The 116,596-nt window shown below is 47.6% G+C and overlaps 1 protein-coding gene across 1 annotated transcript; it reads right to left on the bottom strand.

Annotated features, from left to right (window-relative positions):
- Window positions 1–1,126: 1,126 nt before the first annotated feature.
- On the bottom strand, window positions 1,127–71,537 carry BCORL1 (BCL6 corepressor like 1). The gene is made up of 10 exons (XM_089667762.1): window positions 71,346–71,537; window positions 69,421–69,511; window positions 60,379–63,060; window positions 54,551–54,695; window positions 36,811–36,891; window positions 27,227–27,595; window positions 20,959–21,161; window positions 17,585–17,806; window positions 15,166–15,332; window positions 1,127–1,343 (listed from the first exon to the last, which is right to left on the bottom strand). The coding sequence occupies exons 1-10, from the start codon at window positions 71,525–71,527 to the stop codon at window positions 1,127–1,129; spliced, it is 4,359 nt and encodes a 1,452-aa protein (XP_089523888.1). The 5' UTR covers window positions 71,528–71,537.
- Between the last annotated feature and the right edge of the window lie 45,059 nt (window positions 71,538–116,596).

Below are 116,596 nucleotides of genomic sequence, written 5' to 3'. Positions count from 1 at the left end.
CAACCTGCTAGGGCTGCGTGCCCCGAGCGGGCCTACGGCTGCGTGCCCCGAGCGGGCCTACGGCTGCCCGCCCAGAGCGGGCTACGGCTGCCCGCCCAGAGCGGGCCTACGGCTGCCCGCCCAGAGCGGGCCTACGGCTGCCCGCCCAGAGCGGGCCTACGGCTGTATGCCTAGAGAGGCCTACGACTGCACGCCCAGAGCGACCTACGACTGTATGCCTAGAGAGTCCTACGACTGCACGCCCAGAGAGTCCTACGACTGCACGCCCAGAGCGGCCTACGACTGCACGCCCAGAGCGGCCTACGACTGCACGCCCAGAGCGGCCTACGACTGCACGCCCAGAGCGGCCTACGACTGCACGCCCAGAGCGGCCTACGACTGCACGCCCAGAGCGCCTACGACTGCACGCCCAGAGCGGCCTACGACTGCACGCCCAGAGCGGCCTACGACTGCACGCCCAGAGCGGCCTACGACTGCACGCCCAGAGCGGCCTACGACTGCACGCCCAGAGCGGCCTACGACTGCACGCCCAGAGCGGCCTACGACTGCACGCCCAGAGCGGCCTACGACTGCACGCCCAGAGCGGCCTACGACTGCACGCCCAGAGCGGCCTACGACTGCACGCCCAGAGTGGCCTACGACTGCACGCCCAGAGAGTCCTACGACTGCACGCCCAGAGCGACCTACGACTGCACGCCCAGAGAGTCCTACGACTGCACGCCCAGAGAGTCCTACGACTGCACGCCCAGAGAGTCCTACGACTGCACGCCCAGAGCGACCTACGACTGTATGCCTAGAGAGTCCTACGACTGCACGCCCAGAGAGTCCTACGACTGCACGCCCAGAGAGTCCTACGACTGCACGCCCAGAGCGACCTACGACTGCACGCCCAGAGAGTCCTACGACTGCACGCCCAGAGAGTCCTACGACTGCACGCCCAGAGCGACCTACGACTGCACGCCCAGAGAGTCCTACGACTGCACGCCCAGAGAGTCCTACGACTGCACGCCCAGAGCGGCCTATGACTGTACGCCTAGAGAGTCCTACAACTGCACGCCCAGAGCTGTATATGACTATATACCTAGAGCATAGGCCCCTCCCTCTGCACTATAAGTGGAGTTGCACTTTAAGTCACATGACCAGAAGACAAGTTCGTGTTCCCTGGTCCAAGCTGAGAATGGTGAGCACCCAACGTACCGCCCAGGAAGGTCCTCATGGCCTCACTGCTGGCCAGCTTCATGGGAGTCTGTCCGGAGTAGGTGGCCAGCGTGGGATCGGCACCGTAGGAGAGAAGCAGCCACACCGTCTCTATGTTGTCGTTGACCACGGCGTCATGTATGGGCCTGTTATAAGGAATCGGGTAGAAGAGATACAATCGGTTAGACTATCCTACATCATGACATGCTGGCGTTTGCTGCTATTAGCCGTTGGCTGTGATCTGCCGTCTTCTCTGCGATTCGCCCCCCGGGAGCACCTTTGATGACCCTGGATGAACTCACAGAGAGATAAGCTCTCAGGTACGGAGGTCACACAGTGGTGCCTCCTACAAAGAAATTCGCATGATCAGCAGACGCTGACTGTCCCTGGCCCCGCCCCTTTCATTAATTGGATTTCGTTTTTTTCAATCATGGAGGCTCAGCATCACTCATGAATGTAACCCAGGACTATTTGCATGCTGCCTAGGAACGCCCACTCCTCTACACTGACACCCACCCATCAAGGTAATTCCTCCCAAGGATCAGCCCACTGCTTGTTTTGGGGCTGAGGGCTCCTGAGAGTACTGAGGCGGGTGCTGCGAGGTTTCAGGAAGCCATGTACAACATCCTGCCAGCCCCTCCCATTAGCCAGCATCTGTCTGCATTGCATAGAAAAGCACAGAGACCCAGTGATCATGTCACTGAGTCTACAATAAGGCAATTAAATTATTTGCATGTTGATGAGATAGTAAGCTCCATGACAGACCCTCCTATTCCTTCTGTATTGAACTGTATTGCAGCTGTACTGTCCTCCTTTATGCTGGAAAGCGCTGCGCAAACTGTTGGCGCTATATAAATCCTGTATAATAATAATAATGAGGGGAGGGGGGACCAGAGAAGGCAAAATTCAAGGGAGATGACTTCAGCTGGTGGTAGGATGATAAAGAGTTTGGCCTCAGTAGAAACACGGGTTCAGGTGAACGTCAGTGGGCAGAGCAGAGAGATCAGCGAACCACCATTTGCTGATCGCCACTCCAATGACCGAAGCCGGAAATGACGAGCATTTCCCCAATTCCATTGTCAGACTTCTCACTTCCCAGCAGTGTTGGCCATGGGAAGATGCTGATCCAGTACAATCTGTGCTCCAAAAGCGTCACCGGGGTCCAGAGGTTACATTCGAGGTTTAACCACTTGCCTACCGGGCACTTACACCCCCTTCTTTACCAGGCCAATTTTCAGCTTTCAGCGCTGTTGCACTTTGATTGACAATTGCGCGGTCATGCAACATTGTACCAATATGAAATTTTTATCATTTTTTTCTCACAAATAGAGCTTTCTTTTGGTGGTATTTAATCGCCACTGGGCGCTTTACTTTTTGCGCTATAAACAAAAAAGTGCCAAAAATTTGAAAAAAAAATTTCTTTGTTTCTATTATAAAATTTTGCAAACAGGTAATTTTTCTCCTTCACTGATGTGCGTTGATGAGGCAGCACTGATAGGCAGCACAGATGGACACTGATAGGCGGCACTGATAGGCAGCACTAATGAGGTGTCACGGATAGGCAGCACAGATAGGTGGCACTGATGATGGGTACCGATAAGACAGCACTGACTGGCATCACTGCTGGGCAGACTGGCGGCACTGCTAGGCATTGACTGGCGTAAGTGCTGGGTACTGACTGGCACAACCGCTTGGCACTGACTGGTGGCACTGACTGGCAGCACTGCTGGGCTGCACTGATGGGCACTGGTGGGTGACACTGATGGGCACAGGTAGGTGGCACTGCTGGGTGGCACTGCTGGGCACAGGTGGGTGGAGCTGGTGGGTGGCACTTCTGGGCACAGGTAGGTGGCACTGCTGGGCACAGGTAGGCGGAGCTGGTGGGTGGCACTGCTGGGCACCGATCATCAGTGCCCTGATGATCAGTGCCGATCCCTACTCTGACAACTGCCGGTTCTCAGCAGTACTTTCCTCGCGCTCTGACAGTGCAATGAAAGTGCAGCCGAGAACTGGCAATTGCATTTCCCGGTGATCAGCGGGTCATTGGACACGGCTGATCACGTGGTAAAAGGCCGCTGTGCTTGTCCTTTTACCACATCACGTGATCAGCTGTGTCCGTAGGACACAGCGATCACGGAGATCGCCGGGGGCGCGCAGGAGAGCGCGTTCTGGGAGGACGTCATATGACGCCCTCCCAGAACTGGCCGGCCACAGTGTAGCCGTCATTCGGCTATCTGCGGTTGGCAAGTAGTTAATAGACCCCCTGATGTCTCCTTAAAGAGGACTTGTCATGTCAATTATGCCATCATATAAAAAAAAAAAGAAAAAAAAAAAGATGCTCAACCCCTGCCCTCCACATCCAATCATACCTAAATGCAAGCATCAAGTGAAACTACACACAAAAATGACAATATGGATGCACATTTTAGGTATCGCGGCACACCCCGCAGCGAGAGCGATAATTCCACGGCCATTATTCACTGTTAACTCTGAAATGATGACCTGCAGAGGCATTTATAGCGCCGCCTACGATCAGGATTTGGATACTGAAACGAAGGCTTGACATATTTGGAATCTACACTCACCGGCCACTTTATTACGCACACCTTGCTGGTGCCAAGAAAATCTCCCCCACACCATAACACCCCCACCACCAGCCTGAACCATTGATACAAGGCAGGATGGATCCACCACACCATGACACCCCCACCACCACCAGCCTGAACCATTGATACAAGGCAGGATGGATCCACCACACCATGACACCACCACCACTACCAGCCTGAACCATTGATACAAGGCAGGAAGGATCCACCACACCATGACACCACCACCACCAGCCTGAACCATTCATACAAGTCAGAATGGATCCCCCACACCATGACACCCCCACCACCAGCCTGAACCATTCATACAAGGCAGAATGGATCCCCCACACCATGACACCACCACCACCAGCCTGAACCATTGATACAAGGCAGGATGGATCCACCACACCATGACACCACCACCACTACCAGCCTGAACCATTGATACAAGGCAGAATGGATCCCCCACACCATGACACCACCACCACCAGCCTGAACCATTGATACAAGGCAGAATGGATCCCCCACACCATTACACCACCACCACCAGCCTGAACCATTGATATAAGGCAGGATGGATCCACCACACCATGACACCACCACCAGCCTGAACCATTGATACAAGGCAGGATGGATCCCCCACACCATGACACCACCATCACCAGCCTGAACCATTGATACAAGGCAGGATGGATCCCCCACACCATGACACCACCATCACCAGCCTGAACCATTGATACAAGGCAGGATGGATCCACCACACCATGACACCACCACCACCAGCCTGAACCATTGATACAAGGCAGGATGGATCCACCACACCATTACACCACCACCACCAGCCTGAACCATTGATACAAGGCAGAATGGATCCCCCACACCATGACACCACCACTACCAGCCTGAACCACTGATACAAGGCAGGATGGATCCATGCTTCCATGTTGGTAATGCCAAATTCTGACCCTACCATCTGAATGTCGCAGCAACCAGTCTGCCCATTCTCCTCTGACATCAACAAAGCATTTTCCTCCACACAACTGCCACAAACTGGATATTTTCTCTTTTTCGGACCATTCTCTGTAAACCCTAGAGATGGTTGTGCAATTGTGAAAATCCCAGGAGATCAGCAGTTTTTGAAATACTCAGTCTGGCACCAACAACCATGCCACGATTGACAGCAGAGGCCGGAGAATAGCTACCTGGAGAAGCAAAATCGCACATACATACTTACATACATACATACACACCTCTGCCGCCCTGTACCAGTATATCTGCTACAGGGCGGCAGGAAAGCAGTTGAATATCCTGTATTTGACCTCTTGCCGCCCACATCACTCATATGTGCCTATGGGTGGCAGAGGCTTCTATGTGCTCCCGCCAGAGACCGAGCTGTCAAGACCTTTCTGCGCCCCTACCCTAATGATCGAGAGCCAGCGGGAACGGCTCCCAATCATGTGACCACTGTTACAGCCAATCACAGTCCTGCCACATAATTGGGCATACCCAATAAGGGACACTGGGGATGGCTGAAAGTACACCAAGTACTTCAACAGTCATGACTAGTGAGGAAGTGGGTGAATGTGACCACAAGTCTGAGGAACCGTAGTAGCAAACCAACAAGGGGCCAGTTTCCTGTCCTTCAGACATTAGAGGGGCCAGACTGTGGCCACTGGGAGTAGAAAAGGTCCTGATGTCAGCAGGAATAAATGTCCATCATCTGTATCATTGGGAGGAATGAATTGTGCCCCATTGTTGGTGTCATTAGGAGGAATTGTGCACCTTCACCGGTGTCATTGGGGGGGCATACCCAACAAAGGACACTGGGGATGGATGAAAGGGGTCATGTATTGTCTCTAAATAAATATGTAAGCAGGGGCCGTTGTATTACTCCATACCAGGGGGTAGGCAACCTCGGCACTCCAGCTGTAGTGAAACTACAAACCCCATCATACCTCTGCCTCTAGGAGTAAAGCCTATAGTCGTCAAAGTCTTGCAATGCCTCGTGGGACTTGTAGTTCTACAACTGCTGGAGTACGGAGGTTGCCTAGCCGTGCTCTGTATATGAATCCTGCCTAGTAGTGCTGTATAGTGATTGTACTTCACTGTTCCTCAATCTTCCGGCACTTCAGCTCATGGGTAGAGGTCACCCTGGGGAGACTTCTACCCGTCCGATCGCCAGCTTCATTTGCATACTATAAAATCATTGGCAGCCGCCACGGGGCTTTCACTAGACTGCGCCCCTCCCTTGTGCGTCCGTCCCTCTATGACAACTACAGAGGGCGGAGCCAAGTACCAGGGAGCACCTAAGGCTTCAATCCTAGAGACTCGCGTTCAGGGATATTGAGGAGCGAACTTCCAAAAAGGAAGGCCGGGTTGACGAGTGCAGCTGTTCGGCCGGCGTGCCGCGTCCCCAGAGTCCCTTTTAAATGGAAAATATTTCTATCTGACCGGTATGTGCCTTTAATTTGTCCCTGGAACTCCAGCAATGTGACTTATAAAAATAGCGGCTACACAAAGCGAGCGTGGAAGAATGCAATTAATCATCTGTCACTCAAGTATTAATTATGCATATCCAATTAAGCAGCCACCGCTTCGCACATTTTTCTACAGGCGCTACAATATGTGAGACGCGAATGCCAGCCGTCCGCTTCGTCCTCCCAACTCCCCCGAATCTCCCCGCATCCTCCGGAGTGCAATAACTCAGCTATGTTACATCCTGTATGCACGGTCGCTATGGAAACCACAGGCCTGACTGGGCAGGCGACCATCTTGGAACTTTTCCTGGGAGGCCCCCTGGTCACGGCGGAGAGCGCCGTCGAAAGCTCCAGCGACTACGCGGATGGGTGTGCGATACGGATTGCTGTGGATTTCAAAAAGGGAAGCTTGCGTGTTCATCGCCGTCTTTTATCATCGCTGTCTGACAGATTCCCCCAAGTCATTTCACAAGATTCCAGTCAAGGTTCTCCTGGCTCGGTCCTCAAAAGGTTCACGGCCGGGACCTGGCGCAATCTGCTTCCAAGTATAGCTGATATGATGCAGCACACGGGGTGAAAAATAGGATTTTTGTACTCACCATGAAAGCCCTTTCTTGGGAGTCCATTGAGGGACACGAGGTCTTAACGGTCGACTTATACTGCAACCTACAGGAGGAATGGACACCGGCAAGCAGAAACTTGTAGGCCGACCCAGGGTAATCCAGCTTACTGCCAGCACTTTCTAGTCCATTGAGGGACATAGGAAGTCTCAACTGTCGGGACGTCAAAAAAGAGTCCAACAACACAGTGAACAAGAATTGGGGACTGCATACGGCTGTAAGGCTAATTTAAGTGATCAACACCTAAAACTGGAACCTTGAGGCCGAATCCCCCTACCTATTAAGGGGAAACCAGGAGATCCCCCGCTTATTCGTATCGTCATTCAGCAGATCCCCCCGCTCAGTAACCCCCAGCTCTGCTGATCCCCCGCTCACTAGTAACCCCCAGCTCTGCTGATGCCCCGCTCACTAGTAGCCTCCAGCTCTGCTGATCCCCCGCTCACTACTAGTCGCCAGCTCTGCTGATCCCCCGCTCACTACTAGCCTCCAGCTCTGCTGATCCCCCGCTCACTACTAGTAACCAGCTCTGCTGATCCCCCGCTCACTACTAGTAACCAGCTCTGCTGATCCCCCGCTCACTAGTAGCCGCCAGCTCTGCTGATCCCCCGCTCACTAGTAGCCGCCAGCTCTGCTGATCCCCCGCTCACTAGTAGCCGCCAGCTCTGCTGATCCCCCGCTCACTAGTAGCCGCCAGCTCTGCTGATCCCCCGCTCACTAGTAGCCGCCAGCTCTGCTGATCCCCCGCTCACTAGTAGCCGCCAGCTCTGCTGATCCCCCGCTCACTAGTAGCCGCCAGCTCTGCTGATCCCCCGCTCACTAGTAGCCGCCAGCTCTGCTGATCCCCCGCTCACTAGTAGCCGCCAGCTCTGCTGATCCCCCGCTCACTAGTAGCCTCCAGCTCTGCTGATCTTCCGCTCACTAGTAACCCCCAGCTCTGCTGATCCCCCGCTCACTAGTAACCCCCAGCTCTGCTGATCCCCCGCTCACTAGTAACCCCCAGCTCTGCTGATCCCCCGCTCACTAGTAACCCCCAGCTCTGCTGATCCTCCGCTCACTAGTAACCCCCAGCTCTGCTGATCCTCCGCTCACTAGTAACCCCCAGCTCTGCCGATCCCCCACTCACTAGTAACCCCCAGCTCTGCCGATCCCCCGCTCACTAGTAGCCTCCAGCTCTGCCGATCCCCCGCTCACTAGTAGCCTCCAGCTCTGCCGATTCCCCGCTCAGTAGTAGCCTCCAGCTCTGCCGATTCCCTGCTCAGTAGTAGCCTCCAGCTCTGCCGATTCCCCGCTCAGTAGTAGCCTCCAGCTCTGCCGATTCCCTGCTCAGTAGTAGCCTCCAGCTCTGCCGATTCCCCGCTCAGTAGTAGCCTCCAGCTCTGCTGATTCCCTGCTCAGTAGTAGCCTCCAGCTCTGCCGATTCCCCACTCAGTAGTAACCCCCCAGCAGATCCTTTGGTTTGCTGATCCTCCTCTCTCTCTTTCCTGTCCCCGGTGACCCTCGGCTATATTGCTTCACATGTGACATCTGCTAGTTTCTCCTGCTCCAGTCGGTGAGCTCTGCTGATCCTCTGACGCTCAGTCCTCTCTCTCCGGTCCCAGCTCACATTCCACTATAGTGTTCCCATGTTGCACACCACATGTGCTGTCTGCTAGTTGCTTTGCTCCAGTCCGGACCTCACTCAGCTTCCTGCTGTTCCAACACTGACATCTACACTAGACACTCACAGACTATATACACATGAACCAGAAGTGACTGCTCATGACATCTTTCCGGTATGCGTGTTAGTTTCCCAGTGCATCCTGGGATATCTCATACCTTCAATACCTCTAAAACATAGTGAAGTCGACTCTGAATAAACGCTTCTCAAAAGCTGCAAGTACTGTAAAGCGAGGGGTGTTAGAATTCTATGGAGGCTTTGGAGACGCTTTGAAGCACCAAGAAAGCGACGGGGTATAATTTTTGAAGAGAAGTTAAGCAAAAACAACCCGTAAACAGGACTGTAAGGTAGCCATTTTATTTAGAGACATGTGCTTTGATTGGCCTTTAGAGTCCTTTAAAAAGGCGTGTCCAATGCCACATTTTGAAGCAAGTCTAAATGAGACCTTATAATGGCCATTTCCTGGTAAAGACCACTGTCAATATAGGAAGAAGCTTCAACCCACCTAAACCCCGTAAGTATCAAAGGATTCTTTGCATCCACAGCAAGACCTCCTGTTTCTCCTTGATAGTAGAGGTATGCCAGTACTGTGACAATGCCCCACAGCATGCCTATGAGATCTATCCAAGGAATGATTGATGTAGGAGGAACCGACTGTCCTGGGACTCCAGACTGTGGACCAGGAGATGAAGGTTCTCAGACGACAGGACCTTCCAGAAGGTCGTGAAGAGAAATTTTCACTAACCCCAGAAGATTTGTCCACCAGTTCCACCTGAGCCCCGGGGAATGACAGTCTAATGTGGTTGACTGATCCATAACAGCAGCGGAAAGGTCTGAGAATTGCACAATGTACAGAAGATGATTCCAAAAGGAGGACCCCTCAACACAAGGGTCACCTGCGACATCCCTGACCAAGGGAACAGGTCATGAGAGCGAGGAAGATGTAAATACCCCTATTCCAGCATCATCCTGGGTTGAGTTGCCTTGCAGGATTGAAAAGCACCCAGTGTCGCTTTATGACGATACAAGATCCAGCCTGAATATTGGAGGCTTTTGGACCTTCAGGAAGCGGTTGTCCACTAGATCCAATGCAGACTGTTTTCCCCACAGGTGGTTGTTCTCGAGTGTCCTACAACGTGGATGCCATGAGGACACTGAGGCCAGCACCCTGGAGAAGATTCAAGGTGCAGGGTCAAGACTTCTAAATTACAGCTCCAGGAGGATGGTGATTAGTATATGAATAACCTGACCACAAAGGCAAAAGGGTCCTTCTGGGAAGGGACAGGGATGGCAGAACAAATGGATACATGTCAGACTGCTAGACTTACATGTCCTGAAAGGGGCAGACATCTTTTCTGTGGGAGAACAGAGATCGGGTTGGGATACATCTCCTAGGGCCAAACTGGTACATGAGCTAGAGCCAGGAATCCGTAGATCCAGTAGATCCCAAGGGAACAGAAGTAGGTCCACTAGTTTGTGCAGTGGAACAGGAAGTTGAGCTGAAGAGAGTGCCTGGCCATGGTTTAGTCTGTAGTCCTGAAAGGGCACACTCTGCATCTGAATGCCTGAAGGGAAAGCTACCTGCAAGGTTTAATAAATGTTCACCCACTTAGAACAGCGGGGGGTACACCTTCATGCTAGTGAAGGCTTCTCTGCGTGTTTAGTAGACCACTGACCAAAAGGGTGGTGGGAGGACCAGGCTTGGAAGACTTGTGAGTGCCTTCCCCAGGAGTAGGAAAATTAAAGGGCACTTTGTGCCCTCTCTCTAGACTTCTTCTGTTGAGGTAGGTGGACACTCTGGGCTGCAGTGATATCTGTAAATGATCATGTAAAGGGCCAGATTGAAGAGATGTTGTGCACCTCAAAGACCAACCAGGTCAAATTCTCCTTAGGAGTATCTGCCTTCCATCACTTTAACCAGAGTGCTCTGCGCATCTGTATGAACCGATAATGTAGACAAGCCAAGAAGCCTCCAGCAGGCCTTTAGAGCCGAAACTTAAAGCTCCAGACATCTGCTCTACACATATCAGGAAGAGATCCAATTTTGTGGCCAGAACAGGTGAAGAACAGGGCTCACCAGCAAAAATGGCTTTTGAAAGAGGAATTCCAATGGTTAGTTCAGGCAATCCTTAAATGTGAGGATGCCATCTATTGGACTAGTGGTTTTTCTTCCCCAAACAGGACCAAATCCAGTAAGAGGAGTCCAAGATCCCTCAGGGTGCTTCCAATCCCCATAGAGGAATACTTTAAAGAGCATGCATAATGCAAAGGTCTTTGCAACTGTGGGATTTCAGAAAAACCCAAGACTGAAAACAGTGGACTGATCCTCTAGATTAGGTTTCTTCAAACTTTCTACATAATGGGCCAGTTTCCCGGCCTTCAGGGTAAAAGAAATTCCATTATTGGTGTCAGTGGGAAGAATAGCGACCCGCTGATGGTGTCAGTGGGAGGAATAGCGCCCCACTGATCGTGTCAGTGGGAGGAATAGCGCCCCACTGATCGTGTCAGTGGGAGGAATGGGCCCCATCATTAGTGTCAGTGGGCGAAATAGTGCCCTTTTTTGGTGACAGTGGGAGAAACAGTGCCCTATTTTTTTGTGTCAGTGGGAGGAATAGTGCAATTCATTGGTTTTGCTGAGAACAGTGTATCATCGTTGTTGTCGAGAGGAATGGTGCCACATCATTGGTGTCAGTGGAAGGAATATTGCCCCATTGTTTGTGTCAGTAAGAGGAAAAGTGCTCCAAAAGTAGTATAAAGGCAAGAAAAGGGCCTCATTAAGGGCCAAAACCATCTGTTAGATCTGAGTCAACAGCAGAAGACTTCTATAGCTCAAGCAAAGTCTCTTCAGGTGGAGAATGAGGTGACCCAGAATAGGTCAGAAAGGCTGCAGGCAGATCAGCAATAGACTCTGCAGGAGAAGGCACAGGAGTACACCGAGTACTTCAACAGTCATGACTAGTGAGGAACTGGGTGAATGTGACCACAAGTCTGAGGAACCAACTCGATAGGATAGAGCAGGGACCTCCAAGATTTCTAAACAAGGGGCCAGTTTCCTGTCCTTCAGACATTAGTGGGGCCGGACTGTGGCCACTGGGAGTACAAAAGGTCTTGATGTCAGCAGGAAGCAATGCGCATCGTCTGTATCATTGGGAGGAATTGTGCTCCATTGTTGGTGTCATTAGGAGGAATTGTGCAGCACCGTGATGTGTCATTGGGGGTAGCACAACTGTATAAAAGCAATCAAAGCGCCCCAGGGCCGCAGTTTGGAGACCACTGGTATAGAGGACTCAGCCTCACCCAGCAGAGTTGACATGGCCAAAGTCACTGTAGATGGGTGACAAGAAAGTATCAAAGGTTGGCATTCAACGTGGCACCTGTAAAAGGTATCTAAACCCAAGAGTAGAAGTGTAATATTGCAGCCGTTTACTAGTAATGGAGACCAAAGTAGTGCAGCATAATGACACTTACCAATAAGGCTCACGCCTGAATAGAATACAGCATGACGTAATAATGACGGATCACTTTCCAGCCACTGCAGTTCCATCCAGAGGCATTACAGAGAAAAGAACATCTTGCAGCACTGAGGCATTATTAGGAGACGTTGCTATGAGAGCAATGACGTGAAGAAATCAGGCTGTGGGGACGTTGAAGCCGGAGCACGGCAGACAAGGTGGAAGGGGCAAGATGGTGAGAAGAGAGACCAAAGGATGGGAAAGTCGGGCGCTGGAGACGGGGACACAGGATGGGGGTGCAGAGATGATGCCTGGCATTACAGAACCAGCAGCTCGGCATCTCATGTGACGTCCTATTGGATGTGCTGTGCATTTCGGCAGCATCTCAACATCACAAATAATAATTAAATAAAAAAAGGTTCAATGACATAATGTGACGGGACAAAGATCTCTTCTTCTAATACAAATAAGCTGGTTTAAAAGCTCTGCAGCCTATCACGTGCTCCCCTATTGTTACCCCATCAGACTAAGACTGGGTAAAGCGAAGCTCCGGGCGCAAACACTTTCCTATAAATATTTTCCAAACTAGCTACTGGTTAACCGTGTTCGAAACCTAGATATCCACTTGACGACCAGCGACGTACCACCATTTGTTTGTTTTTTTTTTTCTATTAAGAGAGGACAGTCAGTTCTCTTGTAAAAGCAATCCGAGCGGCTAACTAGCTGCTGGATTGCTACTATAAGCAGTGGGAGGGGATGTGCCCCACCCCCTTTATTATTATACAGTATTTATATAGCGCAAAAGGGTATGCTCAGCGCTGTACAGTAGCAAGGGAGACATAACATGAGACAAGACAGTAACAATACAATACACGAGGGGTTCGAGGGCCCTGCTCTTTCGAGCTTACAATCTAGGAGGGAGGGGAAGGTGGCACAGGAGGAGATGGCTGTGGGGGATGGAGTGGTGGGTGGAGTGGAGGAGGTTAGTTGTTAGGTGAGGTCGGGTGTTAGGTGAGGTTGGGGTAGGCTTCCCTGAAGAGGTGGGTTTTCAGGGTGCGCCTGAAGGTGAGGAGGGTAGGTGACATTCTGATGGATTGGGGTAGGGAGTTCCAGAGGATGGGGGAAGTCCTAGAGAAGTCCTGCAATTGGGCGTGGGAGGAGGAGACCAGGGAGCTAGAGAGCAGGAGGTCCTGTAAGGAGCGGAGGGCACGGGTAGGGTAGTATCTGGGTATCAGGTCAGTTATGTAGTTCGGGGCGGCATTGTGAATGGCCTTGTAGGTCAGGGTTAGAAGCTTGAACTTGATGCGTTGGGCAATCGGGAGCCAATGAAGGGATTGGCAGAGGGGGGAGGCAGATGTGGAGAGCTTGGTGAGGTGGATGAGTCTGGCTGCTGAGTTTAGGAGGGACTTTAACAGGCGGTCCCATCTCTGAGGGAGTGGCAAGACCTCAAAAACGCGTCAGCCAGTTGGACCTTCTTGGGTACTCCACCAGGTAACATGAGTTGGAACTTGCGGTTATATCTGATAAGCTGCGACTTATTTGTTGGTTTGTATGTTACTTACCACGTTGTTATCAAAAGTGAGGCCTTGAGGATAATGCGCTAGGCTGGTGTGCCCTCTTTTTCTTTTCTATTTGTCCCATCCCACCGGGACACCCAACCGTCCAGCCGACATGCTTCTGCCGGCTGATCATAGAGCCGAACAATAAGCGGTACCGCTCTGTTCACCTCTATGATATAGTAACCCGAAAGCGATGAACTTACATCACTTCCGGTTTACCTGGACACAAACAACGCCATTTTTATAAATGAGAAGCATTTGATCACACAGATCTTGGTGTGATTAAATGCTTTTAAGCGCAGAGGAGGGAATTGGGGTCCTATTGACCCAAGATCTCTCCATAAAGAGGACCTGTCACATGCCTATTGCTGTCAACGGGGATGTTTACACTCCTTGTGACAGCAATAAAAGTGATTAAAAAAAATTCAAAGCGGCAGTGTAAAATTAAAAAAAAAATTTAAAGCGCTCCCATTCCCCCGTGCTAGCATGCAAAGGAAAAACGCAAGCATTGGTCCCACAAGAACGCAAGCAGCGATTGTCCGCGATCTGGTGCCCGTTGTGTCCGGAGAAAAACCGATTGCTGTATGGGACCTCTGTGTGAGGTCCCCATCATGTGATCACTGACTGGCCAATCAGTGATCACATGTATAGTAGTAAGCAAGATGTCACTTCCTGACATCATTGCTTACTATGTGTGAAATGAGTGAATGATCACAGAGGTCACATGGTACAGGGCTATTCACAACATCCTTGTACCATGTGACAAGCTGTGACCAATCACAGCTCTCAGTATTTTTCAATGGCTGCAAGAATGCAGACAGAGAGGAGAAATTATTGCTTTTACAGCCTTTATGGGCGTAAAAGCAATCAGTGTAAAAAAAAAAAAAAAAAATCGTCACCCCCCGCAAGTAGTACAGTGTCCCCATGGTGACACTGTACTGCTAGGGTGACAGTGTGTTAAAAAAAACAAAAAAACAAAACAAATATAAAAAAATAAAATAAAATGTAAAAAAATGTTTAGAAAAATTATAAATTTTTGGTTATAAACTAATTTGGGTTTTTTTTTTTTACTAAAAAGATAGCTGAATACATTTTGGCCAAGATTTATGAAGAAAGATTATTTGCTAAATTTTATAAGAAAAAAACTTTTTTTCAAAATGTTTGGACTTTTTCATTTATATAGGAAAAAAATAAAAGACCCAGTGGTGAATAAATACCACCAAAACAAAGCTTTATCTGTCTCAAAAGAATGCTAAAAAATTCATATGGGTACAGTGTTGCATGACCGCGCAATTGTCATTCAAAGTGTGATATTGCTGAAAGCTGAAAATTGGTCTGGACAGGAAGGGGGTGAAAGTGTTCGGACTTGAAGTGGATAAACTAAAAAAATAGACCAGACCTAACCAGCAAATGAGCACAAACAGTTCCTCTTCTCGCTCTCCCAGTCTGAGCTCTGCTGTTCAGCAGACTGAGAGGCTGATACCAGGTCACATTTAGGTGCTTGGATTTAAAAGATTTAATGTCATCAATGCCAACTCTACATTAGTATTGCAACAATCCCCCCCACTATTCATTCAATCCCCATTAAGGCGTACAGAGCGGTGACTTGACTTACCGGGTCCCATCCTGAGCGCTGCAGTTCACGTTGGCCCCGTTATCCAGAAGGACCTGTAAGATGTCGGTCCAGCCGCGTGCGCAGGCTTCGTGGAGAGCGGTGTATCCGGCGTTATCCCGGTGGTTGATGTCTCCTGGATCTCGCTGCAGACAGTACAGCACCACATCCTGAGGAAGGAGGGACAACAAGACGTCAAAGACTGCTGATGGCAGCACATTCCTTCCTTCTACTGTGCAGAGACGGCGGGTGCAAGAGGGGAAAAAAACAAAAACACAAAAAAACAACGTGCAGATTTATCAGACCGTCATCAGCCCACAGCTTGTGTTTTATCCTGTCTGCTCGGAGTCACCCTGAGCGGCCTTGGAGAACGTATGCAAATATTGGCTCTCAAGGTTGGTATATGGACATACATATATATGACTGGCCTGCCTTAAAGTAGACCTTTACCCCCCCCCCCCCAAACAGAAAAACTGATGGAGCATGCAGCAAGGCACAACCATGCGTAAATGTCACACGAGCCACTTCTTAGATCAGGGGTCCCCAGACTTTCAGTACCAGGGCCACGGTGTATATTTACAAATATTCACAAGTTGGAAAAACTGCCCATCAGAGTCCCTCCTTACAAGAGGGTCCCCATCAGGGCCCCGCCCTTACAAGAGGGTCCCCATCAGGGCCCCGCCCTTACAAGAGGGTCCCCATCAGGGCCCCGCCCTTACAAGAGGGTCCCCATCAGGGCCCCGCCCTTACAAGAGGGTCCCCATCAGGGCCCCGCCCTTACAAGAGGGTCCCCATCAGACCCCCCTCTACGTCAGGGTCCTAATCAGACCCCCCCTCCTACATCAGGGTCCCCACCAGAGCCCTCCTTACATCAGGGTCCCCATCAGAGCCCGTCCGCCCTTACACACACCGGCATGGACTGTGCATGCACCCCCCCCCCCCCACACACACACACAAGTACTGTGCACGCACACACACCGGCATGGACTGTACGCACTCACATAGCATGGACTGTGCACCCCCCGAATGGACTGTGCACCCCCAGCATGGACTACACACACACACAGCATGGACTGCGCATGCAAGCACCCACACAAGGCATGGACTGCGCGCACACACACGGCATGGACTGCGCGCATGGACACACACGGCATGGACTGCGCGCGGACACACACGGCATGGACTGCGCACGCGGACACACACGGCATGGACTGCGCGCGCGCACACACACGGCATGGACTGCGCGCGCGCACACACACGGCATGGACTGCGCACGCGGACACACACGGCATGGACTGCGCACGCGGACACACACGGCATGGACTGCGCGCGCGCACACACACGGCATGGACTGCGCGCGCGCACACACACGGCATGGACTGCGCGCGCGCACACACACGGCATGGACTGCGCGCGCGCACACACACGGCATGGACTGCGCGCGCGCACACACACGGCATGGACTGCGCGCGCGCACACACACGGCATGGACTGCGCGCACACACACGGCATGGACTGCGCGCACACACACGGCATGGACTGCGCGCGCGCGCACACACGGCATGGACTGCACACACACGGCATGGACTGCGCGCACACACACGGCATGGACTGCGCGCACACAGGGCATGGACTGCGCGCACACACAGGGCATGGACTGCGCGCACACACAGGGCATGGACTGCGCGCACACACAGGGCATGGACTGCGCGCACACACAGGGCATGGACTGCGCGCACACACAGGGCATGGACTGCGCGCACACACACGGCATGGACTGCGCGCACACACACGGCATGGACTGCGCGCGGACACACACGGCATGGACTGCGCGCGCACACACGGCATGGACTGCGCGCGCGCGCGCACACACGGCATGGACTGCGCGCACACACACGGCATGGACTGCGCGCACTCACAGGGCATGGACTGCGCGCACTCACAGGGCATGGACTGCGCGCACACACAGGGCATGGACTGCGCGCACACACAGGGCATGGACTGCGCGCACACACAGGGCATGGACTGCGCGCACACACAGGGCATGGACTGCGCGCACACACAGGGCATGGACTGCGCGCACACACAGGGCATGGACTGCGCGCACACACACGGCATGGACTGCGCACACACACGGCATGGACTGCGCGCACACACACGGCATGGACTGCGCACACGCACACACACGGAATGGACTGCGCACACGCACACACACGGAATGGACTGCGCACACGCACACACACGGAATGGACTGCGCACACGCACACACACGGAATGGACTGCGCACACGCACACACGGAATGGACTGCGCACACGCACACACACGGAATGGACAGCGCACACACACACACACACGGAATGGACAGCGCACACACACACACACACGGAATGGACTGCGCACACACACAAGTTTTTCTCCCACCTTATACCCGAGTCGGGCCGCCCTCTGTAGCAGAGTTTCTCCTGCGTTTTTATTCACAATCAGTTTCCTGGCTTCTGGCGGTATGGGCTGACCGCTGAGAGTGTCATAGGAGCCCAGAGCACCGCTGCGCCGAGATCTGTGCGGGGTCCCGGGTTCGCTGCCCTTCTGTGGAGACTTCATAGGTGAAAACTTGGGGGACTGCAAGCTCCGACGTCCCTTCCCCTACGATAGGATGAGAAATAGGTCATCAGATGAGGAAAGTTCTGAAAAAGTTCTCATTAGTCTGAGTGCTTAAGGTGATTGTAGCCGCAGTCACGCACTTTCAACAAAAACAACTGTCTGGGATACTTTATTTACACCAACATCCACATTTGGAGGACAAACTGTTGGGATGTACCCCCTTCCTCAAGGACCAAGCACTACACCCAGTACTGCTTGGACCTTGAAGATGGGGGTACACCCAGTACTGCTTGGACCTTGAAGATGGGGGCAACCCAGTACTGCTTGGACCTTGAAGATGGGGGCACACCCAGTACTGCTTGGACCTTGAAGATGGGGGCACACCCAGTACTGCTTGGACCTTGAAGATGGGGGATACACTCAGTACTGCTTGGACCTTGAAGATGGGGGCAAACCCAGTACTGCTTGGACTTTGAAGATGGGGGGTACACCCAGTACTGCTTGGACTTTGAAGATGGGGGGTACACCCAGTACTGCTTGGACCTTGAAGATGGGGGATACACCCAGTACTGCTTGGACCTTGAAGATGGGGGCACACCCAGTACTGCTTAGGTCTTGAAGATGGGGGCACACCCAGTACTGCTGGATCTTGTAGATGGGGGTACACCCAATACTGCTGGATCTTGTAGATGGGGGTACACCCAGTACTGCTTAGGTCTTGTAGATGGGGGTACACCCAGTACTGCTTAGGTCTTGTAGATGGGGGTACACCCAGCACTGCTTGGGCCTTGTAGATGGGGGTACACCCAGCACTGCTTGGGCCTTGTAGATGGGGGTACACCCAGCACTGCTTGGGCCTTGTAGATGGGGGTACACCCAGCACTGCTTGGGCCTTGTAGATGGGGGTACCCTCAGTACTGCCTTGGTATTGTAGAAGGGGGTACACCCAGTACTGCCTTGGTATTGTAGAAGGGGATACACCCAGCACTGCTTGAGCCCTGTAGATGGGGGTACACCGAGCACTGCTGGGCCTTGTAGATGGGGGTTCATCCAGCACTGCTTGGGCCTTGTAGATGGGGGTACACCCAGCACTGCCCAGGGATCTTGAGAAGGGTACTGAGGCAGGGTGCTGTGATGCTTTCAGGAAGCTATGTACAGCACCCTGCTGGCCTTTCCCACCAGCCATGATCTGCTTAAATTGTATAGAGAAGCACGGGAGCCCAGTGACATCATCATTGGATCCCTGTGCTTCCCAAAATATGGTATGCAATGAAATTGGAAAGGTTTTATTTCAAAATGTAAATATCATGTCGATGAGGGGGAAAGGAGGAGCCAGGAAAGGCAAAAAAATACAGATTAAACACCAGATTTAAAAAGTCACTGTAAAAGAAAATGGAGCGCACTTTGTACTTCCTCATGCAGACGGGCTTCTTTACAGTACGAGCTGGGAAATGGAGAATAGACTTCCACAGCAGCAAGTTCTGTAGACTGCTGCAGAAAAGGATGACCGGATTCTAGATACACAGAATAGATCTGGCTTTTCATATCCATAACACTAACATGTTGACCAAGGAACTTTTACTGTTGCAGCAAACTGGGCCATGCTGTATAGAAGTGGTTTTCACCTTCCTCTATACCAGTGGTCGGCAAGCCGCGGCTCGCGAGCCACATGCGGCTCTTTACACACTTTGATGCGGCTCTTCTGTGTGCCGGGCGCCCGCTCCCCTCCCTCCTCTCGGGCCGCCCCAAAAGTCAGGACTCTGCAGCTAGCCCAGCAATGGGCAAACTACGGCCCGCGGGCCGTATACGGCCCGGCGGACCTTTTAATCCGGCCCGCGGAGCGTGGCAAACATTGGCTGTCAGGATGTAGGCGGGGCAGCGTGATGAACTCCTCTCACAGTCCGCCCTGAAGACCGGAACGGCGCAGGAACACGGCAGGAGGAACGCGCGGAGCAAAGGTAAGTGAATTGACACAATATGGGGAATGAATTACTATGGGGGATGAATTACTATAGGGGGGATGAATTACTATAGGGGGGATGAATTAATATGGGGAATGAATTACTATAGGGGGGATGAATTACTATAGGGGGGATGAATTACTATAGGGGGGAACGAATTACTATGGGGAACGAATTACTATGGGGAACGAATTACTATGGGGGATGAATTACTATATGGGGGATGAATTACTATGGGGAATGAATTACTATATGGGGGAGATGAATTACTATGGGGAATGAATTACTATATGGGGGAGATGAATTACTATGGGGGATGAATTACTATGGGGGATGAATTACTATAGGGGGGATGAATTACTATAGGGGGGATGAATTACTATAGGGGGGATGAATTACTATGGGGGATGAATTAATATGGGGGATGAATTACTATAGGGGGGATGAATTACTATAAGGGGAATGAATTACTATAGGGGGGATGAATTACTATAGGGGGGATGAATTACTATTGGGGGGGTGAATTACTCTAGGGGGGATGAATTACTATAGGGGGGATGAATTACTATAGGGGGGGTGAATTACTATATGGGGGATGAATTACTATGGGGGATGAATTACTATGGGGGATGAATTACTACAGGGGGGGATGAATTACTATATGGGGAATGAATTACTACAGGGGGGGATGAATTACTATATGGGGGATGAATTACTATATGGGGGATGAATTACTATATGGGGGATGAATTACTATATGGGGAATGAATTACTATATGGGGGATGTATTACTATATGGGGGATGTATTTTCAGTTTTAAAAATGTGGCTCTCAAAATAAATTTCAATCGTGGTTTTGGCGAGATTTGGCTCAGTTGAAAAAAAAGGTTGCCCACCACTGCTCTATACCAACCCGGGGTTTTTTGGTTTTGAGGATGCAGGTTTTTAATTTATCTTTGTTATATGGCAAAACTCAATGGGGTTGATTTACTAAAACTGGAGTGAAAAATCTGCTGCAGCTCTGCATAGAAACCAATCAGCTTCCAGGATTTATTTTCAAAGTTTAACTAAACAAGCTGAAGTTAGAAGCCGATTGGCTGCCATGCACAGCTGCACCAGATTTTGCAACCTCCAGTTTTAGTAAATCAACTCCCCATAAGTCTGTTCTATAGAAGCCCCAGCTAGCAATGATGCTCTGTCAGACCCATCAGGAGGTCTTCGTTCTGCGTTTTACCTTCTTATCCTCTGTGCCTCCTCCCAGGTGTTTCGTTTTGCACTTGCGTTTCCCGGAGGGTTTTTCTATTGTCTGCGTCAAGGCAAAGTCCTCCGGGCTGCCTTTTGGGAAGCCTTGTCTCCGGTTGTCCCGGGAAGATGGGGAGTTCTTGGTTTTGAAGGACTCACAGGACCTGTCTGGTGAGAACTTCCTTTTATACGGTCCTAAGGCAAAACAAGGACAGGCAATGCTGAAACCCACTTGGAGGATATCATTGCAGTATGAAGACAACAGTACCATTGTTATTATATACTGTGGATTCACTACGTGTCCCAACACAAACCCACTTACATCACCAACATAATTCCGTGTAAACGTTCACTCTACGATATCCTGCACATTGCTCCTAAACCAGGACTTGACAAAATGTGCTATGAATCTAGGAGCCAGCTAAAAACAGGAGCCAGTTTCCCCCAAAAATCACCCCTCCTAGTGTAAATCCTCTTTCCAAATCCCCCATCCTAGCATAAATCCTCTCCCCCCAAATCCGCCCCTCTTAGTACAAATATCGCCCCCCCAATATAAATCCTCTCCCCAAATCACCCATCCTAGCATAGATCCCCCCCAAATCCGCCCCTCCTAGTACAAATCCTCCCTCCTAGTACAAATATCGCCCCCCCAATCCCACCCCCCAGCACAAATCCTCCTCCCAAATCCCCCCTGCTAGCACAAATCCTCTTCCCAAATCCCCCCTACTAGCAAAAATCCGCTTACCAAATCCCCCCTGCTAGCACAAATCCTCTTCCCAAATCCCCCCTACTAGCAAAAATCCGCTTACCAAATCCCCCCTGCTAGCACAAATCCTCTTCACAAATCCCCCCTCCTAGCACAAATCCTCTTCCCAAATCCCCCCTACTAGCAAAAATCCGCTTACCAAATCCCCCCTGCTAGCACAAATCCTCTTCACAAATCCCTCATCCTAGCATAAATCCCCCCCCCCCAAATCCATCCCTCCTAGTACAAATATTGCCCCCCTCAATCCCATCTCCCAGCCCAAATCCTCTCCCAAAATCCCCCATTCTAGCATAGATCTTCGTCCCAAATCCCCCCTACTAGCACAAATCCGCTTACCAAATCCCCCCTGCTAGCACAAATCCTCTTCAAAAATCCCCCCTCTTAGCACAGAATCTTCTCCCCCCAAATCCGCGCCTCCTAGTACAAATATCCCCCCCACCCCAATATAAATCCTCTCCCCAAATCCCCCATCCTAGCATAGATCCTCTCCCCCCCCCCCCCAAATCCGCCCCTCCTAGTACAAATCCTCCCTCCTAGTACAAATATCCCCCCCCCCAAAACAATTACTCTCCCCAAATCCCCCATTCTAGCACAAATCCTCTTCCCAAATCCCCCCTACTAGCACAAATCCTCTTCACAAATCCCTCATCCTAGCATAAATCCTCCCCCCAATCCGCCCCTTCTAGTACAAATCCTCCCTCCTAGTACAAATATTGCCCCCCTCAATCCCATCTCCCAGCACAAATCCTCTCCCCAAATCCTCCATGCTAGCATAGATCTTCCTCCCAAATCCCCCCACCTAGCACAAATCCTCCTCCCAAATCCCCCTGCTAGCATAAATCCTCTTCCCAAATCCCCCCTACTAGCACAAATCCGCTTACCAAATCCCCCCTGCTAGCACAAATCCTCTTCAAAAATCCCCCCTCTTAGCACAGAATCTTCTCCCACCAAATCCGCCCCTCCTAGTACAAATATCGCCACCCCCCCCCCAGCAAAAATCATCTCCCCCAAATCCCTTCTCCTAGCTCAAATTCTCTCTCCAAAATCCCCCCTCCTAGCACAATTCCTCTCCTCCAAATCCCCCCTCCTAGCACAAATCTTCCCCTCAATTCCCCACACCTAACGTAAATCCTCCCTCCCCCAAATACAAATCCTCCCTCTTAGTACAAACCTCCCCCCGAATCCCCCTCCTAGGATAAATCCTCTCCCCCAAATCTAGCAGAAATCCTCCCTCATTGTATAAATCCCTCTCCCCAATCCCCCTACTAGCATAAATCCTCTCCTCCAAATCCCCCCTCCTAGCACAAATCTTCCCTCCAAATCCGCACACCTAACGTAAATCCCCCCCCCCCCCAAATACAAATTCTCCCTCCTAGTACAAATCCCCCCAATCCCTCTCCTAGCATAAATCCTCTCCCCCACTCCTAGCAGAAATACTCCCTCATAGTACAAATCCCCCCCAATCCCCCTCCTAGCATAAATCCTGTCCTCCAAATCCCTCCTCCTAGCACAAATCTTCCCCCCAAATACCCACACCTAAGGTAAATCCCCCCCCCAATACAAATCCTCCTTCCTAGTACAAGCCCCTCCCATCCCCCTCCTAGCACAAATCCTCCCCCCAAATCTCCAATTTAGCTATGTATCGTTTCGAGCCAAGAGCGATCCTGTGTAATCTGCTGCATGGAGGAGTACTCCTCCCGCCTCTCTTATCCCTGTCACTGACAATTCTGTCCCCTGCCCCGTCCCTGAGCGCATGGATTGGCGGAGAAGATCAGGTTGGTGGGCTGGCAGGGGCCAAGGCGCCGTACCGTGGTTTCTGGTCACCATAGCGACCTGGGATTAGTCAAGCCCTGTCGTAAACTTCCCTTATACCAACCACAATGAATGCAAGACCTTTTTTTTTTTTTACTCCAAGCTACTTACTTCAACACTGATCTTCAACCATGAGCTGACTGAGGTATGTACTAAAACGTTTTGTCAGCAAGTGGCTATACTAGGATTGTGGCTGCAGCCATGATCCTAGGATCGCATTTTTCAGCCAGTGATCGGCTATCATTATATAAGTGATCTGGGCGACTTTAAAGCCACCTGATTGCTTTTAAAGCATTGGGAAGGATTCCCCACTTCTCCCCTGGGATCCCCTGTTCAGTCTGAGCAGCTTCACACAGAGAAGATGGAGGAACATACTTTCCCCCCCTCATGACCTCTGAGACAAATGAAGCAACAAAGATTTTGTCACTTCTGGTTTCAGAGCTGTCATTCCCTGGCTGCTACAGCCAGAAAAGTAGTCAAACACAATGGGGTTGATTTACTAAAACTGGGGGGTGAAAAATCTGGTGCAGCTCTGCACAGAAACCAATCAGCTTCCAGTTTTTATTCTGTCAAAGCTGAAGCTAGAAACCGATTGGCTACCATGTTCAGCTGCACCAAATTTTGCACTCTCCAGTTTTAGTAAAACAAACCCAATCTGCGTTTGATCAGCTGCTTTGAAGGCCAAGGGAGACATCAGGGGTCTAATAGATCCCTGATGTCTCCATAAAGAGCACCCGTTACCTGCCCCACGCTATCACAAGGGGGCTCGTTCACTCCCTTGTGATCGCAATAAAGATAAATGAAAAGAATAAAATTAAAAACACAGTAGTAGTTCCAATTTTTTATGTCACACAATATTCATACAATGGTTTAGGAAATGCAAAATGTCAGTAAAAAAAAAAAAAAAAAAAATACACGAATGTTAACGTTAGGGCACACAAGCGCATTTTACCCAGTTTTAGGGTAAAACAAAAGGTGAGATTGTGCCGAGTAAATAGATACACAACATGTCAAAGCTTAAAACTGCGTCCACCCATGAAATGACAACACTTCAGGACCCTATATTTTCCATAGGCGAAGCTTTTAAGGCCGCTAAAGGTCATTAGTTTAGAGGGGACCATGAATAATGGGCCTAGAATTATTGCTCACTCTGGCATGCGCGGCACAATTGTTTTCATGCGTAGGCACCCCTAGTGCGTGCATTTACGTAACATACATGTATGTATGTAAGGGGGTAGATGGAGGATTTTAAGTGCTTGGGTGGAACTTCAATTGTTTGACACTTGAAAAAAAAAAAAAAGTAATTTTTTTTTTTTTTTAAATCACATGGGCGACAGAAAGTCCACTAGGTGATTTTTTGGTATACAGGTTCTCTTTATGAGAAATCAGGGGTCTAAAAGATGGTGTCTCACTTGTTTTCCAAGGAAGCTGATGGAATGCAAATCGCGCTTCGTCAGCTTCTTCCTTGGCCATACTGGCTGGGGAAAGCAACACGATGGGTTGGCCGTTACTGGGATGTGTGGAAACGTTCGGGCTGAAGCTTCTCGGAGTGTGTAAAACCCCCGCTGCCACCGACGTCTTTTTTTTTACGTCAAAAAGGGTTAAACTCCAACTCCAGGGACATAAAAATGAAAGCTGGTCAACTGCTAGACTAGCAACCGGAGCATGCCCTTCATACAAATTTTTAAAAATCTTTTCGCATGATACTGTTCAGTCCAGCTTTCTTCCAACCCTGATGAAGGGAGATTGGGAAAGCAAAACATGTTGGCTGTTACAGGGAAAAAAAAAAACCTCACTGAAATAAATGGACTGTCAACGATGCGTCCGGCAACCTCTTCATTCTATCAAACTTATTGCACAGAATTGTATAGGAAAGGAAGCAGTTCTGATACAAAACAGGCCATAGGAAGGCTTTACCCTTCTCCAGCAGCCCAAATAGTGTCAGCTTGCAGTCATGTCTGCTTGGACAGGGAGGGAATACAAGTAAATAACAGCACTCATAGCCATCCCCGAGACATAAAGGCTACTATTATAGCAACGTAACAGTGGAGATTCATATTTTAGAAATGTTCTTTTACCTATTCCCTTGGAATGAATATATAATTGTTTTTTAATTCTCTATTTAACCCTTTTCGCAGCCAGGTCTGTATGTCGTATGGCCCTGACAGCGGAGAGGGACATGGGGTTTATACACAATCAGCTGGCTGCAGCTACTGGGATTGTGTCTAAAACGGACAGGCAGCTGCCTGCCTGTCAGGTGCAGGAGGGTTGCTTCCACAGCCCCTGGAACCAGTGCACCCCCCTGAACGCTCCCGCCATGCATCTGGGTTTCACTTGCTCATCTGTGGCCCGGGGAAAGTCATGGCGGGGAGAGGGGTGAGCAGACGAACATTCGCTCTCCTCCCCTTCTTTCTGTGACCCGGAAAGCGAAGTGACGTCACTTTCGGTTCACAGCTGTCATTGCAATCTACATCAAGTGGAGCCCAGAGGAGACATTTGACATCTTTTAGACCCTGCACGCCTCATCAAAGAGAACCTGTCACCTAAAAATCATCACCTGTTCCATATGTGATGAAAATAGAAATTAAAGCGGAGTTCCACCTGAACAAAAAAAAAAAAAAAGTCAGCAGCTACAAAAACTGTAGCTGCTGACTTTTAAAATACAGACACTTACCTGTCCCTCGGTCCAGCGGTGTCCTCACCACCGCTGGTTCCACCGGCCGCCTTCTCTCCCTGGCGCGGCATCTTCATTGTGTGCACCCGGCTATGACAGTTTGCGGCTTCACATCCGGGTGCCCACTGCTCATGCATGATAAGCGCTGCGCTTTGTGAATGGCCCCGTAGTCTTCTGGGACCTGTCATGTGTCCCAGAAGAGTACGGGGAGGGAGGGGGGGGGGGGGGGTTTGGACAACTTCCGCTCCCAATCGCAGCAGAAGTGGGAGCGGGTACCTGTCAAATTCGGGTACAAACGCTAAAAGCGGAACTTCCCCTTTTGGGTGGAGCCCCACTTTAGGTAGGAAAAAAAAATTATTTTTTGCAAAAAAAAATTTAGTTACACATAACATCCTCCTTAAAAAAAAAAAAAATGTTGAGGCCTCCCCACCCCCACACATATACAAGTGTTAACAAACGCATACAGCAGGGTGCCTATGTGTGAAAATGTTGATTGCGATACACATTGCATATTGCTGCACATGCCAGAGTGAGAGCAATAATTCTAGGACATGACCTCATCACTAAACTGACAACCTGTGGGGGTTTTTGAAGCGTCGCCTATAGAAAATATAGGGTGGCGTTTAAGTTTGTCGCCATTTCACGGGCGCACACAGATTTAAGGTTTGGCATGTTGGGTATCTATTTACTCGGAGCAACCTCATCTTTTATATTTTACCAAAATATTTGGGTAAAGTATTGTGTTTGTTTGCCCTAAAATTCATTTTGAGTGTGATTTTTTACTGAAATTTTGAGTTTCCTAAAACTTTGCGGTAATATCGTGGGACATAAAAAATTGGAACTCCCGCTATTTTATTCTCTATGGCGTCTGCTTTCAGAAAATATATGTTTTGGGGGTTCTGTTTAGTCTTCGGGCCAAAAATTATTTTTTTTAACGTGCATTTAAAAAAAAAATGCAAAAACTGCTCTGGCATACATCCATATATCAGAACCTACAATGAGACCCACCTGTCCGGGACCGTCTCCTCCGGAAACACTGAGACACCTCCTCTTCCTCCTTCTCCGTCAGATATTCCCCGTTCTGGTATTTTCGGTTTTTCTGCCTCCTCCTCTTCCTCCGCCTTAACGTGCCGTCGTCGCCCCTTTCGTCTTCCGGTTCAGAGATGGTCGCAGATTTCCCAGCGTTGAGACCTCTGCTGGACATCTCCCAGGAATCCTGCAGCAGCGGGGTGATCAGTTCCGGTTCGGGCTCCTCCTTAATGGAGGCGAACCTGCGAGTCCGACACCCTTTATACGGTCGCCTTGTTTTCCGTCTTTTGCACGGGGAACCCGTCTGCTCTTCCTCTTCATCTTCCTCCTCCTCGGTTGGGAAAGGCTCTGTGGATGACGTCACAATATCAGAGAACCCAAAGTTACCTGCTGGCAGGATAAAAGCGATGCAGAAATGTAACTCCGCATTTGCACGAATTTTAAGCAATACTACCATAGTGTTTTTTAAATTATTATTTTCACAAATTTTGCTCATTATAAAAAGGATTAAGAATAAGTTAACAGGACCTTCAGCCAATATATATTTTTTCATGTATTATGCACAGATTGGGGATGGGTTAGAACCTGTCAGGTTTTGTACTACTGTGTTTTCTACTGGGGATATTTACCCACACTTTCTGTTCCAGTGACCAGACAGGAAGTGAAGGAAATCTCCCCAATGAGGACACCAATAGCTATAAGAATCAGAAAGTTTATTTTCTGCACACTTCCCATTGCAGGTCTTGGACAGGAAATGAGGTAGGCATCTATAAGGCTCGTACCTCCTGAGCTGACCAGAGGATTTTTTTTTTACCAGCTGGCCAGCCAATGTCTTGGACTTTGGCACCTCTAAACACCTAATTTTTTTGCATTTTTTTGCAGAACACTTTTGCCACTTTACTCACGCCTAATTAGTAGGTTATAGGTCTTAGGGAAAGGGATGGATGAACTTCACCTCAATAGGTCCCCTGAATGGGGTCCATCTGGTTTTGGTTGGGTGGACCACAAAACACCGCAGTCCCTGTCAGGAGTATTGCGGTCTAGCCCAGGGTGTAGGTCAAAGAACCAGCAAACACAAATGCTCCTGCGCTTGGGGATGGACTCGATGCAGGCTACAACCACATTAAGAATGTCCTGGAACATGCACACCTTGGACTTGGACTTGCCTTGAAAGTCTTAAGGAAGGGTCTTATTGTCAGGGTCTTACGTTCCCATGGAGTGTCCCTTAGGGGGAGCCCCACCTAGTACTTGGATGGATCTTGCCTCTGCAGGTCCCTTGTAGAATGGGGTCCACCTGGTTTTGGCCAGGTGGACCACGAGTACCACAGTCCCTGTCAGGAGTCTTGCTTCCCAGGGTGTAGATCCTCGGATTTGCCCTGAAAGTCTTAGGGAAGGAGGAAGGGGCATGGGGCCTTATCAGTTTCATACCCTCCGGTGGGATCTCCTTTTGGGGGAGTCCCATCTAGTACTTGGGTGGACCTTGCCTTTTCAAGTACCCTGATGAATGGGGCCCACCTGGTTTTGGCCAGCTGGACCCCAAGTACCCCAGTCTCTGTCAAAAGTCTTGCACCCGAAGGAATCAGGGCTAGGGTCCTTTCCCTAGTAGAGTCATTAGTACCCCAATAAAAAATGCCCACACATTTCCTGAACATCATATTTGTCAAATAAAGCCAGTAAGTCGGGGCCCCCCCAGGGTTCCGTTCTCAAGGTAAATCAGTGACAGCAGACAAATAGGTTTATATCGCACCCCTGCAGTCAACCCAATGCAGACCATCGCAAGGAGATCATAATCCTGAGAAAAACATTTAAATAGTCAACACAGATAATACAAAACCACCAAATGTGCCATAAAATAAGGATTATAAACCAATGTGATCATGAAACTATACGATACATGTGAGCCGTGTTATAGTCAGTGCAGTATAACAACGGCACCGCTGTTGCCTAGCAGTGGAAGCTATCAGGTCCCATCTGTGGATGGAACTTACAAAGGCTCGAATGGACAAGGTTGTCTCAGCCTGGTATGCACTGTAAAGGGTCTTACAACGTATTCGCTCCTGAGACTTGCTCATCTTAGAGAATGTCTTAACAGAAGAATAGGTGGAGGCCTTACAAATCTGGGAAACAATTGTCTGATGCCAAGAAGCACTCAGAAATCCAGTAGAGTGCCCAGGAAACTGTGAAACCCAATCCTTGAGAATATAAGCTTGGATGATGGTTTGCCTGAGTCACCAAAAGATGGTGGGACACTAAACTGGTGCATGCCTAAAGGGTCAATCTGGGATTACAAAAAGCCTTCCTTAAAGAAGAACTGGCTGAGTGAGATTCTCATTTCCCTTTGCTCTTCCATTCCTCTTCTGGCTCCAGTTTACCAATGTCCTGGTTGGAGGGAAAAGGCAGAAATGACCTTAAACAGGAACAGGGGTCTCAAATCTTTCTAAGCAAAGGGCCAGTTTACAGTCCTTCAGGCTTTATGGGAGCAAGACTGTGACCAGTGGGAGTAGAAAATGCCCCAACACCAGTGACTCATCATTGGTTTTAATGAGAGGAATGGTGCCTCATCATTGGTGTCAGTCGGTGGAATGGTGCCCCATCATTGGTGTCAGTCGGTGGAATGGTGCCCCATCATTGGTGTCAGTCGGTGGAATGGTGCCCCATCATTGATATCAGTTGGTGCCCCCAAGAGCCAGATGAAGACAAGCAAAGGACCACATCCAGCCCCCAGGCCGCAGTTTGGAGACCACAGGACAAGAAAGTCATCCTAGATCTCAACACCACCTTGTCACTATGGAGAACGAATAGGGATTCTTACAGAAAAGGGACGCTAGTTCAGACACCCACCTCACAGAGGTAGTGGCTACAAGAAACGCCTCCAATTGGTTTAAACTGCAGTTTCTAAAGCTTAGAGAGAACCAGATTTAGATTCCATGGAGTCACAGGAGAATGAACAGGGACAGCTACATTGCAGACCCCTCTACAAAGGTTCTAATCAAAGAGCGAAAGGCAAATGGTCTCTGAAATAGAACAGAAAATAGAATTCTGACCCTGGATAGTACGGAGAGCCAAACAGTGTTCCTTACTGCAGGAAGGATAGTATACACCCCTGGAAAAACTCATGGGGTGGAAGCCAAGAGTCACACCAAGGGAATTATACCCTCGATGTCAAAAGATAGAGGTTAGGAGAAGCAGATGTCTTAGCTCTTAGCATCACTGGAATGACTAATTCAGAAGCTGGACTTCATCTGCAAGGCCACTTAAGTCTGCAAACGTGAAGAGGGATGGAAAATCAGTCCCTGGGACAGGAGAACATGGTGATCTGGTAAAGCCCACGGTACGTCTGCCAACAATCTTACCAGGTTGCATAACTCAAACGCCTGAGTCTATCTGGAGCAACGAGGATAACTGGGATGCCTTCCATCTCGATCCTGCGAAGCAGATGAGGAAGATGTTTCAGGGGATGAAAGGCATAGCTCATGGTGTACTGATTCCATGGAGCCACCAGAGCATCTGCTACTTCAACTAGAATTCCTGTACTTAACGGCAAACCTGGACATCCAAAAGTCACATCTAGGGTACAGGGACCATTCCTTGGATTTAGGAGCGGCTAGCCACGCAGGTTTGCCTGCCAATTGTCCCTGCCTGCAATGTACATGGCTGACGAGGCTAGAGCGTAAAGGATCTGATCTATCTTGAATGCTGCAGCAAAACTTTTGATTCCTCCCAGATGGTGAATGTATGCCACTGCCATGGCACTGTCGAAATTAATCCAGACTAAACAACCCTCCAGTAAGATGGTCCAATGCTGCAGAGAAAGTCAAATCACCCGAAGTTCCAAGATGTTGATCAAGAGATTAGACCAGCAATGGGCAAACTACGGCCCGCGGGCCGTATACGGCCCGGCGGACCTTTTAATCCGGCCCACGGAGCGTGATACTGTCAGGATGGCTGTCAGGATGTGTGTAGGCGGGGCAGCGTGACGATCGTGAGGGGAGCTAGGCTCCTCTCACAGTCCGCCCTGAAGACCGGAACAGCGCGGGAACACGGCAAGAGGAACGCGCGGAGCAAAGGTAAGTAAATTGACACAGGGGGGACTTAATATGGGGGATGAATTAATATGGGGAATGAATTACTATAGGGGGGATGAATTACTATATGGGGGATGAATTACTATGGGGGATGAATTACTATATGGGGGATGAATTACTATATGGGGGATGAATTACTATATGGGGGATTAATTACTATGCTTACTATGGGGGAATATTACTATACTTACTATGGATGACACATACACATCATTCATCTACTCTTGGTCCGGCCCCCGGGTCCAATATATGAACCCATTGCGGCCCTCAAGTCAAAAAGTTTGCCCACCCCTGGATTAGACACTGCTGATTATCATCAAGTATTCTGCACTGACAGGGTGCTCAGGACTCCTGAGGATCCCCCGAAACACAGGAAGGAATGGGGATGTCATGAGAACACAGCAGTTATAGGGGCTAGTACCTTGATAAATAACCAAGGTGTGTGAAAGACCACAAACTGGTAGTAGATACCACCTTCTGCACCAAAGTGTTTGAGATGCAGGCTATCCAAGCACATGCAAAGGTTAATGAACACCTTAAAGAGCAACTTCACCCCCCCCCCCCCCAATTTATTTTTTCCCATTTATCTGATGCAGTGATCTGCACAGTTCAGACATTCTCCACCAAGTAGATCCAATACTGTCCTGCTGAGACCATCTTCTCTGCAACAGTCGCTCAGATTCTGTGCCGCCATGTTCTCCTGTGACGTCAGCAGGAGGATGCCGGGTCTTCTGTGTTCAGGTGCCATCTCCCGATGATGCGCCACTAGGTCCACCCCCCCCCCCCCCCCCGCTATAATTAATGAAATGACTGTAGTGCTCCTGGTGTCTTTTCGAATACATATCCCAGGAGGCACCAAGGGACTGCATGTCATTTGCGTAGGCAATTTGGGAAGATGAAGAGCGGGACAAAAACTTTCAAATATTATACACAAATACCCACAAATACACACACAGCATTCTAATGTCAGCAGAGCCCTCTATATTAATTCACTGAATAAAAAAAAAAAAATCGATAGGAACAAGGAATTTCCTTGGAACAGAGACCTACAAGATGTCCTAGAAGGGACCTTAAACCCCAAACGTATATTGCAGGTCATTAGATGTGGCGGCTGCCTTCGGTTTTTCTTTTGTATCCCACACTGGATGAAGGAGCAATACCTTTTAGGAGCAGCATTGTCCTAGGATGCCTGCCTTTACACCCACATGAACTATAATGGCATCCCACCATTGTACAATTTACACCACGGCATCTGACGCTTTGCATTGTACTTGGTGATGTAAGGCTTGGATGCAGCTGCTCAGCCATGGAAACCCATTCCATGAAGCTCTCTACGCACTGTTGTTGTGCTAATCTGAAGGCCACACCAAGTTTAGAAGTCTTTAGCTATTGACTCTGCAGACAGTTGGTGACTTCTGCGCACTGTGCGCTTCAGCATGCGCGGACCCCGCTCTGTCATGTGACGTGGCCTACCACTTGGTGGCTTAGTTGCTGTTGTTCCCAGTTGCTTCTACTTTGTTCTAATCCCACTAACAGCTGAGCGTGGAATATTTAGTAGCCAGGAAATGTCACGGATGGACTTATTGCACAGGTGGCCACCTATCACGGGACCACGCTTGGAGTCACTGAGCTCCTGAGAGCGACCCATTCTTTCACCAATGTTTGTAGAAGCAGTCTGCATGCCAAGGTGATGATTTTATACACCTGTGGCCATGGAGGTGATTGGACCACCCGAATCCAATGATTTGGACGGAGGTGGTGTACCACTTTTGGCAATAGTGTGTGTGTGTAATAATATATATATATATATCTCAGGTATTGTGTAATGGGGTGAGGGGAGCTGGTGTAGAGGAGGAAAGTTTATTTTAAGGGTGAAGATCCGCTTTAATGCAGAGGAAGTATTATCTGTAAAATTTGGCAACCTGAGTGGCAAGACTTGTGGTTGCAAGGAAATGAAGAACTAGGAATCTTTAGATTTGCACGCATAAAGTGAGATGAAGGACAACTTCAAGCAAGCTCAACAGCTCTGGCGAGCTTCCCTTTGGTTGTAGCTCAAACCACAGAAATACAGAAAGGAGTGCCACACCAAACCCAGATAAAAGTACAAGATAATTTTAATTGTTGCTACAGTCATAGGAAACAGCCAACGTGTTTCGGGGGCAACACCGCTCTCTCTTCATCGGGTCTCAACAAAGGATAAAACTTGGGAGAAACACAGCGACTTTACAGATCTATATTAGAACCAGTACTAAACTCTCCACATGGAGTAACAACCTGAGAGCAGTTGCTGAGTCCCTTTCTGTATTTGTGGGCAGAATGCTGGGAGCAAAGCTTGGGGGTTGTCAACAAGGAGGCCAAGGAAGTGGGGAAACGAAAAAAAACATTTAACAGAAAGAGCAGAAGACTTTGCAGTCTATTCCTTAAGACTCTTTGACTGAGGATGATGGGTTCCTTGCCACAAAGAGCCCCCTTGGTGATGTTGTAAAGAGCTGGTCTGCAGAGATGCTTCCCCTTAAAGGCCATGTACATCAAACACTGTTTACGCAAGGGTTGCGTGGTCCAGCACTTTAAAAATAGAGGCCGATGCATATATACCAAACACCAAAAACATGTAAGAGAGGAGATGGGAGGCTTCCAGCATTTAACGCTACAGACATCGGTTCCATGCTTTCTAGAAGCAAGGGGTCAACCTTGGCAGTGGTTAGACACAGTTAAGGTCGGATGAAGGACAGGACCGGTCAGCGAGATTAAAGCTTCAGAAAGAGCTTCCAGTTGCTCATTGGTTGGGTCCTTAAAAACAGATGCATTCTCTTCCAGAATAGTAAGTGCCCTGATAATATGGGATGGATCCACATGAGGTGATTTCCAATTTCCACAGATGAATAGCTGGAAAATCGGGTTTAAAAAAGGCAGATTTTTACAGCCTTAGGAATTTTAAATGACCCAAGACTGGAAACAGCACTGGTAGAAGCCCAAGGCTGAACATCTGGCTTCGGAAGGGTGTGGAGTACGTTAAGAGTCGTCAAACGATTACCTTTAACTTGGGAGGAATAGCTGTAGACTGCCACTCCTTGGGGTAAGCCCATCAGTCAAAGACTGCAGTGACTCCAAATCAGACCAATTCTATGGGTGATGGCTCAGAAGTCTCTACGGCCATGGGCAAAATCAGATAAAGATTCTGCAGGAGAGGCATAGGAGTGCACTTGGGGCAAGAGTTAGCAGATATGGGCGAGTTGGATGAACAAGTCTTGAAGGACCGTTGTAAAAACCACAGCCGAGAGGGGAGAAGGCACAGTCTCCACAAACAGAGCTAAATAGCACTCAAAGGAAAGAAAAAGACTAAAAGCAGAGAAAGGATTCCAGGCTGCAATTGTTGGCACCATCACTAGGCATGCTGCAAGCAGTCACAGAACTGTTCATAGAACCTGATCTGGGGTCACCCAGTACCGATGGACTGTCACCCTGTGTTATAGATTCTGACATGTGACCATGTGGTCAAAGTGCAATGTAGGGGTTCAGGGCAAGGCCTCAGGTACTCACAAACCCCAAACAGCTGGTAGCAGGTGAGGTCCAATGGCTGGGGGACACCAAGGTATCTGTAGGCAGGCAGCAGAACAGATTAAAGATCGAAGTTCCACATGGTTATTTGCAAATAGGAGCCACAGGGGGAAGAGGTTTCATCAAAGCTGCATGATGCAAAAGAATGTGGTGCGTGAGCAACACTCATCTAAAAGAGGACATCAGCGTCCAGTCCCATAGCATTAACCCCTTCTGTGGCAAAGGTGCCCAGAAGTAATTGAGGTAGCTCCAAGTGCTTGGCCCAATTGGCCTACTCACTGTGTGTCTTCAGAAACAGGGCAAGTGCTGAGGCAATGCCAGCAACACAAGACCCAGAAAGTGTTCCGCAACCAATTTTTACCAGAATTGAGTCTGGAAAGTGCCCTACACAGAACCCAGTGCCCAACAGTCATTTTCAGGCTATCTCCACAACATACAACTCAGTGAGGTCCGCACACAGTACTTTAACCCCTCACCTACAGGGCACTTATACCCCCTTCCTGCCCAGGCCAATTTTCAGCTTTCAGTGCTGTCGCACTTTGAATGACAATTGCGCGGTCATGCAACATTGTACCCATATGAAATTTTTATCATTTTTTTGTGACAGAGCTTTCTTTTGGTGGTATTTAATCACCTCGGGGTTTTTTATTTTTTGCTAAACAAACCAAAAACCACTGGAAATTTTGAAAAAAAGTTTTTTTCTTAGTTTTTGTTATAAAATTTTGTAAAGTGATTTTTCTCCTTCACTGATGTGCGCTAATGAGGCTGTAGTGATGGGCACTGATAGGTTGCACTGATGGACACTGATAGGTGGCACTGAAGGGCACTAATGAGGAGGCACTGATGGGCATTGACAGGCATCACTAAAAGGCAGCACTCATATATGGCACTGATGGGCGGCACTGACTGGCACTGTTAGGCGGCACTGTTAGGCGGCACTGTTAGGCATTGATAGGTGGCACTGACTGGCACTGATAGGTAACACTGAAAGGCAGCTCAGATGGGCACTGATATGTGGCATTGATGTGCACTGGTAGACACTGATATGTGGCATGGCACTGGCAGGTGGCATTGATGAGCACTGACAGGTGGCACTGATGGATACTGACAGCTGGCACTGCTGGGGCTACACTGATCATCAGGGCACACTGATCATCAGTGCCCTGATGATCAGTGTACATGTACCCTCTGAGTAAAGCCGATTACCGGCTCTCCTCTCCTCTGTCAGCGTGACAGCTTGTGGGGAGAGAAATGCCGATAACCGGCATTTCCCTATTTACATATGATTAGCTGTGATTGGACACAGCTGATCACATGACCGAGACAACATCTTCGGCTCTTTCCGTTGATCGGTGATCCGCAGTGTCCGAGAGACACAGAGCACCATCGAGCGCCGCGATGCACGCTACCGGAGCCTCTTATGCGCGGTTAGAATGGGAGGGCGTCATGCGACGTCCTCCCAGAACGACAGAACCGCCTTGCGCCCGTCATTACCTTATATGGCGGGCGGGAGGTGATTATAGCCAGGCTGAGGACAACCGAACCAGGGAGCTGCAACTACAGAGACAAAGCTACAGCAGAAATATAGAAAAAAAGTCTCAACTGAAGGAAAACCAAAGAAGAAAACTGGGTGTTGGCAACAAATAAGAGCTGAAGAAACAACATCCTTTCTCCTAGGACACTAGCAAAAACTGAGGCATGCTGGTAGTGGGAGGGGTAATCATTGGCTGGCCTACAGTTTGCTAGTATCCAATCCTCCTGTAGGTGGCAGTATAACCCAAGTGTTAAAGAATCCCTGTGTCTCTCAATGGATGAGAAAAAAAATATAAAATGCTAAAAACAGTGAATCCATTACCACAATTTCTTCTCCCTATCATTAATTCAGCTAGTACATGAGACTATTTTATGTATTTATTTTACCTGTCTGGCTGCGTGTTCTGCTTTTTAAGACGACTGGGATGAAGTCTCGAAAATTGTTTTTGGGTTTTCTCTCTGGCGTAGCTGCAGGAAAGAAAAAGAAAAAACAATGTTTCCAGGTGGATCAGCTTTGTCAGAGAAGTGGAATTCTATCTTTAAGTGAATAACTGGTTCAGATATGAAATTTAACTGATGCTTCTCTTTACCACTGACTGCCTGTAACTGCTACATCTGCAAAAGAGCTTGTTCTTTTGAAAAAACAGACTTACTGGCCAGATCACCAGGTGAAAATAAAGGAAAGATACCTAAAAAAGGAAACAAATGCCACCACCACATCTAAGAGTAGTACGCTGCAATATAATAAAGGATTTCTTTTTCGGATTATTAATGCTTTAAGATAATCATAGATACATTATATAGGCAAACATTTGTGGGTACCTGAGCATCAAACCCATATCAGCTTGTTGGACACCCATTTCAAAACCATGGCCTTCAACATGGAGTTGGTCCTCCTTAGCACCCTCCACTCTACTGGGAAGGCTTTTGGAGTATGCCTATGGGAATGTATGCCTATCCAGCCAAAAAGGAGTATTTGTGAGGTCAGGTCCTGAGGATGAGAAGACCCGGCACAGATTTCCAATTCATTCTAGGAGGCGTTGGGTAGGGTTGAGCTTAGGACTCTGAAGACCAGTTGAGTTCCTCCACACCAAACTCATGAAATCCTTGTGAGGTCAAGTACTGGTGTTGGATGGGAAGATCTGGCTCACCGTAGGCAAACCAAGAGGTGTTCAGTAGAATTGAGGTCAGGTAACTTGAGTTCCTCCACTCAAACTGGTCAAACAATGTCTTTATGGAACTGGCTTTGAACACAGCGGCATATTCATTCTAGAACAGAAAAAGGTCTTCACCAAACTTAACACAAGGTTGGAAGACCTCAACTGTCTTGATGCACTTGTATTCCGCAGTATTAACAGTACCCTTTCACTAGAACCACCTGGACTCAATTACTTGAAGGGGGTGTCCACGTATTCAAATGTATGAAAACCCTCACCATAAACTAGTCTTAAATGTTCCCTTTTAGTCTTTTAAATATGCAACAGATAGTTTTATCTGTTGTGCATGAAAAGTAGAAGAGTTGATCCCGCTAGGAATTCAAAGCCCATGCACACTACACTTTTATCTCAAGGAGACTAATCAGCCTTCCCGGTTCTTATCATAGGATACAAAACACTTCCATTGTTGTAGAGATGTTCTATAGCTAAGCAAAAGACAACTGGGCAGGGCTGACACCAATCTTTGTGATTTTAGGCCAGAAAATCTTTGTGTTGTGAATGCACAACAGGAAATTGGGCACATTTCTGGCAGATCAGCAGGTATTTTTCTATACTTGCAGGGATAAAACATGGGTAAATTGTATGTATTACAGAGATGTATTGAATAAAAGGGATTTTTGCACCTACCGTAGAATATATTGAAGTTCATTGAGGGACACAGCTATTCAGGTTATACTGCCACCTACATGAAGATTGGACACTGGCAAGCAGAAAAATGATACAACAGCCCCCAGTATGACTCCTCCTCTACCAAGCATTCCTCTGCTTTATGGTAAAGCAGTACAAAGCATAGGAAAAAAAAAAAATGGAACCTCTGCCCCCAATGAACTCCAAGATAGGGATTTCACGCCAAGTAGAAAATTCTAATTTTCTTATTCATTAAGAGACAAAAGAATTCAGATACAGTCGGAAATTCCAAAAGCTGTCAAACTGAGGGGCAAGAAACCCGACAAAAAAACAGCTACAGGCCTCATTGGGAAGACTGGGGACTGCCTGCAGTCCAGGATCTGCCTGAAGAACCAACAACCGAAACAGAAGGCTAAGGAATGGTCTCAAACAAGGAGAAAGAGCAGAAACCTGACCTCTGATAGTGCCAAGAACTAGAATAGTCTAAACCCAGCTACAGGAAGAAAATAATTGGTTCCAAAGAGAAACTCCTCCTAGGGTGGAAGCCACTCCATATGAACTACAGTGCCTTGAAAAAGTATTCATACCCCTTGAAATTTTACACATTTTGTCATGTTAAAACCAAAAACGTCAATGTATTTTATTGGGATTGGATGTGATAGACCAAATCAAAGTGGTACATCATTGTGAAGTGGAAGGAAAATGAGAAATGGGATTCAACAATTGTTTACAAATAAATCTGTGAAAAGTGCGGCGGCATTTGTATTCAGCCCCCCGGAGTCATAACTTTGTAGGACCCCCTTTCCCTGCAATTTCAGCTGCAAGTCTTTTTGGGGACGTCTTTCCCAGCTTTGCACATCTAGAGAGGGACATTTCTGCCCTTTCGTCTTTATAGAATCGCTCAAGCTCTGTCAGATTGGATGGAGAGCATCTGGCAATAGCAATTTTCAAGTCTTGCCACAGATTCTCCATTGGATTTCGGTCTGGACTGTGATTGGCCCATTCTAACACATGGATATGTTTTGATCTAAACCATTCCATTGTAGCTCTGGCTGTGTTTCGGGTCATTGTCCTGCTGGAAGGTGAACCTCCACCCCGGTCCCAAGTATTTTGCAGACTCTGACCAGCTTCCCTGTCCCTGCTGAAGAAAAGCATCCTCACAACATAATGCTGCCACCACCATGTTTCACGGTGGGGATGGTGTGTTCAGGGTGATGTGTTCGTTGTCCGCCACACATAGCGTTTTGCTTTTAGGGCAAAAAGTTAAATTTTGGTCTCATCTGACCAGAGCACCTTCTTCCACATGTTTGCTGTGTCCCCCACATGGCTTCTCACAAACTGCAAACAGGACTTCTTATGACTTTCCTCTAACAATGTCTTTCTTCTCGTCACTCTTCCATAAAGGTCAGATTTGAGGAGTGCACGACTAATAGTTGTCCTGTGGACAGATTCTCCCACCTGAGCTGTGGATCTCTGCATCTCCTCCCAGAGTAACCATGAACCTCTTGGCTGCTTCTCTGATGAATGCTCTCCTTGCCCGGCCTGTCAGTTTAGGTGAACGGCCATGTCTTGGTAGGTTTGCAGCTGTGCCATACTCTTCATTTTCAGATGATGGATTGAGCAGTGCTCCGTGAGATGTTCAAAGCTTGGGATATTTTTTTTTTATAACCTAACCCTGCTTTAAACTTCTCCACAACTTTATCCCTGACCTGTCTGGTGTGTTCCTTGGCCTTCATGATGCTGTTTGTACACTAATGTTCTCTAACAAACCTCTGAGGGCTTAACAGAACACCTGTACTTATATTGAGATTAAATTACAATTACACCCAGGTGGACTCTATTTACTAATTAGGGGATTTTTTAAGGCAATTGGTTCCCCTAGATTTTAGTTCGGGGTATCAGAGTATAGGGGGCTGAATACAAATACATGCCACACGTTTCAGATATTTGAAAACCACTTATCAATTTCCTTCCTTGAGGAACGTGGACTTCATACTTTTTAACTATAGAAGTCACAGATTCAGAGATTCCCAGGTCTCTCAGAACCTATGTTTCAACAATCATGCCATTAAAGCCAGTGACCATAAAGTTGAATGGCAAATTGGTCTTTGAGACAGAAGATTCAGATAATCTGGTAGAGTCCACCAACGGTCTACCAGAAGTCCTACCAGATCAGCATACCAGAAAACAGAGTATACTGACCCCACAGAGAATCTACTGCTTCCACTACAGGATCTCTGTACCTGGAGACAAACCTGTCCACCCTATTGTTAAACATGAAGGCCATGGAGTCCACATTCAATGTCACTACCTGCTACACAAATCCTCTAACACCTCCAGGGATGGGGACCACTCCTCTGGGTCCAGACATTACCAGACAAGGAAGTCTGCCTGCTAATCCAGTGACATTGGCAGGACAGGATTTGATCTAGAACTCTTGCAATGGAGAGACTTACGGATTCTTGATATACACAACCACCATGGCATTGTCTGACTGAATTCTAGATCGAATGACCTTCCAGCAGGATGGCCCAATGCTCCAGAGACCGATCACCAGAAGCTGCAGAATATTAAACAGACAAGACTCATCCAAAGACCAAGTCCTCTGTAGGTGAACAGGACTTCACCCCATCAGTATCTGTCATCAGGATTTTCCAAAAAGAATAAAAAGGACTTTTGCAATTCTAGAGACGGATTTCTGAGCCAGGGACAACTTGGTCCTCAGTGCCCAATGAATTGGTCTGACAGGGACTTGACTGACTTTCCGCCATGAAAGAATAGTGCCTTGTATAGGTATGAAATAAAACTTGACAAATGGAACTGCCATGGAGGTTACCATCAGACCAAGGACTCTAATGCAAAAGTGAAGTCTTATGACTCCTAGACAGAGGTTGAATCTGCTATCATGGAGTCTCCTCTAGCCTGGGTTGGGTCCAGGACTGGACCCAGATACTCCAAAACCGGTGGTCTCTAAACTGCTTCCCAGAGGCCAAATGTGGCCCTTGGCTTGCCTTTATTCAGCCCTTGGGGCACTATTCCTCCCACTGACACCAATGATAGGGCAATAATTCCTGCACTGACACCAATGATAGTGAACTATTCCTCCCTCCGAAACCAATAAATGGGCACTATTCCTCCCTCCGATACCAATGATGAGGCAGTATTCCTCCCATTGACACCAATGATGAGGCACTATTCCTCCCACTGACACCAATGATGAGACACTATTCCTCCCACTGACACCAATGATGAGTCACTATTCCTCCCACTGACACCAATGATGAGGCACTATTACTCCCACTGACACAAATGAGGGGGCACTATTCCTCCCACTGACATCAATGAGGGGGCACTATTCCTCCCACTGACACCAATGAGGGGGCACTATTCCTCCCACTGACACCAATGAGGGGGCACTATTCCTCCCACTGACACCAATGAGGGGGCACTATTCCTCCCACTGACACCAATAAGGGGGCACTATTCCTCCCACTGACACTACTGAGGTGGCACTATTCCTCCCACTAATACCAATGATGGGGCACCATTTCTCCCATCGATACCAATGATGGGGCAATAAATCATGCACTGACACCCAACAACGGGGTACTATTCCTCCCACTGACAAGAATGATGGGACACTATTCCTCCCACTGACACCAATGATGGGGCACTATTCCTCCCACTGATACCAATGTTGCAGCAATAATTTCTGCACTGACCCCAACAATGGGGCACTATGCCTCCCACTAAAACCAATGATGGGGTACTTTTCCTCCCACTGATACCAATGATGGGGCACTATTCCTCCCACTGACACCAATAATTGGGCACTAAAAATTTCCCTAACACCAAAGGTGGGACATTGTTTACTCCCACTGATGCAAGGTCATTTCCTACTACCACAGACCATGGTCCATCCCCCCTACAGTCTGGAGGACAATAAACTGGCCCTTTGTTTAGAAAGGTTGGAGTCCCCCTGCTTCAAACAATGAATCAGTTCCAGTGATTATCCCTGAAGGTTCAGGATCCCATTCAATGTAATGTACAGACACTGGAACACCATGCAGATCAGATGCTTGTTCAGCCCCTCTCATACGGGGCGGATCCACTTGTTCAGCAGGGGATCTGCCCGCCGATCCTCGCTGAGGAAATGGATGACAGGTCTCTGTCTGCTCCGCTGATGCAGAGTGGACACTGGCAAGTCGGATCGGATGACAGTCGGATGGAAACGGACAGAAGGTGTCTGACTGATGGGGAACGGATCCCTATCCATCTGTTCTTAGCGTACATGATCGGATCGGTTGCCGGAGGGTGTCAGCGAACACACGTCTCTGCTCCATAGAGAGCTTACAGATGGTCCGATCGGGTCCACCTGAAAAAATTTAACAGGTGGATCCGATCGGACAAACCGTGTGAAAGGGGCCTTACACTCCACATTCCCAACACTTGTTCTAAAATGCTTTGCATGCATACGGGCGAGAGATCTACGCGGGGCGAGAGATCTACGCGGGGCGAGAGATCTACGCGGGGCGAGAGATCTACGCGGGGCGAGAGATCTACGCGGGGCGAGAGACGCGAGATCTACGCGGGGCGAGAGACGCGAGATCTACGCGGGGCGAGAGACGCGAGATCTACGCGGGGCGAGAGACGCGAGATCTACGCGGGGCGAGAGACGCGAGATCTACGCGGGACGAGAGACGGGAGATCTACGCGGGACGAGAGACGGGAGATCTACGCGGGACGAGAGACGGGAGATCTACGCGGGACGAGAGACGGGAGATCTACGCGGGACGAGAGACGGGAGATCTACGCGGGACGAGAGACGGGAGATCTACGCGGGACGAGAGACGGGAGATCTACGCGGGACGAGAGACGGGAGATCTACGCGGGACGAGAGACGGGAAGCTTTCAGCAGGTCGTCACAGCTAAAGTTTAAAGCCATTTGCCTCAAACGTTCTCCAATGAAGGGATAAACTACGGCTGTAGTAAGATCTCCTAAAGGACTTGGCCCAATCAGCCAAGGTTTGGTAGACTAAGGTCACAACCAGGGCGGTATGAAGAGCATGACCTGCCAGTGACAACAGAGCTCTAGGAGGGCTTCCAAACGTTTATTAGCTGGGACCAGGTGCATCCCCTACCTGTATAGTGGTGGCTTTACTATGGTGGGATGCTACTGGATCCACAGCAAGGGTAGACCGCTTCTTTACAAAGTTCTCCTCAACACAGGTACGTAGCCAATAAAAGCCCATGGCTGGAGAGCAAACATCTTATCTGGACGTTTCCGATCTCTGCAAAGGAAGACTTGGAGCAACAGATGCAATGGGAAAGTCTTAGAAGAGTTGGGCGGCTCTAGAAGACCCAAGACTGGAAGCAGCATTTGTAGAATCAACAAGCTGATGTCTCAATGTGGGGGGAATCGCACAAGACTGCCAACAAGTGGGTGAGGTCACAAGGACGGATATCCAATGCAGAATCTGTGCGGCAAGGAGCACGAGCAACATCCTATGCGGTCAGCGGTCACAAATAACTGATTTTGCCCATGAAGTCTGGCATGACTGTAGTAACTTGTCACTAGAAAAGAGTATGGAAAGTGTCTTATGCGGAACCTAGTGCCTGGAGGTCAATGTCACGCCATCTCCAGGATATCCAATCCCACTGGGCCCCAATACGGCATTCCAAAAGCCAGCCTGAGGACCGCCATGCTGGACAACTGCAATCTAAGAAAACCGCTCTAGAAGCAATGTACCAAAGAGCTCTGAAGATAGAAAAAAAAAAGAAGATGCTAGCAAAATTCAGTTGGAGTTAAGTCGCCCACCCTCCCCAATGGACGCCCACCCTCCCCAACGGACACCCACCCTGCCCCAACCCCTCCCCAACGGACGCCCACCCAACCCCTCTCCAACAAACGCCCACCCTCCCCTAACAGACGCCCACCCTCCCCTAACAGACGCCCACCCTCCCCCAACCCCTCTCCAACAGAGGCCCACTCTGCCCCAACAGACGCCCACCCTCCCCTAACGGACGCCCACCCTCCCCCAACCCCTCTCCAACAGAGGCCCACCCTGCCCCAACAGACGCCCACCCTGCCCCAACCCCTCTCCAACAGACGCCCACCCTCCCCCAACCCCTCTCCAACAGACGCCCACCCTCCCCCAACCCCTCTCCAACAGACGCCCACCCTCCCCCAACCCCTCTCCAACAGACGCCCACACTCCCCCAACCCCTCTCCGACACCCACCCTCCCCCAACAGACACCCACTCTCCAACAGGCATCCAGCCTCCCGAAGGATGCCCACCCTCCCCCAACAGACGCACACCCTCCCCACAGGTACCCACCCTCCCCCACAGATGCCCACCCTCCCCCAATCCCTCTCCAACAGACGCCCACCTTCCAACAGACGACTAACCTCCCCAAGGATGCCCACCCTCCCTCAACAGACGCCCACCCTCCCCCATAGGCGTCCAACCTCCCCCAACAGATGTCTACCCTCACCCAACAGGCGCCCACCCTCCCCCAACCCCTCTCCAACAGATACCCACCCTCCCCCAACAGACGCTCACCCTCCAGCAGGCGTCTAACCTCCCCAAGGATGCCCACCCTCCCCCAACAGACGCCCACCCTCTCCCAACCCCTCCCCAACGGACGCCCACCCTGCCCCAACCCCTCCCCAACGGACGCCCACCCTCCCCCAACCCCTCTCCAACAGAGCCCCACTCTGCCCCAACAGACGCCCACCCTCCCCTAACGGACGCCCACCCTCCCCCAACCCCTCTCCAACGGACGCCAACCCTCCCCCAACCCCTCTCCAACAGACGCCCACCCTCCCCCAACCCCTCTCCAACAGACGCCCACCCTCCCCCAACCCCTCTCCAACAAACGCCCACCCTCCCCCAACCCCTCTCCAACAGACGCCCACCCTCCCCCAACCCCTTCCCAACGGATGCCCACCCTCCCCCAACCCCTCCCCAACGGATGCCCACCCTCCCCCAACCCCTCTCCAACAGACGCCCACCCTCCCCAAACGGACGTCCACCCTCCCCCGAACCCCTCTCCAACAGACGCCCACCCTCCCCCAACCCCTTCCCAACGGATGCCCACCCTCCCCCAACCCCTCCCCAACGGACGTCCACCCTCTCCCAACCCCTCTCCAACGGACGTCCACCCTCTCCCAACCCCTCTCCAACAGACGTCCACCCTCTCCCAACCCCTCTCCAACAGACGTCCACCCTCCCCCAACCCCTCTCCAACAGACGCCCACCCTGCCCCAACAGACGCCCACCCTCCCCCAACCCCTCTCCAACAGACACCCACCCTGCCCCAACAGACGCCCACACTCCCCCAACCCCTCTCCAACAGACACCCACCCTCCCCCAACAGACACCCACTCTCCAACAGGCATCCAGCCTCCCCAAGGATGCCCACCCTCCCCCAACAGACACCCACTCTCCAACAGGCATCCAGCCTCCCCAAGGATGCCCACCCTCCCCCAACAGACGCACGCCCTCCCCCACAGATGCCCACCCTCCCCCAACCCCTCTCCAACAGACGCCCACCTTTCAACAGACGACTAACCTCCCCAAGGATGCCCACCCCCCCTCAACAGACGCCCACCCTCCCCCACAGGCGTCCAACCTCCCCCAACAGGCGCCCACCCTCCCCCAACAGATGTCTACCCTCCCCCAACAGGCGCCCACCCTCCCCCAACAGATGTCTACCCTCCCCCAACAGGCGCCCACCCTCCCCCAACCCCTCTCCAACAGGCGCCCACCCTCCCCCAACCCCTCTCCAACAGGCGCCCACCCTCCCCCAACCCCTCTCCAACAGGCGCCCACCCTCCCCCAACCCCTCTCCAACAGGCGCCCACCCTCCCCCAACCCCTCTCCAACAGGCGCCCACCCTCCCCCAGCAGGCGTCCAACCTCCCCCAGCAGGCGTCCAACCTCCCCCAGCAGGCGTCCAACCTCCCCCAGCAGGCGTCCAACCTCCCCCAGCAGGCGTCCAACCTCCCCCAGCAGGCGTCCAACCTCCCCCAGCAGGCGTCCAACCTCCCCCAGCAGGCGTCCAACCTCCCCCAGCAGGCGTCCAACCTCCCCCAGCAGGCGTCCAACCTCCCCCAGCAGGCGTCCAACCTCCCCCAACAGGCGTCCAACCTCCCCCAACAGGCGTCCACCCTCCCCCAACAGGCGTCCACCCTCCCCCAACAGGCGTCCACCCTCCCCCAACAGGCGTCCACCCTCCCCCAACAGGCGTCCACCCTCCCCCAACAGGCGTCCACCCTCCCCCAACAGGCGTCCACCCTGCCAGCAAAAAACAAAGGCATGTCAGCATAAGGAGGCATTATCCTTGCCTGTACTACAGTTTGTTTTTCAGAGTTCAATCCCTCTGTAGCCAGCAGATCCCCAAAAGTGAAAGACTTCCCGGGGCCCTCAATGGACGGGGAACCTCCAGGTTTTACATACTGAAACTATTTCTGCTTTTTGTTTTTGCTTTAGCCCGGCCCCGTACCTGCATGACAACACACACCAGATACTTCAGAAATCTGAGGCATGCTTATTGCTGGGAAGACACAACTTTAGTATGTAGGAAGGCGACAAATGTAAATTCAGCTTGGGACCAGAAGAACATTCCTGCACTTTATCATCAATGTTCTCAAGGGGGCTACAGAGTACTGAAACCCCCCAGCTAGGGATTGTAGGTAAAACCGTGGTTGAACAGGCACACAACAGTCACCTGTAAATGGGGGTGGAATGGTGCACGGTTATTGTGCACAAAACAGACCCTGATCCATCAATCGACTAATCTACAGATAGCACATTATAATCAATGCACTCAAGGGGACTACATAGTATAGAGACTCTCCAGCCAGGGATTAGCATTAACAGTGGTGGAATAGGCACGATTGTTACCATAACGGGGGTAACAGTGCAAGTTCATTGAGTACAAGTAACAAACCTTGATCTATCAATTGACTAATCTACAGATATCACATTATAATCAATGCAATCAAAGAGCCTACATAGTACTGAAACCCTCTGGCTGGAAACCATAGGTAAAACAGAGGCAGAATGAACGCATAGTGGTCACCTTTAAATCGGGGTAACGGCACAGGTCTGTTATTGTTCACAAACAGACCTCGATCCCTCAATGGACTAATCTACAGATAGCACATTATGATCTATGTACTCAAGGAGGTCTACAAAGTCCTGAAACCCTCAGGACAGGGATCGTCCAGGGCTCAGCATGAAAAACAATGGCAGAACGGATGCACAGCAGTCACCTGTAAATGATTGTAACAGCGCAGGTCTATTGTGCACAAACCTAATCAATTGACTAATCCACAGATGACACATTATAAATCAAATCACTCAAGGGGCCTACACAGCATCCTATGGTTAGGGATGTGAGGTAAAACATGGCGGAATGAACACACAGCAGTCACCTGTAAATGGGGTAACAGTGCAGGCCTTTTACAGGCCCTGATCCAGCAATTAGATAATCTACAGATAGCACATTATAATCAAAACATCCAGGGGGCTTACTGAATACCTCCAACTCGGGATCAGAGGTAAAACAAATGGCAGAATGGACGCACAGCAGTCACCTGTAAACGGGGACAACAGTACAGGTCTGATACAGTACACAATTACCAGATCCTGATCCATCAATCAACTAATCTACAGATCGCACTTTGTATTTAATACACCCAAGGGGCCTACTGAATCCCTCCAACTTGGGTTCAGAGATGCATCAATGGCAGAACAGTTGCACAGCGGTCACCTGTAAATGGGGGTAACATTGCAGGTCTATTGTGCACAAACCACAAACCCTGATCCATCAACTGACTAATCTACAGATAGCACATTTTAAAAGGGACTACATTACTACTGAAATTCTCCAGCTATGGATCGGAGGTAAAAAACAGTGACAAACACACACAAACACCACTCACCTGTAAATAGGAGTAAAGTCGCAGAATTATTATTGTGCACAAACAACAGACCCAGACCCATCAATTGACTAATCTACAGATAGCACATTATGAAGGGCCTACATTACTACTGAAATTCTCCAGCTATGGATCGGAGGTAAAATAGTGGCAAAAAGACACACAATGGTCACCTGTAAATAGGGTTAACAGAGCAGAATTATTATTGTGCACAAACCACAGATCCTGATCCATCAATTGACTAATCTATAGATAGCACATTATAAAGGTCCTACATAGTACTGAAATTCTCCAGCTATGGATCGGAGGTAAAATCTTGGCAAACACACACACAACAGTCACCTGTAAATAGGGTTAACGGCGCAGAGTTATTATTGTGCACAAACCACAGATCCTGATCCATCAACTGACTAATCTATAGATAGCACATTATAAGGGCCCTACATAGTATGGAAATTCTCCAGCTATGGATCGGAGGTACAATCTTGGCAAACAGACACACAATGGTCATCTGTAAATAGGGAGAGAGGCGCAGAATTATTATTGTGCACAAACCACAGATTCTGATCCATCAATTGACTGATCTACAGATAGCAATTTATAAAGGGCCCTACATAGTATGCAAATTCTCCAGCTATGGATGGGAGGTAAAATCTTGGCAAACAGACACACAACGGCCATCTGTAAATAGGAAGAACGGCGCACAAACAACAGATCCTGATCCATCAATTGACTAATCTACAGATAGCACATTATAAAGGGCCCTACATAGTACTTAAACACTGCGGTTGTGAATTGGAGGATAAACAATGGTGGAACGATGCACAGCGCTCAGCTGTAGTTGGGGGTAACAGTGCAAGTCTATCATTGCGCAGAGACCAAACAATGTTTTACAGAGGTATTTATTACGTGACACCAGGACAAGCAAAAAAAAAAAAAAAATCGGATCGTTTGAGGATGGAACGTTCCTTTAAGTCCCCCTTACACAATGAGCCACCCAAGGGGTTAAAACTGATCCAGAAATGATAAAAAGGATCAGAGACATCATTCCTATTTATTGGGTGAAGCCGCTCCGTTTGTAGCTCAGGCCGGACTGTGACGTCTCTCTGCTGCCCGTTGATCAACAATGGCAGTTCAAGGCGAGGTAAGAGGGCCCCTCGCCGAGCGGACGGAGAGGCAGGAAGACGGCGTGTGGTATTAATAAACACGTCTTTCTAGATGGGATCGCAGGAGGCGAGGGACCGCCTTCTCCGACAGGAAGTGTGACTGGGGACACAGGAAACGATGCTAACTGCCGACCGCTGACTCTGTGAAGTAACATCCTCCCGATCTAGAACATACCGCAACACAATGACTTCTTCATCGGAATCTGACGAGACACAGAGCCGCGCAGCGCGATCGGCGAGAGATACAACGCACGCAGGATTTCCCATTCCTCATGTATTGTTCAGCCCGGGTTCACACTGTGATTCGCAGAGGAATGTGGTGCGATTTCTGTGCGAATGACATGCAATGGTCTGTGCCGTGTGAATGGAGCCAAACATTTTGTACGGCTCAATTCACATCGCATCCAAATGGGTGCAGGACCCCTTTTTTTTTTTTTTATAAATCCGGTGTTCTCACCCATGTGATGCAATTTCTGGCATTCATGTGATGTGGTGAGGGTGTCAATGATTAATTAATGACACCCTGAAACAGATTGCAAAATTGGAAATGCACAGGATTCGCAGTGTTTCCTGCGCCGCATTAGCGTGATCCCGTGCTTCATGTTTTTTTGGGGGAGTTAACCGCTTCCTCGCTAGTTCTGCTACAGGACGGCACAGATGCGCAAAATCACGTATATATACACACGTGATTGTGCATTTCTGCGTAGGGGGCGCACGCGTGCCCCTACCTGTGTCGCCATTCGCGGCCACGGCTGTCAATCACTGGGTCCCGGATGGCGATTTCTCGGCGGCAGCCGGGGATTACAGAGTATCTCCGACGGGGAAGAGATCTGTGTATAAACAATACAGATCTCTCCCGTCAGCTCCTGCACACTGCTTTGTATGGCTCTGCATGGCACATAGCCTCATAGTAAAACAGCACACAGTTAACCCTTTGATCGCCCCAGATGTTAATCCCTTCCTGCCCCATGCTATTAGTACAGTGTCAGTGATTTTTATTAGCACCGATCACTGTATTGGTGTCACTGGGGATGTCAGTGACACCAATACAGTGTCAGTGCTTTTTATTAGCACCGATCGCTGTATTGGTGTCACTGGGGTTGTCAGTGACACCAATAGAGTGTCAGTGCTTTTTATTAGCACCGATCGCTGTATTGGTGTCACTGGGGTTGTCAGTGACACCAATAGAGTGTCAGTGCTTTTTATTAGCACCGATCGCTGTATTGGTGTCACTGGGGTTGTCAGTGACACCAATAGAGTGTCAGTGCTTTTTATTAGCACCGATCGCTGTATTGGCGTCACTGGGGTTGTCAGTGACACCAATAGAGTGTCAGTGCTTTTTATTAGCACCGATCGCTGTATTGGCGTCACTGGGGTTGTCAGTGACACCAATAGTGTCAGTGCTTTTTATTAGCTCCGATCGCTGTATTGGCGTCACTGGGGTTGTCAGTGACACCAATAGAGTGTCAGTGCTTTTTATTAGCACCGATCGCTGTATTGGCGTCACTGGGGTTGTCAGTGACACCAATAGAGTGTCAGTGCTTTTTATTAGCTCCGATCGCTGTATTGGCGTCACTGGGGTTGTCAGTGACACCAATAGAGTGTCAGTGCTTTTTATTAGCTCCGATCGCTGTATTGGCGTCACTGGGGATGTCAGTGACACCAATACAGCGTCAGTGCTTTTTATTAGCACCGATCACTGTATTGGTGTCACTGGGATGTCAGTGACACCAAGTCAGTTCCCCCCCAGTGTCAGAATGCCCACTGCAGTCCCACTATAAGTCGCTGATCGCTGCCATTACTAGTAGAGAAAAAAAAAATTACGCAGTATATACTGTATACCGCCATTTGTAAACGCTATAACTTTCACGTAAACCAATTCATTTACACGTATTGGGATTTTTTTTTAGCAAAGACACGGAGCAGAATACATTTTGGCCTAAATTTATGACGAAATTTGATTTTTAAAATTTTTTTACTGGACATGTTTAATAGCAAAAAGTCAAAAATAGTTCTTTTTTTCCTCAAAATTGTTTTTATTTTTGTTTATAGTGCAAAAAAATTTAAAAACCGCAGAGGTGATCAAATACCACCAAAAGAAAGCTCTATTCGTGGGAAGAAAAGGACGTACATTTCATTTGGGTGCAGCGTTGCATGACCGCGTAATTGTCAGTGAAAGTAACACAGCGCTGTATCGCAAAAGATGGCCTGGTCAGGAAGTGGGGGGGAATCCTCTGGAGGGCGAGGGGTTAAAGCTGAATTTTTTCTGTTTATTTTTGGACTTCCCTGGTTCCTCCTTTTCCCGTTAACAACATAATAATGACATATTGAAAGTGCAACTAAAGACAAAACTAAGTAAGCGAAGGTTATACCCAAGTCAGAATTTTTTTTTTTGTGCCATATGTGTCCCCATCGGGGAGATTTCCCTTCACTTCCTGTCCCATATCCAAAACAGGAAGTGAGAGGAAATCCCTTCAAAATTGGGTGTCTCAAGAACTAGTGTCCCCATTGGAAGATTCCCCGTCTGTTGCCGTTTTGGTGTTAATTGGGATTTTCTTTTACATTCACTTTCAATAACGATAAACAGTACAAATAGAGATGGTGAATCTCCCTCACGGGGGCACAGACCGCAAATAAAAACAGACAGGGGGGTCAAACCCCACTCCGCTATTCAATACTGAAATAGTTTTGGCTTTAGTTGCACTTTAAATACAATCCTAACATTTAATTTTAGACCCAGTGATGTCATTACTGGGTCTCTGTGCTTGTCTATGCAATGCAGGCAGATCATGGCTGGTGGGAGGGACCAGCAAGGTGCTGCACATAGCTTCCTAAAAACACAGCATCCCGCTCAGTACTCCTCTTCAGAACCCTCAGTCCTGATACAAGCAGTAGGCTGGCTCTTGGGAGGAGTTATGCAAATATCAAAATGGATGGGTGTCAGTCTGGAGGAGTGGGTGTTAACATTCACACATGATGTGGAGCCCCCTTAGCCCTGGACAGAATGGGAAAGGTATAAAATTACTACTGTCTGTGTCCCCGTTGGGGAGATTTCTGCCAACTTCCTGTAACTGATCAGAAAAACTCAACTTAGATGCAAAGATCAATAAAAATAAAATCCTTTTCAGTGAGGTCAAGTTTTTAAATCCATGTCCTCACTAGTGAGATTTCTCCTCTCTTCCTGTTTTGGGGACACCCTGGGTGTATGTCACTCCGCCCACCTGGGATTACACAACAATACTCCCAGAACCTCCCATTACATCTCAAAACACAACTGGATCTGATAGAAAAATAACGCCCCTTACATGGGGGGTCCGTGGGGGGCATTCTCCTCACATTGATGGTCAACAGGAGGACGTCCTTTAAGTAGGTGGTCAGTGGGAAGAACGTCCTTTACATGGGGGGGGGGGTCAGTGGGAAGAACGTCCTTTACATTGGTGGTCAGTGGGAAGAACGTCCTTTACATGGGGGGTCAGTGGGAAGAACATCCTTTACATGGGGGGTCAGTGGGAAGAACGTCCTTTACATGGGGGGTCAGTGGAAGGAACGTCCTTTACATGGGGGGTCAGTGGGAAGAATGTCCTTTACATGGGGGGTCAGTGGAAGGAACGTCCTTTACATGGGGGGTCAGTGGAAGGAACGTCCTTTACATGGGGGGTCAGTGGAAGGAACGTCCTTTACATGGGGGGGGGGTCAGTGGAAGGAACGTCCTTTACATGGGGGGGGGGGGGTCAGTGGAAGGAACGTCCTTTACATGGGGGGGTCAGTGGAAGGAACGTCCTTTACATGGGGGGGTCAGTGGAAGGAACGTCCTTTACATGGGGGGGTCAGTGGAAGGAACGTCCTTTACATGGGGGGGTCAGTGGAAGGAACGTCCTTTACATGGGGGGGTCAGTGGAAGGAACGTCCTTTACATGGGGGGGTCAGTGGAAGGAACGTCCTTTACATGGGGGGGTCAGTGGAAGGAACGTCCTTTACATGGGGGGGTCAGTGGAAGGAACGTCCTTTACATGGGGGGTCAGTGGGAAGAACGTCCTTTACGTGGATGGGGGGGATCAGTGGGAAGAACGTCCTTTATGTGGGTGTACAGTGGGAAGAACGTCCTTTACATGGGGGGGGTCAGTGGGAAGAACGTCCTTTATGTGGGTGGACAGTGGGAAGAATGTAATTTACGTGAGGGGGGGAGGGCAGTGGGAAGAACGTTCTTTACGTGGTGGGGTCAGTGGAAAGAACATCCTGTACGTGGGGGGGGGGGGGGGGGTCAGTGGGAAGAACATCCTTTACATGGGGGGTCAGTGTGAAGAACATCCTTTACATGGGGGGTCGGTGGGAAGAACATCCTTTACGTGGGTGGACAGTGAGAAGATTGTCCCTTACATTGGGGGTCAGTGGAAGATTGCCCCTTACAATGGGGGTCAGTGGGAAGAATGTCCTTATATTGGTGGTCAGTGGGAAGAATGTCCCTACATTGGTGGTCAGTGGGAAGAATGTCCTTATATTGGTGGTCCATGGGAAGATTGACCCTTACATTGGTGGTCAGTGAGAAGAACGTCCGTTACATTGGTGGCCAAATGGAAGAATCCCCCTTACAGAGAGCTACAAGGATTACTGGTGGTATTCCACTGATTCTGTGCCATTGGCCGAGGCCTATGCATGCCCCATCCTATGGGATGTCAGTCAGCCATGGTTCAAGGAACCCTTAGATACCTCCAGAAGGACCCTGGTTGAGAAAGGCTGACCGAAGCCGATTAAGACAACTCAGATCCAAAACCCCACAAATAAGGACGGGGGGTGGGGGAAGAATCTCCTAAATTGGTCTGTGCCCAACCCCCCCAAGTGCAGGTTAATACCTAAAAGTCTCCAGTTTTCACCAAACAGCAATAAGAAAAACCAGGATCTCACCACTGCAGACCTTTCGAGAGAGAGAGAACCAAGAGGCCATGACATGGTTTGGGTTCCCGGGTCTGCTTGGTGTTCCTTCTCTCCCTGTTGGACCCCATTTTACATTACGAAGAATATAACAGGAGATGGTAGGGTGGTCTGACTCCTTGGTGACAAGCCAGAGGGTAACTCCTCCCACCACATTCCAGCCATTACTGAAATATCAGATGTTATTCTTTCAATCTGCTCCGTTTTGGAACAGCCTCACCCGTGTTTTCTCTCCTTACCCAGATCGTACTCCGGATCCAGAGGCTCGCTCTTTATCACCTTCCTTCTCCGTCTCTTGGTCCGGCCGACAGCCGGCTCTTTCTTGGGCTTTGCCGCCTTGGGTTCCTTCTTCTCGGGACCTGCGGAGGCCGACCGTCTCTTCCACTGAAATGAAACGGGACACAAAGTAAGCAAACAGCAGGCAACCCCGTGGATGAGGACTACGCTGTCACCATTCCTGGACCCATCAGAACAAAGAGGAGCGGATTTCAACAACTCCTCCAGCCAACCTTGCTTTAGTTTTTCTGGAGAAAGCGTGAGAAGAACTAAACCTCAAAAGGGTCCAGGGAAACCGTTCATCGTAAACGGCCGACGCATTTCGAGAGTCCGATTGCTTGGGGCTTGGATGTTGTATATATTCTTGTAAGGACTCGGCACAGCACAACAAACTAAACTGATAGGACCTTTCGGGGAACATGCCCCCTCCTCAGAACTCAAGCTCAGAACTCGAAGGAAGGGGGCATGTCCCCCGAAATGTGTCAGCCGCAGCAAGTATGGCATCGCCTAAAACAAGAGCTGCGTTTTAAAGCGCTTGGACCTTTTCATGTGTGGGAGAATGTGTTGGGCTCCTGTATCTGATAACATTTGGAGCACTAGATGTTCGCATCCTCCTGGGCCTTTACAGTTCTCTCTTCCGGGACTCTGATGACCTCAGTTATGGTGACCCTTCCCAACAAGAGCAGCCTCACCGGGGCCATCAAGCCTTAGATAGAAGTTGGATACTCTGCAGTATTGCACCATGATGGTGATGGTGGTATTCCCAACCCTCTCCGATACCTAGGCTGGACTTTGTTGTAGTTTTGGGAAGAGTGGGGAAGTAGTGATACACCGAAATCCCGGCCACCGAAATCTACCGCATGAAATTAGGGTTATCGGCGGTGTGCCGATTAAAAAAAAAAGCAGATAAGGTCATTGACTTCAATGCAGAAAACGCCCCTTTGTTGACTCCAATGCAAAAACTGCCCCCCCTCCATCGACTCCAATGCAAAAGTGCCCCCCATCAACTCCAATGCAAAAGAGCCCCCCATCGACTCCAATGCTAAAGTGCCCCCCCCAATTGACTCCAATGCAAAAGCGCCCCCTCCATCGACTCCATGCAAGAGCGCCGCCCCCCCATTGACTCCAATGCACAAGAGCCCCCCCATCGACTCCAATGCAAACCCCCCCCCCAAGCGACTCCAATGCAAAAGCGCCCCCCCCATCGACTCCAATGCACAAGCGCCCCCCCATCGACTCCAATGCACAAGCGCCCCCCATCGACTCCAATGCACAAGCGCCCCCCCCATCGACTCCAATGCAAAAGCGCCCCCCCCATCGACTCTAATGCAATCGACTCCAATGCAAAAGCGCCCCCCCATCGACTCCAATGCAAAAGCGCCCCCCCATCGACTCCAATGCAAAAGCGCCCCCCCATCGACTCCAATGCAAAAGCGCCCCCCCCATCGACTCCAATGCAAAAGCGCCCCCCCCCATCGACTCCAATGCATCCCCAAACTCTTCCCACAAAGTTGGGAGCATGAAATTGCTGACGCCTTAAAAGTTCCCTTCACTGGAACTAGGGGGCCAAGTCCAACCCCTCAAAAACAACCGCACACCATAATCCCCCCTCCACCAAACTTTACACTTGGCACAATGTAGTCAGGCAAGTACTGTTCTCCTGGCAACCACCAAACCCAGGCCAACTCAATATTGAACCCTACGGACTAAGACTGGGGGGCCATTAAAGGTCATGTGCGTGGAAAGGCTGGGGCCCGATACTGCAGGCAATACAGTGTGTACACCATAGTTTGTAGATGATATAAACTTTCACATAAACCAATTAATTTACACGTATTGAGATTTTTTCTTTCACCAAAGACATGCAGCAGAATACATTTTGGCCTAAACGTAGAACTATGTTGTGTTTATTGGATATTTTTTTTACAACAAAAAGTAGAAAATGTCATTTTTGTTTCCAAATTTAGTCTTTTTTGTTTATATCACACAAAATAAAAACCACCTAAAGAAAGCTCTATTTGTGTTAAAAAAAAAAAGGACATAAATTTAGTTTCGGTACAGCGTTGCATGACCGCGCAATTGCCAGTTGCAATAGTGCAGTGCTGCATAGCAAAAAAAATGGACCTGGTCAGGAAGGGGGGGGGGGGGGGAATCTTCTAAAAGGGCAAATGGTTATGCTTTGGCAATAAACCTCGAAGCTGACTGGTTCCTCTGCAGAGCTGCACCAGATGTTGCACCCTCCAGTTCTAGTTACTAACCCCCCCCCCCCCATGCTCCAAACAGTGGACTGTTCCTTTAACCACTTGGCGACTGCAGATAGGGGAATGACAGCTTCCCTGCATCCGGCCAGTTCTGGGAGGACATCATATGACGGACACAACTGATCACAGCGGCCTTTTACCATGTGATCAGCCGTGTCCAATGACACAGCAGATCACCGGTTATCGGTTGCACTTTCCTCACGCTGTCACAGTGTAAGGAAAGTACTGCTGATAACCGGCAATTGTCAGAGGACGGATCGGCACCGATCAAGGCACTGATGATCAGTGCCCAGCAGTGCCACCCACCTGTGCCGCCCCCATCTGTGCCCAGCAGTGCCACCCACCTATGCCCAGCAGTGCCACCCATCAGTGCTGCCCAGCAGTGCCACCCACCAGTGCTGCCCAGCAGTGCCACCCACCTGTGCTGCCCAGCAGTGCCGCCAGTCAGTGCCACCCATCAGTGCCCATCATTGTTGCATATCAGTGCCGCCTATCAGTACCACCTCATCAGTGCCCGTCAGTACTGCCTATCAGTGCCTGACATTGTTGCATATCGGTGCCAGCTCATCAGTTCCGCCTATCAGTACCACCTCATCAGTGCCTGTCAGTGCTGCCTATCAGTGTCCATCAATGTTGCATATCAGTGCCACCTATCAGTACCACCTCATCAGTGCCCGTCAGTGCTGCCTATCAGTGCCCGACATTGTTGCATATCAGTGCCAGCTCATCAGTGCCGCCTATCAGTATCACCTCATCAGTGCTGCCTATCAGTGCAGCCTCATCAACGCACATCAGTGAAGAAGAAAAATTACCTGTTTGCAAAATTTTATAATAGAAACAAACAAACTTTTTTGTTTTTTCAAAATTTTTGCTATTTTTTTTGTTTATAGCGCAAAAAATAAAACCCCCAGCGGTGATAAAATACCACCAAAAGAAAGCTCTATTTGTGTGAAAAAAATGATACAAATGTCATACGGGTACAATGTTGCATGGCTGCGCAATGGTCATTCAAAGTGCGACAGCGCTGAAAGCTGAAAATTGGCCTGGACAGGAAGGGGGTGAAAGTACCCGGTAGGCGAGGGGTTAAGCCAATCGACGTGCGCAAAGAAGCAACAAGGACTGCATGTGTCCCAAAAAACGCCGGGTGGGTGCGCCATGTCTGGAAGTTCGCTAGTCAGGAGTAAAGAGATCCGTTCATGAAAAGGAAAACTGAAATAATAGTTAGGGAACTTTTGTAAAAGGAATACCAGGACACCTCCGCGATATCCAGGAACATGAATAGAACATTTGGATGAGAAAATTATTGTTAGAAAAAAAATTGGTTGAAGTAACTCACAGGGCTTAGTGACACCTGTGTGTGATAATGAGGTCGGCTGACCACGGGGGTGAGGACGGCAGACCACGGGGGTGAGGACGGCCGACCACGGGGATGAGGACGGCCGACAACGGGGATGAGGACGGCCGACAACGGGGATGAGGACGGCCGACAACGGGGATGAGGACGGCCGACAACGGGGATGAGGACTGCCGACAACGGGGATGAGGACTGCCGACAACGGGGATGAGGACTGCCGACAACGGGGATGAGGACTGCCGACAACGGGGATGAGGACTGCCGACAACGGGGATGAGGACGGCCGACAACGGGGATGAGGACTGCCGACAACGGGGATGAGGACTGCCGACAACGGGGATGAGGACTGCCGACAACGGGGATGAGGACTGCCGACAACGGGGATGAGGACTGCTGGGTCCCATACAACTCTGCAAGAAAACCCAAACTTTGCTACCTCTTCAGAAAGCACCGAGTGCTGTCATTGCATGCTTTGTACCAATTACCACAATCCAAACTACAATTTCAGGCCCGTAAAGTAACAAACAATTAATTATTGACAAAATGAGGTGCATTTATTTAAAAGAAAAAAAAAAAAAAAAAAAGATTTTTGTCCCTTGAAAACGGCATGTACATTCATTCTATGGGAATGGGGGCAAAGTCGAAGGTTACCAGGCTATTTCCTCTCCAAGTTGAATGTTAGTCATTCGTAGGGTAAAATCAGGAAGATACTTTATGGCCACTAGGTGGAGCTGTCGGATCACAGGCAATAAACACCTATTTACCATGATCATCAGTTAGTGCAGTCTTCTAAATCGCGGGCCATGGTTTGATACCGGACCAACTCACAGCCCAGTCCGGACCGTCAGCCCATCACTCTGCTGCATTGGATCCTCACTAAGTTGCAGTCACTGGTTGCTAGGACCACTGGTGTCATAGCAACCAATGATGTCACATGTACCCTGCCCCTTGCAGCTTGATTATCCTCTCCTGCCCCCTGCCTGCTTGTCTCTTATGAGCTCTGCTGATCTGTAGTTAGACTCTGAAGGGGAAATCCGGCCTATGGGGGCACACCCATGAGGGGACCTGGCCATTGGGGGAACCCTGATGGGGAACCCGGCCTATGGGGGGCACACGCCCATGGGGGAACCACGCCTATGGGGGGGCACACGCCCATGGGGGAACCATGCCTATGGGGGGGCACACGCCCATGGGGGAACCCATGCCTATGGGGGGCACACGCCCATGGGGGAACCACGCCTATGGGGGGCACACGCCCATGGGGGAACCACGCCTATGGGGGGCACACGCCCATGGGGGAACCACGCCTATGGGGGGGGCACACACCCATGGGGAAACCATGCCTATGGGGGGCAACGCCCATGGGGAAACCCAGCCTATGGGGGGCATGCCCATGGGGGAACCCAGCCTATGGGGGACACACCGATAGGGACACAATATTTAAGGAGGCCCCCTGATGGGATAACCTGATATATGCACGCACACTGATGGTGGAACTTCATGTTTGGGGGCACCTGATGTACGGAGGCACTCTGATGGGGGAACTTGATGTGAGGGGACACTCTGCTGGGGCAACTGATATATGAGGGTGTCCTAAATTAAGTACCTGATTTATGGGAGCACCTGATGTATGGGGGAACTCTAATGGCGATTCTTTATGTAAGTGGGCACTCTGATGGGGACACCTGATGTAAGGGAGCGCTGTAATGGGGACACTTGATATAAGGAAGTACTGGGATGGGGCAACTGATCTAAAGGGGATATTTCGTTGAGGACAATGGATTTATCGGAGTGCTGGGGGCACCTGATGTAAGGGGGCACTCTGATGGGGATACCTTATATGAAGGTGGTTCTATTATCTTAAAATGTGGAGTGACTGGCCTACTTTTCGGTTATCAGTATTAGAGAGATTCGGACCTTGGCTGGAAAATAATTTTAGTGACTGGACTTCCTTGAATTTTATTTCATTACCACTGATTTAGTGGTTCTAATAAAGTATTTTCCTGATCTGCAATATTCTTAGGAATGAAGAACATGCAGCCTGGAGAGGAAATAGCCCGGTAACATTCGCTTTTTCCAACATTCACACAGAACGAACGTACATGCAGTTTCTGCTATCACAACCAACAGTCTCACAGCAATGTCTCAAATTTTTGGCATCGTTGGCACTGCTCACCTTCCTTTTAGGAGGTTCCTCCATGGTGTGATCTGTGTCTTTTTGCTTCGATTTACATTTCGACTTGGGCTGCGTGGTCTTGGTCGGCGTTAACTCCTCCACCTGCTTTATACGTCCCCTCAACCCCGGCTCCTTCTTCACCCTGGCCTTGACTTTGGTAATTGGTGGCATTTCCATGGGCGACCATGACGAATCGTTAAAGGTCGGCAAACGGCCAAAGCTTTCCTCGTCATCGTCTATCCTCTCGATTTTGACCTTGCTCAAGTCCACCTCCTGAACGCAGTGAGTTGCCTCCGGCGTGTGTGCTTTTTTGTGGCTCCGTTTCCTCTGAGCGGGCTGATCCTGCGGCAGATCGGCCTTTAAGTCCGTTTTAGTGCAGTCCAGACCCAGCAGAGAAAAGCCGTGGCTACTGTCTTTTGGTTGAACCGTGGTTAGCTGGTCGTTCGTCATGTACGAGGCCAAGACCTTGTTTTTCGGCTTGACGTCGCCGAAGATCTTTCGACTGCAACTCAGCTTTGGGCGAATTTTGTCTTTGCAGTTCGTTTTTTCGGAAAGTTTATTTAAAAGGGTGCTTTCTTCCACCCCCTGTAGTAGAGAATTTGCACTACAATCTGCTCTGTCCGCCACACCTGGCTGAGGGCACAAAACGTTATTTCCTGCAGAAGGTTTTGGTGCAAGCAGTGTTTTGTTGGTATGGGATTTATGCTGCTTTGAAAGAGTCTCGCACGTCCTTGCCTTGGCCAACGTGTCCTGCTCTGGAGCAGCTCCCGTAGAGTTTTTCAGTTGGGCATTAAGTGTAGAGTCACCTGTACTTTGAGGTGTTGCATTGGACTCAGCTGGAAGAATGTTGGGGAATAAAGTGTATTCTGCAACCGGAAGTCTGTGAGGAGGACCTTGGTTTGAATGGAGTGTGCTTGTGGCCTGTAAGCCGATGGAAAGCAGCGACGTCTGATGGTATTGAGACCAATTAACTGGCAGAACCTGAGAATTGCTAGGCTTCCCGTTTAAGGGACACTTTGGGTGTACTGTCCCATGTCCAGCTAAGGTCCAATCCTTTGACGGACATAAAGAGTTCACCGTAGCGACGCGTCCGAGAAGATTTCTTTTTTCAGTGGATTGCTGGCCATCGACATTGGCCTGGCTGTTTTTCTTGCCGCACGACCCTGAGTTCTTTGGCTCTCCCTGGTCAATGATTGAGATAGGTTCCTGCTTTGCCAGATGGCGGGAGTCCGTGTTAAGGCTCAAGTTCGAGTCTTTGTTCAACAACACAGAGGCAGGCACTGGGTTGGCCACCCCTACGTAAGTACCTGGAATGGTACTAATAAGAGCAGCAGAATTTTTGATCCAAGACCCAGGCGCTAGCTGTGGTGACCCCGGATCTCCATTTCTCAAGAACTCTGGGAACATTACCAGTGGCGCCCCCCGTAAAGTCTGGTTAACACTGCTGCTGGTGTTTGGCGTGAGCCGCTGGGAGTTACAGTCGGACCTGGACAAGACGGTGGACAGAGAGGCTTTCCCACTGGTGTGCACCGGCGTTAACACTGGCATGGGAGGAGTCTTACGTTGGTTTGATGGGGCGTGTTTATGACGGTGGGATTTAGAGGACAAGTCCAAAGGCATTTCGTAAACATCTGGAGGAGACACCATTTCTCGCTCCAGCTGCGGTGGGGACTTTAAAGGGGACACGGATGAAGAGGAGGAATCACTTTGAGGTTCTAGGCTAGAAGGCGTTCTTGAATACGTGGTGAGGGCGATGGGGCTTACGTTGACCATGGGAAGAGTGGGATGTGCGGACAGAGTCTGTAAAGCTGTTAGTGCGGAGGACAGTGTGGAGGACGTTGTGTCGGTGGAGGCTATGGAGCCATCGGCCGTAGACGGGATGACGCTATTGCTGTTGGTGAGGGTAATGGAAGGGACTGTGCTGGTTGGTTTATTTGATTCGGTAGAAGCCACTTTAGGATCAGTGGTTAAGGGTCTTCCCAGAGGAGAAGCAAAAGCATGGGTGTGCATGTCTGAAGGAGTCTGAAGTAGGCATCTGTCCTGCAAACAGGCGGGCAACATGGGAAGGGTTAGAGTCGGAGTAACGCCAAACGTGGTCGGTAAGGTAGCTACACTGAGGGGTTGTCCACAGTTGGCTGGAGGGATGTAAACTAAGGGCTGGCTCGGCGCTAAGACAGTACCGGTCGGAAAGGACAAAGGAAGCTTCTGCACGGTAGGGACCTGAGTGGCGGAGAAGCAGATTCTGCTCATAGTGAATGGAGTAAGGGTGCCAAAGCTAGACGAGACTACTGTGTGGGAAGCCTCCACCGGCTGCCCTGCAATTTGTAATCCAGGGCCCAGAATAGGTTTTTGCTTCGTGGAAGGATCTGCATCAGCAGGCCGAAGAGCAGGAGGTTCGGTGCCCGCTGCTTTCTCCTGTGCAGGAGTCCTGGCAGACTCTACTTTTTTACCATGTTTACTCGAAGCGGTTTGAACGTTTGTATCCAGCATGTTAGCGGCTTGCTTGGCCTCAAGTGCTCGAGTCTTGCCTCTAGATTTTGACAACGGTGCAGTTCCAGCAGGCTCAGAGACAACGGGGTCCGGGGGTTTTTCCTCTAGTCGCTGGCCAGCTCCAACCTGTGCGCCGCCATCTTCCTGCAGCATCAGGGCATCACTTTGGTTGGGCGCTGGTGCTATATCCACCTGAAACCAAACAAAACCAAATCAGCAAATATCCAGAATAAAAAATAATCACTTTCCATGCCAGTCCAGGGTTGGAGTTTACAGGAACCATTCCTTAAGCATTATTATCCTTACTAAGAGCAGAGGGAGCGATTCTGATTGCTAATCTAATACTCTGCAACAAAGGATGGAATGTTTAATTGCCAATTTCTAGAGCCAGATAGTCTGGAGAAGCCAAAAAGTGCTTCCATTAACCAGAGGATCGAAAATCGTTAGGTGACAATGGTCATTTTTTAGGATCGATTCACAGCAGAGAAACGCAATCCAGATGCATTCCAGATGTGTAACTGCATCCGCATTTACATGCGATTTTTAAGCATTTTTTATGTTTTTTGTTCCAAAGAAAAGTTTCCTGGGCTTTGGTTGTTAGGAGCCGGTACCCGCCAGCATCCTAACAACCAGTGACTCTTCCCTGCAGTCAGCAGCAGGGATGAGTCTTTGGTTGCTAAGGAGCTGGCACCTGCCTGTATCCTAACAATGAGGAGTCAATCCCTTCTGTCAACAGTAGGGATGAATCATCAGTTGCTAAGGAGCTGGCACCTGTCAGTATCCTAACAATGAGGAGTCAATCCCTTCTGTCAACAGTAGGGATGCCTCATCAGTTGCCAAGGAGCTGGCACCTGCCAGTATCCTAACAATGAGGAGTCAATCCCTTCTGTCAACAGTAGGGATGAGTCATCAGTTGCTAAGGAGCTGGCACCTGCCAGTATCCTAACAATGAGGAGTCAAGCTCTTCTGTCAACAGTAGGGATGAATCATCAGTTGCTAAGGAGCTGGCACCTGCCAGTATCCTAACAATGAGGAGTCAATCCCTTCTGTCAACAGTAGGGATGAGTCATCAGTTGCTAAGGAGCTGGCATCTGCCAGTATCCTAACAACAAGGAGTCAATCCCTTCTGTCAACAGTAGGGATGCGTCATCAGTTGCTAAGGAGCTGGCATCTGCCAGTATCCTAACAACAAGGAGTCAATCCCTTCTGTCAACAGTAGGGATAAGTCAACAGTTGTTAAAGAGCCAGCACCTGCCAGGGTCCTAACAGCTATCAGCTGGGATTCCTTGTTAAAGGGGGCTTCCAGATAAGTTACCCCCTGCAACCCCCACAACCACCAGCCAAGGTTGTGGGGAGGAGGTCCTTGTCCTCATTAACATGAGCACAAAGTGCTTTGCTGGGTGGGAGGGGGGCAGGGGCGTGGTATGCTCACTTGCTCCCCCCTTTCCTGGCCAGCCAGGCTGCTCGGGTGAGGGTGTGCTATGCATTTTGAGGAAACCCCAAGCCATTTTCTTTTGGTGAATGAAAGCTGGCATTACTTTAAAGAAAAAAAAAGGCCTGATATGGGCCCCCAACCATTTATTTGTTTTTTATGGCAGCTCTTCTGTTTACATTCTGCTGTCAGCAAGGAATCCCCACTGACAGTAGCAGGGGTGACTCATGATTGTTGGGACGCCAGCGGGCATCTCACTGCCTTGAAAAACAAAAAAAAAAAAAAAAAAAAAGGAAAAAGGGTTTTTTGTATTGTGTTGTTTGATTTCTTTGTGGGTTGTTGACCCCCCCGATATCCAACCACTGATTGGTCAGCCCCACTCCTACTACTTTCTAAACTCAGAAAATTTGAATTTCCCAACATATTCTTAAAGAGGAACCTCGCTCTTGTGGAATAGACTCCCTCAAGAGTTGGTTCTGGCCAGCTCAGTGGACTGCTTTAAAAAAAGGTCCTGGATTCTTTTTTGGATACACAGAATATAACTGGATATAACATTTATAGATAAAGTTGATCCAGGGAATATACAATTGCCTCTCGGGGGATCAGGAAGGAATCTTCTCCCCTGCAGGAGAAAACTGGATCATGCTTTGCTGTTTTTTTTTTGCCTTCCTCTGGATCAACTGTGGGTATAGAATAACTTTTTTTTTTTTTCTATGGTTGAACTGGATGGACTTTTGTCTTTTTTTCAGCCAGACTAACTATGTAACTAAGCAACTCTTCCCTGTTTTTCTCAAACCGTACTTACCTTTTGTGCAGCACTTTCCTTAAATCATATAATCACCAGCCCAGCCAATCTAACGCTGCCCTGCTGTGATCACATCGCTATATAAATACCTGAAATATATCAAATAAATAGACATTTATGGGACTCAGATCAACTCCAACTCCTCTACTGTTCACACAGAAGTACCCTGCATTCGGGAACAGGTTCAGGTGACTCCGCCTCGGTCCCGCGCCGCCATCTCGGTCCTCCCCAGTATTGGTAGCTGGCCGCCAGCACCCGATGATGCGCACATCTCCACCCACCACCCGCTCTTTGTTCCTACTCCTAAAGCCTCCTGAGATCTGTGATGGGGACATCCCAGGAGGATATGATGGATGTGATGGGGACATCCCAGGAGGATATGATGGATGTGATGAGGACATCCCAAGAGGCTGCAGTAGTATAAGAATGAAAGCAGACCGGTGGGCTGGAATAAAAAAAATTAAATAAAAAGTCATTTTAAAAAACAGAAAGGAGGACAGTGAGAGGGTTAAAGTGGTTGTAAACCTCAGACATGAAATATGAACAAAGCATATCCTTCCATAGTGTGCATTTGTCTCAATCCAGAGCACTAAGTGTCATTTTGTTCCTTTTCTATCAGTATGAATCACTTCTAACAAGCTTTCCTGACACCAAGAGAAAAAAATATGGTGACAGGGGAGGGATCTCCACCAGATTGACAGACTCAGCTTTGTTCCTGTGAGCAGTGTGAAGGGCGTGTGTCCCTTCTCTCCAATCAGCTCTCCTCAGTGACACAACTTCAGCTCTCCGCCCCCTGCATTTCACAACTGAGAGATCCTGTGTTAATTCTGTATTTTGAATGGATGCAGTGGAAAGACCGTTGCAGATAAACAGGTACAACTTATGTAGGAGGATTTGTTTAATCTCTGTGCATCACCTGAGGCCAGTCACTTCACTGAGTACATGTGGGGTTTACAACCACTTTAAGTTTGCTGAAAAAAGTCTTCAAACCCTCCCATTGGGACCACAGCATGGTTTGAAATTATTAGAGGGGAACTTCTTTTTTCCCCTCTAATAAAACCAACGAGACTAAAGATGACCTCAACCACTCATTGCTCACACAGTCCTGGCCTCAGAAACTTCAGGGACTGACGCAAACCTTTCAACAAGACCCTCTGCATTAGGCCGAAAACACACCGCTCCCAATGGTTGCTGCGCCTTTGTCATCACCCCCACCTGACGGTTAGGATAATTCTTCACAGGAGTTCACCGAGTACTTTCCAGAGACGGACGAAATCCAAGTGTTTTGTACCCACCAGAACGGGTCATGCTGGAGGATCGACAAAAGTACATTCACAGGCAGCCAGTTAGCGGCTCTGCCTGAAGAGCCTCCTGACCCCGTTCCCCGAGGATCCTTTAGCACAGGTCAGGCTGCAGAATCTCACTTATTAAAGCTTTTATTGGGCTTCATTAAAGATGAATTGCAGTCTTCCCTTCGTTCTTGCAAATTAGTACAGACTCCTCTCCCAATTTCACCCCAATTTCAGGACTACAGAGGACATTTAAAGTGGCTCTAAAGGTTGCAAGTTTTTTTTTTTACCTTAACCACTTCGCATCCGGCCGTTGTATATAAATGGCCAGGCGGTGGCAGCGCAGGGGCGGGTGACCGTTTATAAACGGCCTCCCCGCACCCTGCTTGTGCGCGCTTCCTGGGAGCGTGCAGCACCGCGATCCGGTGCCCGCTGTGTTCTCTGGACACAGTGGAACACCGATCATTGGACGGGACCTCTGTGCAAGGTCCCGATCATGTGATCACTGATTGGCCAATCAGTGATCACACGCAGAGTAGTAAGTAAGATGTCACTTGTGACATCATTGCTTACTACATGTGAAATCTGTGAATGATCACAGAGGTCACATGGTACAAGGCTATTCACAACAGCCTTGTACCATGTGATAAGCTGTGACCAATCACAGCTCACTCAGTACTTCTCAATGATGCAAGAATGCAGCCAGAGAGAAGGAGAAATGATTGCTTTTACATCCTATATGGGTGTAAAAGCAATCAGTGTAAAGAAAAAAAAAATCTTCATCGCCCTCCAGAAGTAGTAGTGTCACCATAAACGGCCTCCCCGCACCCTGCTTGTGCGCGCTTCCTGGGAGCGTGCAGCACCGCAATCCGGTGCCCGCTGTGTTCTCCGGACACAGTGGAACACCGATCGTTGGACGGGACCTCTGTGCAAAGTCCCGATCATGTGATCACTGATTGGCCAATCAGTGATCACACGCAGAGTAGTAAGCAAGATGTCACTTCTGACATCATTGCTTACTACGTGTGAAATCTGTGAATGATCACAGAGGTCACATGGTACAAGGCTATTCACAACAGCCTTGTACCATGTGACAAGCTGTGACCAATCACAGCTCACACAGTAGTTCTCAATGGCTGCAAGAATGCAGCCAGAGAGAAGGAGAAATGATTGCTTTTACAGCCTTTATGGGTGTAAAAGCAATCAGTGTAAAAAAAAAAAAATCTTCATCACCCCCCACAAGTAGAACAGTGTCACCATGGTGACACTGTACTGCTAGGGTGACAGTATGTAAAAAAAAGAAATAATAATAATATAAAAAAAAGGTAAAAAAAAAAAAGGTTTAAAAATTATAATTTTTGGTTATAAACTAATTTGTGTTATTTTGGTTTTTACTAAAAAGATAACGGAATAAATGTTGGCCAAGATTTATGATGAAATACTATTTATTTGCAAAATGTTATAAGAAAAACAAACACTTTCAAAATTTTTGGACATTTTCATTTACATAGCAAAAAAAATAAAATTCCCAGTGGTGAATAAATGCCACCAAAATAAAGTTTTATCTGTCTAAAAAAAAAAGCTAAAAAATTCATATGGGTACAGTGTTGTCATTCAAAGTGTGATAGCACTGAAAGCTGAAAATTGGCCTGGACAGGAAGGGGGTAAAAGTGTCCGGACTGGAAGTGGTTAATGCATAGAAAACCTTTTGCAAACAGCAACCCTCCCCCCTTCTACCTGAGCCTGATCTCGATCCAGCGCTGTGCACAAGACAGAGGCTCTCTGCCCTCTCCCTCCTCATTGGCTCAGAAAGCAGCAGGAGCCATTGGCTCTCACTGATGTCAATCACAGCCGGGAGTTGGGGGGGGGATGGGGGAGGGTGGAGAAACACTATCTGCGGACGCACACAGCCAGCTCGAGAGCGAGCACGCACAAGTACTTCCATAGCAAGTGGATTTTTACGGTGGGCCCCCAGCGGGGTAAAGGAGCCAGGAGACCCTAAAAGAGGAGAATTGGAGCGGTTTGTGCAAAACAGTTGCATAATGCAGACAACTATAAAAAAAAATATTTTTTAAATAAAATACAATCCTTTACAGTCACTTTAAGTCAGGGGTGCTCAACTTTTTGAATAGCAAGGGCCACTTCAGGATTTGGTAACTGGTCACGGGCCACAATTTTTTATTTTGAATAGCATAATGAACATTTTCCTCCTGCAGCCGATAAATGCGAGTGGGATGGGGAGGAGGAGAAGATGACTTTCAGTGGTTGCAGGAGGAAAATGGAGAGGATCAGTTCCCCTATATGCCCCACGGGCCCCCTGGAGCATGGGTCAGAGTGCCCACTGTGACCACTGACACTATACGAGTGGTTCCCCAGCTAATGGAGAATGGAAGTCTGCTATACTTCCCTTATATCCCACAGATCATGGTATGAACTTGGGTTCAGTCCGAACATGCTTGGCCAAACCTGCAAGGAAGCCGTCACGGACACCGACATAATATGGCCATGGCCTTGACCTGAATGACCTTCCAGGTTCGACCAAACTTGTTCGGACTGAACCCAAGTTCACACCGGGATCTGTGGGGTGTTAGAGAAGTATAACAGACTTCCATTCTCCATTATTTTGGGCTAAGTCCGAATAGGTTTGGCCGAACCTGGAAGGAAGCTTTCATTGACACTCTGCAATATGGCCATGACCTTGACCTCAACCCCAAAAGCATCCCTGATTGGGTCAGCACAGACAGATTCCTTCCAGATTCAGCAAACATGAGTTTGGACCAAACCCAATCTCATCCCTACTCAGGATATTCCTTGAAAAGACAAGCTACATACTTTAATGAGCGGACAACCCATCAAACTTCTTGTGCAAGAGAAGAACAATCTTGAAAATGTGACCAACTGGGAGGTCCTGCCCAAAGAAATAGAGATCATTTCCTGGATACCCCTTGGATTCTGTTTGGAAAGAATATCCAGATAGAAGACAGAAGACTGTTTTTTGGGTGTTATGTTACTCAGACAAAGCTCACCTTGGAGAGGACACTGCTTACACAACGCTCTTCGCACCCCAGGGGCTGAGTACTGCTCAATTTTGAATCTTCATCAGAGAGAGGCGTCCTTCTGTTCAAAACCAAGGCGAGAAAATTACAGTCGGGGTGTGGCCTGAAGGAGGACTGGACGTCATGCAGTATACAGCATGTAAACTGGCACTCTGACTAGCAGAAGTGTGGCAGTTTGTGAGTTACGAGAAGGCCAGCCTAGTGGCACAAAGCAACAAGCGGGCCGGCGCGGTGGCGCAGAGCAACAAGCGGCCTGGCACGGTGGCGCAGAGCAACAAGCGGCCTGGCGCGGTGGCGCAGAGCAACAAGCGGCCTGGCGCGGTGGTGCAGAGCAACAAGAGGGCCGGCGCGGTGGCGGAAAGCAGCGACTAGTAGGCCGGCATGGTGGCAAAGAGCAACGAGCGAACTGGCGTGGTAGCAAAGAGCGATGAGCGGGACGGTAGTAATGGTGTGGTAGTGATTATTGTACCGATGCAGTGGTGGTGAATAAAGAATTCAGTGGTATGGTAGCAGAGTGTAAAAACTGCTCCATGGTATGGTGGCAGTAAGTGAAGTGTGTGCCAATGTGGTGGCAGAGAGTGAAGTACATGCTGGGAGTCATGCAATGGCAAACAGGCATGGTGGCAAAGAGCATCAAGAGGGTCGATATAGCAGCAGAGAGCAAAGGCAGGCCAATATGGTGGAGGAGAGCGATGAGCAGGATGGAACGGTGGCAGAGTGACTAGTGGTAGAAAGTAGTGAGCTGGCCGGCATGGTGGCAGAGAATGACGAGAGCGCCAGTATGGCGGCAGAGAGTGACGAGAGCGCCGGTATGGCGGCGGAGAGTGACAAGTGGGCCGGTATGGCGGCGGAGAGTGACAAGTGGGCCGGTATGGCGGCGGAGAGTGACAAGTGGGCCGGTATGGCGGCGGAGAGTGACAAGTGGGCCGGTATGGCGGCGGAGAGTGACAAGTGGGCCGGTATGGCGGCGGAGAGTGACAAGTGGGCCGGTATGGCGGCGGAAAGTGACAAGTGGGCCGGTATGGTGGCGGAGAGTGACAAGTGGGCCGATATGGTGTCGGAGAGTGACAAGTGGGCCGGTATGGTGGCGGAGAGTTACAGGTGGGCCGATATAGTGGAAGAGAGTGACAAGTGGGCCGGTATAGTGGCGGAGATTGACAAGTGGGCCGGTAGAGTGGCGGAGAGTGACAAGTGGGCAGGTATAGTGGCAGAGAGTGACATGTGGGCCGGTAGAGTGTCGGAGAGTGACAAGTGGGCCGGTATAGTGGAGGAGAGTGACAAGTGGGCCGGTATAGTGGAGGAGAGTGACAAGTGGGCCGGTATAGTGGCAGAGAATGACAAGTGGGCTGGTATGGTAGTGGAGAGTGACAAGTGGGCCGGTACGGTAGCGGAGAGTGACATGTGGGCCGGTAGAGTGTCGGAGAGTGACAAGTGGGCCGGTATAGTGGAGGAGAGTGACAAGTGGGCCGGTATAGTGGAGGAGAATGACAAGTGGGCCGGTATAGTGGAGGAGAATGACAAGTGGGCCGGTACGGTAGCGGAGAGTGACAAGTGGGCCGGTATAGTGGCAGAGAGTGACAAGTGGGCCGGTATAGTGGAGGAGAATGACAAGTGGGCCGGTATGGTAGTGGAGAGTGACAAGTGGGCCGGTACGGTAGCGGAGAGTGACAAGTGGGCCGGTATAGTGGCAGAGAGTGACAAGTGGGCCGGTATGGTAGCAGAGAGCATGATGGTTCAGTACGGAGGAGCGTACCAGTGCAGTGGTGGAGAATGAAGAATTCAGTTGTATGGTAGCAGATTGTGAAGAGTGGGCCAGTGTGGTAGAAGTGAAGTGTGCGCATTCTCCTAAAGTTTCATAACACAGATTACAGAATAATGGAGAGTCCTCATCTCACCTGTCCTCGTTGATGCCACACATGCGCACGCGGTCAGCACTGGTCCAGTTGTGCACACCGCTGTAGAGAGGGGCGGCCGATATCATGGCAGGAGGCTGGGCCGCTGGAGCTGCCAAACGAGTCCGCAGCTCCCCTGCCCTCCTCCCCGGTGTACTACGCAGATTCCACCTGCTGAAAGACATAAAAAGTACAGCTTGGTTAGGAGACTAAACCACAGAAACCACCAATGGTGTATTTTCATAATGTAGATCTACTGTGGCCAGTGATTAAGTCCTTAAAGTGCCTCTCTAACTACAACTTTTTTTTTTGGATAGGCGAAGTGCAATTAGGTTTTTACTGTGATGGGACTCCATTAGTGAGATTTTCCTTCCATATCACCAGGAGAAGTGGGGGACCATAAAGATGGCAGTATAGTAGGGGAAGACTAGAGCACCCACGTTTGTTTTTTTTTTTTATTTTTAATTCAGGCTGGGTTTTCATTGTAAATTTTCTCTAACTTCCTGTCTGGTAATGTTGTCATCGTAACAGAATGTGAGCAGATATCTCCCCAACGTGGCTTCAGTCAGCAATAAGAACCTAACAGAGGTTTCTAACCCTTCAAAACCCTATCCGAGACCACAACAAGTTTTAACTAGAGTTACATTTAGAGAAAAGCAGTGCAAAAAAAAAAAAAGGAGAAAAAAAAAAATTTAAAAAGCACCAATGGCTTCTAAAAGAAGTAACGCATGGCAACCAGATTTGATTTTCCCTTTACTTAACACCTTACCCTTGAACATCTTTCCTGCCCCACCGACAAAAATTACTGTGAGAATCTAATCTGAATGTTACATAGTTCTAACATTGAAGTACACATTCACACCAATAGGCGCGGACACGCTGGTGTGCGTTATGCAATGCACTGTTAAAATTTTCCTAACTTAAAAATTAACTTTATAGTCTTAAAAAAAACTAATCTCATACAGTTGCAAGAAAAAGTATGTGAACCCCTTGGGATTACGTGGAGTTTTGCATGAATTGGGCATAAAATGTGCTCTGAACGTCATCTAAGTCACAACAATAGAAGAACACAGTCTGCTGAACATAATACTACACAAACATTAGATGTTGCCATGGTTTAATTGCACATAACATGTAAACATTCACAGTGCAGGGAGGAAAAAGTATGTGAGGCCCTAGCTTAATGACTTCTCCCAGAGCTAATTGGAGCCAGGAGTGAGCCAACCTTGACTCCAATCAGTGTGATGATATTGGATGTGTTGCTGACAGCTGTCCTGCCCTTAAATAACACACACCTGTTTTGGGTTTACTGGTTTTAAGAAGCACTGTCTGATGTGAACCATGCCTCGCAGAAAAGAGCTCTCAGAAGACCTACGATCAAGAATTGTTGACTTGCATGAAGCTGGAAAGCGTTACAAAAGTATCTCCAAAAGCCTTGATGTTCATGTGTCCACGGTAAGACAGACTGTCTACAAATGGAGAAAGTTTAGCACTGTTGCTACTCTCCCTAGGCGTGGTCGTCCTGTAAAAATGACTGCAAGAGCACAGCGCAGAATGCTGCATGAGGTAAAGAAGAATCCCAGAGTGTCAGCTAAAGAAATACTGAAATCTCTGGCACATGCTAACATTTTTGTTGACACATCTACAATAAGGAAGACATTAAACAAGAATGAAGTACATTGGAGGACACCACGGAGGAAGCCATTGCTGTCCAAAAAGAATATTGCAGCACGTTTGAAGTTTGCAAAAGAGCACCTGGATGTTCCACAGCACTACTGGCAAAATATACTGTGGACAGATGAAACCAAGATTGAGTTGTTTGGGAAGAACACACAACACTATGTGTGGAGAAAAAAAGTCACAGCACACCAACATCAAAACCTCATCCCCACTGTGAAACATGGCGGAGGGAGCATCATGGTTTGGGGCTGCTTTGCTGCCTCAGGGCCTGGACGTACTGTTGTCATCGATGGGAAAATGAATTCCAGAGTTTATCAAGACATTTTGCAGGAAAACGTACGACCATCTGTCTGCCAACTGAAGCTCCGCAGAGGATGGGTGATGCAACAGGACAATGACCCAAAGCATACAAGTAATTCAACAAAACAATGGCTGCAACAGCACAGAATACGCCTTCTGGAGTGGCCCAGTCAGAGTCCTGACCTCAACCCCATTGAAATGCTGTGGCATGACCTTAAGAGAGTGATTCACACCAGACATCCCAAGAATATTGCTACACTGAAACAGTTTTGTGAAGAGGAGTGGTCCAAAATGACTCCAGATCGTTGTGCAGGTCTGATCTGCAACTACAGGAAACGTTTGGTTGAGGTTATTGCTGCCAAAGGAGGGTCAACCAGTTATTAAGTCCAAAGGTTCACATACTTTTTCCTCCCTGCACTGTGAATGTTTACATGTTATGTGCAATTAAACCATGGCAACATCTAATGTTTGTGTAGTATTATGTTCAGCAGACTGTGTTCTTCTATTGTTGTGACTTAGATGATGTTCAGAGCACATTTTATGCCCAATTCATGCAAAACTCCACGCAATCCCAAGGGGTTCACATACTTTTTCTTGCAACTATGTATGTATGTATGTATGTATGTATGTATGTATGTATGTATATATATATACACATATACACATACACACACACACACACATAAATATATACACATACAGTGGGGATCGAAAGTTTGGGCACCCCAGCTAAAAATTTGTATTAATGTGCATAAAGAAGCCAAGGAAAGATGGAAAAATCTCCAAAAGGCATCAAATTACAGATTAGACATTCTTATAATATGTCAACAAAAGTTAGATTTTATTTCCATCATTTACACTTTCAAAATAACAGAAAACAAAAAAATGGCATCTGCAAAAGTTTGGGCACCCTGCAGAGTTAATATCTTGTACTGCCCCCTTTGGCAAGTATCACAGCTTGTAAACGCTTTTTGTAGCCAGCCAAGAGTCTTTCAATTCTTGTTTGAGGTATCTTTCCCCATTCTTCCTTACAAAAGTCTTCCAGTTCTTTGAGATTTCTGGGCTGTCTGTCACGCACTGCTCTTTTAAGGTCTATCCATAGATTTTCAATTATGTTGAGGTCAGGAGATTGTGAAGGCCATGGCAAAACCTTCAGTTTACGCCTCTTGATGTAATCCCCCGTGGATTTTGAGGTGTGTTTAGGATCATTATCCATTTGTAGAAGCCATCCTCTCTTTAACTTCAGCTTTTTCACAGATGGCATCAAGTTACCATCCAAAATTTGCTGAATATTTATTGAATCCATTTTTCCTTCTACTCATGAGATGTTCCCTGTGCCACTGGCTGCAACACAACCCCAAAGCATGACTGATCCAACCCCATGCTTAACAGTTGGACAGAGGTTCTTTTCATTAAATTCTGTGCCCCTTCTTCTCCAAACGTACCTTTGCTCATTCCAGCCAAAAGTTCAATTTTAACCTCATCGGTCCACAGAACTTGTTTCCAAAATGCATCAGGCTTGTCTATATGTTCATTTGCAAAGTTCAAACGATGATTTTTGTGGTGAGGATGTAGAAGAGGTTTTCTTCTGATGACTCTTCCATGAAGACCATATTTGTACAAGTATCTCTTTATAGTGGAATAGTGTACCACAACTCCAGTGTCTGCCAGGTCTTTCTGGAGGGATCGTGCAGTCAAACGTGGGTTTTGAATTGTTTTTCTCACAATCCTGCGAGCTGTTCTGTCTGATATTTTTCTTGGTCTTCCAGATCTTGCTTTAACTTCCACTGTTCCTGATGACTGCCATTTCTTAATTACATTCCGAACAGAGGATATTTACATCTGAAAACGCTTTGCTATCTTCTTATAGCCTTCTCCAGCTTTGTGAGCGTCAACTATTTTCAGTTTCAGTTTTCTAGACAAATGCTTAGAAGAACCCATGGTGCTGATTGTTGGGGCAAGGTCAGATGAGTCTGGGCATTTAAAACCTTTGAGATTGACATCACCTGGTCTTCCCAGGCGATGATTGAGAACAATCCATGACACTGGCAGGTCTCAGCTTGGCAAAGGGGGCAGTGCATGCTATAAATTCTGCAGGGTGCCCAAACTTTTGCAGACGCCATTTTTTTGTTTTCTGTTATTTTGAAAGTGTAAATGATGGAAATAAAATCTAACTTTTGTTGACATATTATAAGAATGTCTAATCTGTAATTTGATGCCTTTTGGAGATTTTTCCATCTTTCCTTGGCTTCTTTATGCACATTAATACAAATTTTTAGCTGGGGTGCCCAAACTTTCGATCCCCACTGTACATACACTTATTTTTTTAATTACCTCAGACGCACTTTTTTGTATTTTATAATGAAGATATATTTATTATTTGAAAGATTTCAAATATAAAGTATAAATATATATGTGTGTGTGAGATTATGTACTATATATTTTATCCCACAAACATACATTATATATTTTTCTTTTATACTAAAGACAGTATTTATTAATTTAAATTATTTTGCTTTGGTTAGCGGATCTCAAAATTCAGCTTTTTTGTGCTCTTATTACACAATTCCAATGTCATGTTCTATATACATATTCCAACAAACAAAAAAAAGAAGAAGGGTTGGGGTGACTAGGCTGGGTGAACAAACAAGTATCATCAAGGAGGAGAAAGACACAGATTACACCCCTTTGTCTCATGTTACATAATTGTTAAAGAAACTGTACCAAGATTATAGCTAGATATATGAAGAACCTTCGTCATCCTCACCTTGTTGGGTGTCAAGCACCAAAATGTTCCCAACAATGCTATCAAAAGGAACATCTACCATACACACCATATAAATTGATGAGCTAATAAATCAAAAATATAATATATAATACAATATCAACTGACACATTTAAAAAAAAAAAAAAAAATAGCTGGTCGTCATTAAGCCTGAAAGTCCCATCAATCTCCAAAAAGCCACTTTAGAAGGCCTCAGAGGTCACTGTCCCTTTAAATGGCCTTTACAAAAGGCAGCAGCGTGCAGGAAAAGCTGTGCCATTGTATCTCGGGAGCTTAGAGGGCAGAGGGGGGGGGCATTTTTAGGGGAAGGTTTTCACGTCTCTGAAACCTGAGCCGGTTAAATCTCACCCCTCCCCGGCAGTGACAGGACATGCCGCCCCGAAGTGCCCGAGACAAGCGGGCTTCCTCCGAGAAGTCGCACGATCGCGTATAAAAGAAAACACGTCCTCTATTTCGGGCTGGGAACGTACAGGAAGCAATGAGTTATATTTATGTATACAGCGGACTGTCAGAGCCGCGACTCCCGTACGGTGGAAAATGAGCGCACATTTCCAGTTAGACATAAAAAGAAAAAAAAAATTCTCCAAGGATACAAAAAAAAAAAAAAAAAAAAAAAAAAAAAAAAACACACGCAACTCTGTATTCGGCTTCTCCTTACTTAAGGATGACTGGATGAGATCAGGCGACCGAGACTCGACCCACATCGTCTGCGTTCAGCCACACCTAGCCATCTATAAACATCGGAGAATGCCAAAGCCAGCTGCTGCACATTGGGAGGGTATTGCCGCGTCGCACCTCCTTGGGTGCCATTAGCGTGTGGCCGGCATCGCGGTGACATTCCTGCCGCCAGCAACAAGATCGCTAAAAACTGCTCACCGCAAAATCTTTTTCTTGGCCACCATTAAGGGGACACAGGGTTGTAAAACAGTCTATGATGCGAGTTATACTACCTTAAAATCCTCCTGTAGGCAGCAGTATAACCCAACTGTTTTCCATCAACTCAATCCTGTGTCCCCTAATTAGCTTTGTCTATTGGGGGACACAGGGTTGTGGAGGAGTTCATGACGTGTGTTTTACAGCCTTCAAATCCTCCTGTAGGCAGCAGTATAACCCAACTGTCTTCCATCAACTCAATCCTGTGTCCCCTAATGAGCTTTGTCTATTGGGGGACACAGGGTTGTGGAGGAGTTCATGACATGTGGGTTTTACAGCCTTCAAATCCTCATGTAGGTGGCAGTATAACCTGGTTGTTTTATATCAACTTGATCCAGTGTCCCTTAAATTGTCACTAAACTCCCATCATAAAAAAACGAAGAAACACAACTATAAATAAATGCTGTATTTACGTGCTGCTCATATTCAGTCACTATGGAATTAGGTTTCTGTATTCTGCAAAACAAAAAAAAAAAAAAATGGTTGATCCTGCTGCTATCTCCCCCTTCTGTCCATGTCCCCAATGCAGGTGGAGATTTTGCAGAGCAGTGTTGGCAGCTCTGCACGTGCTCAGTTTTCAGTGAGTTTCTATGCCAAGCATTTCCTCCCCATCACATCTAAGCAGCCCATGTGACTATTGGGCATATACTCAGTGATATATAACAGCACACTCCCTCCTCCTCCATGCCCACTAACCAGCTAAACACAATGGGGGCAGAATATTACATCTTGATTGATGGAGGCTTCACCTTGCAGAAATCTGCTCACACCATTTTACTGCCAAACAATAATAAAGATTTGATTTCAAATACATATTTGACAATTTAAATCGGTTTACTGATACCATTTACAACCATTTTACTCCATATTCCAAAGATTTTTTTTTTTGAACATGTGACCAGCAGCAGAGGGCTAGAAGCTCCTCCTGCCACTGTTTCCCTGCAGACAGGCTGGGAAAGAGCTGGGTCATGTGACAACTGTATTTAGTTTAGGAAAAAACGTACTTCGATATACAGTTGCAAGAAAAAGTATGTGAATCCCTTGGGATTACGTGGAGTTTTGCATGAATTGGGCATAAAATGTGCTCTGAACGTCATCTAAGTCACAACAATAGAAGAACACTGTCTGCTGAACATAACACTACACAAACATTAGATGTTGCCATGGTTTAATTGCACATAACATGTAAACATTCTCAGTGCAGGGAGGAAAAAGTATGTGAAGCCCTAGCTTAATGACTTCTCCCAGAGCTAATTGGAGCCAGGAGTGAGCCAACCTTGACTCCAATCAGTGTGATGATATTGGATGTGTTGCTGACAGCCGTCCTGCCCTTAAAAAACACACACCTGTTTTGGGTTTACTGGTTTCAAGAAGCACTGTCTGATGTGAACCATGCCTCGCAGAAAAGAGCTCTCAGAAGACCTACGATCAAGAATTGTTGACTTGCATGAAGCTGGAAAGGGTTACAAAAGTATCTCCAAAAGCCTTGATGTTCATGTGTCCATGGTAAGACAGACTGTCTACAAATGGAGAAAGTTTAGCACTGTTGCTACTCTCCCTAGGCGTGGTCGCCCTGTAAAAATGACTGCAAGAGCACAGCACAGAATGCTGCATGAGGTAAAGAAGAATCCCAGAGTGTCAGCTAAAGACCTACAGAAATCTCTGGCACATGCTAACATTTTTGTTGACACATCTACAATAAGGAAAACATTAAACAAGAATGGAGTACATGGGAGGACACCACGGAGGAAGCCATTGCTGTCCAAAAAGAATATTGCAGCACGTATGAAGTTTGCAAAAGAGCACCTGGATGTTCCACAGCACTACTGGCAAAATATACTGTGGACAGATGAAACCAAGATTGAGTTGTTTGGGAAGAACACACAACACTATGTGTGGAGAAAAAAAGGCACAGCACACCAACATCAAAACCTCATCCCCACTGTAAAACATGGCGGAGGGAGCATCATGGTTTGGGGCTGCTTTGCTGCCTCAGGGCCTGGACGGATTGTTGTCATTGATGGGAAAATGAATTCCAGAGTTTATCAAGACATTTTGCAGGAAAACGTACAACCATCTGTCCGCCAACTGAAGCTCCGCAGAGGATGGGTGATGCAACAGGACAATGACCCAAAGCATACAAGTAATTCAACAAAACAATGGCCACAACAGCACAGAATACGCCTTCTGGAGTGGCCCAGTCAGAGTCCTGACCTCAACCCGATTGAAATGCTGTGGCATGACCTTAAGAGAGTGATTCACACCAGACATCCCAAGAATATTGCTACACTGAAACAGTTTTGTGAAGAGGAGTGGTCCAAAATTACTCCAGATTGTTGTGCAGGTCTGATCTGCAACTACAGGAAACGTTTGGTTGAGGTTATTGCTGCCAAAGGAGGGGCAATCAGTTATTAAGCCCAAAGGTTCACATACTTTTTCCTCCCTGCACTGTGAATGTTTACATGTTATGTGCAATTAAACCATGGCAACATCTAATGTTTGTGTAGTATTATGTTCAGCAGACTGTGTTCTTCTATTGTTGTGACTTAGATGACGTTCAGAGCACATTTTATGCCCAATTCATGCAAAACTCCACGTAATCCCAAGGGGTTCACATACTTTTTCTTGCAACTGTATATATTTTTTTTTACAAAAAGAATTAGAGTCATTGTCAGGATCCGGGTGTTCTGCGGCATCGCGTCGGGCGGCGCATGCGCAGAACACCCACTCTCTCTACCCGGCGGGCGGTAGGACCTGGCCGCGCATGGCAGCGGCGGGGTTCGCGCATGCGCACTCGGGATCACGGACGCGCGCCTGGCACCAATGACAGCGGGAGGCGGGCTATTTAAACGCAGGAACAGGTATGTTAGTTGCCGTTTGGTCTTGTATCCTGTGTCCTGTATCCTGTTCCTGTGTTGCTGTATACTCCGTTGCCGACCTCTGCTTGTTCCTGATCCTGCTCTCTCCTGTTTGACCCCTGGCTTGCCTGACTACTCTTCTGTCTGATCCCTGGTACTGTATTTGCCCGCACCCTGCTGAACCTGGCTTGTGACCTGACCATTCTTAGCTCGCTCCTCTGTACCTTGTTGCCCGCATAATACCGACCGGCCTGTCTGACCACGCATACCGTATCCATCCATCCATCCATCCATCCGGTTTGGGTCAGACCTGTGTATCTGTCTGCCTCTTCCAAGTAGATTCCGTTCCTGCACTCCCCTGTCAGTATTCTCTACCACCGCAGGACGCATTCGGGGGTCGCGACCTGGTTTCAGTCTGCACCAAGTCCATCCCCACCATCAGGGGCCATGGTGAACAGCAGGCTGAGACTTAGACCCCGCGCCCTGGGAGCGTCCGTGCGGTGGGCTGCTAGAGACTCTGCCAGGCGGCATAACAGTCATCATCCAGATACAGAAAGAGAAAGAATAATGTAAATGAAAAAAGGTGCGAGTTTATATCACGTTAATGAGTTTTCGTTATCATTGAAGGACACACAGGAAAGTAGAAGAGTCTTATGGGACTATACTGCCTTGAAATCCTCCATTAGACGGCAGTATAACCCAACTGCCTCCAATCAAGTGAATCCTGTGCCCCACTAATGAACCATTCCAAGTATTGAAGCTTATTAAAGCGGAGTTCCACCTGAATAAAATAAAAAAAAAAGTCAGCAGCTACAAAAACTGTAGCTGCTGACTTTTAAAATACAGTCACTTACCTGTCCCTCGGTCCAGCGGTGTCCTCACCACCGCTAGTTTCACACGTTGTCTTCTCTCCCTGGTGCTGGCATCTTCAGTGTAGGCACCTGGCTGTGACAGCTTGCGGCTTCACAGCCGGGTGCCCACTGAGCATGCGCTTTGTGAATGGCCCCGTAGTCTTCTGGGACCTGTCACGTGTCCCAGAAGACTAAGGGGAGGGAGGGGACAACTTCCACTTTCAATTGCAGCAGAAGTGGGAGTGGGTACCTGTCAAATTCAGGTTCCCATTCCCTCCCCCCCCACCCCCTGCCGCTCCCCAAAAGGTGCCAATCCTTAATGGGGAGCAAGGGACAAAGGCTTAGGCGGAACTACTCCTTTTGGGTGGAGATCTGCTTTACCCACTTCCAGACCGGACACTTTTACCCCCTTCCTGTCCAGGGCAATTTTCAGCTTTCAGCGCTATCACACTTTGAATGACAATTGCGCAGTCATGCAACACTGTACCCAAATTAATTTTTTACCATTTTTTTTGAGACAGATAAAGCTTTATTTTGGTGGTATTTATTCACTGCTGGGATTTTTATTTTTTTTGCTATGTAAATGAAAATGTCCAAAAATTTTGAACAAAAGTGTTTTTTTAATAAAATTTTGCAAATAAATAATATTTCATCATAAATCTTTGCCAAAATGTATTCCGTTATCTTTTTAGAAAAAAAAAAAAAATTAGTTTATAACCAAAAATTATAATTTTTAAACATTTTTATTTTTTTTTTTATATTATTTTATTTTATTTTTTTTACATACTGTCACCCTAGCAGTACAGTGTCACCATGGTGACACTGTACAACTTGTGGGGGGTGATTATTTTATTTTTTTACACCGATTACTTTTACACCCATATAGGATGTAAAATCAATCATTTCTCTTTCTCTCTGTCTGCATTCTTGCACTCATTGAGAAGTACTGAGTGAGCTGTGATTGGCACAGCTTGTCACATGGTACAAGGCTGTTGTGAATAGCCTTGTACCATGTGACCTCTGTAATCATTCACAGATTTCACACGTAGTAAGCAATGATGTCACAAGTGACATCTTGCTTACTACTTTGCATGTGATCACTGATTGGCCAATCAGTGATCACATGATCGGGACCTCGTACAGAGGTCCCGTCCAACGATCGGTGTTTCACTGTGTCCGGAGGACACAGCGGGCACCGGATCGCGGTGCTGCGCGCTCCCAGGGAGCGCGCACAAGCAGGGTGCGGGGAGGCCGTTCATAAACGGCCACTCGACCCTGCACTGCCACCGTCCGGCCGTTTACATGCAACGGCCGGACGGGAAGTGGTTAAGGCACAAAGATCAGCTGATCATAGACAACTGGGTTATACTGCCGTCTACAGGAGGATCTAAAGGCAGTATAATCCATAAGTTGTTTCTACATTCCTGTGTCCTTCAACGGATGATAAAGAACACTTGTTAAAGGGACACTGGATTAAACGTATGTAAAATTGGGTTATAATGCCACCTACAGGGTGATTTGGAGGCAGTAGAACCCATATGTCAGACTATTCTAGAATCCTGTGCCCCCCCAAAAAACAATAGGCAGGCAGCAGTATTACCCAACTGTCTTATATCAGCTGTGGCTGTAAACCCTGACATATACCCAGTGAAGTGACTGGCCTCAGATGATACAGATACTACAACATAAGTTGCATCTGTTTATCTGCAGCCCTCTCTCCTCTACATCCCTTCGAAGTGCTCAATGTATTTCATATATTATGTATATTCATAAATGCTCAATAATTATCATTCTGATAGCAGAGGAAGGAGACAGTGGACAGAAATTATACTTAGTGCTCTAGACTGAGACAAGTACACACTATAGAGGAATGTGCTTTGTTCATATTTCATGTCTAAAGTGGACAACCACTTTAAAGCGGAGTTCCACTCAAAAGCAGAAGCTCAGCTATTTGCCTCCTTCCCCTCTCCACTGTCATATTTGGCACCTTTTGAGGTAGGGTGGAGTGGATACCTGCCGCAGTCTCCTGGTAACGTTCACAGGTCCCAGAAAACTGCTGGACCAATCAGGATGCACAGTGCAACTCGCACATGGGTAGTGGGCACCAGGCTGTGAAGCCGCAAGCTGTCACAGCCTGGTGCCCACAGTTGTGATGCCGGCACCAGGAAGGAGAGAAGGGACGGCGCGGGTGAGGACATCGCTGGACTCCGGGATAGGCAAGCGTGTGTTTATTAAAAGTCAGCAGATACAGATTTCGTAGCTTTTGACTTTTAATAAAACACAAAAACGGCTGGGACTCCACTTTAATGAATAAAACAGATTTTTTTGGCAAGCACAAAAACCTTTTTTATGGTTTATTAAAGCAAAGTTCCACCCAAAGAGGAAAGTTCCGCTTTGATGCTTTGGTCTCCGCTCTCCATGGCACCTTTGGGAAGCGGGTATCCGATTTTGACAGGTACCCATTCCCACTTCCGGTGCGATCGCCTAGCTGATCGGAAGCGGAAGTTGTCCTCCCCGTAGTCTCGTGAGATACGACAGGTCCCAGAAGACAAAGGGGCCATTCACAAAGCGCAGCACTTCTCGCGCATGCGCAGTGGGCACCCGGCTGTGAAGCCGCAAGCTGTCACAGCCGGGTGCCAACATTGAAGATGCCGGTGCTGGGTAGAGAAGACGGCCGGTGGAATCAGCCGTGGTGAGGACGCCGCTGCACCAAGGGACAGGTAAAGGTCTGTATTTTAAAAGTCAGCAGCTACAGTTTTTGTAGCTGCTGACTTTTTTTTTTCCCAGCTGGAACTCCGCTTTAAGGGACACAGGATTCGGTTGATCTTCAACGACTGGGTTATACCACCACCTACAGGAAGATTTGAAGGCAGCATAACCCAAATCTCAGACTACAATCCTGTGGACAAGAAAGAAAGCTCATTAAAAGGACACTAGATTCAGTTGATTCAAGACAGCTGGGTTATACTGCCGCATGCAGGAGCATTGGGATGGAGTACAGCTCACCTATCCAACTACTCTGCAATCCCGTGGCCCTTGATGGGCAATAAAGAAAGCTCATTAGAAGGACACAGGATTTTTTATTCTTGTTCAACTGGGTTATACTGCCGCCTGCAGGAGGATACGAAAGCAGTATAATCCATAAGTCACTGACCTGAACTAACGCATGTATGGTGTAAAGCATACTTTACCAGCAAAGGTGTGAAGAGGGCCAGAAACAGGCAAGGTTTTCTCTAGCCTGTTCTGGACCCTTTTTCGATGGAGAGCTGGCCCCCTCCTGAAAATACCACTTTCCTGGCTGTATATAGGAAATCTCTACAATAGGGACAGAATCTGGAGTAAAAAGAGTGAAAGGTTAAACACCATCTGCCATGTTTTTACCTTCCCGGTGACCCCCATCCTTTCAATGGGGGGGGGGGGGGGATTCTCCCCAATGGAATCATGGGCAGCAATAAAAAACTGACAGATGTTACCATCTTCCCCCCAATTGGCAGCTTTGTTGGTCCTACAGCCAGAAAGTTCTCCTGCATCAGCCAGGCTCAGGGTCTGCAGCCCTTTGGTGAATAGCCCCCCCTTACTCGACACATTCCTCTCACACTGCATGGAGCTCCACGTCATGTCAATTACGGGGTCATCCCACCCCCAGAGTGACCGCTCCTGTGACCCCACTGGCAGCAACTGTCATTGACCCCCCCCCCCACCCAGGGTCCTTACACAGAGTTGGGAAAGGCTCGTGGCTAGCTGCCGAGTTAACCCCTTCACAACTAGAAGGGTATTTGCTGCCTTTGCAACCAAAGGATCCTTTGACTTTAAAGCAGAACTCCAGACAGGTATCAAAGACAATGTAGCTCTGTAGTCATGAATAGATCATTAAATGTACTTTTTATACACAAGCAGTGTAAGTACCCAATAGTGACCTGGTATCAGCCTCTTGTGGTTTTTGTGCAGCAGAGCTCAGACTGGAGGGAAGGAAAAAGCATTACAATGAGCCCATTAATTCAAGAAGAATGCTGATAGGAGGAGAGAGCAAAGTTACAGAGAGATGAGCTCATCACTGTGCTGCTTCTCCTTTCACTGTTCGTTCACAGACCATGATGAACTGGGCTCAGAGGAAGTGGGTTAATTTATGCTGGCATTAAAGGTCAACCTCAGCAAACAAAAGCATTACAATGAGCCCATTAATTCAAGAAGAATGCTGATAGGAGGAGAGAGCAAAGTTACAGAGAGAGGAGCTCATCACTGTGCTGCTTCTCCTTTCACTGTTCGTTCACAGACCATGATGACCTGGGCTCAGAGGAAGTGGGTTAATTTATGCTGGCCTTAAAGGTCAACCTCAGCAAACAGATTAGCCATCAATTAATTCAAAGGGGCTAAAGAGTTGTGTTGTTTGAGAGGAACAGTAAAGTGCAACCCCTATGCAGAACTAACAAGCAGGCAGCCGAATCTGCCTATGTAATGATCAAGGCTTCCCCCACATACATACAATTACGAACTATACTTCGCTTCTTAAAGATCAACTCAAAGCAAACCGCTAAATGCACTGATTGAATACATATACCAAACACCTGTTTTACCTGCCAAAGGAGTTGTATTCAGGTCCATCCAGTCCTGAACTTTGCACAGCTCTGCAACACAGCACAGCTTTGGCAGGGCAAGAGACTTGATGGCTTTCTGCTGCAGTTCATTAACCCTTACAGGCCTTTTCCCTCTCCCAGCTTGTGACTGCAAGGAGAAGACGACTGGTGAGATCGCCCCTCGGTCACTCTGCTCTCTCTTCCTACCAGCATGTCCCCACACTGCAGTACAATTGACCGAACCTGGGAAAGCGCACCCAATTACGTGTCCTGGTGCATGTAGGTCATCAAAAAGAACCTGGAAGACAAAGTGGCCTTCTGATGACGCAGCAAGAGAAGATGGCGGCACAGGACCTGACTTGTGGCAGACGATTGGCATATTCCAACCGGACAATTCTGAATGCACGTCATCAGGGAGCCCGCTAGCTTTTCCTGGTCCTTGCGGCATGCTCACTGATGAAGTGCCACGGCGCACCAAGGTCACAAGCAAGGACCCTGAAGAGAGCTGCCCCCTAATAATGTGGCACAGCATATGCAGGTCATCAGCAAGAACCTGAAGAAAGAGAGGCCTCCTAATGACATGCTGCGGATCTAGAATCCAGAAGAGAAAGCGCCCCCTGCAGATGTGCTGTGGAGCATGGAGGTCAGCAGCAAAAACCCATAAGACCGTGCCCCCCTAACGACATGCTGTGGCATATGCAAGTCACTGGCAAGAAGCCAGAAGACAAAGCGCAACACACCCCTCCTTTCTAGATGTGCCGCTGCACATGGAGGTCATCAGCAAGAATCTGAGGAGAGAGGGGCCTCCTAATGACATGCTGCAAAACAACGAGGTCATCATCAAAAACTCAGGAGAGAGCCCCCCCCCCCCCTCATGATGTGCTGTGGAGCATAGAGGTCATCAGCAGGATCCCAGAAGAGAGTGGCCCCACGATAAGCCACAGCACTTGCAGGTCATCGGCAAGAACCCAGAAGAAAGGGTATCTCCCCCAATGACATGTAGCATGGAGGTCATTAGCAAGAACCCAAAATCATGAATGTCCCCCTGATGACAGGTAGTATAGAGGTCATCAGCAAGAACCCGGAGGAGAGTGACCCCGACAAGCCACAGCACTTGCTGGTCATCGACAAGAACCTGGAAGAAAGAGGGTATCTCCCCTAATGATGTGTAGCATGGAAGTCATTAGTAAGAACCCAGAATCGTGAATGTCCCCTTGATGGCAGGTTGCATAGAGGTCATCAGCAAGAATCCGAAGGAGAATGACCCCCTGACAAGCCACAGCACTTGCTGGTCATCAGCAAGAACCCGGAAGACAGAGAGGCCATGTCGTGGAACATGTAGGTCACCAGCAAGAACCCAAAAGAGAAAGCACCTCCCCTGATGACCTATAGCATGGAGGTCATCAGCAACAACCCAAAAGAGAAAGCACCTCCCCTGATGACCTATAGCATGGAGGTCATCAGCAACAACCCAAAAGAGAAAGCACCTCCCCTGATGACCTATAGCATGGAGGTCATCAGCAAGAACCCAAAAGAGAAAGCACCTCCCCTGATGACCTATAGCATGGAGGTCATCAGCAAGAACCCAAAAGAAAAAGCACCTCCCCTGATAGCATGGAGGTCATCAGCAAGAACCCAGAAGAGAAAGCACCTCCCCTGATGACCTATAGCATGGAGGTCATCAGCAAGAACCCAAAAGAGAAAGCACCTCCCCTGATGACCTATAGCATGGAGGTCATCAGCAAGAACCCAAAAGAGAAAGCACCTCCCCTGAGGACCTATAGCATGGAGGTCATCAGCAAGAACCCAAAAGAAAAAGCACCTCCCCTGATGACCTATAGCATGGAGGTCATCAGCAAGAACCCAAAATCGAGCGCACCCCCCTGGTGTCGCATTGCTTGCCAGTCTTCAGTAAGAACCCGAGAGACAGAGAGGCCCGTAATGACTCGGCTAAAGAAGATGATGGCACTGGACCTGGCTAATGGTAACTGATCAGCGGATCGCAACAGCACAACGCTGGATCTGCTGGACCCACAAGTATGTATTCTGAGGATAGCCCACCAAAACAGGTTAAAAAATAAATAAAAACACACACTTCGCTGTGAGGGTGAAGTTCCTCTTTAACGTTTGTCTGCTGTATCTGCCTGGGGTTCAGCTTTAAAGTACAATGGCTTCCCGTAAACTGTAAGCAATGTTCCTGCTTGCAATTAATGGGCCATCTTGGATCTCTCGGGGGCGAGGTCGAGCAGCTACGGCAGTCGGAGGATCTCGTTATCGTAGATTGTCCAGCTTGTAGGAAACTCTCGCTGCGAACAGCAACACAAAACGAGGATGGATGAGAGTTCCCCACCCTTTGTTCTCCTAAACATATCTTCCTGTCTGTGGCCAACCCACTAATTCCACCAAGCCGGCCGCATTTATCATCCTACCTAAAAAAAAAAAAAAAAAAAACCTTTTTTCCGAGGCTGCGGATTCCCCTTTAAGCCTCCAACGCCGGAGTGAGTTGAATCGGAGCGACGGTAACGATTAGCTGATATAAGCCGTCCCCTTCACAGGATAGCAGCTACGCATATCCTGCTTTACTGAGCGTTCACTAATCACAGATGGCGTGCGGATGGCCAGCCGGTTTAACCCATTCATCAGCCACTGTCACATCTTCCCACACACAGAGCACGCTGCGAGACCGGACAGACAGGCCAGGAAGTGTCACGCAGACCTTCAGGGTACGGATACTCCGTTCTGCTTGCACTGTGACGCCTTTAAAAAACAAAAAAACAAAACAAAAAACAAAAACAAACAAAAAAAAACAAACACACACCTTATTTTCTATGCGCATCAACACACATATGAGAATCAGGTTACTCTGGAGGCATTGCGATCCTTCAGATGCATTTAAAAAAAAAAAAGGATTCCCTTGGGGTCATCTTATGAGATCACGAAGGTCAAGGAAAACGGTTTTCATTTCCCTGAAATTTCAGCAAACGAAAGAAGATTTTGGCACCAATTCACCATCTTGGCGAAATACATGGGAAGATGAAAATTACAATGGTTTTAGAGGGTGCAATGGGCTTTAAATGGCTCCTGAGGGTTACGAGAGCTCACCTATCCTTGACCTGTTCCAATGGCAAAAAAAAAAAAAAAAAAAACGGCCTCTCGTTTGCCTCATTATTTAAAAAAAAGAAAACAAAAACAAGACAGGCAAAAAATTTAAATAAAAAGTTGAAAGCAATGGTGCACAAATCAATCAAATGCACTGGCATAAAAAGGTAAAAAATAAAAAAAAACACAAGAAAAAACGCTAGATGAAACAAAATAAAATATAAACCCCCGCAAAAGAAAAAAAAAAAAAAAGCTCTATAAAAGAAAAAAAATCATAGCAACAGCATAAAAATAAACAAAAACACAAAATTAAAAGCAATGGTGCAGAAATCAATCAAATGCACAGGCATAAAAAAAGGTAAAAATAAAAATAAAAAAAGCAAGAGAAAACGCTAAATGAAACAAAATAAAATATAACCCGCACAAAAAAAAAAAAAAAAAAAAAAAAAGCTCTATAAAAGAAAAAAATAGCAACAGCATAAAAATAAACAAAAACACAAAATTAAAAGCAATGGTGCAGAAATCAATCAAATGCACAGGCATAAAAAAGGTAAAAAAAAAAAATGCTAGATAAAACAAAATAAAATATAACCCCCACCAAAAAAAAAAAAAAAAACTCTATAAAAAGAAAAAAAATCATAGCAACAGCATAATAAAATAAACAAAAACACAAAAATAAAAACACGAACAATACAACTGTAAAAATGCTAAATAAATTAAAATAATGAATCAGTTTCTCCCCAACAAAGTCCCCTCTTCCCAGGGCCAGGAGGGGCATCCTGGCCCAAGATGCATAATACTGATCCATCGCGTCTGGTGTCCGTTCGCAGAACACCAGTTTAGAAAAAAGCTGCCCTAAATCAGCCTCTTAAAACGTTTTACTCAGCAGGAACCCTTCAAATACTTTTCATGGTTCTGGGTTCTGGGAACCCCTTCCTTTTGCACCTCATGCTTACATTGGCATGATCAATACATTGTAGATATAAAAATAAAAAGAACAGAAAATATGGAGTATTTAGTGATGTGGGACCTAGAGATGGAGGAGTTATGCCATCCAAAGCTCTAAAAAACCTCCGGGCTTCAGGACCAGAACAAAATGTATTAAGATTCAGAGATAACAAGTTTGTTTTCTCCACATCAGCTATAAACCCTGGAGCCCCTCATCATGTGCAGGTGAAGAACCTAGATGACACATATACACCATCCACAGTCCTACCACGAGATAAAATGGTCAATTCCCCACACTCTACGGGGTACTCCGATCATAATTTTATCTTACGATAATCTTCTCGTCACAATGTTTTCGTAGAAAGTAGCAGTATTTCTAGAACCAAAAACCTGCAGAATATTTTTTATAAATTGACTTTGGGATGAAGTTCCACTTTTACCAGATCATAGACACAATGTGAGTCACTTAATTTGGCAAAACTATATTAATAATTCTATTGTGGAAAGTAGCCAGCCCTGCAGTGGTTTCCGGCAGCCTTAGAGCCATGTCACATGGGTAGGATGGACAAGACGTCACCAGCAGCTGAATCACACGAAAAGCCCTCCACTTACCCCTATGGAATCTCTCTCTCTCACTGGCCCAGAATGCTGTTCTGCCAGGTAGCAAGGTAGTGGCTCCATAGAAACAGATAAGTGGCCCCTTAGCAATACGGTTGTTGCAAGTGATGGCCCTTAGGCTGCCCACAATACCATGCCGGCCAAGCTTGTAAAGGATCTTTTTTAAGAAAGATCTCTATAAAAAACGGTGATAACTTTGCTCTTGAAAAAAAAAAATTTTAAATACAAACGTGACGGTGCTAGATAATATGGGATGATTCCAGAGATATGGCATACAATGGTCCAATGATAGACAAGTGAATAGACCGTTCAACATTCTAAACCAGTGGTGGTCAAATTCCTTGATCAAGGGGCCTAAAGTGTGGAATCTACCATTGCCAAGGGGTCACACATAATATTCAGTGAATGTAATGCTTCAGAAAGCGGTCAGAGACTGCAGCCATCCAACAGGAGATGGTCAAAGATTATGGGCATGATACAAGAGATGGTCAGGGACTACAGACAAGCAGCATAAGATAGTCAAAGACAATGGGCATGCTACGAGTGATGGTTAACAGGAGATGGTAAAAGACTATGGGTATGCTACAAGAGATGGTCAGGGACTACAGACAAATAGCATAAGATAGGCAGTCTACAGATTTGCTACAAGAGATGGCCAACAGGAGATGGTCAAAAACTACGGGCTTGCTACAAGAGACGGTCAACAGGAGATGGTCAAAAAGTACAGGCTTGCTACAAGAGACGGTCAACAGGAGATGGTAAAAAAACCACAGGCTTACTACAAGGAGACAGTCAATCGGAGCTGGTCAAAAACTACAGGCTTGCTTTAAGATCATCAAAAGGAGATGGTCAAAAAGTATGGGCTTGCTACAAGAGATGGTCAACAGGAGATGATCAAAAAACTATGGGCTTGCTTTAAGATCATCAAAAGGAGATGGTAAAAAAGTATGGGCTTGCTACAAGAGATGGTCAACAGGAGATGGTCAAAAAACTACGGGCTTGCTTTAAGATCATCAAAAAGGAGATGGTCAAAAAGTATGGGCTTGCTACAAGAGATGGTCAACAGGAGATGGTCAAAAAACTACGGGCTTGCTTTAAGATCATCAAAAGGAGATGGTCAAAAAGTATGGGCTTGCTACAAGAGATGGTCAAAAAACTACAGGCTTGCTTTAAGATCATCAAAAGAAGATGGTCAAAAAGTATGGGCTTGCTACAAGAGATAGTCAACAGGAGATGGTCAAAAAACTACGGGCTTGCTTTAAGATCATCAAAAGGAGATGGTCAAAAAGTATGGGCTTGCTACAAGAGATGGTCAACAGGAGATGGTCAAAAAACTACGGGCTTGCTCCAAGAGATGGTCAGAGACTGCAGAAAAGCAGCATAATATAGTCAAAGACAAGAAGGTTACAAAAGATCAGAGACTGCAAACAAGCAACATAAAATGGTCAAAGACTATAGGCATTCTACAAAAGAGCATCAGAGACTGTAGGCAAGCTTCATAAGATGGTCAGACTATAGAGATGGCCAGAGACTGCAACCATGCTATAGGAATTGTTGGGAGACAGGGGACATGCTTAGACTGCTGACATATTATGGGACTGCTAGAGATCACTGCTATTACAGAATAGAGAAACACAGCCTACTATTTCCAGGGGCACTGAGGGCCAAATAGAATGTGCCAAGGGGGCATATGCTATCCTTGGGTTTCAGGTTTGACCCCAGGGTTCTAAACCAAAACAGAAAATCGAATGAAACAACACTATCAGTTGAGACATTTTAGATCGATATCAACCTTCATTTTGATCCTTTATGCCATAAAAACTAAAAATTAGTCACTTCAATGCAATTATATTTTTAATCAAATGCTGATAAATCTGTGAAAACTGCCAAGTGTCCAGCACTAGAGATGGAAAAAAAAAAAACCAGTGAGACACAACCAACAGTGATCAATCCAAACGCAAGAGATCACTTCTGGCCACATATACACTATATTGCCAAAAAGTATTGGGACACCCTTCAAAATCATTTGATTCAGGGATTCCAATCACCTCCATGGTTACAGGTGTATAAAATCATCACCTAGGCATGCAGACTGCTTCTACAAACATTTGCAAAAGAATGGGTCGCTCTCAGGAGCTCAGTGAACTCAAGCGTGGTCCCGTGATAGGTGGTCACCTGTGCAATAAGTCCATCCGTGACATTTCCTGGTTACTAAATATTCCACGGTCAACGGTTAGTGGGATTATAACAAAATTGAAGCAACTGGGAACAATAACTCAGCCATGGCCATGAAGTGGTAGGCCACGTAAAATAACAGAGCAGGGTCAACGCATGCTGAAGCACACAGAAGTCGCCAACTGTCTGCAGAGTTAATAGCTAAAGACCTCCAAACTTGGTGTGGCCTACAGCACAACAGTACGTAGAGAGCTTCATGGAATGGGTTTCCATGGCTGAACAGCTGCATCCAAGCCTTACATCCCCAAGTGCAATGCAATGCAAAGCATCGGATGCCGTGGTGTAAAGCTCGCCGCCATTGGAATCTAGAGCAGTAGAGACGTGTTCTCTGGAGTGACCAATCACGCTTCTCTGTCTGGCAATCCAATGGATGTGTCTGGGTTTGGTGGTTGCCAGAGGAACGGTGCTTGCCTGACTGCAATGTGCCAAGTGTAAAGTTTGGTGGATTTTGGTGTGGGATTGTTTTTCAGGGTTTGGAACTCTTTAAGGTGTCCTCATACCAAGACATTTTGGACAATTTCATGCTCCCAACTTTGTGGGAACAGTTTGGGGATGGCCCCTTCCTGTTCCAACACGACTGCACACCAGTGCACAAAGCAAGATCCATAAAGACATGGATGAGTGAGTTTGGGGTGGAGGAACTTGACTGGCCTGCACAGAGTCCTGACCTCAACCTGATAGAAAACCTTTGTAATGAATTAGAGTGGAGACTGCGAGCCAGGCCCTCTCTTCCATCATCAGTGCCGGACCTCACAAATGAGCTTCTGGAAGAATGGTCAAACCTTCCCATAGACACCCTCCTAAACCTTGTGGACGGCCTTCCCAGAAGAGGTGAAGCTGTTATAACTGCAAAGGGTGGGGTCAACTCAATATTGAACCCTACGGACTAAGACTGGGGGGCCCATTAAAGTTCATGTCCGTGTAAAGGCAGGCCGACCAATACTTTTGGCAATATAATGTGGGGATCTCTATACTGATATGGATGGGTATTGTGTTAGGAACGTAAGGGTGCCCCATCGTTTGATAGAAATGAAAATTAACCTACAGAGGACTTGATTCAAAAGACACTCCAAACATCAAAGAGAAAAAAATGATGCAGCAGGCTGATCCAGTTTGCTGAAATTTCATTGCAGCAACTCAAAATGGTATTCATTAGCTTGTATGGCCCCCACGTGCTTGTATGCATGCCTGACAATGTTGTGGCATGCTCCTAATGAGATGACGGATGGTATCCTGGGGTATTTCTTTCCAGATCTGGACCAGGGCATCACTGCAACCTGGCGGTGTCGGATGGACCGAGACACTATATCCCAGAGGTGTTTTATTGGATTTAGGTCAGGCCAGCGTGGGGGCCATTCAATGGCATCGATTCCTTCATCCTCCAGGAACTGCCTGTATACTCTCATCACATGAGACCGGGCATTGTCGTGCACCAGGAGGAACCCAGGACCCCCTGCACCAGCGTAGGGTCCGACAATGGGTCCAAGGATTTAATCCCGATAGCTAATGGCAGTCAGGGTGCCATTGTCTAACCTGTAGAGGTCTGTGCGTCCCTCCATGGATATGCCTCCCCAGACCATCACTGACCCACCACCAAAACGGTCATGCCGAATGAGGTTACAGGCAGCAGAACGTTCTCCACGGCTTCTCCAGACCCTTTCACGTCTGTCACATGTGCTCAGGGTGAACTTGCTCTCATCTGTGAAAAGCACAGGGTGCCAGTGGCGGACCTGCCAATTCTGTTGTCCAATGGCAAATGCCAATCGAGCTCTATGGTGACGGGAAGTGAGCACAGGGCCTACTAGAGGACGTTGGGCCCTCAGGTCACCCTTATGAAGTCTGTTTCTGATTGTTTTGTCAGAGACATTCACACCAGTGGCCTGCTGGAGGTCATTTTTTAGGGCTCCCGGCAGTGCTCATCCTGTTCCTCCATGCACAAAGGAGAAGATACCAGTCCTGATGATGGGTTAAGGACCTTCTACGGGCTTGTCCAGCTCTTCAAAAAAAAAACAAAAAAACAAAAAACACATACAACACACTATAGGCAACTTCATCAAATTTGGGGCAATTGGTATTCCATCTCCTTGCAGCCGCCTTATTAAGTCGGCAATTGCTTGGCAATGTTGACAAAAGTTAGAGCTGAGCATTCAGTCGTTCTATCAAATTGCAGAGTTATGGACAGTTGACTTTTAGATGTCAGCTAATGGATATTTAGGGGAGGTATATAACCTTAGAGTAAACCTGCCACTTAGGTCTTCCAGGGCAAATAACAGGTTCTATTTAAATCCCACCTCCTCTGCTATTAATAGTTTCCTTCCTCATGCTTCTCTTCCGACTCAATCCTCAGAGCCTCTGGAAATACCCAGCACTTCTGGATATAGGGGAGCATGTGACCTCCCCTTACCCCCATGCGACCTTCTCCCCTTACTCCCACGGGAACAGCCCCCCTTACCCCCACGTGACCATCTCCCCTTACTCCCATGGGAAGAGCCCCCCCTTACCCCCATGGGAACAGACCCCTCATGGGAACAGCCCCCCTTACCTCCTCTATGCAGTGTGCGTGAGGGTAAGGGGTAGGTCTTTAGACTTGTGTAAGTTCCAACAGGGACCTTACACAGGGCTTTCAATTGAAAACAGCAGAAGGGGAGCTGAATGGAGAATAGTCATGGGGGGAAAAAAAACCCCCATCTATGAAGGGCAGAGGACATGGCCTATGAAGAGATTCTGTTACTTTGCACTGCATAAGTGACAGGTTCACTTTAAAGCTAAAATACCCAAAGTAGTGGAGCCCCCCCACCTGCACTGCTAGGGTTAAAGCTTGCTTTTATCTAGGTTTCTATTAAAAAGCACTTGCCTTATCCATAGCTCTGCCATCGGCAGCTGGCCTCCTCCTCTTCCCTCCGATGCTCGGGGCTGAGAGCATCCCTCGGTGTTCTCACTTACAATGCAGGACTGTTGGTTCTACATTGTACATGATGAGGTCCAAGTGCCAAAGAGAAGCAGCTTCGGGAACGGTTGTAGGGAAGAGGAGGTGGCCTGCGGTAACAAGGAAAGTAGAGGGTTCACTAGACAAAAATAAGCATTTCATCCTTGCAGCACCAAGGGAGCCCCAACCTTCCAAGGACATTGGTGGGAAGACTTCAACGCTGCAGGATCCCAAGTCCCCCCCCCCCTTCCCCCTGCCTCGGCCATGATGAAAAGCTCCCTCCCTTCCTCAGGGATTCCTAATTAATGGACTGGAAAAGAAGGGAGAGGAGCAATAACACCCCAAGGTAGAGTGGAGACAGAACCTTTAGGCTCCATTCACACCTCCACTTTGTGTGAATGTGCGTTTTTGTTTGCGTGACACTCACAGGGTAGCCCATTCATTTGAATGGGCTGCTCTATGCGCCAAAAGAAGCTCCTGTACCTTTTTAGGTACCCTGTACAAAAACGACTATTCAATCCTTGCAGCGCCAACGGAGTTCCACCACTTTAAATGTTCTCCAGAGTTCATTTACCCAAAGGACATTGGTGGCAACACCTCTGCTGGGGATCCCAAGTCGCCCCACCTGTCTCGGCCATGATGAAAACCTCCCAACCCTTCCTCAGGGATTCTCAGTTAAAGTCAACAGGGAAGAGAGAACACCCCAAGGCCGGCAGGACGGATCACAAGTCAACCAAAATGTCACTTTCCGAGGAGTGGTGGGGGAGGAAGCGGCTTCTTCTTGGAGCAGTCACAAGGAGAAGGAAGCCTGTGGGAGTGAGGAACAAAGTGAAGGTACCCAACACAAAAATAAAGACATTTAACCCTTGCAGTGCCAAGGGAGCCCACCACTTGTCCCCAGAGTTCAGCTTTAAACTATGCAAGGGCATTGGTGGCAAGACCAAGTCTTCCCACCTGTCTCGGCCATGATGAAAAGCTCCCTCCCTTCTTCGGGGATTCCTAATTAATGGATTGGGAAAGAAAGGAGAGAAGCGAGAACACCCCAAGGTAGAGTGGAGACAGAACCTTTAGGCTCCATTCACTCCTCCACTTTGTGTGAACGTGCGTTTTTGTTTGCGTGACACTCACAGGGTAGCCCATTCATTCGAATGGGCTGCTCTATTTGCCAAAAGAAGCTCCTGTACCTTTTTTGGTACCCTGTACAAAAACGACTATTCAATCCTTGCAGGAGCTCCACCACTTTGAATGTTCTCCAGAGTTCATTTACCCAAAGGACATTGGTGGCAAGACCTCTGGGGGGGGATCCCAAGTCGCCCCACCTGTCTCGGCCATGGTGAAAACCTCCCAACCCCTCCTCTGGGATTCTCAGTTAAGTCAACAGGGAAGAGAGAACACCCCAAGTCCGGCAGGACGGATCACAAGTCAACCAAAATGTCACTTTCCGAAGAGTGGTGGGGGAGGAAGCGGCTTCTTCGTGGAGCAGTCACACAGAGAAGGAAGCCTGTGGGAGTGAGGAACAAAGTGAAGGTACCCAACACAAAAATAAAGAAATTTAACCCTTGCAGCGCCGAGGGAGCCCCACCACTTGTCCCCAGAGTTCAGCTTTAAACTATGCAAGGACATTGGTGGCAAGACCAAGTCTTCCCACCTGTCTCGGCCATGATGAAAAGCTCCCATTCTTCCTCGGGGATTCCTAATTAATGAACTGGGAAAGAAAGGAGAGGAGCTAGAACATCCCGAGGTAGAGTGGAGACAAAACCTTTAGGCTCCATTCACACCTCCACTTTGTGTGAACATGCGTTTTTGTTTGCGTGACACTCACAGGGTAGCCCATTCATTTGAATGGGCTGCTCTATGCGCCAAAAGCAGCTCCTGTACCTTTTAAGGTACCCTGTACAAAAACGACTATTCAATCCTTGCAGCGCCAACGGAGCTCCACCACTTTGAATGTTCTCCAGAGTTCATTTACCCAAAGGACATTGGTGGCAAGACCTCTGGGGGGGATCCCAAGTCGCCCCACTTGTCTCGGCCATGATGAAAACTTCCCAACCCCTCCTCGGGGATTCTCGGTTAAGTCAACAGGGAAGAGAGAACACCCCAAGGCCGGCAGGACGGATCACAAGTCAACCAAAATCTCACTTTCCTAAGAGTGGTGGGAGAGGAAGCGGCTTCTTCGTGGAGCAGTCACAAGGAGAAGGAAGCCTGTGGGAGTGAGGAACAAAGTGAAGGTACCCAACACAAAAATAAAGAAATTTAACCCTTGCAGCGCCGAGGGAGCCCCACCACTTGTCCCCAGAGTTCAGCTTTAAACTATGCAAGGACATTGGTGGCAAGACCAAGTCTTCCCACCTGTCTCGGCCATGATGAAAAGCTCCCTCCCTTCCTCAGGGATTCCTAATTAATGGGGGGGGGGGGGGAGAGAGAGAGAAAGAGGAGAGAGAGAATGAGAGAACACCCCAAGGTAAGCGGGCACGGAACCTTTAAAGAAGCCGGCGGGGGACGACATCACAAGTCTCAACCGAAATACCACTTCCCGACGGACTGATGCTTTTAACGAGCCGGTACAAAGGGCACTTTCCACGAAGTCGGCTCTCCGAGGAGAAGGATTTCCCGATTTAATAAATCAGGATCCCGAGGGAACAGGACAGACGTGCTCCCCGAATATCCGATAAATGACAGTCGCTATTTTTACAGCGCCGACGCTCCGAGGCGATTGTGAAATGGGCGGCGACCCGCAGACGCAAACAAACACAATCCACATGAACGCACCTCGTGTGGCCCCTGCAAGCCGGGAGACGCTACTGGCAGCGCGGCGGCCCCCCCTGTGGCGGATTAACCTCTTCGGCGCTTCCGAGGCCGTGGCGGCGTTAAGGCTCAGGCAAGGTCGGCGCCAGGCACGCATCGCGGAGACAGAACATGTGCGCTGAGCTTTTCCTTCCTCCAGTGTGATAACATTCCCTCCTTAGCAGAAGCTCCGCCACCGCCACCTCCTCCCTCCCTATTTATCTCGCTCGCACAAACCCTCACAGGACACACCAAACCCCCCCCCCCCCCCCCACCACCACCATCCCCACCCCCACCCTTCCCCGCTCGCAAACTGAAAGCAGATTTCGTCACCGTCGAACAAATGAAACTGTCAAATCTTTGCCATAAATGACGTTGCACGGAGATGGAGACATAATTGAATGTTTCAGTGTGGCTCGTCAGGATGTATTTGTTGCATAAGCCAAAAAAAAAAAAAAAAAAAAAAGAAAAAAAAAAGCCAAATGACGCGGAACGCGGAGGCTGATAAGTCGGATGGCACTGCAGACATTCAATCACACCGACGCTGTAGTCCCCAGTATGTGAAATGAGGCTCTGTTCACACCGCTGCAACGACGTGTACATAGAGATGGGCATTTTTTCCTATTTATTTTTAAATATGCAATTAAAAAGCAAAAAAAAATTTAATGCAATTAGAAAAAAAAAAAAAACCTGAAAATTAAAAGCATTGAAAAAAAAAAAAATTAATGCAATTAGAAAAAAAAGAAAAAAAAAAACCTGAAAATTAAAAGCATTGAAAAAAAAAATTTAATACAATTAGAGAAAAAAAAAAACCTGTATTAAATTTTTTTTTCAATGCTTTTAATTTTCGGGGTTTTTTTTTCTTTTTTTTCTAATTTCATTAATTTTTTTTTTCAATGCTTTTTAATTTCCAGGTTTTTTTTTTTTTTTCTTAGTGCATTAAATTTTTTATTTCCAATGCTTTTTCAGGTTTTTTTTTCTTTTTTTTTCTTATTGCATTAATTTTTTTTTTTACAATGCTTTTTAATTTCCAGGTTTTTTTTTTTTTCTTAGTGCATTAAATTTTTTTTTTCAATGCTTTGAATTTTCAGGGTTTTTTTCTTTTTTATTGCATTACATTTTTTTTTTTCAATGCTTTTAAGTTTCAGGTTTTTTGGTTTTTTTTTTCTCTAATTGTATTAAATTTTTTTTTTCAATGCTTTTAATTTTCAATTAGAAAAAAAAAAAAAACCTGAAACTTAAAAGCATTGAAAAAAAAAATGTAATGCAATAAAAAAGAAAAAAAACCCTGAAAATTCAAAGCATTGAAAAAAAAAATTAATGCAATAAGAAAAAAAAAAAAACCTGAAAATTAAAAAGCATTGAAAAAAAAAAAAATTAATGCACTAAGACAAAAAAAAAAAAAAAACCTGGAAATTAAAAAGAATTGTAAAAAAAAATTAATGCAATAAGAAAAAAAAAGAAAAAAAAACCTGAAAAAAGCATTGAAAATAAAAAATTTAATGCACTAAAAAAAAAGAAAAAAAAAAAAAACCTGGAAATTAAAAAGCATTGAAAAAAAAAAAAATTTATGAAATTAGAAAAAAAAAGAAAAAAGAAAACCTGAAAATTAAAAGCATTGAAAAAAAAAATTAAATGCAATTAAAAAAAAAAAAAAACTACAAATTAAAAGCTTAAAAAAATATATAGATTTTTTTTTTCTTAAAAGCTTTTTAGAGCATTTTGTACATTCAACTAAAAGCAAAAAAAAAAAATGTAATTTAAATGGAATAATAATTTTTTTTTTGTTTTTTTTAAACGGCTTATAGAGCAATCTTTTTTTTTTTTTTAACATGCACTTAAGAAGCAAAAAAAAAAGTAGCGCCACCTTTGGCTACGCTATATACAGAATAGCTGTCCACACCTTCTCAACATCCCTACTGGACGGCAAGGACCGCCCATCACAATCATGGGCCAATCGAGAGGCCTGGAAGGTAGATGCGGCCAGGCACCACCTACACATCACTGCGCATTGGAATTGCAGATAAAATCCTAAGGCCCCATTCACACCCAAGCTTTTCATGAACGAGTGTAAAACTGCGTGGTAAACGCGTCGCTCACGAGGTGCCACTTTTGATAATAGCACCCCAGACGCGGCAAGCAGACACGCTTTTTTTTATGTGTTTAAATGCGCAAGAAACGTATAAAACCTCGCGCTTACAAACGATACAGGAGCTACTATGCTGCATTTGTTGCATGCAGGATAGCCCATTGAGCAAAGCGTGTACAAACGCGCGATGCGCAACCGCCCGTGGCATAGCGTGAACGAGGACATACTGAATAATTGCGTGTCAAAGACAACAGCCTTTATTTAAAAATAAAAAGGACCGGATTCTTTTATCTTTTGATGTATTTCAGTGTTGCTGATCTTCTGCAGCCTCTTTGCAGCTACTTCATGTGGCTGCATGGCGTTTCTCAGCGCGGGTTTCCTGATGGTGACAACAGTGGACCATGCCTGTGTGATGTTTTTTGCGACGGCCACTTGTAGTCTCTATTGGAAGCCTGTGTGACAACAGAGGAGCAGGGTTGGGAAGCGGGGACAGCGCGTTGTCACCCTGTAACAGGAAGTGCCTGAACAAGGACCAGGGTCACCAGCTTCAGAATTAAAAAAAAAAAAAAAAAATAATACAGAAATGGCATTAACATGATAAAACTTTAGTTGAGTGATCGGGTTTACATCTGCTTTAAAGCGAAACTCCGGACCGAAAAAAAACTAATTTGAAAATATTCCTCAACAGCCACAAAAGGATATACAGTAAATCCATTTTATTTGCACCAAATGCCTTCGCAACCCCAGATATTACCTTGTAAAAGTGACTCCATCACTGTGCTGTATGGAGAGCAGAGCTGTGGGAGGGGCCCAGCAGGCTCCACCTACTACAAGCTACCTGCAGAAAACTACAGTGGGAGGGCGGAGCTTAGACCAGGCAGCAAATGCCTTCACAACCCCAGATATTACCTTGTAAAAGTGACACCATCACTGTGCTGTATGGAGAGCAGAGCTGTGGGAGGGGCCAGCAGGCTCCACCTACTACAGGCTGTCTGCAGAAAACTACAGTGGGAGGGCGGAGCTTAGACCAGTCACCCTGCACAAGGAGAGAGCAGCAATGACTGGTCTTTATTACAGGATGAAAAAGTCTCACACTGGACAGATCTGTTAGTACAGGGGTGTCAAACTGGCGGCACTCCAGCGGAACTACAAGTCCCATCATGCCTCTGCCTTTGGGAGGCATGCTTGTAACGGTCAGCCCTGCAATGCCTCATGGGACTTGTAGTTCAGCAACAGCTGGAGGGCTGCCAGTTTGACACCCGTGTTAGAAATACACAAAGCGCGCGTCAAGATTCATGGTGAATGGATTTAGAGAATATTTACTAAGAGTTCGAATTAAAAAATGAACCGAACCAATAATTACCTCGGCTACATTTATTCGCTCATTCCCTCTAGCGTTCTCTAGAGTTCAGGGGCGTGGACATTTTTTTTAAGAAATTACATATCCAAGGACTAAATCAGGGTTCCAGTCTACTTGTCCCTCATGACAATCTGCTTGTCCTGATAAAAAAAAATATAATATATATATATATATATATATATATATATATATTTTTTTTTTTTTTTTTTTTAATTTATTTAATATATATATATATATATATATATATATATATATATATATTAAATAAATTAAAAAAAAAAAAAAAAAAAATATATATATATATATATATATTATTTTTTTTTTTTTTTTTGTCAGGATATAAAATATGAAGGGTTGTTGTTTTTTTTTTTTAGGCAGAGGTGCGTTTAGGAATGTCTGGGGCTTTTAAAACAAAAAAGGGCCAATCAGTGATCACATGATCGGGACCTCGTACAGAGGTCCCGTCTGACGATCGGTGTTCCACAGCGGGCACCGGATCGCGGTGTTGCGCGCTTCCAGGGAGTGCGCACAAGCAGTGTGCAGGGAGGCAGTTTATAAACGGCCACCTGACCCTGCACTGCCACCGTCTGGCCGTTTATATACAACGGCCGGATGGAAGGTGGTAAAAAAAAAAAAAAAAAAGAAAAGAAAAAAAAATTAAAACAGTGTTCAACTAATTTTTTTTGATCACTTTTATTGCCGTCACAAGGAATCTAAACATCCCCTGTGACAGCAAAAAACATGTGACAGGTTCTCTTTATCAAGAGTTCTGGGATCAGCACTAAAAAGCATTTGATGACACAAGATCGATGTGATCGATGCGTTTCGTTTTTCAAAATGCCGCCATTTACATCTTCATCTCCTCCTGTTTCCTGCATCAGAGGAGGACAGAGCGGTTCCCATCTTTGCCCGCCTTTATGATCATCCAGTGGAAGCACCAGATGGGCGATGAGGTTTCAAGGTGCGACCGGACAGCTCACGCTCATAAAAGCGATCCAGTGGCTAGTTAGCCGCTCGAATTTCTTTTACAAGGGAGCCGACCGTCTGCTCGAATTCCTGCCGCTTGCCCGCAGCAGGGCTACATAGAAGGAAAAACCTCTTGCCCCGGTCCCGGGCATCGGGCTGTAGGAATCGCACATCCCTGAGAGTTGTTACATTGTATCTCGTTACAAAGATGTATATTTCCTATCGCTCCTACAACAACAAAAAAATTCGCTCAGAATAGACTATTGCCTACAGAACATTTGTTTTTTCCCCAACGCAAAAAATAAAAAAATGCAGATTCGCTGGAGGAAATAGGCTCCCTAATGTTTTTTTTTTCCTTGGTCCTCCTGCAAAGCCCCATTGATCCTGCCAGTGAACTCCACCCAACTTTCCTTAGGTGGACTTCAATTCAGGAGCAGTGCAGCAGCTTCCTGTCATGGAGTGACAACACTATTTCGGTACTCCCGAATTCAGAGCAGAGTTGTCACTCTCATGGAGGCGGGCTTGCTTGTTCCAGAGTAGAAGATGTTGCAGGGGGGTGTGGCTATCAGCAGTGTTCGCAGCTTGCCACACCCAGCCCTGCCCACTGCTTTCTGGATTGGCAGCTCTGCCTTTGATGCTGCAACCCTCCCACTGTCAGCTGCAGTGCCTGGGAGGGAGAGCGCGTGAGAATAAAATGGAGGATTCGGGTCAGTCGGGGGAGAATAAAGGAAGATTTGGGGTCTTGTACATCACACAGTACTTTTATTTGGGGCGTTAACCTGAAAAACACAGACTGGCCACTAGAAAAGGCGAATCGACAAATTTTTACAAAACAAAAAAAGTCTTCCTTTAAAAGCCGGTAATGGCCGTGGCTCGGCGCTACAACTCCGTCATTAGTCTATAGAGAAGTCGCCTTTATCTCTAACACGGATCAATAGCCAGAACACACGGGCCCCTGGTAAGCGATGTGGCAGCAGTCATCCCAGTCACCTCCTGACACCTCCATCTGCCCGCAGTCAATGACAAGAGCGCATTACTGTTGTCACTCAGGAAACGTCAATGTCACCAGAACGCAGCTGCGCGCGGAGATGAGTTGCCGGTGACGTGCTGAAACGCAGCGCCTAGTCTTCGGCTGGCGACAGCAGCATGGGAAAGATTGGAAAATTAGGGAGGTAAATCACCTCGATGCGACGTGCTAGGCGACTGGCCCCGGGGGCGATCGGATCTACGGAGCCCTTCAACAGCAGATGGGGGTTTAGGATCCGGAGTTCAAAAGGCAGCTCAAGACTCAAACATGGTTGTGCAAAAAAAAAAAATAAATAATAAAAAAAAAATTATATATTAAATTATATTACCTCCTAGATTGTAAGCTCCCAGGATCAGGCTCTCCTATCCCTCGTGTATTGAACTGTATTGTCTCCCGTTATATTGTAAAGCGCTGAGCAAACTGTTGGCGCTATATACAGTTGTGACCAAAATTATTCAACCCCCAATGCTGTAAAGGGGTTTAGGGACTATAGTGTACATTTGGAATTGTATTCAGAATCAAATCCTACAAGGACGTTGTAACTACCCAAATGCAACTAAAATGACATCAATTGTTTATGTAATACAGTAGTAAATGGTTCTTATGTGGTTTCTTCATTGCCACAATTATTCAACCCCTTAAAGACTACCACTCTGAAGAACAGAGGTTCATACAGGTGCTTTCCATCAGGTATTGAAAACACCTGTGGATGTCACCGAGCAGCAATCAAGCATAATAAGCACCAATTAGGCAGCTTTAAAATGACTGTGATACTCAGCTCCTTCTAGACATTTACTGGTGTGGTTACAAACATGGTGAAGGCAAGAGAATGGTCCAGGAAGACAAGAGAAGAGGTGATTTCTCTTCACAGGAAGGGCAATGGCTATAAGAAGATTGCAAAGATGTTAAACATACCAAGAGACACCTTAGGAAGCATCATTCGCAAATTCAAGGCAAAGGGCACTGTTGAAACGCTACCTGGTCGTGGCAGAAAGAAGATGCTGACTTCGACTGCTGTGCGCTACCTGAAGCGTAGAGTGGAGAGAAGTCCCCGTGTGACTGCTGAGGAACTGAGAAAAGATTTGTCAGATGTGGGTACAGAAGTTTCAGCCCAGACAATAAGACGCACACTGCGTAATGAAGGCCTCCGTGCCAGAACTCCCAGGCGTACCCCCTTGCTGTCTCCAAAGAATAAGAAGAGTCGACTGCAGTATGCCAAAAGCCATGTGGACAAACCACAAAAGTTGTGGGATAGTGTTCTGTGGACTGATGAAACAAAATTAGAACTGTTTGGGCCCATGGATCAACGCTATGTTTGGAGGAGGAAGAACAAGGCCTATGATGAAAAGAACACCTTGCCTACTGTGAAGCATGGTGGAGGGTCAATCATGCTTTGGGGCTGTTTTGCTTCTGCAGGTACAGGGAAGCTTCAGCGTGTGCAAGGTACCATGAATTCTCTTCAGTACCAGGAGATATTGGATGGAAACGTGATGCAGTCCGTCACACACCTGAGGCTTGGGAGACGTTGGACCTTTCAACAGGACAATGATCCCAAGCATACCTCCAAGTCCACTAGAGCATGGTTGCAGAGGAAAGGCTGGAACATTTTGGAGTGGCCATCGCAGTCACCAGACTTAAATCCGATTGAGAACCTCTGGTGGGACTTAAAGAAAGCAGTTGCAGTGCGCAAGCCTAAGAATGTGACTGAACTGGAGGCCTTTGCCCATGAAGAATGGGCGAAGATACCCGTAGATCGCTGCAAGACACTTGTGTCAAGCTATGCTTCACGTTTAAAAGCTGTTATAACTGTAAAAGGATGCTGTACTAAGTACTAAGATTGAATGTCACTTGGGGGTTGAATAAAACTGATAATGCTGTGAGCACAGAAAAGACATTTGTGGTTATTTCATTATAACTGTTATGTTATATTTGTCTGACCTACAAGTGCCTCTTTAATGTAAATGTAAGCAAGATGACTGAATGATCAAAAGCAATGTCAAACTGGCCAAAACACTCAATTTCAGTGGGGGTTGAATAATTTTGGTCACAACTGTAAATCCTGTATAATAATAATATTTTTTAAAATATATATATATATATATATATATATATATATATATATATATATATATATATATATATATATATACACAGATACATACATACATACATACATACACACACACACTTCTTACATATACACATATGTATATGTAAGAAGTGTGTGTATATGTATATATATATATATATATACACACACATATATATATATGTATATACACACACACACACACTTTTTTTTAATAAAATATACAAGTAAAATATACTATAATTTAAAAAATAATATATATATTTTTTTTTAATAAAAGCTTTCAGGGGTGAGGATAAGTGTGTGTATATATATGTATATATATACACACACACACACACACACACACACGTTTTATACACACACACACTTTTTTTTTAAATAAAATATATAAATAAAATATAATTTAAAGAATAATAATATAATATATTATTTTTTTTATTATTTTTTTTTAATAAAAGAACTTTCGGGGGCAAGGATAGGTGTTTAAAAGCAAGCGGCATCTTTAACCACCCACACTGTTCACGTGTTGGGATTGCAATGCTTTGTGCACAAAATTAGTTCCCCATTGCATTTGGTGAGCAGTACCCAGGGGCGGACTGACAACTCATGGGGCCCCTGGGCAATAGGGGATCATGGGGCCCCTGTGTCCTTGCCCAAACTCAAAAAAGCCTATGAAAAAGGTACCAGGGGCATCTCATGGGGCCCCCTACTGACCCCGGGCCCTCGGGCAGTGCCCGAGTTTCCAAATGGTCAGTCCGCCCCTGCCAGTACCACTACTGAACCTGACCCATTCAAGCGAACAAGATGTGCCGCAAACGACTCCCCAGCTCATGATTGAGACGCATTGGTGGGGCATTTATGGGGTTAAAACAAGCAGTCAGGAGGCATCATATCACTTCCTTACCACCTGAGGATCGCTTTTCAGAGGCGTGGTGATTTAGCCGCACGTCTAATACAGGTTAGGTCGCATACACACCCAATGCAATGATCTGCAGCGCACATATGTGAATCTGGCGTTTTGGGAATGCGCGCAAAATTGTGATTGTTTTTTTTTTGAGTGTTTGTGTGGCACAAGCACCAGGCAGCCCATTGGTTTCAATAGGCAGCCCTATGTGTGACAAACACACCAAAGAGGCTATCCCCGCTTCAGTCGATCCTGAATACGGCTGCCAGACTCATTTACCTTTCCAACCGCTCCATCTCCGCCACCCCCCTCTGCCAATCCCTCCACTGGCTTCCGATTGCCCAACGGATCACATTCAAAATCCTAACACTGACGTACAAAGCTGTCCACCACACTGCCCCGAACTACATCACCGACCTAATATCCAAGTACCACCCAACACGCACACTCCGCTCCTCACAAGACCTCCTTCTCTCTAGTTCCCTGGTCTCCTCCTCCCATGCCCGCCTCCAGGACTTCTCCAGGGTGTCACCCATCCTCTGGAACTCCCTGCCCCAACCCATCAGATTATCACCTACTCTCCTCTCCTTTAGGCGCACCCTGAAAACCCATCTCTTCAGGGAAGCCTACCCCACCCCCTGCTAACTTGCCGACCTCCTCCACTCTTCCTACCACTCCATCCCCCACAGCTATCTCCTCCTGTACCACCATCCCCTCCCTGCTAGATTGTAAGCTCCAAAGAGCAGGGCCCTCAATCCCCTCATGTTTTGCATTGTATTGGTTTTGTTCTGTCACATGTTCTGTCCCCCTTTGTAATGTACAGCGCTGAGCGAACTATTGGCACTTTATAAATACTGTATAATAATAATAATAATAATAATAATAAATCTTTGCGCATGACAAGTGTTTTTCAAGCGTTTCGAAAGTGCGCACTTTTCCGCGCATTCAGTGAATGGTGACTTGTGAATGTGGCCTTAAGAAAAGTGCAGCATCTTTTTGTGCATTGGAGGCCATTCAACATGTATTGACGCAGGTAAAATGTGCAATAACACGCATGCTCCGGTGGGAATGCGCCCATAACGTCGTTTTGAAAGTTACGGTCAACCTTTTCTAAACCATTAAAATAATCCCTGGTGATCCCGCCACAAAGTTCCTTGTTCAGGAACTTCCTCTATAAGGTGACAACAGTCTTTCAACTGCGCTCTTGAGTTGTCACCCCATCTTAGGCGCCCTCGGTGACACCCATTGTACAGGCATGGCACACGGGTGCTCTCATCAGGCGGCCAGTCCACAGTAATGACGTGCAGCTGATACTGAAGCGAGTGCATGTAGACATGAAATGGCTGAAAGAGGCTGCAGGAGATCAGACTAAATGGCATCCAAGTTCCATTTAGATCTACTTTTTTCATTGGTGGAAGGGTTAGAAACTTGGACAGGTTTGTATTGCTGTCCATGTCGCCTGTCCCTGTAGACCCAGCCAAGTGTGAGGAAATCGTTCCAAAGAGCATAAAAATCTGACCATTGCCAGTGGTCAGTCGTTGGTGTCTCCAATGGGGAGAATGCTGTGTTGGTGACAACCAAGAGAAATACACCTTTTGAATATTCATCTCCCTCATGGGGACACAGACAATGGAAAAAACTGAAGGTCCAATCAGCAGAACACCCTGGCAAATTTGGCAGATCTCTCCCAGCAGTGCTTCTCAACCACCAGACCGCGACCTTCTTCCTTCATCGGCAGTTATCGCTGCACAATGAAAGTATCCTGGATGAAATGGCTCCATCTGCACCCAGCGTATCTGGAATTATTAGGGCGATACTGCACTTGGGCACAAAAAAAAATAAAAAGACGTAATTAGAGATAGCATTGGTGGGATCATCAATCTTCATCTGTGGGCGATGCCGACTCCCATCCTAAGGAAAGTTGGCTACCACCACTGACACCAATGGTTTAGGAGCCCATTCTTCCATGGGGACGAATATCCCACTGCCACCCAATGATTAGGGGAGATCTTCTCTCCTGAGGGCCACTACTATTGAACAGGGGAGATATTCTCTCCGGGGGGAGGGGGGGGACCATCCCACTGACATCAATGATTTTCCTGGGGCCATTATCCCTCTGACATCAATGATTTGTGGAGATATTCTCTTCTGGGGCCCTTATCTCATTGAGATCAATGATTTAGGGAAATCTTTTCTCCTCGGGACCATCACTAATGATTTGGGTAGATCTTCTCTCCTGAAGGTTACTACTACTGATTTGGAGAGCTATCCTCTCCTGGGGGCTACTACCAATGATTTGGGGAGATCTTCTCTCCTGGGGGCCACTACTAATGATTAGGGGATACGTTCTCTTCTGGGGGCCACAACTAATGATTTGGGGAGATCTTCTCTCCTGAAGGTTGCTACTAATGATTTGGGGAGATCTTCTCTCCTTGGGGCCACTAGTGATTAGGGGATATGTTCTTTTCTAGGGGCCACAACTAATGATTTGGGGAGATCTTCTCTCCTGGGGGCCACTATTAATGATTTGGGGAGATCTTCTCTCCTGGGGGCTACTATTAATGATTTGGAGAGATCTTCTCTCCTGGGGGCCACTACTAATGATTAGGGGATCTGTTCTCTTCTGGGGGCCACAACTAATGATTTGGGGAGATCTCCTGGGGACATCACTAATGGTTTGGGGAGATCTTCCCTCTTGGGGGCCACTGCTAATGATCTGGAGAGATCTCTTCTGGGGGCCACTACTAATGATTAGGGGATCTGTTCTCTTCTGGGGGCCACAACTAATAATTTGGGGAGATCTCCTGGGGACATCACTAATGGTTTGGGGAGATCTTCCCTCTTGGGGGCCACTGCTAATGATCTGGAGAGATCTCTTCTGGGGGCCACTAATAATGATTGTTTTGGAGAGATAGTTCCCCCTGGGAGGCACTATTCCATGAACACCAATGATTTAAATAATTTGGGAGGCCATTCTCTCCTGGGGGCCACTAATCCACTGACACCAATGATTTGGAAGGCCATTCTCCCCTGGGGACCACTGTTCTACTGAAACCAGTGATTTGGGGAGCCATTCTCCTCTGGGGGGCCACTATTCCACTGACACCAATGATTTCGGGAGCCATTCTCCTCTGGGGGGGCCAATATTCCACTGACACCAATGATTTGGGGAGCCATTCTCCTCTGGGGGGGCCAATATTCCACTGACACCAATGATTTGGGGAGCCATTCTCCTCTGGGGTGGGCCACTATTCCACTGACACCAATGATTTGGGTGGCCATTCTCCCCTGGGGGCCACTATTCCACTGACACCACCGATTTGGGGAGCCACGATTCCACCGACACCACTGATTTGGAAGGCCATTCTCCCCTGGGGACCACTGTTCCACTGACACCAATGATTTGGGGGGCCATTCTACCCTGGGGGGCACTATTCCACTGACACCACCGATTTGGGGAGCCACTATTCCACCGACACCACTGATTTGGAAGGCCATTCTCCCCTGGGGACCACTGTTCCACTGACACCACTGATTTGAGGAGCCATTCTCCCCTGGGGTGCCACAATCTTACTGACACCAATGATTTGGGGGAGGCATTCTTCCCTGGGGGCCGCTGTCCTGTGGGCACCAACAATTTAATTTCACGATAGAGAAGACATTATAGCAAGAGCGCTCTAGTCCTTTAGCGAGGTCTGCATCTCTCCGATGGTCACCGCTTTTCTTAGAACCCAAGAAAAGTTCTACACGATGCACAATAAAAGTCGTCTTATTTATTGTCTGAGCTTCCATCATTCTGCACTCTGAACATGAGAGCCAGTATTGTGCCTCCCGGATAAAGCCCGGAGGTCACAGGGTTGTACTATTTAGGCGAACGTCAATCTGCAGAGTCCGTTGGATGACCCGTATGTCTTTCCTTAAAATACGAGGCTCGCTGGGACAATGTAACCTTCTCCCAATCTGGAAAGACGATCGGTATTAAAAAAAAAAAAACTAAAAAAAAATAAGTACACAAAAAAAAAAAAACTTGGGACTTTTTTTCCCCTATACGAGGCAAGGATGGCGTACACTTCCTGTCCAGGGAACAAATAGCTTTTATTTTCATCTCAGTTCCAGAATATTAGAGGAAGGCCGAGTAGACATTGTGAGACGAAGCAACCTTTTTTTAAAGGCCACGACGAAAAAAGAAAAAAAAAAAAAAAAAGAACTGAATGTCCTACCCAACCGAGATCAGCTGAACGCAAACAAACCATGCTCTGGCCACACACAGGAAGGAAGCAAAAAGATCCAATATTTAACTTTTATATTCCCAGGAACATTTTTAAGTCGGCCTTTCTTGCTCAAGATGGGGGTGATCCTACTGGTTTGCTACTTCGTGTGCCACCAACCTTGAGCTTTTGGGAGTTGGAACCTAAACAGCTTGCTATGCCATAGAACCCAAGGACCTGCATGACAGCCAGGAAAATAGCATTTTACAAACAGGGTTCGGAATGGCGGGCAGTTTCCCCTTAAGGTCTCAGACAATAGATGTCCTGCATTTGCATCCATCTGCAAGGACAACAGGCCCTGGAGGACTTTACGGACAGACAATGACGGTGTCTTCCGCCACTGCCGCTGTCAGTACACAGTGACAGTGCTGCGTTCCGTGAACACGCTGAATTTATTGCCTGCAGAGTCTGAGCTGCAGGGAACAAAAAGCCAGCCCGCAATTAGGAAGCAGCCAGCAAACCCTTCCCGGACAGGGTCAGACGCATTTAAAGAAGACCTGTTATGAAGAAGGAAGACAGTGACCGCCAACAGTGAACTGTGTCTTTCATAGGAAAGATGGTTTCATAAATGGTAACAATCTTCTCTACCGACAAAAACACAGAATTGGGTAACACACACACAATGGTGTGGATACATTCTAAAATATCCTTCTGCGTAGAGGAAAGGCACATGTGCATCATGGACAATTGTTTGGGCATCCTCGACATGCAAATAGGAAAGTAGGACTGCTGATCTGATTAAAGTCGGGCCAGAAATTCAAAAAAGAAACACCAAGCAATGAAATACTGAAGAGCAACAAGGGTAGCTTTTGCGGTTACCTTGAGGTTCAAGGTTGGCAAAGTGACCTCATTTACAGTGGGGCAAAAAAGTATTTAGTCAGCCACCAATTGTGCAAGTTCTCCCACTTAAAAAGATGAGAGAGGCCTGTAATTGGCATCAAATGAGAAAAAAAATCACCCAAAAAAGCCTATGAAAGGTACCAGGGGCATCTCATGGGGCCCCCTACTGACCCTGGGCCCTCAGGCAGTGCCCGAGTTCCCAAATGGTCAGTCCGCCCCGGGTTTGGCATAATTGTTGGTAGGAGTAATTTTTTATCACGTGCTACTCTGTTATTTCATCCACAGGATGAGTTTCATGCCTAAATGAGGTCCCTTACTCTTGCCGACCTTCAACCTCAAGTTCATTCCTTGGCATTTTTGACCAGAATAAAAGAACGTCTATATGATGTGTTGGCTTCCAGTTGCAAATTGCTGAAAATTGGCTTGGGGCTTTGGCATAATTATTGGTAGAAATGTCACATGATCTTCTTTCATCACACCTAAAGGATGAGTTTCACACCTACAGTGGGGCAAAAAAGTATTTAGTCAGCCACCAATTGTGCAAGTTCTCCCACTTACAAAGATGAGAGAGGCCTGTAATTGGCATCATAGGTAGACCTCAACTATGAGAGACAAAATGAGAAAACAAATCCAGACAATCACATTGGATGATTTGGAAAGAATTTATTTGCAAATTATGGTGGGAAATAAGTATTTGGTCACCTACAAACAAGCAAGATTTCTGGCTCTCACAGACCTGTACCTTCTTCTTTAAGAGGCTCCTCTGTCCTGCACTCATTACCTGTATCAATGGCACCTGTTTGAACTTGTTATCAGTATAAAAGACACCCGTCCACAACCTCAAACAGTCACACTCCAAACTCCACTATGGTGAAGACTAAAGAGCTGTCGAAGGACACCAGAAACAAAATTGTAGACCTGCACCAGGCTGGGAAGACTGAATCTGCAATAGGCAAGCAGCTTGGTGTGAACAAATCAACTGTGGGAGCAATAATTAGAAAATGGAAGACATACAAGACCACTGATAATCTCCCTCGATCTGGGGCTCCACGCAAGATCTCACCCCGTGGGGTCAAAATGATCACAAGAACGATGAGCAAAAATCCCAGGACCACACGGGGGGACCTAGTGAATGACCTGCAGAGAGCTGGGACCAACGTAACAAAGGCTACCATCAGTAACACACTACGCCGCCAGGGATTCAGATCCTGCAGTGCCAGACGTGTCCCCCTGCTTAAGCCAGTACATGTCCGGACCCGTCTGAAGTTTGCTAGAGAGCATTTGGATGACCCAGAAGAGGATTGGGAGAATGCCAGATGAAACCAAAATAGAACTGTTTGGTAGAAACACAACTCGTCGTGTTTGGAGGAGAGAGAATGCCGAGTTGCATCCAAAGAACACCATACCTACTGTGAAGCATGGGGGTGGCAACATCATGCTTTGGGGCTGTTTCTCCGCAAAGGGACCAGGACGACTGATCCATGTACAGGACAGAATGAATGGGGCCATGTATCCTGAGATTTTGAGTGCAAACCTCCTTCCATCAGCAAGGGCATTGAAGATGAAACGTGGCTGGGTCTTCCAACATGACAATGATCCCAAAAATACCGCCCGGGAAACGAAGGAGTGGCTTCGTAAGAAGCATTTCAAGGTCCTGGAGTGGCCTAGCCAGTCTCCAGATCTCAACCCCATAGAAAACCTTTGAAGGGAGTTGAAAGTCCGTGTTGCCCAGCGACAGCCCCAAAACATCACTGCTCTAGAGGAGATCTGCATGGAGGAATGGGCCAACATACCAGCAACAGTGTGTGCCAACCTTGTGAAGACTTACAGGAAACGTCTGACCTCTGTCATTGCCAACAAAGGATATATAACAAAGTATTGAGATGAACTTTTGATATTGACCAAATACTAATTTTCCACCATAAGTTGCAAATAAATTCTTTCGAAATCAGCCAATGTGATTGTCTGGATATTTTGTTCTCATTTTGTCTCTCATAGTTGAGGTCTACCTATGATGCCAATTACAGGCCTCTCTCATCTTTTTAAGTGGGAGAACTTGCACAATTGGTGGCTGACTAAATACTTTTTTGCCCCACTGTAGGTGTGAAACTCATCCTTTAGGTGTGATGAAAGAAGATCATGTGACGTTCCTACCAATAATTATGCCAAAGCCCCAAGCCAATTTTCAGCAATTTCTAACTGGAAGCCAACACATCATACAGATGTTCTTTTATTCTGGTCAAAAATGCCAAGGAATGAACTTGAGGTTGAAGGTCGGCAAGAGTAAGGGACCTCATGTAGGCATGAAACGCATCCTGTGGATGAAATAACAGAATAGCACGTGATAAAAAAGTATTCCTACCAACAATTATGCCAAATCCAGGGGCGGACTGACCATTTGGGAACTTGGGCACTGTCTGAGGGCTCAGGGTCAGTAGGGGGCCCCATGAGATGCCCCTGGTACCTTTCCTAGGCTTTTTTGGGTGTGGTCTGAGTGTGGGCGAGGACACAGGGGCCCCATGATGCCTTATTGTCTGGGGGCCCCATGAGTTGTCAGTCCGCCCCTGGCCAAACCCCCCCCCCAATCTTCACGATCTGATAGTCAATATCACAGATGTGATCAAATTATTCCGACCCAAATCTCCTGTGCCAAAACTCCCGGATCAATTTTAGAAACTAGCAATAGGACATCCCATGTAACATATTTGATCAAAAGTAATTCCACTGGTATTTCCAGTGCCAAAAATTCCCAAGCCAATTTTCAAAATTTTTCAGAAACTTAAACCCCACGCACCATACAGCCGGTCTTTTTTTTTCCTGGTATGAAATGCCAAGCAATGAAATACTGAAGAGCAGCAAGGTTAGCTTTATGGGTTACCTTGAGGTTGAAGGGCTGTAAACGACCTTGTTAGGGTCTGAAGCTCATCTTTTGGGTGTGATAACAGGACAGCACACATGATAAAAAGGCATTCCTACCAACAAATATGCCAAACCTCCCAAGCCAGTTTTCCACATCTGAAAGTTAACAATACGATTCATTTATTCCCATTGAAATCTCCTGCGCCAAAACTTCTAGGTCAATTTGGAGGAGCTAGCAAGGGCACATACCATACAACATACTTGATTAAAAACAAAAAAAATACTCCTGCCATTTTCAGTGTCAAGACTCTCAAGCCAATTTTCCGCAACTGGCAGCTAACGTGCCATAAAACACAAGCGATATAGTATTCTTACCAAAATTTTCGGTGCCAAAGCTCCCAAGCCAATTTTCAGCATCTGAAGGTCAACAATACAGTAGAAGACACAACATTATTCCTACCAAAATCTCCTCTGCCAAAAGACCTAGGTTAATTTAAGGAGCCAGTAATGGGACATCCCATATAACATTTGATAAAAAGTACTCCTGATATTTTCAAAGCCAAAACTTTAAAGCCAATTTTCAGAAAGTGGAAGCCAACATGCCATATAGCCATTGTTTTCTGCTGCAGAAACACGAAGAAAGGAAATACTGCACAGTTAGCTTTAGGGGTTACCTTGAGGTTGAAGGTTGCAAGTGATCCCCTTAGGGTATGATTATTATTATACAGTATTTATATAGCGCCAACAGCACGCTCAGCGCTGTACATTACAATGGGAGACAATACATGAGACAGTACAATAACAATACAATGCGATACACGAGGAGTTCCAGGGCCCTGCTCCTTGGAGCTTACAATCTAGGAGGGAGGGGATAGTGGTACGGGAGGAATAGCTGTGGGGGATGGAGTGGTAGGAAGAGTGGAGAAGATCGGCAATTAGCAGAGGGCGGGGTAGGCTTCCCTGAAGAGGTGGGCTTTCAGGGTGTGCCTAAAAGGAGAGGAGAGTAGGTGATAGTCTGATGGATTGGGGTAGGGAGTTCCATAGGATGGGTGATGCCCTGGAGAAGTCCTGGAGGCGGGCATGGGAGGAAAAGACCAGGGAACTAGAGAGAAGGAGGTCTTGTGAGGAGCGGAGAGTGCGTTTTGGGTGGTATTTGGGTATCAGGTCGGTGATGTAGTTTAGGGCAGAGTTATGGACAGCTTTGTACGTCAGTGTTAGCATTTTGAATTTGATCCGTTGGGTAATCGGAAGCCAGTGGAGGGATTGTCAGAGGGGGGTGGCGGAAACGGAGCGGTTGGTAAGGTGGATGAGTCTGGCCGCCGTATTCAGGATCGACTGAAAAATGATAAATTCATTCTTTGGGTGCGATAACAGAATAGCACACGTGATAAAAGGTATTCCTACCAACAAATTATGCTAAAGCCCCCATGCCAATTTTCAGAATCTGAAAGTCAACATGGTAAAGACATGTGATCAAAACTATTCCTACCGAAATACCAGAGCCAAGACTTCCAAGTCAATTTGCAGAAGCCAGCAATGGGACATCGCATATAACATATTCCATAAAAAGTACTCCGACTGCATCCAGTGTCACAACTTCCAAGCCAAAATTTCAGCAACTGGAAGCAGACATGCCATAAAAAACACAATTTTCCAACCAAAATTTTTGGTGACAAGTGAATTTTCTGCGCCTGACAGTCAACATACAGTATAACAGATGTGGTCAAAAATTCTTCCTACCAAAACCTCCTATGCCAAAGGAGCCAGCTACAGGGCATCCCATATACCAAATCTGGAAAGAGTACTCCTACTGAGATTTTCCACAGCCAAAACTCTGAAGACAATTTTAATCAACTGGAGGCCAACATACCATATAACACGAGCGATAAAAAGTATTCCTACCAAACTTTTTGGTGCCAAAACTCCCAAGTCAATTTTCAGCAAATGGAAGACAATGTAGCGTATAAAAACCGGGGGGAGGAGAGAGAGAGGGAGGGGGGGGGAGGGAGGGAGGGGGAGAGAGAGGGAGGGAGAGAAGGGGAGGGAGAGGGAGAGGAGGGGAGGGAGAGGGAGAGGAGGGAGAGGGAGAGGAGGGGAGGGAGAGGGAGAGGAGGGGGGAGAGAGGGAGGGAGGGAGGGGGAGAGAAAGGGGGTGGGGGAGAGAGAGGGAGGAGGGGGAGAGATATAGGGGGGGAGAGGGAGGGGGGGAGAGAGGGAGGGGGGGAGAGAGGGAGGAGATGGGGAGGGGAGGGAGATGGG

Source organism: Staurois parvus, unplaced genomic scaffold, assembly GCF_062004578.1.
Source record: "Staurois parvus isolate SC_StPar_1 unplaced genomic scaffold, SC_StPar_1.0 ptg003561l, whole genome shotgun sequence".
In the NCBI taxonomy this organism is placed as follows: Eukaryota; Metazoa; Chordata; class Amphibia; order Anura; family Ranidae; genus Staurois; species Staurois parvus.
The sequence above is the reverse complement of the archived record's forward strand: the minus strand, read 5'-3'. Positions and strand labels throughout refer to the sequence as shown.

Excerpts from the sequence above, each read along its gene's own strand:
- BCORL1 (XM_089667762.1), bottom strand. The coding sequence starts at position 71,527 with ATGTCTTTCAGCAGGTGGAATCTGCGTAGTACACCGGGGAGGAGGGCA. Across the intron at positions 54,696-60,378 it reads AGGAACCTCCTAAAAGGAAG|TGGAAGAGACGGTCGGCCTC; the intron begins GTGAGCAGTGCC and ends GTTTCATTTCAG. Across the intron at positions 17,807-20,958 it reads GAGGCACAGAGGATAAGAAG|GGGAAGGGACGTCGGAGCTT; the intron begins GTAAAACGCAGA and ends ATCCTATCGTAG.